Source organism: Cricetulus griseus, chromosome 4 (genome assembly GCF_003668045.3).
Source record: "Cricetulus griseus strain 17A/GY chromosome 4, alternate assembly CriGri-PICRH-1.0, whole genome shotgun sequence".
NCBI classification, from domain to species: Eukaryota; Metazoa; Chordata; class Mammalia; order Rodentia; family Cricetidae; genus Cricetulus; species Cricetulus griseus.
The window spans coordinates 74,087,828-74,232,006 of record NC_048597.1 but is presented as its reverse complement, the minus strand read 5'-3'; positions in this window follow the sequence as shown (position 1 = coordinate 74,232,006).

The following is a 144,179-nucleotide window of genomic DNA, read 5'->3' as shown; positions in this document are numbered from 1 at the left end:
AGTCTTTGAAGAAAGAAATTGAAGGAGATATTATAAGACGGAAAATTGTCCCATGCTCGTGGATTGGTAGGACTAACATAATAAAAATGGCCATCTCACTAAAAGTAATCTACAGGGTCAGTGAACTCCCATCAAAATCCCAGCATAATTCTTCACAAACCCTGAGAAAACAATACTCAACTTCATGTGGAAAAACAAAATACCCAGGATAGCTAAAGCAATTCTGTACAATAAATAAATAAAACTTCTGGAGGAATCACCATCCCGGATTTCAAGCTCTACTACAGAGCTATAGTAATAAAAACCACTTGGTACTGACTTAAAAAACAGAGAGATGGGTCAACAAAATCAAATCAAAGACCCAAACATAAATCCACACATCTATGAACACTCAATTCTCAACAAAAAAGCCAAAATTATACAGTAGAAAAAAGAAAGCATCTTCAACAAATGGTGCTGACATAACTGGATGTTGGCAAACTAGAAGAAGAAGATGGGTATAGATCTATACCCATCGCTAAGTGCAAAATTCAAGAACAAGTGGATCAAAGACCTCATCATAGACCCAGAGATTGAACCTGATAGAAGAGAAAGTGGGGAGTAGCCTTGAATGTATTGACACAGAAGACAACTTCCTGAACAGAACACCAATGTTAAGGCACTAAGATCAACAGTTAATAAATGGGAGTTCCTGAAACTGAAAAGCTTCTGTAAGGAAAACAACACAGTTAATAGGACAAAAGAGCAGTCCACAGAACAAGAAAATATTTTCTGACAGAACGCTAATGTCCAAAATATATAAAGAACTCAAGAAACTAGACATCAACAAACTAAATAATTCGACTTGAAATGGGGTACAGATCTAAACAAAGAATTCTCAATAATCTCAGGTGGCCAAGAAACACTTAAAGAAGTGTGTTCAACATCCTTACCCTTCAAGGAAATGTAAATCAAAATGACTTTGAGATTCTATCTTATATCTATCAGAATGGCTAAGATCAGAAACACAAGTGATAAATCATGCTGGGAATAATGTGGATCAAGGGAAAAACTCCTTCACTGCCACTGGGAGCTCAAACTTCTATACCCAATTGGGAAACCAATATGGTGGTTATTTCAGAAAATTGAAAATAGATCTACCTGAAGACCCAGCTTTAAAACTCCTGAGCATATAACCAAAGACTTCTCCTTTCTATTACAAGGACACTTGCTCAACTACATTCATAACAGCTTTATTTGTAATAGTCAGAACCTGAGAACAACCTAGGTGTCTTTTAACTGAACAATATATAAAGAAAATGTGGTACATTTGCACAGTAGAATATTACTCAGCTATCAAAAACAATGACATCATGAAATTTGCAGGCAAATAAATGGAACTTGAAAAAAAGCATCCATAATGAGGTAACCTAGACCCAGAAAGAAAAACATGGGTATGTTCTCACTCGTAAGTGAATATTAGCTCTATAGTAAAGGAGATACATGCTACAATCCACAGACCCAGAGAAGCTAAGTAACAAGGAAGGCTCAAGTGTAAACACTTGGATCTGCCTGCATAGAGAAACTAGAGTAAATTTTGAGGGTAGACTGGGGGCAGGTGAGGATGGGAGTTGGAGGGATGGGGGTGGAGAGGTAAAGTACTGGAAGAGATGACTGGAAAGAAGGTGCATTTGGGGATGAGGTAGAATCTTAGTGCAATGGAAACTCCCAGGAATCTACAAGGATGAACTCAGCCAAGACTCCTAGCAATAGGGGAATGTAACTGAACTGGCCATCTCCTGTGACCAGGCAAGTCTTCCAGTAGAAGGATTCAGACACCAACCCAACCATATAATCTTCAACCTATAGTTTGTCCTGCCTACAAGATATGCTGGGGTAATGGTAGGTACAGAGATTGTGGATATAGCTAACCTATGAGTGGTCCCAGCCTGAGACCCATGCCATGAGAGGGAGCCTATCTCTGACAGTGTCTGGAGCACCAGGGCTCAGAGGCTGAATAGCCCACAGACCTAAGATAGAACCAAACATGACTGGAGAAAAAAATCAATGTAATGATGCCTAGTAATATTCTGCTATAGATTGGTGTATAGTCCAATTGTTATCAAAGTGGCTTCATGCAGCAACTGATGAAAACATATGCAGAGACCCACAGCTAAACATTAAGCTGATCTCAAGGAAATCCTGCAGAACAGAGAGAGGAAAGATTGTAGAAGCCAGAGAGGTCAAGGACACCACAAGAAAACCCACATAAAGAAATAACTTGGGTGTTGGTGGTGCACGCCTTTAATCCCAGCACTCAGGAGGCAGAGGTAGGCAGATCTCTGTGAGTTTGAGACCAGCCTGGTCTATAAGAGCTAGTTCCAGGTCAGCCTCCAAAAGCCACAGATAAACCCTGTCTCGAAAAAACAAACAATAAAACCAACCAACCAACCAAACAAACAACAACAAAAAAACAAGGCTAGCACCTTCGGAGGATTGGATTCAAGGTACAAATAATAACAAATATTGAAGCTCAGGATCAAGATGACTGTTAGGACAGACACCAGGCTGACCCCACCCCCAGACGACAGGCGGGGCACTCACAGGGACATGCTACACCATCACCACTCATCACACATTACCTACCAACCTGCGTGAGGACTCTGCACATGTGTGGAACTTCAATGCGCATGTGCAGTCTTCCCTTTAAAAGTTCCAACTCCTTCTGCATCTCTCTCTCTCTTTCTGGTGATGGACCATGGTGGTCAGCCATTAACTCTCTGACTCTTCTCTCTTCCTCCCTTCACTTCACTTCTGCTCTCTCTTACTCTCTGTCTCTTCTCTCTTACTCTCTGCTCTGCCACCCTATAATAAACTATGGTTAATGTATCTCTTGTTCTCATGTCTCATCTTCCACCTTCTTCTAATTTAAGCAAAAGAATAACAATGACTATACATTGGATAGAATTGTTGATTTCAAGAGGTTTAGTGACAATTAGGGATGTCAAATGTTTTAATTGTGGTAAACAAGGTCACTTTAAAAGGCATTGTAAACAGAGTATTTCTAGAAACAATGCTTTTGTAAATTTAATCCAAACATAATGCCCTTCCCTTTTGTATTATGCAGCAGATGTGGCAAAGGCAGTATTGGACTAAAGAATATAGGTAAACAAAATACACTCAAGGTAATCCTTTGCCTCCAGGAAATGCCTTCAGAAGCCTCTCCAAAGTCCCTATGCCAAATCAGTCATTTCCTGTCACCAAGGAAATTCCTTCTTGGAGCAATCAAGGAACCCAATGCCTATTGTAAGAAACCATACTAGAAGAGCTTTAGCAGATTAAACAAAATTTTCGGGAGAATCCATAAATCAAAATTGATAAAGATTAGCTTAGGAATCTCCCCAAAGTTAGGGTTAGAGAAGAGTTTTATTTTTGTCTTTTCAGGAAAGTAAAAACAACCATCTGAAGAATTTAAATACCTTTGGACAAATAAGTATCCAAAGAAAAAGGGAGAACTACCTGGAAAATATTACCAAGAAAAGGAAGAATCTGTCCTAAAGTGATCTTTGACGCCTCCAAAAAGAAGATGGAATCCAGGCAGGTGGTGGCGGTAGTGTAATCCTTTAATCCAACTACTTGGGAAGCAGAGAAAGGCAGTGAGTTTGAAGCAAACCTGGTCTACAAAGTGAGTTTCAGGACAGTTAAAACAGAGAAAACCTGTCTCAAAAAACAAAACAAACAAAAAAGAAGATGGAATACCACAGATAACAGTTCCACCAGGACTATGATAACACCATTAAGCTGAACAACACCAGCTAAAGATCAGCTTTGGGCTACAAACTGTTCAGAAAAATTTTGCAGTAGCCAGCTGAGATGATCCAGCTTTACAAACACTGCTCAGAACAACTTCCAGGTGGTCAACTGAGATGATCCAGCCTCACAGAGTACTAGCGAGGACTTGAGACAAGCTGTACACTTTCCCATTATGCAGAGACTGGGCAAAAATGATACATCTTGGCCCATTTTTTCTTTTTAGGATTCCCTAAAGATGCCATCACTCCCAGACATCAGGAAGTAACTTTAAGAAAACAATGCCCAAATTCCCAAAAGGTGGGGTGGGTGGTTTGGGGGCATTCATTGGATTATGGATATTTGTCATTGTTTAGGGGATTAGTTACAAAATGCTGTTGGTTATGGTCAGTAGGAAAGTTAATCAAAGGGGATTAGATTTAAGGTTTTTGTTTTAAAAAGGAAATGAAACACAGATATAATAAAATAAAAGGGTAAATTATTGAATCTATTCTAAAAAGAAAACAGGGAGGATATAGATATGATGAGATTTAAAAAGGTAGATTATTGAATCTACTATTAAAAATTAACTACTATTTTAAATATTTTATATTGGATTGGACTTTTGTATATTGTATAAAAATTCTGTATATTGATACAAATTTGAGATTAATTTTGTTAAAACATACTATACATATGTTTCTAATATTGTTCAAGGTATTGTACCTATACAACTCATTTAACAACATAAAGCAAATTTCTACTCCTTGAAACTTATTATTACCAACTATATAAGATAAATAAGGAAATATAGGTTAATATTTAGTCACGTATTACAATTGAACTCGTACTCATATTATTAAGTAATGTCTTCCAGGTCAAACAAAGATATATTTTAGAAAAGCAGGTTGTCTTCAACACTTCAGAGATCTACAGAATATTGAATTTAAAATGTTTTAATAACATAGGTGATTTTTTTTATGACAAGGAGACATTTCTGCTCCTGGCAGAACCAATCTATGTTAGAGAAGATGATTGGCATTGAAGGTGATTGGCATTGACAGTATGCTGTCCAAATTGGACGAACAGGACACCAAAAAGAGTGACTTTGCCAATACAAGGTCAGAAAATCCTGCTTCCAGAAAAGTCTATCAAAGATGCTAGGCCTGTAGGCTGAAGATGGATGCCTCAACACTGCAGAGGAACCTTGGCAGCCAGGCAGCCAGGTGTTTTTGTCATTTTCTACATTTTTGGAAGTCCCTTGCTTTCACTTTCTGCTTACTTAGTTAATAGTATTTTCTTCTTGGATCTCTGAAGGAGTTGAAGACTAGATAGTAAGTTATAATTTTCCCTGTTTATCAGATTCAGAAAGGAAACTCCTAAAGAAATGTAAAGTATGTAATGTTGAGGATAAAAAGATAATTTGATAATGTAAATTAGAATGGAAAATGAATTAGGTACAAGACTTTGGATTCACCAAGATATAATAGATAATCGAGTATTGTCTCTGAATTTGTCAAATGCAAATGGACTAGATATTGTTGATACTTATTGCCTGTATATATTGTATACACTTATTGTACTTACTATATATAGTTTTTCTTATTTTAGTTGTAGCCTTCTTCTTGTACTAGACAAAAAGGGGGAATTGCAGTGATATTATTTATGATTTATTAAAGCTTGCCTGAGGGTACAGAAAGCAAAGCTAGCCACAAGCCATATAGCCAGGCAATAGTGATACACACCTTTAATCCCAGCAGCCACACTAGCTAGCCATAGAGCCAGGTGGTGGTGCCACACACCATCAACCCAGGACTCAGACTGGAAGATGGATCTCTGTTAATTCAAGGCCACACTGAACTACGTGAAATTGATTCAGTCCTAAAGAGAAATGGCTCGCACAAAGGTGATCTCAGCACTTGGGATCACACACTTTTAATTCCAAGACTTGGGAGGTATAAAAGCAAGTACCGAAGTGTCTCATGAAAAAAATTATTCTCCAGCCATGCTGAAGAGAAGACAGCCCTTTCAGCCTGAGTTAGAGGTAAGAGCTAGTGAACAGCTGCTTTATTTTTCTAATCTTCAGCTTGAAGCGTGAACCCCAATATCAATCTCTGAGTTTTTATTAATTGTGTTATACACCTTTGCTACCTATACTTGAGACAGAGTTAGCATCTAGAATACACAAAGAAACAAATAGCTAAGCAAATAACCATGTGAAAAGTTAGTAAAGATGGCTATATCACAGGGAAAATGTCCAAGTTCAGATCCAGCAGAGCAAAGTGAAAGGACATTGAGATTTCATCTTACCAGTCTGAGTTAAAACATTAAAAACAATGTCACAAATGCTTTGAGGGTGTGATCTACACAAACAAATTCCAATGTGGAAGTCAGCATGAAGGGTTTGGTAAAAAATAGAGCTTCTGTAATCAGATCTACCACAGCACCCAGCAGTACCACTCCTGAGTATTGGCTCTAAAAGACTTAAGTCTGTCTCAGAGACACTGACATGCTCTTTGCTATAGAACTGTTCACAACAGCCACATAAAAGAAACAGCCCAGAAGCCCACCAACAGAAGAAGGGATAACAAGAGTATATGAAGATACACAATGAAATTTCTTAACAATAAAAAACAAAGTTAAGTAGTGTGCAGGAAAATGGATATAACTAGAAAGAATTACATTAAGAGGATTAAACCATTCTCAGAAAAATATACATACCTTCTCTTATTTGCAGTTTCTAGGTTTTTTTTGTAGATAAACAAAGTCATGTGTGTATATATGACATGAAAATAGAAGTGAAATTGTCTTGGGAAATAAAGGAGACTAATGGGGTAGGAGTACGGGGAGAAGAGAGAATAGATGGAGGATGGAGCAATGTGTCCTATGTTCAATATTTGCTGGTAAGAAAATGTCCCCAAGTAATGCTGAACCATGTACAAATGAACATAACAAAATAAAATTATTACAAAAAATTGCAGTACCAATTGATTTTTGTTTATTAGTTTGTTTGTTTGTTTTTTGGTTTTGTTGTTGATGTTTGTTTGTTTGTTTGTTTTTGAAACAGGTTTTCTCTGTGTAGCCCTGGATGCCCTGAAACTAACTTTGCAGACCAAGCTGGCCTTTAATTCAGATCTGCCTGCCTCTGCCTCCTGAGTGCTGGGATGAAAGATGTGCATCACCATCACTCATCTCCAGTTGATTTTTGAAAAGAACTAAGGACATGTACCCATAGCTACCTGCAATAGTTTTCTCTGCCAAAATATTCCCATTAAAGTTGTTTCAAGGAACTTTGAACACCATACTTCATATTTACACATAGGAATCACACTGAATTCTGGCTGTTTCTTGTTTTCTAAATTATTAAGGGGTGGGGAGACTCATATAAATATTCTGTTCCCTGCAGCAGACTTTACTAGAATCTGCAGCATCAAATGCATGGCTCAGACTTCATTGCATTATTTAGAAATCTCAATTGTCTTAAATCTCAGTCACTAAAAAACTAAAACTTAGCCTATGTATTACTATGTTACATTGTGTATCCAAAGTCATTTTCAATAAATTTTAAACAAAGCTTAAGTTACTGGCCAAATCCAAGAAAAACCTAAACCAGTAGAAAGCAGGTTCTAAAGATATCAGGAGTGACACCCAAACTGCCACCTGGACAGTTGAGAACTATTGAATAGTTGGATAACTATTTGTGTGTTAAAGAAATGAAAAATAAGCTTTGGCATTTTTAAATATTCACCTACTTAGACACTTGTATCGTTCGGTGTTAATTGTGTGGTCAGGGCTATAATATCCTCATGTAAAGAGCTGACTATCAGTAGCATTTAGAACTATTTCTGAGAGGTTTGCATAGATAAGCTATGTGGAAGGGCCTAAGATGTCCTTGCAAGGTTGTCTCTTTATTTATCTGAACCTTGCTACCATCCAACTGCAGAGCAAGGAGGGTGAACCCTGGGTTACTTCAAGGACATGAATGAAGCTGTGGCTCATTAAGACCACTAAAACATACATGCATTTTTTTCTAAAGAGAAGCTCCCACCCTGTCTCGGAAAAAAAGAAGAAGAAGAAGAAGAAGAAGAAGAAGAAGAAGAAGAAGAAGAAGAAGAAGAAGAAGAAGAAGAAGAAGAAGAAGAAGCAGCTCCCTGCTTGGTGCTCCCGGTAAGGGACTATGTACAACCGTGTGTGGGAAGCCACAGGGATAGGCTAAGTGCTTGAAATAATGTTTCATCTCACTAAGGACCTGAAAAGTTTGGTTTTTCTTTTTTTTCCATTTGACATCCCCCCATCTTGTTTTTCCTTCTTTTCTGTCTACCTGAAGCCTTCTCCTGGCCATGAAGGTTAACTACGGCTCTCATATAAGCATCATGATGGAAATCCAAGGGCGCACCGCAAGAGGCAAACATGAAGGCAATATGCCATACGATTCCAGCTTCTTTGTATCTCTCACAGAGGGGCTTCTGATGAAATGGTTACACTGTTATCATCCCCTAGAACATGGCCCCATGCTTTCTGGTATGGCATACTGTCATAACAGTTATACCTTTCACCAAGCAAGCCATCAAGAGATCACAAGTTGACTAGGAAAATCCATGCTACTCAATTATAAACATGCAAAGGATGGACCCAGTGAGAGTTTAGAGAGGCAGGGAGAAGTAGGGGATGGGACGACCGTTATCCCATGACGACCAGTCATGGCAAAAGCCTGGAGACTCATGTCACAGAGTCTCTTCCTAAGAGCAATAGCAAATATTCTGTTCTGGAAGCCACTGCTAGTGTTCAGATATGTATGGGAGGGAAGGGAGCATCCATATTCACTTCCCACTAAGGCACATACATGCTCAGGAAAATAGAAAGACCAAGACCTCTAGTTCTCAGTGATGAGCGTGGAACAGCTTGCATGCATGTGAACTTTGCTTACATGCTCATCTTGATGGCTTCCTCTCTTCTCTTCACACAATGCCATCCATGTTCTCACTATCATCCTGTCACTGGTGGATTGGAAGCCTGAGTAAAATGGAAGCTTGTTTTCTAAGAATAATTTGAAAAGTGAAAGACTTTCCATCACTTTTGGGCAAGCACTTTCTGGGCTGGCCTCGGCAGCTGAGCCTTGGTTTCCAGGCTCCAAGGTTTCAAGACTTTGGCGTCATAATACAGTCAACAGAACCCAACCAACAGGAAGGAGGAAGCCAGCTCATGGGGAGATGAGCTGATCCACTCTGCCTGCCAGAATCCTGGCTCCTACCTCTGAGATCACTAAATATCACAATGGGAAGCAAGTGTGGCTGCTGCACTGCAGTCTGCCCTCTCAGGTAAGCAGCTCCTGCCTCCTTCATCTCTCTGCTGCTGGCATGCAGCAGCCCTTCGCACTCACTGCAGACCAGGCCTCTGGGCCTCATGACTCATCTGGTTGATTTTATTGTTGCATCTTAGCCAGGTTTCCTTCCCTCAATTACTCAGCTGCTCCCTACTGAGTGAGGTCAGATGAGGAATGCTTCTTTCCCACCCTTAGCCATCCTGAGCCCAATCCCAGCAGCCCTTTCATCATTCCCTAAAGGATTTCTTTCCACCAGAAACCTTTTAGCTGTATTACACTCCTGCTTTCTGTCGTGTCTTCTGAACCTTTCTTTTACTCCTCTAAAATTTAATACGGATTTATTCATTTTGGATGTGTATGGGTGTGTATGCTTTGCTTTCATGTGTGCATGCGTACCACGTGTGTCCTTGGTGACTGCTAAGGGCATTGGATCGCTGGAACAAGAATCACAGGTTGCAGTCAGTCACCATGTGAATGCTGGGAACTGAACCTGGATCATCTGAAGAGCAGAAAGTGCTCTTAACTGCTGTGCCGGCTCTCCAGCGCCCCCCATTTTCGTTTTTAGAATCCTTTGAGATTCTGATGAAAGATGTGTAACAGCACTCCACCCCAGCCAACCACCCCCCACCCAGCACAGCGATGGCTGAACTACGTAGTTACCCTAGATCTCCGGTGAAGCAGTTTTTCTAAATGTTTCCAGAACTCCCTGCACAATGGATGTCCACTGCGCATCACTGGAGAGACTCCCACCAGCGCCACACTGTGGGTGTTTCTAGGCTCTTGGCAGGAAAGTAGTCCTGGTACACCCGCTGGGTTCCTGGCCCTCATTCTGTTAACCTTTCTCCTACCACTCCTGAAGCAGGAGACAAATATTCAGAAAAAGTAAGACTCATGGTTTGGGGAGAAGGGAGGTATTAGAAGCTGTGTAATTCAATCTAATATTTGAGGCTTGGCAAGGGCGCCTATGGGATTTCATGAAAACCCCCGAAACTTTTTCATTTCAGAGCAATTAAGTAGACCCCAGCATCCTGGCTCCACTAAGCCGCTCAGCTCTGGGTTTTATTGGCCGTTTCCTTCCCCTTTGCCAGCACTAGCTCCCATTCTTGTGCGTGAAATAAGAACTCCACTTTGTTTTGGTGCCACAGAGGCACCCACAAGCAAGTGTGAGCTATCCGGCAGGCCAGTGGGGCACATGTGGCCCCAGGGCCCCATAGGCACCGCTGTGTGTTATAATCAGAAACATCCAGCAGTAATTTAACAGTTCCCACCAAGCAAAGTGGAGTTCGTCCCTGTATATACTTAACCCTTCGAGGAGGAAAGAAGGGCAAGGAAGGGGAAATTTCATCTTTTTAGTTGCTGCCCTCGGACTTCTGCTTGGCTTTCTGCTCCCAAGTGTGTGAGAGTAAAGTGTAGGCTTAGCAGAGAGCAGAAAAAGACTTTCCAAATCCACCCTTCTGTTCTGGCTGATAAAGAGGTGGGCGGGAAGGTTGACGCAGGTTGAGAAGGCCGGTCCTGCTAGGATGCCATCTTTCAGGTCTGTGTCTTGAATGCAGTATTGCACTGATAAATGATGAATGGGTGAGGATTAAGGCCACATCTGTCAGCCTGACCTCTGAGTTACAGAGATCACATCTCTGCCCTGGACCATACGTCTTGGGTTAGAAGAGAGAAGGCCTCTCCCTGGTCTCATCCTAACCTGAAAGTGAGTTTCAATGTTAGGCAAGCAGCAAGAAGCATGAACTCTGGGGAATTTTGTCTTCCAATTTTATTTTAAAGGAAAACACACTTTGCTAGTATTCTTGACCTGAAACTCACCACTCATCTTTCAGCATTGGTTAAAAATGGTAAACTAGGGAGATGGCTTGGTCAGTAAAGTGCCTTCCATAAAATCATGAGGACCCAAGTTTGGATATCCAGAACCTGTGTAAAAAACAAAAGACAGTGGGCACTGAGGCACATGATTATAACCAATGCTGTGGGGAATCAAGACAAGTAAATCACTGGTACTCATTGGCCAGCCAGTCTAGCCAAATCCATGCCTTCAAGGTCATTTGGAGACTGTCTCAAAAAACAAAAGTAAACAGTGATTGAGGAAAGAAACCAACCTCTGCCCTCCATTTGTATGTGCACATACTCACAACAACAAATACATACACTGCACAAACACACAAAATAAATGAATTAAAAATTTTTTAAAAGAATGGTGACAACTTATGATAAAACTGGTTTGTCATTTCCTCTTATAGACAAATAAATGCTGGACAATATGGATGTGCGTGCATGTATACACACACACATGCGTGCACACATGGTATTTCCCTTGGTAAATATTCATCATATGCTACAGTATGACAAAGCTCAAAGCTCACGAGGCTTGAAACAAGTTCCCCAAAGTTGGCTTCACCTGTTCAGCACCAGGGACGTTGGGAAAAGGATGAACGGTTGAGTCACATGTGGAGACTGTCATTACTCTGATTTGTAGTCATATCACTGGTGGTCCCTTTCATGTCTGTTGTCTTAGAGACACACTCGCAGTGCAGTGCCCATTTGTTTTAGCATTTTTAGCTTTTGATTAGTGTTTTGAAAATTTTGCACAATATATTTTGGTCATTCCTCCTGCTTCCTTCCTTGTACACTGTTTGGTCCTCTTTAAAAAATAGCAAAAAATTACATCAAGTACAGTTTGTACTACCTATACACCCCTGATTCTATGGCTTTCCACAAGGCACACAAGTAAAGAAAATGACTTTCTCTCTCAGAAGCTACTAATTGCCAATAGCTCCTTGGCTAAATGGTGGAAATATTTGCTTATCTTCTCTCACTGCTAGGATTTTTGTCGAACTTGAGCAGGTCTTGAGCTGGTACAGGTCTTGTTCACACTGTCTCAACTAATGTGAATTCATACAGGCAACTGCCCAGTCATACTAAAAAAATATACTCTTTTCTGTACTTATTCACTGTCTCTCACTCTTCTACTTTTTCTGCTCCCTCTTCTTCCATGGTCCCTGAGCATTGGGAGGAGGGATGTCCCATTTAGGGCTGAGCACTCCACTGTGTGTGTGTGTGTGTGTGTGTGTGTGTGTGTGTGTGTGTGTGTGTGTGTGTGTGTGTACTGTGTGAATGCCTGGTGCTCAAGGAGTCCAGTTCCCTGGAATTAGAATTAAAGACAGCTATAAGGTGCCATGTGGATTCTAGAAACCAAACCTATGTCACATGCAAAAGTCACAAGTCTTAATTGCTGAGCATTCTCTCCAGCCCCATGGCCTTCACTTTGACTAACTGTGAGCCTCTCTGTTAGTCACTATCTACTGAAAATATAAGATTTGAGAGATATACTAATCTATGTGTACAATGGCAAGCCATCAGGAGTTGGTTAATTCTATAACATTTAGCAGAGTCATAGTGGGCTCTCCCTACAGCCTATGGCATGTCTAGTCACAAGGTTCTTACCTTGATATCAGTACTAGATATGGGTTTCAACTTTTACAATGGGCTTTAGATTCAATCAGAAAGTGGTTATTCTCATGTTGTTTGTGACACTTTTGGATCAGTAGGCATGTCTTGCTAGTAGTGTGCATAGCACCTTCCAGCACCATGAACATTAACCAGTAGGGATGAAACTTCTAAGGAAGCACAAGCTTAATTTCTAAATATAGTCTTACTGTTAAGTTCTGAATGGTGATCAAGAGCATTGCCAAAATACTGCTTGGGGAAGATCTATGGAACCTCACTGACAAACAACATCAAAATAAGTGATTCATCCTGACACTAGACTTTTTTTTGTCAGCCCATGGCATCTAGAACTGTTACCCCATTATAGAGAACTTTAATTTAAACTCTCTTTAGATGTGTATATGCATATATTTTAGGATGTTTCTACAGCAGTGGGTTTCCATGTGTTCTTTTTCAAATCTCTTTAGTTTTGGTATCCTTTCTCATATTCCATCTTATACCCTGCCCTCCCATCTCCCATTCCATTTAACTCTTCTTCTTTCATTATTCCCCTTCTACCTTTTAATTAACTGAATTCTATCTCCCTCCCTTGATACCAGCCCCCAGACACATTACTAATTTTCTGACCTGTTTGGATATTCCAAAACATATCTGAAGCCTCAAATCTACTATCCATAAATGAGAGAAAACAGATGACATTTGTCTTTCTGGGTCTGGGTTATCACACTCAAAATGAGTATCCCGAATTCCATCCATTTACCTGTAAATTACATTGTTTTATTTTTCTTAGCAGCTGAGTAACAATCCATTGTGTAAATGAACCATAGTTTCATTATTCATTCATTAGTTGATGGACATCTAGGCTATTTCTACTCACTAGCTATTATGAATAGAACAACAATGAACATGGCTGAACAAGTATGTTTATAGTATGATATAGAGTCTTTGAAGTATATTCCTAAAAGGGATATAGGTAAATTACATGATATATGTATATCTAGGTTTTTTAGGACCCCCCCACACTGATTTTCATTAACCTTTTCAAGCCAAGGGACTCACAGATCAGGTAGAACACCAGTGATGCACTTCTCTTATCTTTAAGAAGACTGTATTTGCCTTATAGACACTTCATTCATGTGGAAGAAACTAATATTCAGTAGTGTGAATGTCAGTGCTAAATTATTTTTTAGGACTTTACTCGGGATACAAGTTAGATTGTGTCGACTGAAGCAATGGCTGGGGAAATTCACAGACTGGGTGGGAGAATGGGTCATGAATGAGTCAATGGGGAAAGAAGTTTGGGATAGACATAGAGGATCAGGGAGGACCATGGTTTCCTTCTACATGAGAAGAAACCCCTTAGAAACACTTTGCAGGTGAGGGGGCTGGTAGTCAGTCTTCATTATCAACTAGCTTGGGTTTGGAATCACTCAGACAACACATATCTGAGTGTGTCTGTGAGGTTGGAAAGGGGCGCAGTGAATGAGGTAGCCCCATTCTGTGGACTGCAATTTCAGACCGAATCAAAGGGGAAACTGAGATGAGTCCCAACATTCATCTGTCTCTGGTTCCTACTGGTACAATGTGGTTAGCATCCTCATGCTCCCAGTGACAGGCCTTTCCTGCAGTGATGCATGGATGAGAGAAACCATGTGGTGTTTGTCTTTCTGGGTCTGTGTTACCTAAAATCGTGATTATCTCCAGCTCCACTCATTTGCTGTGAATTCATATTTTTTCTTAACACCTGAATATTTCACAGTATATATGTACAGTTTATTACCGTCAGGGAAAGCCAAAGTAAATCCTCCCTGCCTTCTTTCTTTCTTTCCTCCCTCCCTCTTTCCCTCCCTCCTTCCTTCCCTCTCTCTCTCTCTCTCTCTCTCTCTCTCTCTCTCTCTCTCTCTCTCTCTCTTTCCTTTTTTCATTCTTCCCTGCATTCCTTAAGTTGTACTTTTTAGGTGTTTTTTTTTTTCACAGCAACAATAAAAGTAACTAATACGGAGCCTCACAAAATAATAGAAAGTTTGAAGTTGTGTGTTTATATGTGCATTATCCAGAGACCCAACCACAATTCTTGTTGATAGCTACATTATAATTCATTTCTCACACTGTCAATCACCTAACAGGCCAAACCAAACAGGTCAGCAAGAGACTGGGTTTTCTCAAGGGAGAATGGGGCCTTCTCCACACAACCCGGCTTCCCTTGGCCTCCAGGGTGGGAGATCCTAAATCTACAGACATCCCAACTATGCAAGGGCTGTGTGGTAGGTACACAACACACAAGTCCCGTGGGCTGCTGTGCAAGGACTGCATGACCCTTCCACTTCCTCCAGCTACTGGAGAAAAAACTGCCAATGGAGTATAGAACACTATGACTTGGCTTTAGGCCAAGAACACAATTTTCTATGCTGAATTGACAGTATCCCATATAGACTCCCTGGACTGTTTCTGACAAAAAAGGTTCTGTGTCAGAAAAAAAAATTGATATGTATTCACATAATGTGGACATGGGTATGAAGTTGTTCATTATTTGATATACATGCACAGCATCATGAGGAGATGATCCTATACATCAGATGCAGCGAGATTCAGTGGTTCTAAGAACCAATGTTTTGGAGACTGGTGTTTTCCCTTGGGATCAAGAACAGTAGTTTGCTGTGGGATGTGATTTCAATAACCAATAATGGTATTGAGAATCCTGTCTCCTAAAAGAACAATAGTTCAAGTGAAGCCTGGGATAATGAACTATTTGCAATACTGAAGCAAACATGACAAGAGAATGTGCCTCACTGGACCAATGAGGACCTTGTTTTGTTTCTATTTTCTCTGACATCAGAGGGTATAAAAACCAAGACTTGAAATGGTTTTTGGTTTTCTCTTGACTGTGTTGCCACCCACAGCCATCAGCTTGGTTCTGATGTCAGTGACTGCTCTACTAATAGGGTATTGATGTGAGGGAGATAAATTGAGAACCTCTGTGCATTCACCTCTGGCTTCCTAGGATACTGCCAATTTGGTCATTTTCTCCGACACGCTTAGTAAATCCAGGTATAGATGTCTGTGGTGACCCTAGGTAGAGGTATGGCTTTCTTTGTATCTAGAGCGATGTGGATCTGGTTTGTGTGGTCCATAACCCTCCCTACCCAAGAACACTGACACCAGGTGGTTTCTGTAAACTGCCATCAGAGAAGCCACCTTGTTTGCCCCTGGCCCCTTATCCACTTCCATACAAAGCATTCATCAATCACCCTAAAGAACAATGCAGGGCATGTCAAGTAGCCTCACTTTACAATACTTCATCTTTTCTATTGAGAATTGCTTTTTATGACTCCTGATAGACAGAAGTGAAAAGTTTCTACACCCTATAAGCCTCTCCACCGATGCAGCAATCCAAATCAGACCAAATGAAACCAAATTAGAAAAAGCCCACGTTTGCCTTTCAGCCCCTCAGAGAGGAGATGGGAAAGGGAGACCAGAAAAACCAATAAATTTGTTTTCTGGGGAACAGTTTAAATACTCTGTGGGAGTGGATTTGCATATCTCTGAAGGAGGGGGCCATCATTTGGCCGGCTTTCTGAGATGCAGCAGACTCTTTGGATGCCAGGGGCTGGGATGAAACTTCCACCTTAACAAGAAGCATCCCGCTGGGGGTTGCTACCATTTCCATCATGCCTGGGGTCCCATGGCTACACACATCGTGGCTGGCAGCATTCAGGCAAAATGCTTAGTTACACCAGGTTTTAGCATGCCCAGGGTCAGCTGTGCATGCACATAGACCATCAGCACTCAGACTAAATGCCTCCTCATCCCAGGACCTTATATAATCTACACACATGTGCAGCCTGGTCATGTACTCTGTGCACATTTGTGGTATGGCTACATAAGCCCCATACACAAGCACTTCATGACCTTTACAAATGGACACACCTGCCCCACACCCTTCCTCAGGCATGTTTCTTCCAGACAGACCTACACACTCCCTTTCTTTCCTTTCCTCACTCTTTGCTAATAAAACTCTTAAAGTGGGTTTTGTTGTATATCTTGTGGTCTGTTCTTGAACACCATAAATAACAGAGGCGACCTGATATTCTAAGACTAAGACAGCATAGTCCCCAGCAATTTTAACCTGACAGAGCTAGAGAAGCACAGCCTACAGCAGAAACTGAAGAGCTGCCTCAAGGATCCCGCCAGGCTCCTCCTAAAAAGGCTTCTCCATGGCCTTCTCTCTTGGGTGCTTTCTGCCTCTGACCTCCCTTCTAAATCACATTTATCCTGAAACTGAGCTCGACGGCTTTCTAGTCAGTGTGGTAATTCTCTAGGCATTTGTCTTTTGAGATTTTTATCTCCAATCATTAAATGGGAGCTTTGTGCCTTCTTAGAGGAATGTCTGGTTTGAGGGGAGGATTTTTGAATAAATCGTCTTACACCTAAAATCACATGAAGACTTCTGCATGCTTGGATCTGAAGGAGACACGGGTGCTGGGCTGGTGCCTGCCTGCCTGGTCTGAGCCAACCCCATGCAGGCTCCTGTTCTCCTACTTTCTTCCAGGGACTCTACAGGGGATGAAAAATACCACTGGGCCAATGCCCACAGCCCCTGACTTTCATCCTGTATCAGCAGGCCAGGACAGGCCTTGCAGACAATCCAGGCAGAAAGAAGAGGCATGTAGCATATGGGCAAATGGGAGCTATAGAGGGACTCCTGAAGGGTTGGCTGGTCCCAGCAAAGCCTATTCAAGTAGTATATGACAAAGGTCCCAGTTTTTGTGTCTAATTGTGAACCAGGTACAATGACAAGTGGCAGCCATATTATCATTCCAAGAAAGTAACACAACACCAACATTGAGAGTTACAGCCATAATATAAAACATTCAGAAGATAACTCGTCTATGTGAAAGCCATCAAGACTATAGCTATTTTGGTTGCCAGCTGAGTGTTTATGCCTAACTATCATGGAGCATAAAGATGTCTCAGTACATCATGAAATGTGTATCAGACTAACTCTTTTTATTACAGCAGGAATCCTGGGAATAGATGACCATTTGTTCTTCATAATTACTTTCTTCTGTGATATTACTTATTCAGACTACATTGGTTTATGTTTCTATCTTAAAATAAACAACAAAAAATGGAAAAATAAAATAAAATAGAGAAACAATCACAGTGAGCCTGACAGAAGGCTTATGTGGCCAAGGGACACTGTCCTCATGGAAATTAGAGCTGAGAATAAGGCCCTGCTCTGTTCACTTCCTTTCCCAGTGCCCACAACAGTCACACACTCCAGGTACTTGCCAGATACTTGATGATGCAGCAGTCAATCAATAAGCAACAGAAAACAAAGGCAGAACTCTCTGAAAGGCTTTGCTGTGACACTCCTGACTGCACGATGATTGATAAAGAAAATCTTAGCAAGGGCTGAATGATTTCCTGTGGTCCCCTGAACTGGCACCATGACTGTAGCATATTTTGTACAATTTGCCCACAAATATTTACCTATTTCAGCTTCTGCTTTTTCCTCAAGAATGTGAAATTTTAAAGCAATTTTGAAAATTCATAGTAGGTTTAAAGAAGTTACAGTTGTTGGTTTTTATTTTTTTTGTCATTTGTTTTTACTTTTAGGACAGGCTTTTGCTATGTCTAACCTTGCCAGACTAAGCTGAACTCACTATGTAGTATGGCTGGCTTCAAACTCTCCATCGACTTGTCTCAATCTTTCTGCACCGTTATGCCTGGCAAGATAAAAAAAAAAACTTCATAAAATAATGGCCTAAAGGTCAATGCTACAGAATTCATATGCTTTCTAAAGCCAGACAAGGTGGCTAATATGAGTTTCAGGCTTGTCTGGGTTGCTTAGTATGCACTTATCCCAAGCAAAACAAACAAACAAAAAACCAGAAACAAAAACAAAAATTAAACAAACTAAAAGCCAAAACAAAAAACAAAACAAAACAAAAAAAACAAAGAATTACATGTCTTCTTCAGCCATTGAAGTACATTTCATTGTACTTTTTTTTTTTTCCTTTTCATTTGTGAGATGCTGGGGATGGGACTCGGGACCTATGAATTTAACTGTATCCCCCAATGGGAGTTCCTTTTTGCCCAGTACTAGGTTTTGAATGAGTGTCAGGAAGGAAATCCAAGGGTGTGGTGAAGGACCCCTTGAAACGTTAATGTGGGTAGAAGAAAACCAGGTGCTCTGTGTGACAACACAATGGGAGAACTAATGACTCTAAGTCATTGCAGGCATCTTCAAGGAGGCCCCATTATTAGAGTTCAGAGTCCCACAGTTTTGAAAGCAGAAAGATTTTAAAGGAAGGAGGTCCTTAAGGGGTTAGAGATGTTTAGCTTGCCATGGGCCATAGAATGTGTAGGCATAGTTGTCTTCAGCTGCCCTGGTTATACCTCTGTCTATAATTGGGGAAGGTACCATGTGTCTTGGCTACATGTATATGGTGTCAGTTCTGAAGTGCAAAGAGTACATGAGCTCTGCAGTTATGTCAGAGGGCTATGGCAGGGGCAGGACTGCTGCGGACCAGACATCCTTTGAGACAGCAACATATAGTTTGGGTCCCCAGAAATGGAGTCACTAGAGAACATTCCCAGCCTGGCAGAGCTACATGCTGGTGTGAGATCTGCTCCAAGATCCAAAAGACAGGCTGAGAATAAGGAATAATTCTCAAGATATCTCAAGGTAAGATGTCATTTGCTTTGCTGGGTTGTGGACTTGATTGGAACCCATTACTTCATTGTTCTTGTTTATCACTCCCTTTCAGAATAGAAACACACTATCACTGTTATATGAACACATACCACTGATTTCACAGGCTCATAGATGCAGGAGAGCTGGCATCAGGGTGCCCTTAAACATCAAAGATGCCACTACTAAGACTTTATGAGTCCAATGGCTCAGAACAAGAATCTTTTGTATATGAGAAGGACATGCATTTTAGGGAACCCAGATGGAATGATATAACATAAATGTATCTTTCAAAAGACAATGCTGAAAAATCCTCAAAGTGGTAGTGTTGAGGAGTGGGGCCCATTTGGGGGAAGGGTGAGTCATAAGGACCTCAATCCTTTTAAAGGAGACTTCAAAGAGAGAGTTTGCTTTGTTCTGTTGTTTACTTCTCTGCCGTCTGAGGATTTGTTCTATTCTGCCCCTCTACTCATTCTATCATGTGAGGATGCAGCAACAGGTGCCAGATTAAAAACAGAGTAGCCATCACTAAACCCCAGGGCTATCCCCTTAACCTTGTACTTCCCAGTCTCCTGCACTGGGAACAACGAAACTGCTTCACAGATTGCCTAGTCCCAGGTATTTTGTAATAGCAGCGCAATACATACTAAGACTTAGGATGTGCAATGCAGTGACTATCTCAGTAATTATCTATTTTAATGGGGCTATAAGCAAAGGGAAGAACCTTGTTTTCTAAACCTCTTTACAACATAGTAAATAACATTCTGAAAGCAACTCTCAAATGCTTGGCCTCCAGCATCGAGCACCATTCATGACAGAACAGAACTAGGACACAGTGTCCTGACCTCTGCAGCTGGCTGACTCCTGTTTTGTGAATGCATGCTGAGCACACAACTGCACCTCTCTGGGCCTTAGTATAAGTACTTTTGGAAATAATGCTTTGGAAGCAATTAAGGATGCATGAAGTTATCATCCATGTTCCACACAACAAAGCTAGTAGTGCCTTGTGGAGACATACCCTCAGTGAGAAAGGAGCCATGGAGTAGCCCCTCAACATACCCCCAAATCCATAAGCATTCTGACCTTTGAAAGTTTTCTGAATGTCTACAACTCTAAGAAATGAATTTCTGTTGTGACAAATGCCCGTAACAAGGCAATGAAGATCAAATGTGAACTGGAAACCCAACCGCCACTCACATATGTCAGTTCCTGCCCCAAACACATCACCTTGATCGTTATTTGACTTTCATTTTGTAAATCACAGTATGCATGCATATATAGGATTGCAGCTTTGTTGTAAATACCGACCATTGGGAATCTCTTGACTGCAAATTCTTACTTTCTTCAGGCAAATCACATTCTCCTTTTCTGATTTCCTTTGAGGTTTTGATGTAGTAAATGATGGGAAGGGAGGCTCTAACTGTCAAGTCACCAATCTTTCCTTAGACTGGAAGCTGCATTCTGGGAAAGCAGAAGCTGTTAGACCCCCAGAAAACTCAGGTATCTGGGGTCCCAGGCCACGACCTCGGTCACCCCAATCACCAGGCAGATTCGAGAGTTTGATGCAAACTGCATGAGGCTTTATTGTTGTTTAACGAGCTAACCCCATGTTAGCTCGGGTCTTTCACCCACCCGCCATGGCAGATGGCTAGAAAAGACAGCTTGAACCGGCTACCTAGAGATCTTGTAGGGCAGCATAAGGGGAGTGTCTAGGGGTACGCACAGGCTCAGGATTGGTGTGCCTCCAGGCTTGGAGGGCTTGCCCTGTGTTGATTAGCCAATTGGTTGTTATGGCCCATAGGCCATCCCAGGGTGGTTGCTATGCTCTGTGCATCATTGCTGTGCACTTGTCCAGAAAGCACACCCAGAGCCATAAAGCATAGTGCCACCAGCTAACTTCTGATTGGTTCCTTGCCACGAGGCAGACACCTAACCTCTTAGTGACCAAGGCAAGGTCATAGTGAGCACGTGTTACTGTCATGGCTGCCGAAATGGGGGACTGGTCCCTTCAAAACATGCTCAAATATCCAGGACTGTGAGGAACCTGCCTGACTCCATTTTGAAGACAGGAACCATTATGCTGTATTTTTGTTTCTATTTACTGTGAGAGTTGTGTTCCTGTTTCCTGGATTGTGACCTTCCCCAAACCATGACCTTGACTTGTTTTTAAGAATACCCTTACCCTTCACGACCCTTTCTGACCACTCCCCTAATCAAGGGTAACCACATGATGTTCTTCCAACATTTTTGTATTTCCTTATTGCCCCATTGTCTTCCTTCTATAAAACTACTCTTAAAAAGGGGCCCAAGAGATGGATTTGGGGATTTTCTTTTTAACCTGACTTAGGAGGCAGTCTCTGGCTAGCTCTTGGGTACACCCCAATAAAAATCAAGTTTCAAATTTTGCTCAAATTATGGTAGTGGTCTTATTCTCACTATTGGGATTAATATTTTTTGGAGGCCCCAGCAAGATTCATTCAGACCACCCACCCAAATTCTAAACCTAGAGATTTGCTCCAAAACTCTGGAGGGTGAGGGGATTGCCTCAGGAGGCATGTGCCATGAAATGTTACAAATCTCTAGGGCTGCCTTCAGTTCGTGGACTATTGGAGTGAACTTTCATGCTGAGAAAAGCAGCAAGCATCTATGAAGAATTCCTGGTGAGTTATAGTCTGGTTCTGTTTTGTGGGATCCCTATCTGGGATATGGAAGGGGGTCAATGAGACCCAAATATTCTCCTGTCCAGGGCAAAAGGCAAGATATTGCACCTCCCACTTGAGGTTCTTGGTCTGGTTTTATGTCCTACTTGTCTTGTCTTTGGCTTCATGTTTACTGTCCTCTTTTGGCCTATTGTACTTTCTGTGTTAATTGGTTTATTTTGGACTTGGGTGACTGAACTGATGGATAGTAGGGGTAATAAGACTATCAAGCTAACAGCCCTTTAAACTGTGTTCTAAAGAATTTTGAATAACTGTACCCCCTATAGTTAAGAAGGATTATGATTATCCTATCACCAAGAATACCTGATGGGGGATGTCCTTCTGTCTATATGTTTCTCTTATTGGCTTACAAATAAAACACTGATTGGCTGATTGACCAGGCAGGAAGTATAGGCAGGGCTAGGAGATGAGGAGAATTCTGGGAAATATAGGCAGACAGAATCACCATGTGAGCCCGGGAAGAGAGAACACATGCCAGGGGTTCTCCGGTAAGCCAAGACCACAGGAAACTACCTAGATTAGTAGTAATGGGTTAATAATTAAGACAGAGCTAGCCAATAAGAGGCCCTAGCCACTGGCCAACAGTTTTATTACTAGTATAACATCTGTGTGTTCATTTGGGGCTGAAGGGCAGCGGGACCAGCCGGGACAAAGAATCTCTTGTTACAAGTCGCCTCCAAATATACTGTGAAACTGAATGGCACACATTCAGGGCTGACTGCCCCTCCCTGGGTACCTTTGACTCTCAGATAGCCTGGGAAATGGTTAATGTCACCCTTGGTAAACCTGGCCACCCAGATCAGATTGGATACATCTTGCCTTGGACTAAAACAACTTCTCCAATCAATGCCCTCCAGTTATACGGCCCACAATGGGTATGGTGGCCAAGCCCTGATTGTTGGCAGATAAGCCAACAATCTACAAAACCTATAGTAGACACCAACAAGGCCCCTCTGTAGACAATTCTTCAGGGCTCATGGGAGCAAGAACCCCTTCTCTATATATATAACCATCTTTACCCTCTTCCCTCTCCTTACCTCAACCTCCACCTTTACCACCACAGTCCCCACCACCAAAGCCTCACTCTGCCCCCCATCTACAGCTATCCTTATGTCTTTACCCCACCATCAAGTTCTTCTCTATCTCCACTTATCATTCTCCCCAACTCTTCCATATCTGAAGGAAAAGCTTGTAGATTCAAGATACCTTTATTCAGATAAATACCAGCCAAATGCAAGCCAGAGCAGCGAGGCCAGGGAGAATGGGCAGCAGAAGGAGAAGAGAGCATTCCATGTGCTCGAGGTTGCTTAAGAGCCCATCCCGAATCACTGTTACATCACCTTGACCACACCTTAACAGGTGTGGTCAGGCACACCTTAGCCAGCCCTTAGGAAGTGTGGTTACGGTGTCTCCCTACACCTGTCTGCCTTGTCTTTTCTCCGCCCCATACCTGCTAGGAAGTCCCATATGACCCTCCAAACTTCTCCAATTCTGGTTCTGGGGTGGAATCTCCAATGGCCATTTCCTGACAATCACCACCTGTATGATTTCTCCAACACAGATCTCTACAATTGGAAGAACCAGAAGCTACCTTTTAGCAGTAGCACCCATTCCTTATTATTTTCTAATTGATTCTATCTTTTTCAATCATTTTCCCACATGGGACAACTGTCAGTAGATTCTCTGTACCCTCTTTATTGCCAAAGAAAGAGAATGGATTCTTATGAAACCAATGAAACACTCCCCAGAATAGCTTCAGTGGCTGATGACCAGAGGGAAGAGGCAATTAACTGTGCTCTGCTAAGAAGACCCCAGTGATACCACAATAAACAGAGAGGTAGGAGGTCACTCAGTGAATACCGCCAGGTTCTGATAGATGGGCTGAAACAGAAGCCCATTAGCAAATCTAAGGTAACAGATGTGAAACAAGGCCCAGAAGAATCCCCTTCAGCTTTCCTGGATGCCTATTGGTTATATGCTTCTATAGACCCAGGGGACCTGATAAACCTTAAGGTGATTAACCTGGCCTTTGTTACTTAGTTGGCCTCTGACATATATAGAAAGATACAAAAGATAAATGGGTGTAGCATGAATAATAAAAACCAAGAGCCATATTTTGGGGTTAAAGCTGAAGATCAGAAAAGTAGCCAGCCACTAAAGAGTTCTTACCTCTACCAATGCTCAGGCCAAAAGGGAGATCCATGAATCCTCAGATTGCACTGCTCTCCACTCAGAATGCCTCAGACTGTATCTCTCTCTTGTCTCCTCCATCTTATATTCCTCTCTCCACCCAGCCATATCACTCCTGTCTCTACCTCCTTAGTGCTTGGATTAAAGACATGCACCCCACAGCCTGACCTGTATGATGGACTAGTGTGGCTTGCTTGGTTCTCTGATGTTCAGGCAAGTTTTGTTTGTTAGATAATAAACAAAACTATCACTGCAGATGGGTTTTCAGGAAAGAACAGATCAGGACTATTAGAGGTAGCCCAGAAAGTATTTGAAAGCAGAAACAGCAAAGTAGATCTTCTGATAAAGAAGATGTGGCATGCTACCATGGCTGCCCCAGTCACTCTCTACTGTGCCCGTGCACACCATAATAAAAAGAGGGGGCCTTTACAAAAGGACCAATGTACCTACTGCAGAGAAATGGGTCATACTAAAAAATGAATGTCCATGCCAGAAACAGGTAGCACCTCTGAAAACCTAAGCCAGTCCTAGCTATGGAGGACTAGAGAGGACAAGTCTTCTTAGAACTAGGTGAGCTAGGCCCCCAGGAGCCAATGGTAACTTTCACCATAGGGGGGCAACCTGTAAAATTTCTGGTGGACACCGAGGCTACTCATTCAGTATTACTGGAGCCCCTGGGACACCTTACCAACCAAACAATGGAAGTACAGGGGGCAACAGGGACTATCAAAGAATACAAATGAACCACTGCTCAGACTGCTAACCTAGGACAAGGAACTGTGACTCCTTCTTTTATTGTTGTTCTCGATTGTCCCTACCCTTTACTGGGGTGGGACCTCTTGAACAAGCTCCAGACAGCAATATTGTTCTCAGAAGACTCTCCTGGGCTGCAATTGGGAGGCCCTGCTAAGGATTTGACTATAACCTGCCCAATAAGTGAGGAATATCTGCTCTTCCAAAATCAAACCCATTTCCTGAAAAGGGAAATGGGAAAAGTTGCTGACACAGGAAATTCCTACAGTTGGGGCAGAGGATGAAACTGGCTTGGCAAAACATGTGCCACCTATCATAGTTCACCTAGCATCTGGGCAATGCCCATTCGAGTCAAGTAGTACCCATCAAGTCAGAAGCCAGGGAAGGGATTAAGATTCATATCTGGCACCTCCTTGAAGCAGGCATACTTATTCCTTGCCAGTCAGCCTGGGACACCCCCTTTTTGTCTGTCCACCCAAAACCCTGGAACTTGAGACTTTAGACCAGTACAAGGCCTGAGGGAAGTGAACAAGAAGGGTAGAATTCATTTACCAAACTGTTCCAAATCCCTATACTTTACTCAGCTTATTACCACAAGAGCATAAATTTTACATTGTGTTGGACTTAAAAGATGCATTCTTCTCAATCCCTCTGCCAAAACTGAGTCAATTCAAATTCAAAGATGGACTGACCCTGAACTGGGGTTATCAGACAACTAACCTGGACCAGACTGCCTCAAGGGCTCAAAAACTCTCCCACCAAAGCACTTCAACCAGAACTTAAGTCTCTTTTGTGGTAAGTACCCTGAGGTAAACTTGCTTCAATATGTAGATAATTTATCATTGGTGGCTAAATATGAGGAGGACTGTTTGAGAGCCACCAGAGGCCTTTTGGAAACTAGCCCAGTTAGGCTATAGTTTCTAAAAAGAAAGCTCAAATTTGGTCACCCCAGGCTACTTACTATGAGCTGAGAGGAGAAAAAAGACTGTGGTCTCGGGCCGGAATAGCAACCATACTGCAAATCCCAACTTCAACCACCAAGAAACAAGTTAAGGAATTTCTGGGATATGTTGGGTGTTGCTGTCTGTGGATACCTGGGTTTGCTGAAATTGCCAAACCCTTGTACTCTGACAACCAAGGGCAATACTCCTTTGAAATGAACTGAGGAACATGAACAGTCCTTTAAGAACTTAAAAGAGGCCCTGATAGAGTCTCCCTCATTAACTCTCTGTGATACCTCCAAGCCCTTTTATCTTTACATCAATGAAAGAAAGGGTGTTGCCAAGGGAGTACTGACTCAGACCGAGTCCCTGGAAAAGGCCAGGGAAAAAGCTTACATCTCAAAGATACTGGAACCTGTAGCCTCAGGATGGCCCCCACTGTTTAAGAGCCACCACAGTCACTGAAATTCTTGTAAAAGAAAGTGATAAGTTCATGTTGGAACAGATTCTAACTTACTGTGGAAGCCCTAAGAAAGATGCCACCAACCAGTAGATGTCTAATGCCTGTCTAACCCAGTACCAAGTCCTTCTTTTAGAAAGGACAGACTGGCTTTTTACAAATCTTTGGCCATTAATCATGTCACCTTTCTGTCAGATGATGACCTTGAGGAGCCCATCCATGACTGCCTGGAGATTCTGGATGTCACCCAAGAGAGGCATGCTACAGACATACCTCTCACATACCTCTCTCTATAAGGATCTCTATAAGGAAAGAACCAGGTACTCAGGGATGGTAGTGGTTACAGGCCAGAAGGAGGTCATTTGGGTACAAGCCTTGTCCAAGGGCACATCTGTCCAGAGAGCAGGAATAACTGCTCTGACACAGGCTTTAAAATGTGCCAAAGGAAGAAAGATGAACATCTACACAGACAGCAGATATGCTTTTGACACGGCTCATGTTCATGGACAGATATATAAACAGAGGGGATTGCTCAACTCAGAAAGAAAGGCTATTAAAAGTAAATATGAAATTGTCTAGTTGCTAGAGCCCATCTGGCTACCAACTGAACTACCATTATTTACCAGTTAGGAAACCAAAAAGAAAATAGCCCCCAAATTGAAGGTAACAACCATGTAGATCAAATTGCTGAAGAGGCTGCTCTTGGAGAAGCCAAACCCCAGATTGTCCTGGAACTATCTGCTGTCCTCAAGATCCCCCTCTGCTTCAGTGAAGATGTTCCTGAGTATGATCTAGCAGAGATCAAGTCACATTCTAACTTGGGATCTCAGGAGAGCCACTACTCATGGTGGATCTTGCCCAATGGAAGAATCTGCATGTCAAAGTCCCTGGGTCACAACTGGCTATCTGCATGGCACCATGCCATGCACTTGTCACCTAAGAAGGTCTCAGAACCCGTCTCCCCTCATGTCTGGCTACCTGGACAAGGAGAACACTTAAAAGCATTTCAGACAGCTGCCTAACCTGTGCCAAGGTAAATGCAAAGAAGGACATTTTCCCCCCAGGCCAATGGAGTCAAGGTACATTAACCAGTGAATTTGAAGAAATGGACTTCACTGAAATCAAGCCAGGACTGTGTGGCTACAAATATCTGCTGGTCTTTGTCGATACTGTCACAGGCTGGGTAGAGGTCTGTTCATCACAAACGGAAATGGCCCAAATGGTAGCTAAGAAATTATTACTAGATTTGGCCTTCCCACATCTCTGGGGTCTTACAATGACCTGGCCTTCACAGCCAAGTTATCTCAATTGCTCTATTAGGATCTTAACATGAATTGGAAACTTCATTGTATGTACCATCCTCAGAGCTCAGGAAAAATAGAGAGAATAGAACCTTAAAGGAGATTTTAACTAAATACACTCTTGAAACTGGTAGTAACTGGGTTTACTTATGCCATTCTCAGAGTCCAATGTTCCCGCTACCAAGAAAAGTTCGCCCCTTACAAAACAGTCTATGGACAACAACCTCCCATGATCCCAAGTGTACATGCTGGACTATTATCAGATTGCCCACTCCAGTTTCTGAGTCCTTAAAAGGATTGCAATTAACTTTGGGTAAGATTCTCCCTCAGCTCCAGACTGTTCAACCTGTTGGGTACTGCCTACCTGATCACCAGTTCTAGGCCAGAGATGCTGTATTAGTCCGCTGCTTCAAAATTCACTGGCATGAACCAAGATAGAATGGACCTTACATTGTGATTCTGAGGACTCCTAGTGCTGTTAAAGACATTGGTATTTCTGCCTGGATTCATCACTCACATCTCAAGAATGAACCCAAGGAACCCACAGAAGAGGAACCCAACCTCCAAAGGTGGAAAGTAACTGAAAAGGGACCATTAAAAAAATCAAATTTTCCAAGGTTTGACTGTCTAACGTGACTTTATGATCTTGCTTTTGAAATTTTCATCATCATTGTCCTTTGGCTAACAGTTTTGTTGTTTTATTTTCAACCAATGGGAACAGAACCTAACTGTGTTTTGACAGGGGAAATAAGTGGCATACCATCATAGGAATCACCCTAATACTGCCTTGTCATGCAAAGGATTGCTTTTATCTACCCATAGTTTGGACAAAAGAAGGAGAACAGATGGATGGAGGATACTTGGGATGGACTCATCTAACTGACCAATCTCAATGTAATTTCACAGACTTCAGCATAGTCAAATATTCTTTAAAGGGTTCTGATCATGGAAATTACAGGTGTGCTAAAATAAGAAGGGGGGGGAGACACATTAATCACTTCAATTGAATTTAACATGCCCAGATAGGGTGTGTTACATCTATTTTACTCAGCAAATCTTTACAATCTGTTAAATGAATTACAAGAGAGCTTACTGAAAGTTGTGATGATTCCTTAAATCTATTAGATCCCACTACAGTTGCTGTTACAGCAGCCTTTCTGTTACCTGTCTGTAACTAATAATGTAGAATATAATCTCTGGGTCCTTTTGACACAAAAGTCAACAAGAAAACTTCTGTGTCAGAGGATCCCTCTATCCCCATGCTCTTAAAAAGAATCTTATGTGAAATAGGGGTTTCTTATGAAAATTATACAAGGATAATGGGGAACAAAATGGAAAATTCCCCTTCAAATGTTTTCAAGGCTGTAGCTGATGTTCCGTTGATAATGAACCCCCCCACCCCCCACTGCCTATGTTTTGACTGCACAAATGCCCCTTTTTATTGTCATTCCACTTCTTATCACACCCTCCCCATTGGTAAACAATTGCCCATAGGATGGACTTTTTCTGTGAAAATAATATTCATTATATATTCCCAGCAGGATATAGGGTTTATGTGGGATAGCATGTGTTATACCTATTTTACTCAGCAAATCTTTACAATCTATTAGCAGAAGCACAAGAGCACTTCCTGAAAATTGCAATGATTCCTTACATCTATCTATTAGATCCCACTATAGTTGCTGCTATATAGCAGTCTTTCTGTTACCTGTCCCAGGACTTTTTGCTGGACTAAAAAGAGAGGTTTCTAAAATAGCCTGTCTAATTTCAAAAGCTAGTAATATTACAGCAAAATTATTAGCAGAAATCAATCAAGAAATGGGGGAAGTAAGAACAACTGTTCTTCAAAATAGAGCTACTGTAGATTACTGTTCAGGTGGAGGCTCCACCTAAGTTCTTTCCACCCATGCCCCAAACCCTGCCCCATTTCAAAAAGTTCACCAAGAGATGGCTCCTTCCCCAAGCTGCTCAAGACCACACCTACAGGGTATTTAAACTGCCTCCTACACACAGGCCATGTGGTTTTTCAGTCTAGGACTGAAAAATCATCCAGTAGCATTTTACCAATAAACCTGGACTTTTAACTTTTAATTCGGTTTGATTTGTATTATTGTGTTGGTGGAGAGGCTTAATATTGGGGGTACAGTGCCTTTCATCTGGTGTGTTGGCTAGGTAGGAGTTAATTTTTCCATTAACCCTCAGCTGCACCATGGGAAAAACACTCCTCTCCCTACACACGCTCTCCTCAGACTAAATAGGTCTGGTAAGTTGCCCATTTCAAGTCATCACCTTAGAGGCCCAGGGCATCTTCTGATTTTCAGGGTATCTTGCCAAAGACATGGCCGCACCAGGACCACTGGCCCATTACTGGAGCAAAGACCACCTTTGTTCCTTGGGACCCCTTCTTCAGAAGACATTCTGCCCAGGAACACATTCCATACACACTTTTATTCTTATTTTTATTTTAACTCTGAGCCTATCAGAGTGGACACATTGCTTTAGACTTCAGGTTCTGAGACAGACTTGTTAAATGGGCAGCTGAGGGTCTAGGCCAGGTCCCCAAACACCCTTGGGGTGCCTTTTACAAAATCTATTCAAATTTGGGGCTATACCATATGTACTGAACACCTGATATCTCTGTGCGCTAAGGCCTGGCCACAATATGTTCTTAACGATCAGTCAAGATGGCCGCCAGAGGGAACTTTTCAATTTACCATCCTCAGTGATCTTGAAATTTTTGCCGATGTAGAAACAAGTGGTCAGAGCTGCCTTTTGACTGTTAGACCCCCAGAAAACTCAGGTATCCGGGGTCCCAGGCCACGACTGCGGTCACCCCAATCACCAGTCGGATTCGAGAGCTTGCTGCAAACTGCATGAGGCTTTATTGTAATTTAACGAGCTAACCCTATGTTAGCTCGGGTCTTTCACCCACCCGCCAAGGTGGATGGCTAGCAAAAGACAGCTCCTAGGGCCTCCCGAGAGATCTTATAGGACAGCGTAAGGGGAGTGTCTAGGGGTACTCACAGGCTCAGGATTGGTGTGCCTCCAGGCTTGGAGGGCTTGCCCTGTGTTGATTGGTCAACTGGTTGTTATGGCCCATAGGCCCTCCCAGGGTGGTTGCTATGCTTTGTGCATCATTGCTGTGCGCTTGTCCGTAAAGCACACCCAGGGTCGTAAAGCATAGCACCATCAGCTAACTTCTGATTGGTTCCTTGTCACGAGGCAGGCATCTGACTTTCTAGTGACTAAGTTCTGATTGGTTACTTGTCACGAGACAGGCATCTGACTTTCTAGTGACTAACTAACTTCTGATTGGTTCTTTGTCACGAGGCAGGCATCTGACTTTCTAGTTACTAAGACAAGGTCATAGAGCATGTGTTCGGCCGTTATGGCTGCCAAAAGGGAGCTGGTCCCTTCATGACCACAGTTTCTGAGTACTGTGCTCCTGCCCTTCCTTCTATAGCCAGTGTCCCACAGCCCTGGCCTTGTTGGCTAGGGTCATGGCACCTCCAGATTCCCACCCATCTCAGAACTGGAATCCTGAGCATTCTGCCTTGACCAAGCCACTGAGACACTGGCCCCTCCCCCACTCCCTCAAACCTGTCTACCTATCTCCTTCCTACTCTGCCACATGCTCCATTCAGTGGCCAACATTTCTTGCGTCCCTCCCCCTACCCAACCCTCCACCCTTCTTCCCCCCTGTAGTTGGGAGTTTTTTTCCTACCAGGCCCTATAGCCATTTAGTCCCAAATAAATACACAGACGCTTATATTAATTATATACTGCTTGGCTAATGGCCCAGGCTTCTTACTGGCTAGCTCTCCCGTAATTATTAACCCACTCTATTAATCTGTGGATCTCCACATGGTCTAGGTTTATTGATGGTGCCCGGGTCTCTTGTTTCCTAGGCAGCTACATGGCATCTCCCTGACTCCACCTACAACCTTTCTCTATCTCTGTTTGTATTTCCCACCTGGCTAAATCCTGCCTGCCCATTGGCTAAAATAGCTTTATTAATCAACCAATAAAAGAAGCATATATTCACAACATACAGAAGGACATCCCCCCATCATCCTGCTCTGGGACAAAGATCAAAGACCAACTTCTTCCTCCCCTCACTCCCACTGCTCCTCGTATCCTTCAATGGTACAATATCCACTCTGGTCCCTTTCCACACACTGGCCTAACCCCTCCCAGTCCTCTCTGCTATCTTCTCACATCCGGTCTCGGCAGACTTCTGCCCTTCTCTGCCCTCTCCAAGAGGTATTTGGAACCAATGGAATTCACATCCCCTTCTCCCTTCAGGACCTTGCACTGATAGAGAAGCAGTTGGGTTCTTTCTCTTCTAATCCTTCTGTTTATATCAAGGAGTTTGGTTATTTTTTCCCAAGCCTATGACCTGGCATGACCTCTATGTCATCCAGACCTCTACCATCACTCCTGTGGAGTGAGGTGAGGTTAGTTCAGGCAGCAACAAGACAGTATGCAAAGCAAACCCACCCGGTGGGCAGTACAGTCCCTGTGGGTGATAAGTGGCAGTGCCAGCTCAAGAACCCTACTAGGATTATCAGCCAGATCAAAACAACCACCAGAGGTGAGACCTCATTTTCTGTTGACTCCTTCAGGGTATGGAGATGGTCTTGGACCAAGTTGTTAATTTTGATAAGCTCCCAGAGCTTATGAAGCAATCTGATGAAAATCTGGCCATTTTTATAAGTTGATTACAAGAGAGCATGGTTCAAATACTTGTCTTGACCCAGCCTCCACAGCAAGACTTACAGTTCTGGCCACCCATTTCATTTCTTAATAAGTGTCAGATATTAGAAAGAAATTAAAAAGGGCTGAGGAGGGTTCCCAAACCCCCATACAGGAATTAGTGAAGATGGCCTTTAATGTTTTTAACACTTGAGAAGAGGCAGCAGAGTCAGCTGCAACAGAATGCTATGCTCTAAGCCCACGCCCTGAGGCCACTGTCACCCCCACAACATGGACAAAGGAAGTACATCAGATTCCATTCTGCCAGAGCTCAGCCCAAGTCAACTCTACCAGGAGCCTGCAACAAATGCAGCCAGGAAGGTCACTGGTCACAATACTACCCTGACCCTTGGCCACCGACGAGGCCATGCCCTGCCTGCCAACAGCCTGGGCACTTGAAATTGGAATGTCCTCAGGTGGGCTTATCCTCTATGCCATGCCATGGAGGTCCAACCTCACTGACACCAACATCTGAGACTCCTCAGCCTGGCAAATGATTGATGTGGTCTAGACTTGGTGACTCCTATCACCTTCTCCAAGCCTAGGGTGAAGCTACAGGTAGCAGATAAGTCCATCAGTTTTTGTAAGTGGACATGGGAGGTACCTATTCTGTTTTGACCTCTCACTTTGCCCACAGATTGCCAATTTCTGTTATAGGGTAGATGAGACACCTCATTTCTTTTGCCAAGCCTTGGCTCAGGCTCTTTCTACCTTTGACCCTGGTCCTACCATACTCCTCCAATATGTAATGATCTCTTTCTCTGCAGCCCTCCCTGCCTCTGTGCCAACAGTCTATGTCCTAGCACACTCCTCTAATATGTTGATGACCTCCTCTGCAGTCCCTCCCTGTCTCTGTCCCAACAGGCTATGCCTTTGCTCCTGAAATCACCCTGTTCCAGTAAATCATGGTATAGTCCACCCACCATTTTTCAGACCTTCTGAGTCACTCTTCTCTCTCCCTCCTTGGGCCCTCATGAGTCCAAGTCTTTCATTTACTGTATCTAGAAAACCCCAAATTACCTTGGCCTCCAGCCCGCCCTGAATGCCTTCCTGTCCCTTCCTCCTCTAGTAGCTCCCTCACCACCCCTTTAGCTGCCAAGCTCCTGGGGCATTAATGCTGGCACCATCTCTCCAGGCTCAAGTGAGCACCTACCAAGGATATATGGTCTGTACAGCAACTGGGATCCTCCACTTTCTTTGACAATTTCTCCAAATTGTCCAATCAAAGACCTATCTGCTGCTCTGCCTTGCTCATTCATCTTTGTCAGTACAGCCAGGACACATCTCCATTCCATTCTTGATGACAATCTCTACTCTTCCCATGGCTAGTCCTATTCATCAGACTGATGTTAATAATCTATTTTTTCTCCTAGTGACCAACCTTCTCTGCTTCCTTAAGGAAAAGATTTCTGAGGTCTCCATGGTAGCAGTAAACCAGATGCTCAATTATACCAAAAGAACACTTACTCAACTATGTTCATAGCAGCACTATTTGTAATAGCCAGAACCTGGAAGCAACCTAGATGCCCCTCAACTGAAGAATGGATAGAGAAAATGTGGTACATTTATACAATGGAGTACTACTCAGCAGAAAAAAGCAATGGAATCTTGAAATTTGCAGGCAAATGGATGGGACTAGCAAAAATCATCATGCGTGAGAAAAATAAACATGGCTATGTAATCACTCATAAGTGGATACTAGGTGTAAACAAAGGATAACCAGACCACATTCTACAGCCTCAGAGAAGCTATGTAACAAGCAGGACCCTAAGAGGGACACATGAATCTCCCTGGGAAGGGGAAATATATGAGATCTCCTTGGTAAACAGGGGGGGAGCGGTGTGACAAAGGGGGGATGGGAGTTGAGAACATGAGGAAGAGGGATTGTTGAGTTGAGTGAGGAATGGAGTGGGAGCAATGAAAGAGATATCTTGACAGAGGGAGACTTTATGGGGTCTCCCTCTGATGCTAGAGAAATTCCCAGGAATCCACAAGGATGACCCCAACTAAGACCCCTAGCAACAATGGAGAAGGTACCTGAGCTGGCCTTCCCCTGTGGTTAGATTGGTGACTACCCTAACTATCATCATAGAAGCTTCGTGCAGTAACTGGTCGAAACAGATGCAGAGATCCACAGCCAAGCACTAGGCTGAGCTATGTGAGTCCAGTTGAGGGGGGGCATTACATGAGGAAGTGGGGGTCAAGACCATGATGGGAAAACCCACAGAGACAGTTGACCCAAACTTGTGGGAGCACATGGACTCCAGACCAATGGCTGGGGAGCCTGAATGGGATTAAACTAGGCTCTCTACATGTGGGCAACAGTTTTCTAGCCTGGTCTGTTTGTGGGACCAGGATCTATCCCTGGTTTCTGAGTGGTTTTTGTTTTTGTTTTGTTTTGTTTTGTTTTGTTTTGAATCCCATCCCCTATGGTGGATGCCTTGCTCAACCTTGATACCTTGACGCAGTAGGGAGAGGCTTGCTCCTGCCCCTACTGAATGTGCCTGGCTTTGTAAGGGAAGCCTTACCCTTTCTAAGGAATGGATGGTGATGAACTGGGGGGAGTTGGGGGTGAGCAGGAAAAGGGGAGGGTGGGGAAACTGTGGTTTTTATGTAAAATTAATTAGAAAAATAAAAAAGTAAAATCATCAAGGTGAAACTCCAAAATAAGTTGAGGGTGGTATAAGAGATGGATTTTGGGCTGCTTTAACACAACTTAAGAGTTAGTCACTGGTCAGCTCTTGGGTGCACCCCCTATAGAAATCAAACTTTCTTCAAATTTGACTCAAATTGTGGTAGTGATGATACATTTTTGAAAGATAGTTATTATGACTATTGGGCTCATCTGCTAAAGGCACTTTCTGCTCTGGCAGAAAACCTTGGCTCAATTCCCACCAACCACATCAGCAATTTCACGCTTGTTTTGATATGTAATTCCCTATTGCTGGGGATGACGAACATTTTTTGAGATATTTTTTAGCCATTCTTTTAAATTTTTTGTTAATTTTTTGTGTGTTGGTATTTTGCCTGCATTATAATCTATGTGAGTTTGTCAGATCCCCTCAACCTGGAGTTACAGTCAGTTGTGAGCTGCCATGTGGGTGCTGGGAATTGAACCTGGGTCCTCTGGAAAAGCAGTCAATGCTCAGCCATCTCTCCAGTGCCATTCCTTTTTTATAATTATTATTATTCCTTTGAAAACTCACTCAGGTCCCAGGTCCATTCCTTTTATGGGTCATTTTTTGACTTTAAAAAAATTCATTGTATATTATAGTTATTAAACCTTTCTCAGTTGTATAGCTGGCAAAGATTCTTTTAATTTCTGTGGGCTCCTTCCTCACACCATTGATTGTTGCTGTTATTTTTATATTAAAACTGCTTAGTTTCATTAAGTTCAATTGGTCATCTGCGGCGTTAATTCTTGGGAAATGGAGTCCTATTCAGAAAATCCTTTCCTACAGCTATATCAAGTATGGCATGCCTGGGTTTCTTCTAGCAGTTTCAGTATTTCAAGTTTCATCTTTAGGTCTTTGATCCATTTGGAATTAGTTTTGTGCAAAGTGGTATATAACTGTCTAATTTCATTCCAGGTGTCCCGTCATCATTTGTTCAAGGTATTTTCTTTGCTCCAGCATATGCTTTTGGTGTCTTTGTCAAATATTAAGTGGTGTAAATTATGTGTCTTCATTTTTGTGTCTTTGATTTTGTTCTGCTTGTCAAATATCTGTTTTGTGATAATACTATATTGCTTCTCTCACTATGGCTTTGTAATATATCTTAAGATCTGGAACTGAATCTGTCCAGCATCTTTTCCCCCCTCAAGATGATATTGGCTATCCAGAGTATTTTGTGATTCCATCTGAATTTTAGGATATTTTTTCTATTTCTGTGAAGAGTGAGATGGAAATTTTGTTGGAAATTTATTGAATCTGTAAATAGTGTTTGGTGAACTTTTCAATTTCAAAAGGTTATTTCTACCAGTACATATCATGGAACATCATTTTATTTTCAAATGTCTTTCTCTAACTCTGTCTTCAGAGGTTTAAAGTTTTCACTGCAGAAGTCCTTCACTTCCTTGGTTAGGCTTATTCCTAGATATCTCATTTTCTTTGAAACTACAATGAATGGGAGTATATCCAAGAGCTCTGTATGTTTGTTGTTGGTATATAGAAAAGCTATTGACTTGTGCAAGTTGACTCTATTGTCTTGCCACATTGCTGAATTATTTTTATGATTTAATTTTTCTGGTAGAATTTTGGGGATCTCATATATAGGATCATATCATCAGCAAATATGGGGTAGTTTGACTTTATCTTTGTCTATGTGTATTCTTTTAATTTTCTTCTCTTGCCTTATTGCTCCAGTTAGTATTTTTTTAGTACAATGATGAAAGGAGTGTGGATAGTGGACATTCCTTTTTCATCCCTGACTTCAGTTGGACTGTCTCAAGCTTTTCTCCATTTAGGATCATGTGGGCTGTGGGATTCTCATATATACTTTTATTGTTTGAAGTCTGTTCTTTTTAACCCTACATTCATTCGGACTTTTATCATAAAGATATTTTAGATTTTGTCAAAGGTTGTTTTAATGCATCTATTGAGATGACAGTCTACTCATGTGTTTTCTTATGTTTATTGACTTAAGGATTCTGCACCATCCATGAATTTCAGGGATAAAACCAACTTGCTCGTGGTGTATAGCTTTTTATGTATATCTGTATTCCATTTGCAAGTATTTTATTGAGTACTTTTTAGTATGCTCATTTGAGATATTGACCTGTTGTTTTCTTTTCTCTCTCTCTCTCTTTTTTTTGTGGTTTGGATATTAGAGTGGCACTGCTTTCAAAGGAGGAGTTGGGAGTGCTCCTTTTGTCTCTTCCCTTCCTTCCTTGCTTCCTTTCCTCCTTCCTTCATTCCTTATAGTACAAGAAGGACTGGCTATAGATCTTCTTTGAATGCCTGGGATAATTCTGCTGAGTCATTGTGGTCCTAGACTTTTCTTAGCTGCAAGACTTTTATTATTATTTCAATCCTCATTTGTTATTAGTCTGTAGAGGTTGTTGACTTCTTGTTTTATTTTGGTGGTCTGACTGAATTAGAAAATGATCCATTTCTTTTAGATTTTTCAGCTTCATGGAGTATAGATTTTTAAAGAATCCATTATAATGTAATAGATTTCTTTGGAGTCTGCTGTAATGTTTTCCCTGTTCAATTCTAGCTATGCTAATTCGGGTTCTCTTTCTTTCTTTTGGTTAGTTGTGCCAAGGACCTGTCAATTTCATTTATCTTCTCAAATAACTAGCTTTTACATTTGTTGATTCTTTATATTGCTTTCTTTGTTTCTATTTCATTGATTTCTGCTCTAATTTTTATTCTGTCTTGCTGTTGATTTGGTTTATTCTTGTTTTCCAACTTTTCGAGTTGCCAATTACCAATTACCAATTTATTATATTTCTAATTTTAATGTAGGCACTTAGAGCTACTAATTTCCTTCTTAGCACTGCTTTCAGCGTGTCCCTGAGATTTTGTTATATTTTCATTGAATTCCAGGGAGTTTTTATTTTCCTCGATTTTCTCTTTCACCCATTCATTGTTTATTAATGAGTTGTTTAATCTCCATTAGTTTGCATATTTACTTGTAGAATTTTTTTGCTGTCAATTCTAAGTTTTATTAAAGATTTATTGCACTGTGCTCAGATAGGATTCAGAGTGTGTTTTCAATCTTTTTGAATTTGTAAAGATTTGTTTTGTGTCCCATGATGTGGCTTATTTTTTAAAAACGTCCATTTGCTGCTGAGTAGAATATATATTCTTTGGCATTTGGATAGAATATTCTGTAGATATCTGTTAAGTCCATTTGATGTATGATGTCCATTAATTCTAATGTTTCCTTGTCTATTGCTTGTCCAGATGATATATCTATCACAGAAAGTGGGATATTGAAGTTACCTACTATTAATGGATTTAAGTTAATCTATGTCTTTAATTCCAATAGTAGACCTTTTTATGAAAGTGGATACCTATGAGTTTGGTACATATATGTTTAGGACAGTGATGTCTTCTTGGTTATCTGTTACCTTGATTGTTATCAGTATTATTTTGTGTTTTAAAATTATGGCTTCGTATTTCTTTCCACAATCTCTCTGCTATGCTAATTCCTCTCTTCAGCTTGAAATAAGGCTTCCCTGTTTTCCTTGAGTTTAGTTTGTGGGATATAATTCTTTTTTGGGATATAATTCTTATAGGCTGCTTATGTTATGGAAAAACTTTATTTCCCTTCAATCATGTTAGATGGTTTTGTTGGGTATGTTGTTTTAGGTTGGTTATCATCATCTTTTAGGACTTGGAATGTGTTGCTGGCTTTCAAAGTTTCCATTGAGAAATCGGCTGTTGTTCTGATGTGTTTTCCTTATATGTAACTTGTGTTTTTTCTCCTGCAGCTTTCCGTTCACTTTCTTTGTTATGTGCACTTAGTGTTTTAATTGTGATATACCATAAGAATTTTCTTGTCTGGTCTTGGTGTTTTCTGTGCTTCCTATATCTTTATGGGTGTGTCTTTCTTTAGGTTGTGGGAGTATTCTTCTATGATCTTGAAGATCTGGCTTATGCCACCAACTTGAGATTCTTCTTCCTCATCTATGCCTATACTTCTAAGGTTTGGTTTTTCATGGTACCCCATATTTCCTATGTGTTTCTATCATGTGCTTTAATTTTTTTCATGTCCCTTGCTTGTTTTGTCTAAATCCTCTACTTAATCTTTGAGAACTGATATTCTGTCTTCCACTTGATTTCTTTCTCCTTGTAAGGCTTTCCTCTGAGATTTCAGGTTGAGTTTTTTTCTGTTTCAGTTCCATCTTCTTTTCAGCCTGAGTCCCCTTCAGTGTTTCTCTCTTCTGTTTGATTTTTGTTCTGAACTTCTGGACTATCTTCATCATTTCTATCAGCCTTGTATTTGTGTTTTCTTGGGCATCACTCAGGTGTTTATTCTTCTTACACTGTTTTTTCTTAATTTCATTAAACTGTTTCTTGTGACTTCTTTAAACTCCTTGAATGCTTTAAGGAGATTTATGATTGTCCTTTTAATTTCTGTGTCTTGGAGTTCGTCTGGGTAATTCTCATTGGCAAACATTTCTATGGGATTGTCAGGTTTCAGAGACGAATACTGGCTTGTTCTTCCATATTGATGCTATTTCTGAGATGAAATATGAGCATGTAGCTTTTTCTTTAATAGTTTTAAATTTATTATTAATAGAGCAGGGTTTGGGGAGAAGAGAGAATGTAAGGGCAGTTTGGGTTTAGAGGTTGGAATTGGCTTGGGTGTAATGGGATCAAGTGAACAGAGGAAAGTGGACTGATATACAGGATTTTCTTCCTGTTTCAATCTGGGAATAGGGGTAAATAAGTCTGAGTGGAAAGTTTGCTATAATGTAAGACAACCCTGTGGTATGCCAGATAGGTAGGGAGTATATTGGCCCAAGCCTAGAACTCTTGTGCAATGAAGGCAGGGAAGGCCAGACTGGATCTGTGCACTGCTAGTAGGACCCAGGCTAAATCAAGTATATTTGGGAAAAGGCATGGATAAAGAGGCTAGGGGTACTCACCAGGTTAGACCCTGAAAAAAGACATGAGAAGCCTGAATATGGAATTGGTTGTGGATGTGGCACAAATGGTCCTGTGGGTGGATGCTGGTAGGGCACATCCTAGAAGCCACATGGATATTGGCTTTGGCACAGGAGAAGAGGGTGGGACTAGACTGAACCATGGGATTTGGGAATCTGCACAAGCCTAGAGGTAGGCTACTGCAAGGCATGGATGGACAGACTAGGCTGGGACACTGGGTTTGGGATGTGGAAAAACAAGTATTGGATCTGGGGAGTGGCAATAGTCATCAGACTAGATCCTAGAGACGTACATGGGAAGTCTAGGTGTGACGTAGTTTGGTATAGGTGGCACAAAGTACATATCATTTTAAAAATGAATTTATTTACATGTTGAAGATGATAAAAATACACAAACGCAAACAATCGAGTGGCTCATAGACTGTTTTCAAAAAAAATACAATAGATAGTATACTTTTGCAGGAGTAAGCATTCAGCTAGGAAGGGGGTGGTAAAGCACATTCACAAAGAAATAGGTCAGAAAGTTAAAAGTGCAGCAGAGACCATTGTGTTTGGTATTTATAGATGCCCAGCTTTGTGACTACAGTCAGGGAAAGCATCCTGTTGGACAGCCTGTGTCAGAAGTGCACTAGGTCTCTATTGCGCCTGTAGTCACCCTAAAGTTAACTATTTCAAACCATTTTATCTTTCACAAGCACAGATGTGATGAGCGTAGAATTCAATGTGTTTAGTGGTGAAGCTTCAATCTGTTTATCTGCATAAAGCTTATTACCAGCAGTGCTGTGATAATATGATTTAATGAAAGCAAATAATAATACAATCAGTTCCCAGAGCTCCCCTCTCACCCCCATCATGTATCACATTGGAGGTTCGGTTCCAACATAGTAATGTTGAGGACAGAAACATTCAGACCATGCCACTAGGAAGACAGAGCCTTACTTTATGCTCACTTTTTCCTAAGAGAGAAATAGTGAGCCAAGAGGCTTTCCTCGAACTGAGGACAAGGTGGCCTGGATAAGGTGACAGCTCACCCTCTGCTATCCTTGTATGGCTTGCTTTCTAGAAGCTGTAGCTCCTCAACTGGTCTCCCAGGCTGCTGCTGTTTCTTTTTTTAAACTTTCTTTTTTATTATTCTTTGTGTCTTTCACATCATGCCTCCTGATCCCACCCATTCCCCACCTCCCACCAAAATAAAAACAAAAAAAGAAGGGGAAAGGAAGAAGGGAAAAGTATCATCCTGGAAGCTGCAGTGAGTCGTGCAGTAAAACACCTTTAGCCATGCATTTTTAAATGCAGGCATTCATGGCAAAGAATCATTGATCTGGTTCAAGGTCCCTGGTTTCTGCTATCATCAACACTAGGTCTTCACTGAGAATATTTCTGGACATCCTGTGGCTGCCCTGTGTCATGGAGATCCTGCAGCCCTGGCTCCACAGGACCCCACCCTCAACCCCTACCCTTGTGCTCCAGCAGATGGGGTGAACGTTGGGGTGGGCCAACACATAACCCTGCTTCTGGACCTGGGTAGTTGCAGGGTTGGTCAGCCCACCAGCTCGCCCCTGTCTTCACCACCAGGGTGAGCGTTCCAGCATTGTCCTGGCTAGTTCACCTCTTACAGTGATGAGCAAGGGGCAGGGTGCATTCTTCTGCTCTCACACCCTCAGGGTGGGCTCTCCTACGCTTACACCTCTTGCCCAGGTGAGCTGTAGGGGCCTTTCTCCTGAGTGCTGAAGCTGATGAGGGGCAGGAACAGCTCTCCTGCTATTATGACCTCAGGGCCCGCTCTTCCACATGCCTCAGGTATTGGAGGGCAAGGAGTGGCATCTCTTTCCTGCCCACACCACCACATGACAGATTAGTGATGGAGACAGCTCTTCTATGCTCACAACATCGGCCTGGCTCACCCACACATCTACCAACAGGGTTGGCCCTATTGTGCTGCCCAGGCAAAGTACAGGGCCTGCTCTCCTGTGTTACAGCTACTGGGGAAGGTGGCGCTAGCTCTCCCACTCTTATCAAAACATTGTCCTGGATCTTTCAACTGAATTCCTATGAAGTAGATAATTTTTAATGTTTGCTATTGTGATAGGAAAAACAGGAAGCACCACAGTGAAGTACTAAAGTCTATAGTCTCACATATCACAGGTCTTTTGAGAAAGTGAGCTTCTTGGTCCTTGGACACAGAGCACTTTGGCTCATCCCATCTCTAGGAGGTACCAATTCTGGAAAACATGACGAAGCAGCACGCTGGCAGACAGACACCCTCCCTCAACTCCTTTCCCAGACACACTCTGCTAACGAGGGCAGTTCGGGTTGGCTCTATTCCCCCTACAGTGGCAGAGCACATCCGGAGCTGGCACTTTGAGAATCTTGGCTGCCTGCACACTTGCTGGGTGGGTCCAGAAACAGAGGTACAGTTGGATGATTACATTTCTGGGGACTGTTTGGAGAGAAGAGGAAGGGGAAAAAAGCAAGTTCATATTGTTGCTGTTATGGCACAGGTTATGTTCAGAGTGAAACAGGACCTGTGGCCAACGGAATGCGCTTTCTAAGTACTGAGGCAGATGGGCCACATGGACCCTTTAAAGGACAGAGGCCAGTGAGATTCAGATGCTTGGAAAGACACGTGTAAGCACCCCGGAGAAGACAGCCCACAGTTCTTCCATTTTTCTTATTTCTCTTCTGTGTCTAACATAGCATTTAGAACATATAATGGAAATATATCTAAAATTAAATTTGTATCACCTAAAGAAGTAAAGGTAGCAGATAATGGAAGAGAGCATCCTGATAAACTCCAAACCCTGGGTATGCATCATCATACTCCCTAAACGACTGACTTTGCCCTATGTCTACAGAATACTTACAGACATGAAAACTTGGCCCTAGCAAGGCTGGGGGTTTAGGTAGGCAAACAGAAAAGGATTTAAGAAATAACAAGTAAGATTTGGAAATGGTGTTAGAAGGGTTTTGAGCTTAGTTATTTGGGACTCCAAGTGTCACTGTAGTTAACAATGAGTACTGTGACTCTGAAGTCTATGTGGGTATGTTCTCAGGATGAGGTGGTACCAAGCTGGAGTAAAAAACATGAAACGAAGAGCTTGTCTCCTGAGGTGTTACACCACAGGCAGTGTTAGGATAGCCAGGTAGCATTTCCTTTCCATATTGGAGGTAGTCTATGATGTATGCTTTTCTTTAATTCAATGTTTACTTAATTTTAATATAATGTGTAGTACTTACATCTTTTAGAAGCCAAATACATTTTTCAAAATCATAGACTTAGAAAATCATAGATTTAGAAGATATAATTGAAGTATTTTAGGATAAGAAAACTGAAAGCTTTATCCAATTTTAACAATTAGTGTCATTGGTCTATTTAATAATCTAACTATAGGATGGAAGATCATAAAAACAGTGAAAGTTTTATATAATGGATCACATTTAACAAACAGATTTAAGCATTTGTAATTTAGAATGAATTTCCCAAAAAGGAACAATTCTTTATAATAAGATTCCTTCTGTCATTACGGCAGTATTTTCTGATAAGTGAAGACTTCACCACAGTGTAAAAGCATAAACACCATTTGGGCAAAATCTGATCACTACGTTTTAGATAATTCATACAGTAATATGATAAAACATAAAATCTTTGTCCTTTGAGCCAGTCTATATAAATCTTATAAAGAACAGCTTAATATTTAAGAAAATCTTATTGTTGCAGACATAAAATCAGGCATTAGCTTTATCTCAGAGTGTTGGACTTTTACCTTAGGAATTTTAGTGATCTCTATTACAATTAACTCACTCAGTTATAGCCATGCCATATTTCTTTTAGTTTAGATTCTTATAACCTTTTACCACATAGTTTAGCCTTATTTACCAAGAACATCTTTATTTAACAATAACCTTTCTATCTTTTTCCTTAGTTTATTGTTTCTTTCTGTATTTTTCCCCTTAGGGTTGAAAGAACAGAGGTAAGTTATTGTACCAAATATAATGCAAAACAGAAATATAATTATTATGTAATAAAACACATTAGGTGTTTATATGCTTTTAAGCAGGTTTTTAAAACTTTTATTGATGATGGGATGGTGATCTTTCTTGTGGCTGTGTTGTATTATTGACCTTTGCTCTCTTTCTGTGGCCCAGTCATATTGAAGTGGGTCTATACAGTGGAAGAAGACAGTAGTGGAAGGTAGCACACAGAATCAGGACACTGTGTGGTGGCCTCACGGGTGAGTAGAAGGCTCCACACAGCTCTTACAGAAGATGACTGGGATATTAAAGTCAGGAGAAAATATGAGAAATAGCCTGGAGAAGAACATAGGCCCCAAAATTCTACAGATTCCCATTTATGATCAAAATCTCTTACATAAAACACATTCCAGTTTCCTCATGGAATAAGGATATAGTCTCTGCAGTCCAGGTTCAAACTAGTTTACTTTTAAATTTATGCCATAAATTGAAGTGACATAACTCATTTTAATTAATATATATATATGAATATATATTGCATTCTGATTGCCCTCATCTTCATCCTCTCTTACCTCACTCATTTCCCTGTCCACCTTCCATCTTCTCTACTAACCTCTTTCTCACATCTATGTTTTTTTGTTTTGTGTACTTCTGGTTTTAAAAAGAGATATCTATGTGGCATTGGGTTGGATTGACTGTAGCCAATGGTAAACCACTGGAAACAGTGACTTTCCCTCTCTAAGAATTTACCAGTAGCCCATAGGTCATCAGCAAGAAAAAGGATTTCATGAGCTCCTCTCCCATCCATAGATGACTATTGACAGGGGCTGTGTTGTGCATGCCTACTACAAAAAAAAAATCATAACTGCCATTGGTTCATGATTATATTGGTTGTGTCATATCTAGAGATAGGGAGTTCATTAACCTTATTCCTACCTTCTGGATCTTACATTCTGCCCATTCTCTCTTTCATAGTGTTTCCTGATGCTTAGAAAGAGTAGTCTAAATGACTTGGTTATGAGTAACCCTTATCTATCATTTATTCTCAGAATCTTGGGAGCCATAAATCTCTACATTCCACCTACTCACTGCAAATAAAAGTCTCTCTGATCCATATTAAGAATAGCCTTTGTCCAAGGGTATAAGCATAGATCTTTGGAAGGAAGTTTGTGATTATATCTGCTTAGTTAAACATCAGTAGTAATTTCCTTCATAGGGCCTTTGACCTCCCAAGACATGAAACCAGGCTTAGAGTACCCAACATGGGATCACTTCTGTGGAGTAAGCCTCTAATCCAATCAGAGAGAACCTGGTTAACAACATAAATGTGGTGGTTAGAATGGCTTTGCAACCCCCCCCCCATAGGCTCATATGTTTAAATATTCACTCCCAAGTTAGTATAACAATTTGGGAAGGATTAGGAGGTCTGACCATGTTGGAGGGGGTGTGCCACTGAGGGTGGGCTTTGAGGTTTCAAAAGCCCAGGCCATGCCCAGTTAGTTTCCCCTCTCTCTTTCTGCCTCCAACTTGTGGACAGATGTAAGCTCTCAGCTACTGCTCCAGTGCCATGCCTGCCTGACTGCTGTCATTCTCTCCACCATATAGTCATGGACTACCCTTTAGAACTGTGAGCCCCCCAGCTAAATGCTTTCTTTATAAGTTGCCTTGATTGTAGTGTCCCTTCACAGCAATAGAAAACTAACTAGGAAGTCATGTTACTAAAAGTTGCTAAGACATTGTGCTGCTATTGCACATGTGGTCACAACTTGCCGAACAGATTGGTGTTGTAGCTTGTGCAATTCACAGATGGATATGACCATTGCTGTTTTTCCTCTCCAGGGGCCTGCGTAGCAACTCCCAGAACTTTGAAAGATAGTCAACAAGCAAGAAGTGTCCGGGTCCTTTCCAGCTTGCCTCCTTTATATCAGGCAACTCTATTACATGGCATCTTCAGCAATTAGATCCTATCAAATTCTCATGGGGGACCAAGTAGAATGTCAAGATCCTGTACTGACTTGGGGGCCTTTGGAGCCTCCCTGATCAACAATGTTAGGGAGGTATCCAACACTAGGATTTTTGTTTCTATCTTACCACTTCTAGGAGAAGCATTATATAGACATATTGGCTATTTACCTTCAAAGTTCTTTTTAAAGTCCTTATATAATCTTGTCCTTAATGTTCTGTCAGAAGTATATCTGCCAAAGGTTGTCTCTCATTCAAAGGATCCCTCTTCACACAATTTTCCTTTGCTTTTTTGGGGGGGAGAGGTCCTATATTAATTGCTTTCTGTTGTTGTGATAAAATGCCATGACCATAAGCAACTTAGAAATTGTTTATTTGAGCTTATACTTCCAGAAGACTAGAGTCCATCAAACAGAAATCTGGCTTGTCATATTTCATGCACATACAGAAAGCAGAGAAAACAGGAAGTGGGGCCAGGCTATAAAAGTTCAACTCCCTCCTTCAGAGACATAATTCTTCTGGCAAGGTGCCACCTCTTAAAGATTCCATAAACGTCAAAAACAAGCAACACTGTTATGGTTTCAATGAAAAGGGCCCCCATAGGCTCATAGGGACTGGCACTATTAGGAGGTGTGTCCTTATTGAAGGAAGTGGGAGTGGGCTTTGAGGTTTCAAATGCTCAATCTAACCCCAATATCTCTCTCTTCCTCTGCCTGCCAATCCCTATTTCTCCTGCACCATGTCTGCCTGCCACCATGTTTCCCACCATGGTAACAGCATCCTGAACTTCTGTAAGCCTGCTCCTATTAAAAGCTTTTCTTTAAAAGAGTTCCCATGGTCATGGTGTCTCTTTACACAGTAAACCTTAACTAAGACAAACATCAATTGGGAATTGAGCATTCGAATGCATGATTCTATGGGAGGTGTTTCTCATTCAAGCTACCACATTCCCCCTTCATAGGCTCATGGTCATTTCATAACACAAAGCATTTCAAAATTTCAAAATTTCAAAATTCCCCCAAGTCTTTAAGTTCAAAAGTACAGACACTTCTGAGACTCAAGACAATCCCTTAAAGTTCAACCCCCGGTAAAGTCAAAAATCTAATATTTACTTGCAAAATACAGTTGCACAGAATAGGCATTAACATTCCAAAAGAGGACAAATGGTGAGAAAAGACTGGAACAAAGCCAGACAAAAACCCAGAAGGGAAACACCAAATTCTTAACTCCATGTCCAGTATCTAGGCCTTCAGTTTCAAAGGGTTAAACTGGCTCTGCCATTCCACCTTTTTCACCTATAACACACATATCTCTCTTGGGATGGCTCTATTCTTTGCATATAACTCTCCATGGCAGATATCTCATAGCTCTAGCATCTCCAACATCTTCACGTCTCCATGACAACCCAACCTTTAAATCACAACTTCATGCAATGACCTCTCAGAACCTCCTTGTGGTGATGCCAACTCTACTACACATTCCTCAGCCTGAGTGGCTCTTAGAAACCACAAAGGAACAACCTACAACCTTCTCAATATGGCATCTTTCTTTTCTACAAAATCAGTATCAAGCGGGTAACACTGCCAAGTTCTGTTTCACAAGCTGCAGGCAGATCAATAGGTTGGAGAGTGTTCTTTCCACCTAGTTCAGTTGGTCGGAGCCTCTTTTAGATAACCCAGCTGGTCTCTGCATCTTCCAGACAACTTGTCTCTTCTGCCTCTTCCAGATAGATTAGCTAGTCTGAATGTCTTCTAGGTAGTTCATCTTGTTACTGTTTCTTCCAGGCAACTCAGCTAATTTCTGCTTCTTCCAGGTATCTTGCTGATTTGAACCTCTTCTAAGTAGCTTAACTATTCTCTATCTCTTTGAGGTGGCTTGGCTTCTCTTAGCAGTCTTTACTAATTACCTGTGCTTGGAGAGGAAGAGGCCTGGTGAATCTGGTCTGTTTCAAGGACTTAATGAAGCTTTTGAGTTGTTTACTTCCTAAATAGCTTATGTGTTTCCCTGCAAGATAGGATGTTTCACCTCCAGTTACAACATCCTGTGTCTTACTGAGCTCCCTTCTAAGGTAGACCTTTTTACAACTCTTTAGAACATCTCATGTTTTCATAATGAGCTTGCCTCCAAACTGGAAGGTTTTCTCTAAGAGGAAATTGCTGCACTGTAAGCCTTTGTTCCCCTTCAGAAACCCCATGTTGCAGGTCACTGTCCCCATCACTGTCATTATTGTCTGCCAAGCTCCTAATAGAATGACCCATTAAGCTCTGATGATAGCTTTCAACTGCTTTTCTAGTCCTAAATTCCAAAATGTGACTTGAATTCCAAAAGATGGTAATGACTTACCCAGATGCACAGCCAAATAAGCCTCTAAAATACTTTACCTGTAAACATCATAAATTTCCTTTAAAAAATTTCTAATTTTAAGATTGTCAAGAAAAATCTTTCCAACAACATTAAAATACCCAGCCAGGTCCAAACACAAATTTCTCAAAAATTTTCCAAAGTAGGACTCAAAACACAAGTGTCTGAAAGAATTTTTCCTGTGAAAGCCATTTCAAGCCCAGGTGACAGAAGAGCCTAAGGTCAGCTGTCATTGATCTTAGGTGGGGCTAAGAGCTGAGGTCTGGGACTTCCTGCCTGTAGTTAGTCCAGCTCCAGATCACAGAGTTACAGTTCCTAGGATGCTGTCTCTACAGCTCTCTCAGAAATATACAATCAAGCCAATGACCTCCTACCTCAGTAAGCAGAGACTCCAGGCTTCCATGGTCACATGGTACAGAGGGCTTGAACATCAGAGTCATCAGGCCCTGCAAGCTTATTACTGCCTTCTTCTTGGATGGCCTTCTCACACCACACGACAGACATGATCTGCCCCTTGGGCCTTAAGTGGCTGTCTTCCACTGAGGGAGAACACTTGTACTGATCTTATAACCAATAGCAATTAAGAAGGTGCATTAGTGACCTTTCTGTTGCTGTTCTAGAACACCACGAAGAAGACTTCATTAGAGTTTACACACTCAGGTGGTTAGAATCCATGGGGATGGAGCAAGGGAATGGTGGCAGGAGCATGAAGCTGAGTGTTCACATCCTGAACTGGAAGAACAAAGCAGGGAGAATGTGAACTATAAATGGTAGGAGGCTGTGAAACCACAAAGCCTGCCCCTTAGTGACACACCTCCTCCAGAAGAGCCAGGACTCCTAAATCTTCCAAACAGTGTCACCAATACTGAGCCAAGTATTAAAATGTTCAGGACTGTGGGAGACAACTCATTAAAACCATGACGACAGAAGATGTGCACAAAATGACCTTGGTGGCATTATTTTGAAGCTAGGGAGAGGATGCCACACCATCTGAACTTTGAGAAACCATAATGGTCTCTGTCCTGAGTTCTGGACAGAGCAGAGCTCATCAACACACCCTACCACTTACCCAGACACACCCAAGTCCACATGGAATCCCCTGTGAAACTCAATTTGCAAATATGAAATTACACATTTCATTAAATTACTATCAACTACCTCCATTCACTTATATCCTTGGACACACATCAAATTGAAAAAACTGCAAGAGGAAAGAAACAGGATTTTGAAACAAAGTCAGGAATCAGAGATTGAAAGGCTGAACATTCTTCTATGTTTGTTTGCGGGAGGACTCCAAACCATCCTTCTAGCCACTCCATCAACTCTTTCAAAATCCTCAGCACAAGCAGAGACCATGCCTGCCAACCTGCTGCATCCTGAACTTCCTTCAAAAGTATGGTGGGCACAGGGAGCTTAGTGGCTTCAGGTCAGCTCCCAGTCAACTTCTCACACTCTACCACCACTAAATGTGTCTTTGCAGCCTACATTCCGAATCTAAGCACTTCATCACGCTGGACTGCCTTTCTGGCGTTATCAGTGTTTTCAGAGTCCTAAGGCTAGAGTCAGTGATACAGACCTCACCCACAGGGCCACATTCAGTACACCAAGGAACGAGGCCCAGAATCTCAGTCTGAGGTTTCATCCTTCACATTTCAAATGTGAAGCTCCAAGTTCTCATCAAGGAGCTGGATAAACATGGACCAAACAGAGACTGCTGGTGACCCAACTGCAAGTTAAAGAATTTCAGCATGAGCAGATCAAGATACTCTAGTGGATGGTAGGTCCAGACAAGTGACTGGTGATTTATGTAGAATTTGGGCAGGGTAGGGTTGAGTTGGTAGAATGCTAATCTAACATACACAAGGTGCAATCCTTAGCACTTCAGGATGATGGGTGGCAGTATACATCTACAACCTCAGCACACTAGAGATAGAGGTAGAAGGCAGAAGGTCATTTGGGGCTATATATCCAGTTCAAATTGTCCTGGAATACAAAAATTAAGCCCAACCATTGACAAGTAAGACCTCACAAAACTAAAAAGCTTCTGTACAGCTATGGAAACAATTGAGTGAAGAAGAAACCCCACAGAATGGGAGAGAATCTTAGATTCCTATACATCTAGAGAGGATTTGTATCCAGAATAAAAAAAAAAAACTAAAAAAAAATGAGGAGCTAAATGATCCAATTAAAAAGTTGGATAGGGTTCTAAATATAGATTTTTTTTTCTCATCCCAACCACAATTTCCTCTCTCCCTAGCCTCTCCTCCATGAAAGGTTTCCATAACCCAATACTAAGTCTCTCCACTGACACAATAATCCAAATCAAGTTAAAAATAAAAGACCAGGTTTATTGGCAAAACACTTCTGGCTGATTTTCCCAGCCCCCAGAGATGAGGCAGGGAAAGGAGCCTGGAAAAGCCACATGGCCTCACTCTAGGAGGCAGTTTAAATACCCTGTAGACATGGTCTCCAGTAGCTCCAGGGGAGGAGCCTCTGCTTTGTAGGCTTTCTGAGAGGGGCTGGGTTTGGAAGGGGGAAGAGCGAAGCTGAAGCAGAGCTGCCAACTTAAACATTACCCACCCACTCCCCCAGATCCAGAGTCCCCTCTGTCTCTCCTCAGAGAAGAGCAGGCTTCCCAGGGACATCAACCAAACACAGCATAACATGTTACAATAAGACCAGGCACATACCATCACTTCAAGGCTGGATGAGGCAACCCAGTAGGAGGAAAAGTGTCCAACAAGTAGGCAAAAGAGTCACCCTGCTCCCACTGTTAGGAATTTCACCAAAACACCAAGGTACTCAGCCATAACATTTATTCAGAGGGCCTAGGTCAGACCCAGGATCCCTGATCTCTGGGAACCCCCAGGAGCCCCCATGAGCCCCAGTCAGTTAATTCTGTGGGCCATGTTCTTATGGTGTACCCACCCTTTTGGTTCCTACAATACTTCCTCCCCTTATTCCACAGGACTCCCTGAGATCCACTAATGCTTGGCCATGGGACTCTTCATCAGCTCCTAGTTAGTTGCTGTATGAAGAAGTCCCTGTGGTCTCTCACATGAGAACTCTGCTAGGCTCTGGTCCCAGTATACTCTGCAGGCAGGACAAACTGTAGAGTGAAGGTTGTGTAGCTTCAACACAACCCACTCCATTTGAGACCTTGCCTAGTTACAGATATGGCCAGTCAGGCTTTATATCTCCCATTACTAGGAGTCGTTGCTAGGGTTATTTTCCAAGATTCCATGCAGTTTTCATTGCAATAGGCTTCCACCTCCACCCTGAAATGACCCCCCCATTCCAGTCATTTCTCTCAGAATTTTCAACCCACCCCTCAACTTAATCCTCCTGTTCCCAACCCCTGTGCCCCCAGCCCACCCATGAAATCTATTCTATTTTCCCTTCCCAGGGAGATTCTTATGTCCTCCCCTTAAGGGCTCCTTGTTACTTAGCCTTTATGGCTCTGTGGGCCTTCGCATGATAATCTTTTCTTCACAGATAATGTCCATGTATAAGGGAGAACATACCATGTTTGTCTTTCTGGGCCTAGGTTACCTCATTAGGGATGATGTTTTTTCCAAGTTCCATCCATTTGCCTGCAAATTTAATGATGTCATTGTTTTTAACAGCTAAGTAATACTCCACTGTGTAAATGTACCATATTTTCTTTATCCATTCTTCAGTTAAAAGACACCCAGGTTTTGGTGACTGTGTCCTTTGCCTTACAGAAGCTTTTCAGTTTCAGGAGGTCCCATTTATCAATTGTTGATCTCAGTGTCTGTGCTACTGGTGTTATGTTCAGGAAGCAGTCTCCTGTACCAATTAATTCAAGGGTATTTCACAATTTATCTTCAAATAAGTTCAGTGTGGCTGGGTTTATGTTGAGGTCTTTGACCCATTTTGACTTAAGTTTTGTACAGGGCGAAAGGCTTGGGTCTATCTGTAGTCTTCTACATGTCCGCATCCAGTTATGCCAGCACCATTTGTTGAAGATGTTCTCTTTGTTCCATCGTATAAATTTGGATTGTTTGTCAAAAATCAGGTGTTTGTAGGTGTGTGGGTTAACATCAGGGTTTCCAACTCTATTCCAATGGTCTACCTGTCTATTTTTGTGCCAATACCAAGCTGTTTTCAGGACTATAGCTCCATAATAGACCTTGAAGTCAGGCATGGTGATGCCTCCAGAAGTTCCTCTATTGTACAGGGTTGTTTTGGCTATCCTGGGTCTTTTGTTTCTCCAAATAAAGTTGAGAATTGTTCTTTCAAGATCAGTGAAGAATTGTGTTGGGATTTTGATGGGGATTACATTGAATCTGTAGATTGCTTTTGGCAAGATTACTATTTTTACTATGTTGATCCTACCTATTCAAGAGCATGGGAGATATTTCCATTTTCTGGTATCTTCTTTAATTTCTTTCTTTAGAGACTCAAATTTCTTACAGTACAGGTCTTTCACCTTTTCGGTTAGTGTTACCCCAAGGTATTTTATGTTGTTTGTGGCAATTGTAAAGGGTGATGTTTCTCTGATTTGTTTCTCCACCAATGTGTCATTAGTAGACAAAACGGCAGCCCACAGACTGGGAAAAGATATTCACCAACCCCACATCTAACAGAGGGCTGATTTCCAAAATATACAAAGAACTCAAGAAGCTAGTCACCAAAACACTGAATAATCCAATTAGAAAGTGGGGTACAGAACTAAGTAGAGAATTCTCAATATAAGAATGTAAAATTGCTGAAAGACACATAAGAAAGTGTTCAAAATCCTTAGCCATCAGGGAAATGCAAATCAAAACATCTCTGAGATATCATCTTACTCCTGTTAGAATAGCTAAAATCAAAAACACCAATGACAGTTTATACTGGAGAGGATGTGGAGAAAGGGGAACACTTCTCCACTGCTGGTGGGAGTGCCAACTTGTACAGCCACTTTGGAAATCAGTATGGCAACTCCTCAAGAAAATGGGAATGAGTCTACCACAAGATCCAGCAATTCCACTCTTAGGCATATACCCAAAAGAAGCACATTCATACAACAAGGACATCTGTTCAATGATGTTCATAGCAGCACTATTTGTAATAGCCAGAAACTGGAAGCAGCCTAGATGCCCCTCAACTGAAGAATGGATAGAGAAAATGTGGTACATTTACACAATGGAGTACTACTCAGTGGAAAAAACAATGGAATCTTGAAATTTGCAGGAAAATGGATGGAACTAGAAGAAACCATTCTGAGCGAGGTAACCCAATCACAAAAAGACAAACATGATATGTACTCACTCATATGTGGATTTTAGACATAGAGTAAAGGATTACCAGCCTACAATCCACACTGCCAGAGAAACTAGTAAACAAGGAGGACCCTAAAAGAGACAAACATTGTCCCCTGGAGAAGGGGAAAGGGTCAAGATCCCCTGAGCAAATGAAGAACACGGGAATAGGGGGAGGGAGCTAGGAGAACGAGAAGGGAAGAAGAGGAAGGATGCAGAGGACATGAGGGAGCAGAAAGGTTGACTCGGGAAGAATAGAAGATAACAAGAATGGAGATATCCTAATAGCAGGAGACATTTTAGGTTTACAGAGAAATCAGGCACTAGGAAAATGTCTGGAGATCTACACAGAGGACACAAGCTAACAATGTAGGCAACAGAGGAGAGGCTACCTTAAATGCCCTCCCCTGATAATGAGATTGATGACTGACTTATATGCCACCCGATAGCCCTCATCCAGAAGCTGGTGGAAGTAGAAGCCGACACCCACAACTAATCACTAAACTGAACTAGAATCCAGTTGCACAGAAGAATGAGTGATGGGCAAAGGGATCCAGACCAAGTTGGTGAAACCCACAGAAACAGCTGACCTGAACATCGGGGAGCTCTTGGTCCCCAGATTGATAGTTGAGATACCAGCATGGGACTGATTCGGACCCCAGGAACATGGGTTTCAGTGAGGAAACCTTGGAAATCTACAGGACCTCCTGTAGTAGTTCAGTACTTATCCCTAGCATAGGTGAGGACCTTGGGAGCCCAATCCACATAGAGGGATACTCTCTGAGCCAATACACACGGGGGTGGGCCTAGGCCCTATCCCAAAGTATATGATAGACTCTTATTACCCCCTATGGAAGGCCTCACCCTCCCTGGGGAGCAGAAAGGATATGTGATAGGTAGGGTTTCAGTTGGGGGAGGGTAGTAGGGGAGGAGGGGAGAGAGTGGTAACTGGGATTGACATGTAAAACAATATTGTTTCTAATTCAAATTTTAAAAAAGGAAAAAATATCCAGGTTTAAAGAATTGTTCTGGATAAGTAGTACAAAACATTGGCACGATAATACTATTTTTTCAATCTTTGCATTGAGTGTATTCCTGTTAGTATGCAGTATCAATAAACCCTAGAATAAAATGAGAAAAAAAAGACACCCAGGTTGTTTCCAGGTTCTGTCTATTACAAATAAAGCTGCTATGAACATGGTTGAGCAAGTGTCCTCGTAATAGGAAGGAGCAGCCTTTGGTTATATGCTCAGGAGTTTTATAGCTGGGTCTTCGGTAGCTCTATTCTCAGTCTTCTAAAATACCACCATATTTGGTTTCCAAAGCCGGTGTAGAAGTTTGCATTCCCACCAGCAGTGTTCCCCTTGATCTGCTTTCTTGCCAGCATGATCTATCATTTGTGTTTCTGATCTTAGCCATTCTGACAGGTATAAGATAGAATCTCAAAGTCAATTTGATTTACAATTACCTGAGGGGTAAGGATGTTGAAAATTTCTTTAAGTGTTTCTTGGCCACTTGAGATTACTCTATTGAGAATTCTATGTTTAGATCTGTACCCATTGTTTAGTTGGATTATTTCATGTGTTGGTGTCTAGTTTCTTGAGTTCTATATATCTTTTGGAAATAAGCTCTCTGTCAGATGTGGAGTTGGCAAACATCTTTTCCCATTCTGTAAGCTGCCCTTTTGTACTATTAATGATGACCTTTGCCTTACAGAAACTTTTTCAGTTTCATGAGGTCCCATTTATTAATTGTTGATCTTAGTGCCTGCACTATTGGTGTTCTGTTCAGAAGTTGTCTTCTGTGCCAATGCATTCAAAGCTGTTTCCCATTTTCTCTTCTATCAGGTTCAGTGTATCTGGACTTAGGTTGAGCTCTTTGATCCACTTGGACATTTTTGTACTGGTTGAAAATTTTGGATCTATTTGCATTCATTGAATGCTGACAGTCAGTTAGACCAGCACCATTTATTGAAGATGTTTCCTTTTTTCCATTGTATATTTGGCTACTTTGTTGAAAATCAGGTATCCATAGGTGTGTGAAATTACATCTGGGTCTTCCATTCAATTCCATTGATCTAAGCGTCTGTTTTTAAGCAAATTACCATTTGGTTTTTATTGCTATAGCTCTATAGTAATTCTGTAAATCAGGGATGGTGATTCCTCCAGAAGGCTTTATTATTATTATTATTATTATTAATTTTTGTACAGGATTGTTATAGCTACTGTGAGGTTTTATTTTCCATATGAAGTTGAGTACTGTTCTTTCAGGGTCAGTAAAAAAAATTGTGTTAGAATTTTGATTGGGATTGCACTGAATCTGTAGAATGCTTTTGGTATGATGGCCACTTTTACTAAGTTACTCCTACCAGTCCATGAGAATGGGACAACTTCTGATGTCTCCTGAAATTTCTTTCTTCAAAGACCGGAAGTTCTTGTAATACATGTCTTTACTATCTTGGTTAGAGTTACCCCAAGATATGTTATATTATTTATTGTTATTCTGATGAGTGTTGTTTCCCTTATTTCTTTCTGTACCCTTTTATGGTTTGTATATAGAAGAACTACTACATTTTTATTTGTTTGTTTTTGAGTTAATCTTGTATCAAGCCAATTTGCTGATGGTGTTTATCAGCTATAGGAGTTCCCTGGTAGAAAATTGAGGTTGTTTAGATATACTATCATCTCTTCTGCAAATAAAGATACTCTAACTGCTTCCTTTCTGATTTATACTTCTTGACCTCCTTTAGTTGTCTCGTTGCTCTAGTTAGAACTTCAAGTACTATATTAAATAGATATGTAAACAGTGGACAGGCTTGTCTTGTTCCTGATTTTAGTAAAATTACTTTGAGGGTCTTTCCATTTAATTTGATGTTGGCTATGGGCTTGCTGTATATTGCCTTTAGTATGTTTACGTATGTTCCTTGTATCCCTGATCTCTCCAGACTTTTATCATGAAGGGGTGTTCGATTTTGTTGAAGGCTTTTTCAGTATCCAATGAGATGCAGTTTTTTTTTTCAATTTGTTTATATGATAGATTACATTGACAGATTTTCAAAAATCAAAGAAGCCCTGAATTTCTGGGATGAAGACTACTTGATCATGGTGGATGATCTTTTTGATGTATTCTTGAATAGGTTTGTGAGTATGTTATTGAGTATTTTTGCATCAACATTCAAAAGGGAAATTGTTCTGTAATTTTCTTTCTTTGTGTGGTTTGGGTATGAGGGTGAATGTGGCCTCATAAAAAAATTAGCAATGTTCCTTCTGTTTCTATTTTATGGAATAATTTGAGGGAGATTAGTATTTGCTTTTCTTTGAAAGTCTGGTAAGATTCTACGCTAAAACCATCTGGCCCTGGGCTTTTTTTAGTTGGGAGATGTTTAATGACTGCTTCTATTTCCTTAGGGGTTATAGGTTTATTTAAACTGTTTATCTGATCTTGGTTTCACTTTGGTATCAAGAAATTTTCCCCTTTCTTTTAGATTTTTCCAATTTTGTGGAGGACATGGTTTTGAAGTATGGCCTGATAATTCTCTGGTTTTCTTCAGTGTTTGTTGTCATGTCCCCTTTCTTGTTTCTGATTTTGTTGATTTGGATATTCTCTCTCTGCCTTTTAGTTAGTTTGGATAAGGGTTTCTCTGTCTTGTTAATTTTCTCAAAGAACCAACTTTTTGTTTCATTTATTGTTTTTATTGTCCTCTTTTTTCTATTTTGTTGATTTCAGCCCTCACTTTGAGTACTTCCCAGTGTCTACTCCCCTTCGGTGCTTTTGCTTCTTTTTGTTATAGAGCTTCCAGGTGTGCTGTTAACTTACTAATGTCAGATCTCTCCATTTTTTTTAAATGTAAGCCCTTGGTGCTATAAACTTTCTTCTTAGCACCACTTCCATTGTGTCCCCATAAGTTTGGGTATGCTGTGCATTCATTTCCATTTAATTCTAAGGAGTTTTTAATTTCCTTCTTTATTTCTGCATTGACCCAGTAATCATTCAGTAGAGAATCATTCAGTTTCCAAGGGTTTATTGGCTTCCTGTTGTTTCTGAAGTCCAGCTTTACTCCATAGTGGTCTGAAAAGATACAGGAGGATATTTCAATTTTCTAGTATCTGTTGAAACTTGCTTTGTGGCCAAATACGTAGTCAATTTTAGAGAAAGCTCCCTGAGGTGCTGAGAAGGTACAGTCTTTTGTGTTTGGGTAAAAAGTTCTGTAGATCTCTGTTAGGTTCATTTGCTTTATAGTTCTATTAACTCCATTATTTCTCTATTTAGTTTCTGTCTGCACCACATGTCCATTGGTAAGAGTGGGATATTGAAATTTCCTAACATCAATGTGTGAGGGTCAATGTGAGATTTAAGATTTAGTAATGTTTCTTTTACCCTTGCATTTGGAGCATAAATGTTGAGAATTGAGATATTATCTTGGTGCATTTCTTATGAGTATGAAGTGTCCTTCCCATCTCTTTTGCTTAATTTTGATTTGAAGTGTAGTTTGTTAGATATTAGAATAGCTACACCAGCTTGCTTCTAGGGCCCATTTGCTTAGAAAACCTTTTTCCAGCCCTTAACTCCGAGGTAATGTCTATCTTTGATGGCGAGGCATGTTTCTTGTATCCAGCAGAAGGTTGAATCCTTTTTTTTGTGTTTGCATCCATTCTGTTAGCCTGTCTTCTTATTGGGGAATGAGTTCATTGATATTGATAGACATCAATAGCCAATGATTTCTATTTCCTGTCATTTCAATAGCAATAGTGGCCATAGTAGGGGTCTCTCTCTCTGTTTCTCTCTCTCTCTCTGTTTCTCTCTCTCTCTCTCTCTCTCTCTCTCTCTCTCTGTGTGTGTGTGTGTGTGTGTGTGTGTGTGTGTGTGTGTGTGTGTGTGTCCCTTCTTTGTGTTTTGCTAGTGTGAGATTATTTATTGCTTGTGTTTTCATGGGTGTAGTTAACCTCTTACATGGGTTGCAGTTTTCCTGCTAGTAACTTCTGTAGGAGTGGATTTGTGGATAGATAGAGTTTAAATTTGATATTTTTCATGAAATATCTTGTTTTTTCCATCTATGGTGATTGAAAATTTTACTGGGGATAGTAGTCTGGGCTGGCATCTGCGGTATATTAGAGTCTGCAAGGCATCTGTCCAGGCTCTTCTGTCCTTTAGAGTGTAATTCTAAGAGGTCTGTCTTTATGTCACTTGGTCTTTTTCCATTGCAGTTTTTAGTATTCTTTCTTTGTTCTGTATGTTTGGTGTTTTGTTATGTGCTTCAGGGACTTTCTTTTCTACTCTAATTTATTTGGTGTTCTGTAAGCTTCTTGTACCTTTATAGGCATGACCTTCTTTAAGGAAAATTTTCTTCTATGAGTTTGTTCAATATATTTTCTTCTGTTGTATCTTCAATGCTTGAATTATCTCTTACATCTCTTGCATTCTGTTGGTGATACTTGATTCTGTAATTCTTGTTCCCTTACCTAGATTTTCCATTTCCAGAATTCCCCGAGTTTGTGTTTTCTTTATTGCTTTTATTTCTATTTGTAGGTCTTGAAAAGTGTCCTTCACCCGTTTGTTTGTTTTGTTTTTTGGCTTTTTGTTTGTTTTTCTTGGCTTTCTTGGAATTCTTTAAGGTATTTGTTGATTTCTTCCAATTTTTATTTGGTTTTCCTCAATTTCTTTAAGGGATGTTTTTCCTTTTCCTCTTTAAGGACTTCTATCATCTTCATAAAATTGGTTTAAAGGTTTTTTATTGTTTTTGTTGTTGTTTTTTGTTGTTGTTTTTGTTTTTGTTTTTGATGTGTGTGTGCTTCAGCTGTGCTGGAATATTTAGGCCTTACTGTCGATAGCTGAGATCTGGTGATGCCAAATCGCCCTAGATGTTGTTGATTTTGCTCTTAACTGGTTTTTAGACATCACAGTTTGAGATATTTATGAGTTTCTACATTTCTCTTTGTTGGAGGGGTATTTTGTTCCCTAGTTTCTGTTTCCTCTTTTGTCTTTTGGTCTTAATGTTCTGGATTTCTGGTGGGTAGTGTGACCGATGATCCAGTAGGGGATCTCTGTCTAAGTTGGGGGCTAGACTTCTGGCAAGTAACTTGGCCTGTGGTGTAGCAGGGGTCTCTTTCTGAGTGGTGGGATGGGCTGTGCTGATGAGGAAGAGAGAGTGTAGGCACTGAGTGAGTGAAAGAGGTACACTTTTGAATTTCCTATCTGTGGTTCTGGTGGCAGATAGGGTCTCTGGCCAGCAAGGCCTCTTCCTGAGTTAACTGTTTGTTTTTGGTTTTGTTTTGTTTTGTTTTGTTTTGTTGTTTTTTGTTTTTTTGCTTGCCTGGCCTGAAATTGTTCTGACTGGTGTGGCCTGCTCCTGGGCAGCAGAAGTCCACTCATGAGGGACCAGGTGCACAGCAGCAGGAGTGCATGGGGGTGAGGTGGGATGTTTGGATGTGGGGGAAGAGGGAGGAGTGAAATGGTCCTTTTCGAAGAGAATCTAGGGAGGGTGGCAGTGCAGCTGACAGGTTCCTAACTCATCTGTTCTTCTGACTGGTGTGCCCTGAACCTGAGCAGTGGAAATCCAAGGCAGTTGGAGGCAGAGGGCTAGCATCAGGGCTGGTGGTAAAGCAGGAGGAGAGAAGTGTGGAATGGGTCTTTGGAACTCTGTTGTGAATATTTAATTAGGCAAATAAATGTTACATTTGTTTATGCTGAATTTGTTGAACTCTGTAAAGATGTGTTGTATTTGCATTAATTAAATAAAATTAATGTGGACTCAAAAGGCAGGGTTAGCAACTAGTAAACAGGAAGCAGCAGGGTGGAGCAAAGTATGGGTTTTTTAGTTGTGATGGTGTGGAAGGAAAGAGGCTTCCCAGATGCCAGCTAAGAAAGAAAGTTAGTTGCTATTCTAACTCACAGGTTTTCATGCTAGCCTTTGAATCTCAAGTTTTATTAGAACAAAAGAGAGGTAGTTAAAGCTGGCCTTTAGTAGCAGCAACAGAGCCTTTGTCTGGGGGAACATAACTCTCCCTAGGCTATGGCCTCAGTAACCTGGCTAGTCATTTAAAGTTCTGCCCCTGTGATGAAGGTAAAACAGCAGCACTGGGATCTAGGGAGTGGGCAAGTTCAGCAGGCAGGTAGGTCACTGCCTGTTCTTCTGACCTAAACAGAATCTTCAATAGGAGAAACAAAAATAGCTAAGAAGTACCTCAAACAAGTATTTATTATCCTTAGCAATTAGGAAAGTATAAGTAAACACAACTTTGAGATTTCATCTTACCTCAGGAAGAATGACCAAGACTAACAAAACTACTGACAACAAATGCTAGAGAGAACGTGGGGAGAGGAGGTACTCCCATTTGTTGTTAGTAGGAATACAAATCGGTATAGCCACTCTGGAACTTAGTATGAAAAATCCCCCCCCAAAAAAAAAACCCTAAAATTAAATCTACCACATGACCCAGCCACAACACTTCTTGGCATATGTTCAAGGAACTCAATATCCTACTCTACTTGTTCACCATGGTTCACTGTATAGTGTCCATTGCTTCCGGAGTCACAATAGCTAGTAAATGGGGACAGTTCAATTGTCTTTCAATTGATGCATGGAAATACTATTCAGCTGTAAAGAAAAATGAAATCATCACTTTTTTCCAGAAAAATTGATGGAACTAAACAATATTATATTCAGTGAGGTACCCAGACCCAGAAAGAAAGGGCTTTATGTTCTCATTCATTTGCAGTTTGTAGCCGAGAATCTTCTAATGTGAGTACATAACACAAAGTAATTGCAGAAACTAGGAAAGAGCAAAGGGACCATGGTGTGATGAATATGGCATGAGGTGGGACCTTTGGCAGATCCCATGGCAGGTGAGGGACAAATGGTGGGTGAGAGACAGACATCGACCTGCAGACATAACTTATATGGAAAGTTTATTGGGGAAGGTAAGAGACTAAGGAAAGGGAAGAGAGAAGAGAGAAGAGAGAAAGCGACAGAGAGAAGGCTGCCTCCTCAGAAACAGCACAAAGAGAGAGAAAGTAGGCAGAGTTTGTCTCTTAAAGGGACCTTTGCACCTGTGTAGAGAGCCAGGGTACTACCTGCCATGCATGCCAGGTATCCAAGGGGCCAAATTTTTGTGGACTATAACACATGGGAATTAGGCTTGAGAGGTATACAGCAGGATATACATAATATGAAATGGAAAATGGAAAAATGGGGAGATTGCTCCAACTAGAGAGGAGTGAGGGAGGTCAATACAGAAGGAAAAGAGGTCAATACAGAAGGAAAAGTAGGGGAGGAGGGACAAATACCACTACGGTTGTTTGATAAAGCACTAAGGAATACTATTATTTTATATTTACATAAATTATACAATACATAGAAGTATATTTGTATACATATGTATATGTAGAAATAGATACATATATATGTGTGTGTATGTATAGTGTGTGTGTGTGTGTGTGTGTGTGTGTGTGTGTGTGTGTTATGCCACTTGGAGTGACGATGCTTCCTACAAGAACTACAGCTTAACAAAATCTCTGGTACAGGGTAATAGAATCCTCTTTCAAATGGCTGGTCAAGGCAGCCTAAATGATTCCTAAAACAATGTATTTTACTGCTGTTTCTCTTCATTGCTTCTCAGAAGTTTAGGATATGCCCCTATTGCTGAAGACACCACACATCAAGGACACAGGAGTTGGATTATTCAAGCTGGATTTAACCTGAAAGCCTCCTTCTTGTGGTCTAGCTAGAAATGGCACCAGAAAACACTATGTAAACTGCCAAGGGAAGGAAGCCATTAATATTCTCACTGAGCTGTGACACCAGTGAACTACAGCAATGAGCAATATGGTAAGATCTGTAAATGTGCAGTAAGTGGCACTTACAGGGTAGTGATAACCAGCAGCTGTCTAATTGAACACCCCCCACACACATATACTCTCCACACTCTCCATCTCCACTCATCAGGAGGCAAGTCATGCTTGCTACTAGAAAACTAGCCAACTTCCTGGGGCTACAAAGGTAAATGGAATTTTTGTTTGTTTTGTTTTTTGAGACAAGGTTTCTCTATGTAACAATACTGGATGTCCTGGAACTCACTCTGTAGACCAGGCTGGCCTCGAACTCACAGAGACACACCTGCCTCCGCCTCCTGAGTTCTGAGAGTACCAACACCTAGCTGAGGGCATGGATCTTAAAAGAGAACCTACTACCACCACTGTGCTAAGCCAGCATAATTTCTAACAACATTCCAAATCTTATCCTTATACCCACAGATAAATGTAGCTATCACACCTCATCAAAGAAGCTTCTCTTTACAGAAAACGGAGACCATCACAGAAAAATCATAACCGGACACAATGCATGCCAGACCCAATGGATATGCCTACAGCACAGCTCCTGCATCTATCGGTAATGGAAAATCAAGAAGGGTAGACAGATTGTAATAGTCAGAATACCAGGAAGTCTTCTGTGAAACAGCCAGTCAAAAATGGCTGCACAAACAAGACCAGAACGATGACAAATCGTGTTCTTACAGAGGGCAAAAACCTCAGGGGGATCCCACCCCTAAACAAAGAATCATTAATCTAGCATGTACTTTGCATTAGATATTACCAGTAATCCAAAGATTTTTAAAGCTTAGGAGAAGTTGCATGAAGATGATATTTTGTACTAGGGACTTGGACATCCTTGAACTTTAGTATCCATAAGGAGATCCCAGAATCAATCCCCTGTTGATACCAAGGGATGACTATTTTATATATTTTAAAATATATTAGTATATATTCACGATATCAAATGTGTGCTGTTTACCTAAATATCAGTTTTGAATGTGTGTATGTTAAACATTTATGTAGCATACATTACATTATATTTATATGTCCACATACAGTTATATCCTTCCTGCCACGGTACAAGTCTATTTTGGCCATAATTAACTGAAGCATAGGAGGGAAGCATGGGGCCAGGACTGCTGAGCCTTGTGACTAAGGATCCTCATGAGAGAGAAGAGTTACAATCTCAAGCCCTTGAAGAAATACTCCCTCTTTGTAGACCCTGTAGGAATGGTTTAGAGATACCATGTAGTGCCCACTATCTATGTCCTTTCCATCATATCTGAGTTATACTGATTTTTGGTCAGGGAAACCCTTAAGTGCTCAAGTTTGCTGCTGATTGCTCGAAGAATCTACCTCATGACCCGATGACTAAAACTTTCATCCTCATGCCTGACCTCTGGTAGGCTGGGGAGGGTGACAAATTGAGTTCAGTCTCACCAATGATTCAGTCAGCAGTGCCTACACAATGGAACCCTATAAAGTCTCTAATCAAGATGGACATTAAGGGCATCTGGGTACTAGGAAGGTGAGCCCCAGAGAGGATATGAAAGCCTTGCCAAACCCTCTCTCATACCTGGCAAGGTATATTTGAAGTGAGCACGCACAAAAGCCTATTTAATGATTTATTAAGGGGTGCAACAGAAAGACAAACTCACAGACACAGAATAAGTAGAAGCAGCCACTGATGTAGCTGCCTTCATGCAGCCGTTCTGCCCAAGAGTGAAAAGGACCAACAGCAAGCCACTTCTCTACTGCTTGCTCTAGCCCCTAACCACACCAAGAGAGAGGGCAGGCCACCCCTCCTCAGTTTTATACCATGACAGTCACATACTCAGAGAAAACTAGGCCTATAGGGCTAGTCACCCCAAAAGTCATTGGCTAAGCAGATCAAGTTCCCACAACATATATCTTTTGATTTAGCTGTTTCTAATTTATATTCTTCATATCAGCTGATAAGTAAAGTGTTTCCCTTAGTTTTTCCAGCCACTCTAGCCAATTATGTTACTTGAGGAAGGGTCATGATCATGACCAACTTGGAGCCAAACAGGACAAAAGTGAGGGCTATGTGTGGATTTTACTGTGTTTGAAATAAGGGAGTTTTATTCAGTTGAGCCTTGAATTTGGAAAGCCTGCAGGATGGTTCGTATCACAACTTAAATGAAGGCCAGATGTAGTCATTCATGCCTGCAGCCCCAAAACTCAGAAGGCTGAGGCAGGAGAAGCATGAGTTCAACTACATACTGGACTACATAGTAAGTTGGAAGGAGACAAGGGAAAATGGTACAGAGGATAGGAAGTAGGAGGGAAAGGAGGCAAAGGGATAAGGGAAGAGGGAGACAAGCAAGGAGAATACCAGACTATGTAGTGAGTTGCAAGAAAGGAAAGTAAAAACATTTTTGGTGGTGTGGTGGTTTGAAAGAGAATGGCCTCCCAAAAGAGTGGCACTATTAGGAGGTGTGGCCTTGTTGGAGTATGTGTGGCCTTAGAGTAGGTGTGGCCTTGTTGGAGTAGGTGTGGCCTTGGAGTAGGTGTGGCCTTGTTGGAAGAAGTGTGTCACTGTGGGGGTGGGCTTTGAGGTCTCCTATGCACCAGCTACACCCACTATCACAGTTCACTTCCTGGTTGCCTGCAGGTGAAGATGCAGAACTCTCAATTGCTTCTCCAGCACCATGTCTGTCTACATGCCACCATGCTTCCCACCATGATGATATGGACTAAACCTCTGAAACTCTAAGCAACCCCCAACTAAATGTTTTCTTTTATAAGTGTTGTGCTCATGGTGTTTCTTCACAGCAATTGAAACCCTAACTTAAGACAAGGGGGAAAGAGGGAAGAAGGAAGAAAAATAGAACAGGGCTGTTTTCAAGTATCAGAATTCATCAATAGGAAAAAAAAAACTCTTGTAGTTTGAAATGGAGAACACAACCTGAAATTTCTCTTCCAGACAACTGACTGTAGGGTGATTGTTGAGCCACAGCATATCTGAGAGAAAGAAGGCTGCCTAGAATGGAGATATTTCTGTTTATCCATGTCTGCAGCGCTCTTCACTACCCTATAGCATGGAAGGTCTCACGAGGTGTGAAACATTGCCGCAGTTCTGAACAAGCCTTTCCATTTTCCTGGGTAAGCTTCCGAATCCACTGCTCTTAGATTAGTAGATGGCCGGCTTGTTTATATGTCTAACCTAAGAGTTATGAAAGATGGTTTTTATTTGAGCCAGAGGGAATTTTTAAACATTATTTTTGGCCAAAATTACGTAGGTCATAAAGCCCTGGTCCTGATTTTTTTAATATATATATATATATATATATATATATATATATATATATATATATATATAGATTAAACCAAGAAGCAATCGTGGCAATAATATCAAGTACTATCAAATACTTCCCTAGAGTTGGGATTCACAGCCCCGTGTAAACCTCTCATGAAGCCTGTCTGGACATATTAGTTCTCAACAAGATGAGAGAAAATGTGTGACTGCATGAAGCATGTGCATGTGCAGGGTGTGTGGGGGAGAGGAAAAGAAGTAGAGAGACTGGGGCAGAGAGATTTATCATGAAGAGCTGGCTTATGATTATAAAGGCAGACAAGCCAAAATGCGCAAAGCTGACATTTCAGTTTGATTCTGAAAGCTGGAACCTACTACAGAACAAGAAAGAGAAGAAAGCTTGATGTAAAGATTTCCAGGCAGGAAAACTCAGTGTAAACAGAGTCATCTCTTTTTTCCTATTTAGGCCTTAAATTGACTAGAAGAGGCTACTTCCACTAGAGAAGACAATCCTCTTTACCCGACCTTCTAGTTTCAATGTTAATCTCACCCCAAATTCCCTCACAGTCATATCCAGAGTGGTGTTTAGCCACATGCAGAGGTGCCTCACAGCCTGACATATGCATCAACCAGCACACAGAGGCACACATGGCACAGACTGTTGCTCAGAGAGAAGCAACTTTCTTCTTTATGGTTGGTATCCACCTTCCAAGCCCATGCTGAAACTCTCAATCCAAGCCAATGATTCCTAGGAGGACATTTCCTCACAGCCCCAAATTCCCTCCTAAATGAGCCCTGGCCACCTGAGGGACGGTCTCTTGTGGACCTGACTACAGGCACAGCCAGCACCTCCTCCATGATCCTGTGGCTTGGGAGACAGAGTCGTCTCTGCAGCCACCCCCAAACAGAACACTCCCCAGTTACTGCTGGCTCCTCAGCAAATACATTACCACACATCCTCTAGCAAGGGTCTCCACTCCTGGCTTTATTTAGAGTCCCCACCAGGTGGAAGGCCTATGTGTTATCTGTGTCAACCTCTGGGTGTGAAGAAGTCACTGTTAACCCTATGTGTGTTCTGGTCTCCTCGGCTTTCCTATCTACATGGGAAGAGACATATTTACTAAGCCAACTAGTTTCTTTTACTCCACCACACTGCTGCCCTGACTGCAGCTGACAATAGTAGCTGGTGCCAGCTCTTGCCCTTAATTACAGTAGTACTTCCTCAGCATGGGCACATCAATGATGCTCCACACACACTCCCAAATACTCTCCTAGTTTTGAGCCCCAAATCACCAACCATTTCCGAGCTTCAGTTCACAGGACTGGCCATCAAAGTCCTGTAAGCCTGCTCTGGGGAGAATAAATCAAACCATGAGCCAACCACACAGCTGGTACCTGTGGGGGAGATACACAAACCTAGCTTGGTTCATGTCCACAACTGTGCCTCCCTGCTGAGCAGGTCTCAGCCCAAGTCAAGGACCACCAGGTACTCGCTTTCTTGGAAGGAGAACCAGAACAGCAGCCCCACTGCATAGGTAGTATATGGGCCCAGGGTAGCTATTCCTTGAAGAATTCTCAGTGAGACTGACTTCAAACCATGGCTCTTTTCAGCCAAAGAAGTACATTAAGCACCTATGAACACCTGATTTTTGACAAACAATCCAAATTTATACAATGGAACAAAGAGAACATCTTCAACAAATGGTGCTGGCATAACTGGTTGCAGACATGTAGAAGACTGCAGTTAGACCCAAGCCTATCACCTTGCACAAAACTTAAGTCAAAATGGATCAAAGATCTCAACATAAATCCAGCTACACTGAACCTATTAGAAGACAAAGTGGGAAATACCCTTGAATTAATCGGTACAGGAGACTGCTTCCTGAACATTACACCAGTAGCACACACACTGAGGTCAACAATTGATAAATGGGACCTCCTGAAACTGAGAAGCTTCTGTAAGGCAAAGGAGACCGTCAGCAAGACAAAACGGCAGTCCACAGACTAGGAAAAGATATTCACCAACCCCACATCTGACAGAGGGCTTATCTCCAAAATATACAAAGAACTCAAGAAGCTAGTCTCCCAAACACCAAACAATCCAATTAAAAAGTGGGGTACAGAACTAAATAGACAATTCTCAATAGAGGAATCTAAAATGTCTGAAAGACACATGAGAAAGTGTTCAACATCCTTAGTCATCAGGGAAATGCGAATCAAAACAACTCTGAGATACCATCTTACTCCTGTCAGAATGGCTAAAATCAAAAACACCAATGACAGTTTATGCTGGAGAGGATGCAGACAAAGAGGAATACTCCTCCACTGCTGGTGGGAGTTCCAACTTGTACAGCCACTGTGGAAATCAGTATGGCGACTCCTCAAGAAAATGGGAATGAGTCTACCACAAGATCCAGCAATTCCACTGCTAGGCATATACCCAAATGAAGCACATTCATACAACAAGGACATATGCTCAACCATGTTCATAGCAGCATTATTTGTAATAGCCAGAAACTGGAAGCAGCCTAGATGCCCCTCAACCGAAGAATGGATAGAGAAATTGTGGTACATTTACACAATAGAGTACTACTCAGCAGAAAAAAAATGGAATCTTGAAATTTGCAGGAAAATGGATGGAACTCAAAGAAACCATTCTGAGAGAGGTAACCCAATCACAAAAAGACAAACATGATATGTACTCACTCATATGTGGTCCTGCTTTATGATACATAGTAGTGACCATGCTTTATCAGAGCTGTTTGTAATGATGTTGCTCAGAATGGTTTCCTCCCAGATGATGACTGAGAAGCTAATTAAAAAAAAATGGTGCCAAGTACCACAAAAGTAACAGAACTTCGCTGTTTTCTGGGATCTTGTTTTTTACTTTTTGTTGTTGTTTGTTTGTTTGTTTGTTTGTTTTTGTTTTTTTGTTTTTTGTTTTTTGCTTTTTAAATGGAGTGTGCTGGATGTCTCTACAATTTTGTTCAAATGACTGCAGAACCTGGAAAAGCTGTTGCTGCTATTGATGCATAACATATTGCCATTATTGATATATATATATATATATATGTTAATTGAAACTCAAATATGTGATGAATCCAAGGTGTTTCAGTGAGTGCTCACCTGTGCATGCAAATTTGATTTCATCTTTAGTAAGTAGTAAAGTTATATGCTTGCCAAAAAAAAAAGTGACACACTGGAAGACAAATGTCACACAATTTCAATTTTATGTGTAACCTAGAAATGATGAACTTATGGGAACAGAGAGCAGAATTGTGGCTATTAAGCTTCTATGTGGGTTTTTAACAATGGGGAAACGATTGGTTTAAGGATATAAAACAGCAGTTGGACAAGAGGCATGGACTCTGTGAAGTCTTGAGGTCTACCGAGAGCATGATAATTATGATTGATAACAATATACTATATTTTAAAAGTTGTGAGATAGTATAGTTTAAGTGTTCTCAAAACAAAAATGATGAATATGTGTGATATAACATGTTAATTGGTTTAATTTAGTCATGCCATTGTGAACATACTGTATTGTGTATCATAATTGTGCATGACTTTATTTATGAGCTAAATAAATGAATGAAAAAAAAGAAGTACATTAAGGCCAGATGGAGCTGGACCTAGACTTCCTGGCTCCTGGATCTAGGGGCCTGGATGCTCAACTTTAACTGAAGGATCTGACCTCCCTTTCCCCAGCTAGAACACCACAGCAATGAATACAGACTATGTCAAGTCATATGGTAAGTGAAAGTTCTGAGATCTTCACACACACACACACACACACACACACACACACACACACACACACACACAATCATCTTGTAAAAAGTTTTGTTATCCCCAATAGGAAAATCTGCAGACTCTAGTTACTCTAGCTCTGCCCATTTGAAAGGACGGTGGAAATTTTCCTGGACACTGGAGTGTTGGCCATATACAAACTGGCCAGAGCCAAGTCCTCATTAAAATTTACACTCAAATGTTCATGCTAACAAGGAAGGTGAATTGTAAACCAAATGTATCCAAGTAAAAACCTATGCGAAATGCCAAATCATCACTTTTGAACTTCATGGTGCATTGTAAAATGATTTTCAAAATGTTTGAGATCATAGCATTTTATTTGTTGACATTCTTTTTTTCTTTCCTTTCCTTTTTATGTTTTTTTTTTGGGGGGACAGGGTTTCTCTGTTTAGCCCTGCTGTCCTGGAACTCTCTCTGTAGACCAGGCTGGCCTTGAACTCACAGAGATCTGCCTGGGATTTAAGGCTCTTACCTCCACTGCCAGCCTATGTTGACATTTTTTTTTTTTTTTTGGTTTTTTCCAGACAGGGTTTCTTTGTGTAGCTTTGGAGCCTATCCTGGCACTCGATCTGGAGATCAGGCTGGCCTCGAACTCACAGAGATCCGCCTGCCTCTGCCTCCCGAGTGCTGGGATTAAAGGCATGTGCCACCAATGCCCGGCTATGTTGACATTTTTAATAGGACAGAAAGAGCAGAAAGTGGAGAATGTGTTGGGGAAAGGTTCGAAAATGTGTGTTTTGCCCAGAACTGCTCACAAATGGGCCCGAGTAGTCAGCATTCATGAACCATGACTACAGGACTAGAAGACGACTCTGAAGAGCATGGTCATTTGAATCACATGGTACATTTCATGTCTGTTTTACTCTGCAGAAGCATGACACCTAAGTAGAAAGGCTGACTGCTTAAGGAAGGACCATTCTCACACAGTGAACATGGCAAATATTGCAATAGGCAGCAACTGCAGAGAAGCCCCTAAATCTATGAGCTAGTGCATTCTTAGACTATCAGTAAGGATAGCCTTTCCTGAAGCTAACCCTTCTCTTCCTCTCTCATCTAGGTTGCCCTAGGAAGATATTTCTGCAAAGGAAATTCTGCTCATTTCCATGGGATAAATGTTCCCATCATAGTTGATTTTGAGCCAGCAGTGGTGTGATGACTAGGTGGCAAAGCTCCCGTTTGCTTAACAATTGAATTCCCTCTTGAGACAAATCCAGTGGACACAACACTGGGCTATGTCTTGTACATTCAACCCAAATATACTCAACAACTGACCGCTACTTCTCATCTCTCCTGACGCCTCCCATGCTTAGTCCCCACAATCTCTCACCCATATCCTTGCAACTGCCTCCTTATCAGCCTCCTACAGAAACCATTCTAGCTACCCATGGCTCGGTAACCTCTGCTAGACTGACAGCTACAGTACTTTCACTGAGGGCCTGCTCACTGAGGGATGGGTTCACCATCTGACCCACCTCTGCATTCGCTCTGGTCACTCTGTCACCACACCACCTCCTCAATGTTCCTACCTCTCGCTCTACAGCATGGCTACTGTCACCTACCATCTCTGACACTGCTTCTTTATAGTCCCCATGTATTGGCTCCCAGCTTAGCCTCCTGTTAGAGCTCCATGAGTGTGCCATCCAATATAACCATCCCCCTCCTTTCTTCACTCCCCCCTATGGAATGCACACATTGCACCATCAATGATATTATTTTGTGTCTCTTCCCACTAACTGTTTCTTCCTTTACCTTATGATTTTTATCTACTATGTTCACTGGTGTATCCCTACCCTAAAACAGTATTAGGTGTTATATTTAGTGAGTGAATAAAACCCAGAGCTAGTTTGAGTAAGTAATACCCAGTAGTACCTGCCTTTTCTCTTAAGTGCTCCCTACTTTGTCTTGTTTTGTGAGAATGGGTCTGGCAGGCCTAGAATTTGCTACTTAGACAAGGCTGGCCTCAAATTCACAGAGATCAATCTGCCTTTGCCACAGGAGTGCTTTAGACAGTACAATATTCTCTCTGGCCCACTGAGTACCATCTTAGACAAGGCACATGTACTAGCTATAGAACATCACTTGGATCCTGTCATCCGGGTAATTCCTTCAAGTAGAAGCAGAAAGATTGAAATATGTCCAAATGTGTCCATAGAATTCCCGTTCATTCACCGATCATGTTAATTCCAACTCGGCCAGTAGGAGAAAATGGCTACCCAACTTTACCAAAAAGACTAACTCCAAGGGAAACAGCCAGGAGCCCTCAATAAGAGGCTTACAGGCTTCCTTCCCCAGAATTCATAATAGCACATCAATCAACAGGCCTCTTGGAGACTCAAGGAGTCTCCTCATTCACTAGTGCTCTGGAACTCAGCACTCTTATGGCCGTTCTCTGTTCTCAGTCTTGATTGTAGCAGGACTTTACACACGAATTCATGCAGGTCATTATCCCCTCTACCCAAACCACCGTTTTCAATAGGAGTGGCAGATGAACTTCATTACACAAAATAGAAATGATATTAAAATTGTGGGATACTGTAGAAAGTAATTTAACGAAAAAATACAAAACCATTGTCAGAAAAATAAAAGCAAGCTCCGGTGATGTCAACTGCGGGCCCCTTAGGAAAAACCCTCTTCCAGAGGACAGCGTTTCCAAATACTGGGTCCTCCTGGGTGTGACTCCTCTGAGAAGCTTTTGTGGGCCACAAGCCTCCGGCAGTTGGGCTGCATTAGCTACGGATTATGAGACCTCTCTGCAGGCCCCACCCCTGCACTGGTCCCTGGGAACCTGGCTGGTTTCCGGATCCACAGCCTGCGTGGAGCCCCACCCAGGAAATGGGATCAATTTGGTTTGTCTTCGAGGGCCGCTGCACTCGGCCGCTCTGTTCTCACTGTGGGCACGGAATCCATGTGCATGGTAATGCTCTGGCATTCCTCTTCCTTGACTGCGAAGTGCAAACCGGCAGCTCGGCATCGCAAGAGTCACGTTTGACCAAGTGGGCCTTGAGAGCACTCTGTGTCCTTTGTTGGCCTAACCGGCGAACGTGAGACCCGCCACGCCTTGTTACCCACTCTGGCACAGCGTCTCTTTTGTGCTGTATGCTCCTGCACAGTGCTACTTGTGGGCTGTCCTAGCTCATGGAAACGCTTTCGGTCTCTGAGCTGTCAGCTGGACAGATGTGGGCCGACTGGCAGCAGTGACATCTAGTGGCTCCAGAAGGTATCTTAAACTAAGAAATGTATTCCCCTCCCCTTCCTCCAACTCTGCAGGGATTAGAAATTTAGAGCACCCTAGTGTGACCCCAGACAAGGAGATGTTTCCAAGACTTTTTTTAAAAAAAGAGACCGATTGGTCTCATCAGCACTTTCGCAGGCACGTGAGTCGGACAGAATAGAGGAAGGAACTGGTTGTTACTGAGTAGCCCGCAGTCATCCACACTGAGGTCTTCATTCTCAGGTGCAGGTGCTGTAGTCTGTAATTTAGATAGTTCCCTCCTACACTGGCTGATGCTCCCAAACGCAATTACAGTGCTCAGGAATCCAGCCGAGATAAGGAGAGTGTACTTTACACAGTTGCAGTACTGAATTAACATGTAGGAGTCAACTTGGAGCCCTATGTGCACAGCTTCTCAGAATCTGTGCCCAAAGAGATTGAAAATTTGGGTTTAGTTATATTTGTCCAGTTATTGGGTGAAGAATTGTTCATCTGTCTCCATACGGAGAATAGTCACTAGAAAACTTAAAGCTCAAACAAATAAGCATCAAGAAACACAGAAACATCATTTCTGAAGTGCCAGCTCACCAATTGGACGTGTGTGTATTTGGCATAGTAAAACCAGCACAATTTACCCAGCATAATTCGAAACCCTCTTGCCAAAGGGTACTGCCACAGGGAAGGCTTACATACAAGCTGACCCCTGTGCTTGAACATAGTGTTTTGATGCAAAGTTCTTTGGGTCTTGGTTTTGAGGGATGTTGGTGTTACAAGTATGAAAGCAGGTGAGTGGGACTTTCATTCTCTCCCTCATTCTGAAACTATAAATCTTAGTCATGAGAATAATAGCAATGGGGCACTTCACATGATTTAATAATGAGTATAATGAGAATCTACTTTTATTTAAGGGAGAAAAAAAAAGACAAAACCTAGATACCCTGTCTGAATGAAGAAAAGACCAAAAAGGGTTCTGTTTTTGGTGCTTCCAACATGGAACACACTTTCAGATTGTTAGTTTCTCCCTCTGATGACCTCGGCTCAGTTCCCTGCACTCTCATCCAGCTGGTTGTTTATGGGAACCACCTAGTAGGTTAGCTATCAGCCCTGTGGGTCAAGTGTGCCCCACACTGAGTCCCAGCAAGAACAGGGTGTGCCTGTAATCAATGGGACCTCAGAATCCTCGAATAAGTAAGCAAAGACCTAAGCCCAGAGGAGAGAATGTTGCAGTCAAGACTTCCTAACCATTAGCATTTCAGCCAAAGTAATTTTAAAAAGCTTTTACTAAAGCAGACAGAAAGTGTCTCATTTGTACGTCCTGCTCAGGTGTGGGGTTAGCCGAACAGGACACAAAAGATGCTGTAAGATGGGAGTCACATAGAAATCCCTTCAGTGGCAATTCCATTGCCTCCCCTATCTACAGGAGCCTGAATTGGTGGTCCTGAACACTCTCCTCCCATGGCCAGCAGCCAGAATGGATTATCATCATCTTGGGGAGCTAGGGCATTATCATGTTGCTAAGAAGAGTTGTATTTGCATAGCAGTGTGCAGAAACCACAGCACTTGGCCTTACCCTGATGAAGCCCCTAGGGCTGAGAAATTCCTGCTTGTGTGTTGTTTTTTTTTTTTTCTCCTAACTGTAAAAACAGAACATAGACCGCAGGTCATTTCAGGGAAATAGAGAACTGAATAGAAGTAAATTCCATAACTCATACCTCAAAGATCAGCACCCACAGAAGCCCCAGGGCTGTGAGGGATCAAGTCTCCCCCTACAGAAAAGTTAGAACTATCCCCCTTCACATACCCAATCCACACTCATAATACACACACACACACACACACACACACACACACACACACACACACACACACAGAGACACGCAAACGGTGTTCTGGAACATCATTATGGGAATGACTCAGAAGAAAGATGTGCTACTCAGTGAATCCCAGCAGAGCTCAGCTTTTCCTGGGAGGTCTTCTTAGGAAGGACAGTCCAAGCCTTCCCCCTGAAGCTAATGAGGTCATCTCCCTGGGCAAGGTATGGATAGGCTCCTTAGGCTCTGTCTGAAACAGGAATGGCTCCTCTCTTCCTGCCTCCAGGCTGTATTGGCTGCACTGGCTGTTTCCTTTCCTCTACCCAGAAACCCCTTCTCTCTCTACCAGCGAAACCCCATTCTGCCAAGACCCAGGTGTCTACTACCTAAGTCGTAAGGTTCTTTGTTATGGTGTAAGTTTCACTCCCAAAGAGTCTGGAATGCTATGGTGGAAGTTCTACCCAAGCCTCCCTCCCCCAGAGATACTCAAGACCACTCCCACAGGTTGTTTAAACTGCACCCCCGCCCCAAAAATAGATGTGTGATTTTCCAGTCTTTTCTAGTCTCTGTTTCCCATCTCCTCTCTGGGGAGTTGGCAAGCCATAAGGGAGAGTTGTATCCATTAACATGGGCTTTTCCTAATTCAGTTTGATTTGGTCTGACTTGGATTGCTGCACTAGTGGAGAGGCTTTTTGGGATGCAGAAACTTTTCATTCTTGAAGGCTGGTTTTACTTCCACTTGAAGAAACTGCCTTTATCTTGTTGACTCTTCAAGTGAAAAAACAAAGAAACAAACAAAGAAACAGTTTTAGTGCTGTTTGAAAAGCCCTAGCTCACATCAAACTCTGTCTGAACAGGAAAAGGGAAAGAAAAGGTTCAGTTTTCCTAAACTCAGAGGTCAAAATGCCCCAACCTAGGCAAATGTATCTCTTAAGGGCAAGTTCTCTTCCTGTTACAGAGAATTTTCTGGGCCTCAGGCCAGGCTCTAGGGCCAGCTCAGAGTTCATAGGTCTGGGGTTGACCTAGAACAGGACACAAAAGATGCTCTATGGTGGTCACCCTGACCCTTGGCAGGGCACTTCATGTTGTCTTCTCTGGAGGAGTCTTCTGGTTGAAGGATCCTTGGAAGCAGGAGACCAAGGCTGTCAGAGGGAATGAAGCAACCTGACTTGAGAGCTCATGTACTAGTTGGAGAGTGACTCAATAACAAGCAAACAGAAAGAGCAAAACACAATTTCAGATTGGGATAGGCCATCATGAAAACAAGCACATTTTTTTCACATTAGCATTTGGTCAACGATCTGAAAGAGCAAGTTTTTTTTTTTTGTTTTGTTTTTTAACAAAAACAACTCCAGGCAGATGTTACAGCAACAATACACCTAACGGTGGAAGGAATTCGCTGAGTTAGAGAAGCAGATCAATATGCCTGAGCAAGAGATGGGAAAAGGTGGAGTCCTTCAAGATCTCCTCCTGCTTATGGCCATATAACAGTCCTAAAGGGCATGCCCGCTGTGCCCAGCTAGTCACCTATCAACCAAGCATGGTACGCTCTACAGGGTGTGCATCAATATGTACTTCCAATCCTTGTCTGTGAAGCAGAAGGAAATCAATCTCTTCTGAGTTCCTGGGCTAGAATATTATAAAATTTCTACCAAACACACACACACACACACACACACACACACACACACACACACAGCCAGTGGAGCTTTTTGTCCCTGACCACACAATCCAAAGACACACTGTGAATACTACTGTTAGCTACTGATAGTAAGCAGATGTCAAGTCACCTTACTGTTCCACCTGTCCAGGTCTCTGCAGTTTCAAAAAACACTGCTGTAGCACTTTTAGAAGGTTTACATTGCACTCCGGGATCCTTCTAGATTGCAAGTGTTTGTAAGTATAAGTGAATCATCATTAATCTCAACATGGATTTATCTTTCTTTTTAGCACCACACCAGGTTTGCAGTAATGCAGCTGCTTCAAGACAGAATGGAAACTATAAAGGTAAAAAAAAAACACAGCCCATAGAAAAGAAAGACTCTCCCTGGTAGGCTTAAGCCAAGTCTCACACTCAGGAAGTTGTTTTTCTGGTCTTCTCTAGCCAAGAATGCCCCCACCTCACATAAAAAAAGAAGAAGACTTTGTAAATGCCCAAATCCTGGGGAAACTTTCCATACCTAAAACATTGCTTGAAGCTGAGTGTGGTAGTTAGTACACACTTGGGATCCCAGTATTTGAAAGGATAAAGGAGGAGAATCAAGAGCCTCATAGGTGAATACTGTCTCATATAAAAGTCAGAGAAAAGGGGGCACCTTGGGTGATGTGGCTATCATTAAGAATGTTCTAACTACTATTCCCCTACTTTCTGGAATTTATTTAGGGTGCACTTAGTGAGTGAGTGAGTGAGTGACTTAGTGACTTAGTGACTGAGTGACTGAGTGAGTGTTAGACAGTTTGTATATACAAATAAAAAATTTAATTACTCAAGCCCTAACATGCATCTAAACATTTTGAAAGGTACTCTTATACACCCCACTCTGACCCACCCCACTTCAATTGTTTTGCATCTATGCACATACGTATGTATAAACATGTATAGGTACATAATGCTCACATATACGTGGATACATGCACATATATGCAGTCACATGATGGACACTTGTACACACATGTGCATGGGCACTCACCCCATCCATTAGCATTCTAAGCACTTCCTTAGCAAGTCCCCATCCCGTGCTCCTTTCTACACCCTCCCCAAACTGAACTGATCAGCCCCACCCATCAAATTTTTACAAGAAAAACTTATGTCCTTCATTGAGCTATGATAAAATGTTCTACATTCCTAATAAACTGGTATGTGTTGATGTGGCCCTTGACTTGTGTGTAAAAGTCATCATAAATGGGGATTTCTTGCTCAAAAGGAAGCCTTAGAGTAGTATGTCCTGTGATATTTTTCAGGTCTTGATCAGCCTGGCCATAGAAAGGAAAACCTGTGTGCAAACTTGGCCCTGTCTGTACCTTATAAAAATTAATGCACTCAACTTCTGAAGTGACAAATGTATAAAATAAAATGAAACTGGAGTTGTGTGGGTCTTTATTCTACCCACACTGTCACTCTGAGGAATGTGCATTCTTCACACCTCCCAGTCATCCATCTTTGGAAAGAAAGACTTCCCCATGTGGAAAAATCTACCTGTTGCCTCCATGATTTAGGGGGTGTCAGCCTAACCTGAAATAATAAAGACCATTATGATGTCACTGTCTCCATACTCACTTTCAGAGCCTGTGGACCTTCCTTCCAAAAACATGGGTTTATGAATAGGACTCTGTGGTGGCTGATATGCTGTTGCTGAGTCAGTATATTTGTGAGGCCTGAGCCTGGAAAAGGGGCTTTACAAGAACCTTTTTGTGTGGCTTGTTATAGCCAGCCAATTGGCCCTCTTGCCATTTCACTACTTTGCATCAGATTTCACAGTGCATAATCAAAACTTGGACACACTGTAGTTAACTCATTAACCAACACCAGAATACCCTAAGAGAGGAACCCCAAATCTACTAGAATGGATGAAATGTAACATGGGCACAGTGTGTGGAATGACCTAAAATCTTGCTATTGCTCTGGCCTCCACCTTTCTGATCATGGTGGTATCATGTGAATGTGTTCCCTGGACATTTTGGGAGCTTCACAAAAATAAGAGAATAAGAAATGTCAGAAACTGTTAAGAAATGGGGTAAAGAGGGAAAAACACAAATACCATGAACTGGGTCAACACTACTACCCAAGAGGAAGTAATCATCTCAAGGAGAATGGATCACTTGGGTTTAAATGCATGCTGTAATAAAAATTCAAGAATGCAGCCAGAAGCTTCCTATCTCCTCAAAGGGAGGAACACCCAATAGAGGGCTGGAAATGGGCCAGGTCCTTGGCATGTGTTTAAAGAATGCTTTTTGGTCCTCGCCAACCACCCAACTAAGAGTCTTTTAGAGGGGCTGTAGCTGGGCCTGGTGACTCATGTCTGTGATCTCAGAACTTGGATGGTAGAAGCAGAAGGATCATGATTCTGAGCTCCAAGCCACAGAGTGTATTCAAGGCCAGCCTAAGCTAATAAAAGACCCCATTTCAAAAACCCAAGAACTCAGTGATAGAGTGCTGGCATAGCATGCACAAGGGCTGTGCACCATCGCCACCCAGCAATGAGGAACAGGGGGAAGAAAGAGTATACAAGACAGAAGTAGGAACCATTTTAAGATTATGTAGACCCAAATGGACAAGTGACTTACTATCTTATTTGGCATCTCAAGTTTCCCATGTCTTTCAGTGAGGCATTCATTCCATTTTTTCCAGGTTTACTGGGGTACAATTGACAAATTTTTATAAATTAAAGGTAGAGAACTCATTTATTATAAACACAGGCACACTTTTAGATTATTACCACAATCATGCTGATGGATATATTTGTTACCTAGCCTCGCTTCCTTTTCTGTGTGCGGAAAGAATATCTGAGATTTGATATCTGCACAAATCTCAAGTATATGACTTAGTTCTGATGACTAAAACTATCCTGTCAAATATTAGATCCCTGATATATTCATATCAGAATGTTCAGACACTTGAGTCAGCACCTCTCCATTTCTCACACTGACTTCTACTAACTTCTCTTCTACTCTTTACAGTCTATGTAGAAGTGAACTCATTCAGTATTTCTCTTTGTATTTCTGCCTTACTTTAAGTTCATACATGTTGTTTCAAATATAGAATTTCCTGTTTTTTCCAACACTGAGTAATGTATCATTGTGCGTATATACCAGTTCTGTGAAATCTAGTCATTCGGCTGACATGCATTAGGGCCACTGTGACTAATGCTGTATTGAAGAAGGGCATGGTGATGTCTATTAGTCATATTGATCCTGTTTCCCTTGTATAGGTAATCAGCAGAGGGGTTACTGGTTACTGGCACTTTCTTTGTTTTTGAGGAAATTAATACCATTTACACAATGGTTATACAAATATGCATACACACCAACAAGGTGCAGACTTCTTTGTTTCCACACTGGCCCCCACTAGTCATTTGTGCTTTCATTCCAACAGAGGTGGGGTGGTATTTCACTGTGACTTTGATTTGTGTTTCTCTGATAATCATTGATATAGAGCATTCATTGGCATCTGTATGCCTTCTTTGTAGCAACATCCATCATATCCTCTTTAAAACAGGCTTTATTGTATGAGTGTCATGTACTTCACACATTAACCTCTCCTTTGAGTAATACTCTACAGGCCATCTTCTCTTTTCACTGGTTCCTCGATATAAAGTTTTGAAGTTTGAGTTGATTCTATGTGTTTACTTTTATCTTTATTGCTTTTGGTCCCATATCACAAAAAGAAAGAAAAAACTCATTACATGATCAAATTCAATGAGGTTTTTTTGTATTATTTCTTCTTGTTCTCCAATTTTAGGTCACAAACTTAAGTTTTTAATTAATTTAAAGCTGTTTTGTTGACAGTATAAGAGTTTAGTTCCATTCTTTCTCTGGTTGATAACCACTATTCTCACTGAAATTTACAAAGGATGCTGTCTTTAGTCTACATTGTATACTTGGTACCCTTATTAAAGATTGGTGACTAATCTGAATTTATTTCTGGGCTGGGCTGTCTCTGTCTCTCTCTTACTCTCTCTCTCTCTCTTCTCTCTCTCTCTCTCTCTCTCTCTCTCTCTCTCTCTCTCCATGTATATATATATATATATATATATGTGTGTGTGTGTGTGTGTGTGTGTGTGTGTGTGTGTGTGTGTGTGTAATGAAATAAACAATTTAAGCAATCTCTCAGTGAAACAGAAATAGTAATTAAAAGTCTCCAACTAAAAAGGTGATATAGATTTAGCCCATAATTCTCCCAGCACTCCAAAGAAAAACTAACATGAATAATCCTAAAATCACCCCTCAGATAGAAACAGGGACATTCCCTGACACTTTTTATGAAACTACTACTACCCTGATATTAATATCATACAGAAAGCCAACAAAAAGAAAATTAAAGATCAATATTTTATGAGCATTGGTGCAAAAATTCTCAGTACTTGCAAAAAAAGAATCATTGCAAATCAAATTTAAGAACACACCAAAGATATTGTCCAACATGATCAAGATGGCTTCATCCGATTGAAGCATGGATGTTTCAATATAAACAAATATATCAATGAACATAACTGTCATAGTTAGGGTTTTTATTGCTGTGAAGAAACAACATAACCACAGCAACTCTTGTAAGGAAAAAATATTTCATTGGGGTAGCTTGCTTACAGTTTTAGTGGTTCAGTGCATTATCATCATGGCTGGAAGCATTGTAACATGGAGGCAGACATAAAGAACTACCCCTTTCAGGCAAAAAGAAGTCAACTGAGACACTAGGTGGTATTCTGAGCATAGGAAAGCTCGAAGCCCATCCCCACAGTGATGTACTTCTTCCAACAAAGCCATACCCTCTCTACCACAGCACACCTCCTAATGTGGTCATTGCCTATGAAACTATGGAAGCCAATTACATTAAAACTATCACAATAACCTAACATGTAAACAGTCTAAAAGGAAAAAATGATCATCTATATTAGATGTAGAAAAAGCTTTGGATAAAAATCCAGTATCCCTTCATGATAAAAATCCTGAAGAGACTACGAATACTAGGGACATATTTTAACGTAATAAAGGTAATTTCCAGCAAGCCCACAACCAACATCATCCTAAATGGTGAGAAACTCAAAGCATTCCCACTGAAATAGGGCCAAAACAAGAATGTCTACTTTATCCATACCTATTCAATATGGTACTTGAAATCTGAGCTAGAGCATTATGACAACTGAAGGAGATCAAGAGGATACAAATAGGAAAAAAAAACATCAAATTATCCTTATTTGGAGATGAAATAATTTTATACATTAAAGACTCCACCAGGAAATTCCTACATCTGATAAATACTTTAACATAAAAAAGGATTTGTGTAACTAAAAATTTTAAGACATTGAGGAAGAAATTGAAGAAAATAGAAGAAAAATGGAAAGATCTCCCATGCTCATGAATTAGTGGGATTAATATGGTGAAAATGGCCATCCTACAAAAAGCACCTAAAGACTCAATGCAGTCTGTATAACAATTTCAACACATTTCTTCACAGAAATAGAAAATAATAATTTTGAATTTCATGTGAACATACAAAAACCACAGAATGACTAAAATAATATTGAATAACAAAGAAACTTCTGGAATTATTACCATCCCATATTTCAAGTTACATTACACAGATATGTTTTTTTAAAAAAAAGCAGGGTATTAACATACTAACAGACGTGTTAATCAAAGGAACACAATTGAAGACCTAGACATGGAGTCACATAGCTACAGACATGGGGTCTGCATTAGTGTCTATTGTTGATTTGCCTAGTGTCACCCCATTGGAGAAAACTCTCTTAGCCTTTCCTAGAAGGTATCAGTTGCAAATAGCTTCTTGTTAGGGGTGGGACTCAGTCCACTTTGCCTTCCTTTGTCTGAATTTAATCTGTGCAGATCTTGTGCATGCTTTCACAGTCTCTGTGAGTTCATATGTGCATCAGCCTTTTTATGTCTAGAAGACACTGTTTCCTTGGAATCATCCACCAACTTGTACAGTCAATTTGAAAATCAGTATGGCTGTTTCTCAGGAAAATCGGAATCAGTCTACCTCAAGATCCAGCAATTCCACTCTTAGGCATATACCCAAAGGATGCACATTCATACAACAAGAATATCTGTTCAATTATGTCCATATCAGCATTGTTTGTGATAGCCAGAACCTGGAAGCAACCTAGATGCCCCTCATCTAAAGAATGGATAAAGAAAATGCAGTACATTTACACATACTACTCATCAGAAAAAAACAATGGAATTTTGAAATTCACAGGCAAATGGATAGAACTAGAAGAAACCATCCTGAGTGAGGGAAACACACAGAAACATCTGACCTGAGCAAGTGGGAGCAAACAATTCCCAGACTGACAGCTGGGGAACTCACATAAGTTCAAACCAGGCCCCTTGAACGTAGGTGTCATTTGGGGGCTTGGGCAGTTTATGGGGCTTCTGGTAGTGGAACCGGTATTTATCCCTAGTGCATGAATCGGCTTTGGGGGCCCATTTTCTATGGAGCGATACTTTCTCAGCCTAGATACACGGGGGGTGGGGGGGGAGGGCCTAGGTCCTGGCCCAAATGATGTGACAGACTTTGAGGCCTCACCCTCCTTGAGGAGTGGATGGGGAGTGGGTTGGGGTGGGATGGGGGGATGGTAAGGGGAATGGAAGAATGGAGGGAGAGGGAACTGGGATTGGTATGTAAAATAAGATTGTTTTTAATTTAAGTAAAAATTAATTTAGAAAATAATCATTGTCTATAACATTGTAGAGGAAAATTCCACCAGACTTAATATATCTTCATTTTCCAAGACTTTTTGTAAGAGCATGGCTGTCCTCAAGAACTGAGTATATTTAAAAAACAAACATGGTCATTCTTCTATCACTTACCTTCTCCAAAGTAGCTAAGAAAGATAGCTATTATGTGAACCAAATTAATGAAAACTTGAAACTAATGATGAAGTGAAAAGCACTCAGGTAGTTGCTGATACATGTCAATGTAAGGGGGAAATAAAAAGCCAGGGTTTAAGGTGGAACGAATTTCAAACAATTGTTAATTTTTTACTGTATTTTTAATAAGTATGCTTATGTCGTCCTTCCACTCAGAGGCAAAATGATTGAAAGGATCTTTATTTTATAAACAAATAAGAAGCTCTGAGCCTATTTAAGTTCTGCTGCTTAAACTTGTTCACAGAAATCAGCCTTGCCTTAGGCAGGTAATCAGCATCAGACTTGCCCACACACACAGCCTTACACATTGATGAGTAAAGTCCAACCATAGAGACACTAAGAAGAACACATGGGTCCTGTGTAATGTGGGGAATTACCAACATGGAGCCAGGTAAAACTACAAGGTATTTAATAGGGAAAAGCCTTACTTACAGAGCGACCTAGCCAGCCAGCGGGCAGCAGTCCATACAGTAAGCCAAAGATGAAACCAAAAGCAGAAACCTACCAACTGAACGCCCCTCACTCTCTGTCACCCTGACCACGCCCTTGCAGGTACACCTGTAGCCAGCCCCTAAGCAGGCGTGGCTACAGCATCCCCTACACCTGTATGTCCACTCATTCACGTGGTTTACTACAAATAGCGTTTAAACATAAAAATGCTGATAATATCTAAGTTAGGATCCCATCTCTTGATAGCATGCAGGAAACAAAGGAAACACATGATTCTTAAGAGTTCCTAAAGTAAATATTTTATTCTGGATCTCACCCTTCACAAGATCTAATATCTTAACTTTAGATAATCCATATGTATGGGTGTGGGTGAGTGGATGGGGTGGGTAAACACACTTTACATGTGGGTAAGTTTGCATGTACTTTAATGTGAGTGAATGGTGGTGCATATATTTGCATGTGTATGAAGAAGCTAGATGTTGACACTAGGCATTTTCTTTGATTCCTCTCAAAGACAGGATCTCACTGAACCCCAAGAGCTATGATTCATCTAATTTATCTATCTGGCTTGCATTAGAGAGCTCCTGATACCATCTATCTAGCAATGGGCTTGCAGGTGGGCTTGCCACCCACCCAGCTTTTACATGAGTGCTGGGGTTCAAATTCCAGTTCTTATACTTGTAAAGAAAGCAATTTATCCTCTAAGTCATGTTCCCAGCCCCTTTATATTTTTTACCTAAAAATATTTTTCCAGGTAGTGGTGGTGTATACCTTTAATCCCAGCATTTGGGAAGCAGAGGCAGGTGGATCTCTATGAGTCTGAATGTGAGACCAAGCTGATCTACAGAGTGAATTCTAGGATAGCCAGGGCTACATGGTAAAGCCCTGTCATGAAAAACAAACAAAAAACAAAACAAAAAATTTATTTCATGGAGTGTTAAGGGTTGATAATGCATGTCCCCTAACTTTATCCTACCTTTATGTTCTCCTTGGAAAATGTCATGTTTTCACCTTTCTTGTCCTGAAACCAAAGCAAATGATGTTACTCTGTCATTCTCCATGTTTCCTTTTATACTATCAGCAGCTCAATAAGACTAGGGAAGTTATCAAGCTTACAATGGGCTCCCTCTGCTAGTGAGTCAATATGCCAAGAACAAAGGGAAAGCAACGAAGGAGGGAATTTTTCACGACAATGCATCAAATGCAAACATGAAGGCCTTTATAGAATGAAATCTTCTGCTTCATAAGCTAGTAAGTTACTTACACTAGCTTGGGTCATACATTTCACCCTAAAGTCCAAAGGATAAAAGTTTGATCTCCAAAGGACTGTTTTGGGGAAAGTGCTGAAGCCCTTTAGCTGCAGAATCTTACAAAGATATTCTTGGATCATTGAAGATTAGCACAAAAGGGCTTGTTGGACTCTAGTCCTATTCTCCCACTTTTTGCTTCATGGTTATGAAAAGTTTTATTTCACCTGCTCCCTAGGGGATAGCTTTCATAGTATCAGAAGGTGCCACAAAAGCTTCCAAAGGAGGAAGCAACCAAGAGTCCTATGCATGTATGACACCCGTGAACCACAGCAAGATCCAGCATGGCAAGATATTACTAAGGATGAAGTACAGGTACACATACCTTGGTGGTAACCAACTGCTCACTAATTAGACTTAAGATCCTGTCAACAAGAGGGAGACCATACCTGATACTTGAAACTCAGTGCTAGTGCAGTCATGGTTATTAAAGGAGAATATACAGTCACTAATTTACTAAACCTGCATAATCCTTAATATCAATCCATAAACATTTTTCCTTATACCAACAAATAAGGGTAGTATTTACCCCTCATCAAGGAAAGTTCTCTTTGCAATGGACAGAGAACACTATAAAAAAAACACAACCAAAGTACAGAAATTTAAAGCCCAAGGAATTGTCTAATTGATAAATCTACAAAACACTCCCACAACCAAGGCATAGGAAACATTGTGGAAGAAAGAGAACTGAAAGATTGTAAGAGCTAGAGGATTGTGGAATTTGCTGTGAGATTGTATTTCCTAGTAGTAACATCAGAAGCTACATCTGTAAAGTCTCGTCAACACAACTGCTCAAAACATGAGCTGAACAAAGAGGACACGAATGAACATGACAAACATCTTGTGGCAGGCAAAGCTCACAAGTACTCAACCCAACCCAAAGAACTATACACAACTGAAAAAAAGTTGGGTAAGGGAGCAGTGTCCTTCTCCAGGGACAAGCTCACAAATTGGTTGTCAAATGCCAGTCATACATGAAAATATACATATAGGTAACATTATACAGATTAAACAGGTTATATTTAGTAATATTTATTTGTGTACATACACACATACAATAACAATTGGTGAAAAAAGAGGCAGTGAATTTGAAGGAGAGTGGAGAGAGATATATGGGAATATTTGAAGGAAGAAAGATAAAGGAGAAATGTTGTAATTATATTAACATCAAATTTTTTGTTTCATTTAAAAAATATTTTGTTTCACCATAGGATCCGAACATGATGTGCTGTGTCACTACAGGTCCAAAAGAAAGGGGTGAATTGATCATGGATTTGAGCCTCTAAAACTTTGAGCCAAAATACTCCCATTTTCTCTATAAGTTAATATCTGTGATATCCAGTAGAAGACATGAGCCTCCTAAACCAGAGTTACTATCCAACTTTATCAAAACATGCAGGGAATGACATAGAATATGGACATCTGCATATGCATTTTAGTTCTCATGCTCCAACCTTCTATTGGGTGCACGTGGAGAAGCTAAAATAAATATACACACATGCTAGTCCTGCCTCCACCCACAGGAGGAGATAAGCCTAGGCCTGTTTCTGGCCTGCCTTCTGGTGCCCTGCTGGGAGCCTACTGAGGCCTGGGAACTGTAAATGGGGAACCTGTCTCACTGGACCAGCCCATCCAGAGTGTGTCATTGTCCCAATGCTAGTACTGCCTCCATTCACTGGAAGAGGAGAGCATTTGGAGTATTGGACCTGCTTGCACCCACCAGAAGAGAACCTTGGACCTATACCCACAAAGAGAGGGAGAGAGACCACCAGCACCTACTGGAAGAAATGATGGGAAGACAACAGCATAAGAACACAGTCAACAACAGAAAGATCAATATGATGCCAGCAGAGTCTAGGGACTCTACACCAGCAAGACCAAAACACCCCAACACAGATGAAGCGGAAGAGAACTACCCTAAAAACAACTTTTTGAAGATGATAGAACCCCTCAAAGAGGTAATGAGATAATCCCTCAAAGAAATGGAAGAAAAAGACAAACAAAAAATTCAGGAAATGGAGGAAAAGATAAACCAAAAAATGCAAGAATTAAATAAAGCAAGGAAAGCCAAGAAAAAAAAAAAAACAACCAAACAAGGAAATAATTCAAACAGTTCAAGGCTTGAAAGCTGAAATAGAAACAATTTCCAAAAAAAACATGGTCTGAGGGAATGCTGGAATTAGAAAAGATGTGTAAACAATCAGGAACTACAGATGCAAGCATAACCAAAAGAATACAAGAGATGGAAGAGAGAATCTCAGGTGTTGAAGATACACTAGGAGAAATAGATTTATAGACCAAAGAGAATCTTAACTCTGACAAATCCCTAACACAAAATATCCAAGAAATATGGGACACCATGAAAAGGGCAAACCTAAGAATACTAGGTATGGAAAAAGGTGAAGAAACCCACCTCAAAGGTGCAGAAAACATATTCAACGAAATCATAGAAGAAAACTTTCCCAACCTAAAGAAAAACATGCCAATGAAAGTACAAGAAGCCTACAGAACACTAAATAGAGTGGACCACAAAAAGTCCCCTCACCACATAATAATCAAAACCCCAAACATACAGAATAAATAAAGAATATTAAGAGCAGCAAAGGAAAACAGCCAAGTAACATATAAAGACAAACCTATCAGAATTATGCCTGACTTCTCTATGGAAACACTGAAAACCAGAAGGTCCTGGATAGATATCCTACCAACACTAAGAGACCATGGATGCCAGCCCAGATTACTATACCCAGTAAAGCTTTCTATCACTATAGATGGAGAAAACAAGATATTCCATGACAAAATCAGATTTAAACAATACATATCTACTCATCCACCACTACAGAAAGTACTGGAAGAAAAACTCCAACCAAAGGAAGTTAACTACACCCACAAAAACATAGGTAATAGATAATCCCACTTTACCAATAAACAAAAGGAAAAGGGGGGTAGAAATCCACACACAATACCAACAACAACAAATCCAAGACAAACAAGAATTAACAATCAATAGTCATTAATATCTCTCAATATCAATGGTCTTAACTCACCTATAAAAAGACACAGGCTAACAGATACGAAGACAGAATCCATCATTCTGCTGCATACAAGATATACACCTCAATTTCAAAGACAAACAGTACCTCAGAGTTAAGGGTTGGAGAAAGATTTTCCAATCAAATGGACCCAAGAAACAAGTGGGTATAGCAATCCTAATATCTACCAAATTAGACTTTAAACTAAAATCAATCAAAAGAGATGAAGGAGGTCATTTCATATTCATCACAGGAGAAATCCATCATGATGAAGTCTCAGTTCTGAACATCTATGCAACAAATACAAAGGCATCCACATTCGTAAAAGAAACATTACTAAAAATCAAACCACACATAAAACCTCACACACTTATAGAGGGAGATTTCAACATGCTACTCTCACCACTAGACAAGACCATGAGACAGGAACTTAACAAAGAAACAAAGGAACTAACAGAAGTTATGACCTAATTGGGTTTAACAGACATCTATAGAACATTCCATCCAAACACAAAAAAAATACCTTCTTCTCAGTAACACATGGAACCGTATCTAAAATCAAGCACATACTCAGCAACATAGCAAACCTCAACAGATACAAAAAATAGGAATAACCTCCTCTATCTTATCAGACCACCATACTTTAAAGTAAGAATTCAACAAGAGCACAAATTGCAGAAAACCTACTAACTTATGGAAATTGAACAATGCACAGTTTCAAGGAAGAAATAAAAAAGACATTAAAGACTACCTAGAATTCAATGAGAATGAAGACACAACATACCCAAACTTATGGGACACTTTGAAAGCAGTGATAAGAGAAAAGTTCATAGCACTAAGTGTCCACATGAAGAAACTGGAGAATAGTCACACTAGAGAATTAACAGCAAAACTGAAAGCTCTAGAACAAAAAGAAGCAAACTTACCGGGAGGAGAAGACACCAGGAAATAATCAAATTGAGGGCTGAAATCAATAAAGTAGAAACTAGGGAACCAATACAAAGAATCAATGAAATAAAGAGTTGGTTCTTCAAGAAAATCAACAAAATAGACAAACCTTTACCCAAACTAACGAAAAGGCAGATAGAGAGCATGCTAATTAACAAAATGAGCAATGAAAAGGGGGACATAACAATGGACACTTAGTAAATCCAGAGAATCATCAGGTCATACTTTGACAACCTGTACTCCACAAAATTCAAAAAGTTAAAAGAAGCAGATGCAGACACCCACAGCTAAACACTGAGCTGAACTCTGGAATCCATTTGCATAGAGAGAGGAATGATGAGCAAAAGGGTCAAGACCAGGCTGGAGAAACCCACAGAAACAACTGACCTGAACAAAGGGTTGCTCATAGACCCCAGACTGATAGCTGGGAAACCAGCATAGGACCAACCCAGACCCCCTGAAAGAGGAAGTCAGTTTGGAGGTCTGAACAATCTATGGGGCCACTGGTAGTGGATCAGTATTTACCTCTAGTACACAAATGAACTTTGGGAGCCCTCTCCACATAGAGGGATACTCTCTCAGCCTAGACACACAGGGGAGGGTCTAGGCCTTGCTCCAAAAGATATGACAGACTTTGAAGATCCCCCGTGGAAGGCATCACCCTCCCTGGCCCCGGGGGTTGGGGGGGACTGAGATTGACATGTAAAATAAATCTTGTTTATAATTTTAAATTAAAAAGAAAAGAAAAAAGAAACAGTGAAGAGAACTCAAGCTGAAATGAGCATGTAATTGAACAACCAATAACCCAACTAGCAAACTCAAATGAAAGCCTTATAAGTAGAATGAATTAAGTAGAAGGTAGGATATCAGGACTCAAAGAAAAAGCAGAGGATTTAGATGAAATAAGCAAAAATTATAAATAAACTAGAAAAGTATCATGTAAGAATTATGGAACATCATAATAAGAGCAAGCTTTCAAATTGCAGGAAGATATAAGGGAGAAGAATCCCAGGTCCAAGGCATAGACAAGAATTTCAGTAATATCACTGAAGAAAATTTTACCAAAATAAAGAAAAGCATCAATATATACATCAATACAACAAGCACACAAAACACAAGACAAAAAATGAAAATACGCATTTCATAACATAGTCAAATTACTAAGTGTACAGAACAAAGTGTATTGAAAGCTGCAAGGGAGAAAGACACATATAAAGGAAAATCCATTAGAAAAACAACTGATTTACAAGGAAAATTTTGAAATAGAAAAGAGCCTGGAGTAATTTATTCCAAAGCACAGAATACAACAGAATCCAACATATACCCAGCAAAACTATCTGTCATAGTTGAAGAAGGAAAAAACACCTTTCCATAGAATACACAGCCTAAAATTTCATATCCAAGAAAATAAATCTTAAAAAAATACAAGAGGCAATATTTCAAGAGTTGAGTGGGCATAGCAACATACACAAATGAATACAAAGCTATAATTACTGAAACTCAAAGTACCAATGAGAATACAAACAACACCCCAAATCAGCAACACAATGCCTGCAACAGACACACACATTTTAAATCATTAACAACCTCAATTCTCTATTCAAAAGACTTAGGCTTGTTTAAAGGATCAAGAAACAAAATCCAGCCAGGTGTAGTGGCACACACCTTTAATCCTAGCACTTGGGAGGCAGAGCCTGGCAGATCTCTGTGAGTTAGAAGTTAATCTGATCTATATAGTGAGACCCTGTCTCAAGAAAAAAAAAATTAAAGAAAGAGAAAACAAAATAAATCTACCTGCTGTTTACTAGATACTCAGCTTTAAAGATAGTCACCGTCTTAGAGAGAAAGGATGGACAAAAGTACACCAATCAAACTAGACCAAGAACTAAGCAGCCATTCTATCTTAATATCTGACAAAATAGACTTCAAACCAAAATTAATCCAAAGAGATAAAGAGGGACACTTCATTATAGACAAGAGAACAGTTAACCAAAAAGTTAACCTAATTATTTTTGTGCCAAACTCCAGGGGGTACCTAATTTCATAAAAAAAAAAAAAATACTACTAGAGTTGCAAACACATATTACCATCAATCTACTTATAGTAGGTGATTCAATACTACATTTTCTCTAATAATCAGGTCCTTTGGATGGTAAATAAACAGAGAAATGTCAGAATTAATTGACAACATACAGCAAATGTACTTAAAAGATATCCATAGACTATTGTGTCCAAACACCAAAGAAAATACATTCTACTCATCATCACATGAAAGATTGTCTAAAATAGACCACATCCTGGTATACACAATAAATCCTGACAAATTTAGAACATTTGAATTAACTCCATGTATCCTATCTTGTCAACCATTCAATAAAACTTAAAATCAACAGCAAAATAAACTCTAATAAATATATTAAGTATGGAGATTAAATCACTCATTTCTGAATGATGAAGGGACCAAAGAAGAAATTGAGAAATTAATCACAAGTTTCTGGGAACTAAATGAAAACACATCATACCAAAATTTCTGAACACATTACAAGCAGCACTGCAAATCAAGTAAACAATATGTTAAGCTTTAGTCTTGTAAATTACATTGTTGGGAATTTCCAGTTTGCAATGAAGATCAGTCTATGAAATGTTATTAACAATACTTATTTTTCAAAATATACAGAAGTTTAAGAATAAAAAGAGGGATGGTTTCCAGAGTGTAGAGGGGTACCCTGGGCTACAGACAAAAGGGATGGTTAACAGGCAAAAGAAATGATTTCTAATGTACAGTTTTTTTTAACTAGGTCATTTAACTAGGTTATTTATTTTTGGTTTTTTTTGAGACAGGGTTTCTCTGTGTAGCTTTGGAGCTTATCCTGACACTCACTCTGGAGACCAGGCTGGCCTTGAACTCATACAGATCCTCCTGCCTCTGCCTCCCGAGTGCTGGGATTAAAGGTTTGCACCACCAACGCCTGTCTCTAGGTCAATTTATTATAAATGTGTGTGAATATTGCAACATTAATATATTTCTTCTGTTGTAACAACAATAATGTATTTCAAAATGCTGGTAGAGAGGATATTTAATGTCTATAACCCAAAGAGATAATAAACATTTGAGGCAATGGTTAAAAAAGCAGTCTACAAGACAATTACATGTGTGTGTATGATTTAAAAATAGAAAAATCATAAGTAAGTGACTTAATGATGCAACTCAACAATTTTTAAAACCCAAAATAAACCAAATCCAAACTCCGCAATGGAAAGAAATAATAAAACCCAAAACATAAGTTAATGAAACAAGAATAAAGAAAACAATACAAAGAATGAACAAATTTAAGAGCTGGTTCTTTTAGAGTAACAGTTCTTTGGCCCAACTAATCCCAAGAGAGAGAGGACCCAAATTAATAAAATCAGAAATAAATAGAAAAACATTGCAAGAGATAGCAAAGAAATTCAGAATATTTAAGGGAGTACTTTAAAAACATGTACTACATTAAGTTAGAATTTTTTTAAATGGAGAATTTCTAGATTTAGTCAAACCGCCAAAATTAAACAAAGAGGTGTTGACAACCTTTAAAAAATTCATAAAACTTGAGGAGATTGAAATAGTAATACAAGCCTTCCAACTAAAGAAATGTTCAGGGCCAAGATGAATTCAGAGTATGATTCTACCAGACATTCAAAGAAGACCTACATTCAAATCTTCTTTGAATATTAAAAAAATAGAATCAGGAGAGGCACTCCCAACTCCTTCTATGAAGGTAGTGTCACTCCAATACCAGAACTAGGTAATGATACAACACTGATTTAAGGAAAGACAAGGTCAATATTCTTGATGAACATAGAATCAAAGTATTAACTACCCCATTCCTCATAGTGGGTTGCCTTTGCTCAGCCTTAATAAAAGAGGAGGAACTTAGTCTTACTACAACTTGATATTCTATGTTTTGTTGATACCCATAGGAGGTCTGACCCTTTCTAAACAGAGAAACAGAGAGGAGTGGATTATAGGGTATGTGGTGGGGCAAAGGAAGGTGAGGGGAAGGAATGAGAAGAGAGGAGAGAGAGGAAACTTGGCCAGGATGTAAAATAAATAAATAAATAAATAAATAAATAAATAAATAAATTCAGTTTTAAAAAAGTAATAATCAGCCAGGTGAAGACGAAGCCCACAAAATGAGAGCTTTAGCCAGCAATACATCTGAAAGAGGTTTACTATTCAGAATGTATAAATAACTGAAAAGACAAATAGTCAAAAGAACAAAAGACCCATTCATAAAATGGTTTGAGATCTGAACAGAGAGTTCTCAAGAAAAGAAATAAAAAAAAAATGTTCAAGAGGTATCTCAAAAAAAATGTTCATCATTCATAGAAATTAGGGAAATAAAAGTCAAAACAACCTTGAGATTCTGCCTTACTCTCGTCAGAATGCTAAGACTCAACAAAATAAATGACAAGTACAAGAGGTTTGGGGAAAGGGAACCCTCATTCACTATTGGTAGGATTGCAAAGTGATGTAGCCACTCTGAAAATCAGAATGTAGAATCCCCAAAACCTTAAAAATGTATCTTCCATATGACCCACCAATACCACTCATTGGCATATGCCCAAAGAACTGGACAGCCTACTCCACAAATACTCGCACAGCAACATCCTTTGCTGCTCTATCCACAATGGCTAAGAAATGCAAGTTATCTAAATGTCCTTCCCCGGATGAATGCATAATGAAAATGTGGCACATGCACACTATAGAATACTGTTCAGCTGCAAAGGAAAATGGAATTTTCATGTAAATGGATAGAACTAGAAAAGATAACAGGGAAAGGGGTAACCCAGATGCCGAATGCAAATGTCACATGTTCTCTCTCATCTGAGGGTCCTTGCTCCTAATCTTCAAATGTGAGTATATAACTGGACTAACTGCAGAAAACAGTAAAACAAAGGGACAATTGTGGGTTTGGAGGTGGAGAGCAATAAAAAGGAGACCAACGAGATACAAATGATCTGATGGTGAAAATGGAAAAACTGAGGGGAGATAATATGAACAAAAGGGGTGAGGAGGGTAAAAATAACAGTAAAGATGTCTGAAAAGTCATAAGGAATTACAGTACTATCTACCTATAATGCACATAGAGTTTAAGTGAAAATTTCCCATCTGGGTTGTCAACGATTCCCCCCAAGAGCCATAGACTACCTAACAAAAACTTAAACACTATTCACCAGAATCCCTCTTTTGAGATGTTGGTTATGGTTGTCCTAAGAACTCCTAAAGCATCTTGGGCTATTGCTATTGTCCTTGGCTGTGAAAGTTAAGTCCCTACTGCTGAAAATGTTATATACTTCAGAGACAGGGCCCAGAGGCCCTGTAAGTGGATCTTACTAGAATGTCTCCTTTCAAAGGAGTAGTTTTCATTGTACCAGAAGGTCCCATGCATTTATCCAGTTTGTCATTTTGAGTTGGCGTGGTTTGGAACAGTAACTTGAACCCTCCAATTCTCCATTCCCTCATAGAATACCGAGATAAGAGGCTTGGTACTTCATAGGATGACTGCATTCAGAGTCAATGTATGTGAGGTAGACTGCAAAAGCACCAAGTTCTCTATTCTTCCTTCTATCAACATTTCCTATCATCGGGAATTAAAGCTTTCCTATTGAATATTGGCCAGCTCTGTGATTTTTCTGCCAAGAGAATGTGGAAGAAGTGCCATGATGCTGATCCCTAGAGGCTGAAAATTCTCTCATCATCCCTCTAAGAACCCAGCTGCTGCCTTGTGAACACAATAGAACTCGTCTATTGGTACTAGTTACTATTTGGATCTCTATCATCCAACTGCTAGCTATCTGAGTGACATTCTCTGAGGCCAGCCAACCTCAGTCACCCACAGCTGACCTCAGGTGAATGAGTCTGCTATGCCAAGTTCAGCCATACTGAGCCCTCTTACCCAGATATTCCCTAGTAAAGGATAAGTCTTGGTTTAAGCTTTTGTCTTTGTCATGTCAGGCTACTGCAACAAAACAACACAGACTGAATGAATCAATGGATGTTTCTCCATCATGACTTGTGAGAAGTAACTGACCTGGTTCTTGGTGAAAACTCATTTCTCAGGTAGTCTTCTTCCTGTCCTCACATGACAGGAGGAGATACTCTGGCTATTGCTGCTGCTTATTAATCCTGTCTGTGGCCTCTACTCTGATAACCTCCTCTAAACTCAATCACCTCCCCCAAATCCTACCTCCTACTTCTGTCACATTTGGGCATTGGGGCTTCAACATATGTATTTGGGGCAAAGAGAGACCCAGACATGCAGTTTATACCAGCCATTATGCTTTGAAATAGTTTGTTAGCTGAAGAACAAATCCTAATCATTATCACATGGGACACTTCAACTGGCAAAAGTAAGTGCTTAATAAATGCATCAAAGTATTTTTGTTCTTCATAGCAATTTACAAATTTCTCATGTAACATACAAATTTTAAATCTATGAAATAATATCGTGGTTATCTTCTGTACTTTATAGCCCTGAAGAGAAACATGTATCATCTTTAAACAAAAGCAATCTCAGCAAATGTTTCTAATTTATTCATTGTTCATGATTTTAGCTGAGACCGATCTCTTGCGCCATTTTCTTTCATTTGGAAAATGGTTGATGAGGAATAAAGAGTTAGTGAACAATGGAAAACTTTCATTCTCTTTTATTATGAAGCCACAGGGTTGGAGGTCAGTGGTAGCAATAGAACTTTAAGAGAGATTTCTGAGATGATAGCATTTCTGGGAATCTTGGTCCTTGCATCTATAGTAGGAAGAAGTCTGAAATATGAAAAGGCTAAAAGGCTAATGGAAATAAGGGAGAGGGATGATACCAGAAATATCCAAGTGCTAAAAATAAAATCTTTAGTGCATGGGAAGTTAATTGTCTCACCACGTGTAATGACTTGGGTAGCTTATTTTCAATGTTGTCTTGCAGTGAGGGTCCATAAGGATCTTTCACACTCCTGGGTTCTGTGGTTGTCAATAACTTCAGGGACAGGACAGAGAAGGATATTCTGAGTGCACTGTCTTCTCCTCCATCAATTTCTTTCCACTTAATATAACAATTGCTGTTCCTCCAAGAATATGTACCACTGTAATTTTTCAATTTGATCTGAGCATACAGTTGTTAAACAAATAACTAATTAATGGTCCCACATTGGCTGAACTATAATGCCATAAAAGCAAGTCTACAGGCATTTCAATCCATCCTACAGCATGCAAACCAACAAAGAACAGCAAAGCATGCAAGAGTTTCACTGTGTTGTAATTCTAATAAGGTGAATGAGCACACATCAGGAGTGGGGGCAGAACATATTGATTGTCAACCCAGGGTCCTTTCTCTTCTCCTTTATTTTCTAGCAACAGACTCTTAGCTTTTGTCTGGGCTGCAATGTGCAAAGTTAAAATCATACATTCTCCTACATATTTTCTAGGCAGAGAGAGACTTGTGCCACTTCACAGCAAACACCTTTCATATCACATGGTACTCAGTCCCAACAGACACAGGCCTGATAGGTGTTTGCATGGCACCATATTTCACCACCACCAGAAAAGAACTATACAAGGAAATGCCAAGGTTTACATGGGGCACACTCTAATGGGACACCAAAAAATGGTGATATACAGAAGCTAAGAAGAAAACTGGCACACACAAATTATTTTTTCTTTTAGTATTTTTTTTTTACTTATTTTACTAACAACCAGTTTCCCCTCCCTCCTCTCCTCCCCTTCCCTCCCTTCACCTCCCTTCTACCCCCTCCTATACACTCTCTTTATCTCCATTCAGAAGGGGTAAGGCCTGCCATGGGTGTCAATAAAGCACAACATATCAAGATGAGGCAGGACAAAGCTCTTCCCCCTTGCATCAAGGCTAGGTAAGGCATCCCACCATAGAAAATAGGTCCCAAAAACCAACTCATGTGTCAGGAACAGGTCCTAATCCCATTGCTAGGTGCTTCACAAACAGACCAAGCTACACAATAGTCACACAGATGGGCCTAGATCAGTCCCATGCAGTCTCCCTAGCTTTTGATCCATAGTCCATGAGCTCCCACAAGCTCAGGTCAGCTTCTCTGTGGGTTTCCCCATCATGATCTTGACAACCCCTTGCTCATACCTCCTTCTCATGAACTGGACTCCTGGAGCTCAGACCAGTGTTTGGCTGTGTATTGCTACATCTGCTTCCATCAGTTACTAGATGAAGGTTCTGGGATAACAGGGTAGTCACCAACCTGATTACAGGGAAAGTCCAGTTCAGCCATCCTCTCCACTATTGATAGGAATCTTAGTTGGGGTCATCATTGTGGGTTCCTTGGAGTTTCCCTAGCACCACTTTTCTGCCAAAACCCAAATTGGGCTCCCTCTATTAAGATATCTCTTTCATTACTCTCTTCCTCTGTCCTGCACCATCCTGATCCCTCATGTTCTCATCTCCCTATCCCCTACCCTCTACCTTCCCACCACCAGTTTACCCAGGAGATCTCATCTATTCCTCCTCCCAGAGAGATCCATGTGTCCCTCTTAGGGTCCTATTTGTTACCTAGCTTCTCTAGGGTTATGGATGTAGCCCAGTTATCCTTTGCTTTACATTTAATATCCACTTATAACTGAGAAATACCAGGTTTGTCTTTCTGGGTCTGGGTTAACTCACTCAGGATGTTTTTTTTTTTCTAGTTCCACATATTAGCCTGCAAATTTCATGATGTCATTGTTCTTTTACTACTAAGTAATACTCTATTATGTATATGTAGCACATTTTCTTTATTCATTCTTCAGTTGAGGGGCATCTAGGTTGTTTCCAGGTTCTGGCTATTACAAATAATACTGCTATGAACATAGATGAGCAAGTGTCCTTGTGGTATATAATTGAACATCTTTTGGTATAATGCTGGGTCCTACGGTATAATGAGTCCCCATATTCTTAGAAACTGCTATACTGATTTCCAATTTGGCTACACAAGTTTGCACTCCCACTGGCAGTGGAAGACTATTCCCCTTACTCCACATCCTCTCCAAAATAGACTACCATTAATGCTTTTTATTTTAGCCATTCTCACAGGTGTAAGACGGTATCTCAGAGTCATCTTGATTTGCATTTCCTTGAAAGCTAAGGATGGTGAACAATTCTTTACCTGTACCTCAGCAATTTGAGATTCTTCTGTTGAGAATTCTCTGTTTAAATCTTTACCCCATTTTTAAATTGGATCATGTGATATTTTGATGTCTAGGTTCTTGAGCTCTTTATATATTTTGGATATCAGTCTTCTGTCAGATGTGGGGTTGGTGAGGATCTCTTCCCACTCTGTAGAGTGCCATTTTGTCTTATTGACAGTGTTCTTTGCCTTATAGAAGCTTCTCAGTTTCAGGAACTTGCATTTATTAATTATTGATAGTGTCTGTGCTGCTAGTGCTATATTCAGGAAGTAGTCTCCTGTGCATTCAAGACTACTTCCCACTTTCTCTTAGATCAGCTTCAGTGTAACTGGATTTATGTTGAAGTCTTTGATCCACTTGAGCTTTGTGCAGGTGATAGATATTGACCTATTTTCATTCTTCTACATGTCACCATCCAGTTATGCCAGCCCTATTTGTTGAAGATGCTTTCATTTTTCCATTGTGTATTTTTGGATTCTTTGTCAAAAATCAGGTGTTCTTAGGTATGTGGATTTATGTCAGGATCCTCAGTTTGATTCCATTGATCTATGTTACTGTTTTTTTTTTTTTTACAATACCAAACTTTTTATTACTATAGCTTTACACTAGAGTTTGAAGTCAGAGATTGTGATACCTCCAGAAGTTCCTTTATTGTTTGGGCTATCCTGGGTTTTTTATTTTTCCATGTGACATTGAGTATTTTTCTTTTGAAGTCTGTGATGAATTGTGTTGGGATTTTGATGGGCAATCTGTAGATTGCCTTTGATAAGAATGTCATTTTTTATTATGTTGATGCTACCTATCCAAGAGCATGGAAGATCTTTCCATTTTCTGATGTCTTCTTCAATTTCTTTCTTCAAAGACTTGAAGTTCTTGTTATACAAGTCTTTCACTTGTTTGGCTAGAGTTATCCCAATATATTTTATATTATTTGTGGCTATTGTAAAGAGTGTTGCTTCTCTGATATCTTTATCAGCCTGATTATCATTTGTATATAGGAGGGATACTGACTTTTTTGTATTTATCTTGTATCCAGCCACATTACCGAAGGTGTTTATCAGCAATAGGAGTTCCCTGTAGAATTTTTGGAGTCACCTATGTTTACTATCATGTCATCTGCAAATGGGAAAAATTTGATTTCTTCCTTTACAATTTGTATTCCTTCGATCTCCTTTTGTTGTCTTTTTGCTCTTGCTAGAGAAATTGAATAAATATGGAGAGCTTGTCCCTGATTTTGATGGAATTCCTTTGGGTTTCTCTCTATTTAATTTGGGTTGACTGTTGGCTTGCTATATATTGCCTTTATTATGTTTAGGTATGCCCCTTGTATCCCTGATCTCTCCAAGACCTTTATCATGACAGGGTATTGGATTTTGTCAAAGGCTTTTTCATCTAATGAGATGATCATGTGGCTTTTTTTTTCTTTCAGTTTGTTTATATGGTGACTACATTGACAAATTTTCATATGTTGAACCATCCCTGCATCTCTGGGATGAAGCCTACTTGGTCATAGTGGATCATTTTTTTTATGTGTTCTTGGAAATCCAAGAACCAAAATGGTTTGCCAGGTATTTTATTGAGTATTTTGCATCAGTGTTCATAAAGGAAGATTGGTCTATAATTCTCTTTCTTTGTTGCATTTTTGTATTGTTCTCTTTGTTTCAAATTTATTGAGTTCAGTCTTGAGTTTGATTATTTCCTGTCATCTATTCTTCCTGGATGAGTTTGCTTCTTTTTGTTCTATGGCCTTAAGGTATGCTGTTAAGTCACTCATGTGAGGTTTCCCAAATTCTTTATTTAGGCACTTAGTACTATGAACTTTCCTCTTAGCACTGCTTTCAAAGTATCCCATAAGTTTGGGTATGTTGTATATTCATTTTCATTGAAGCCACCTTCCTCTGCCCTGCTCGGAGACACCTGAGGCCTGGGGGACTGCTCACTGCAGATCCCATCCCGGTGGGATCCAGCCTACCCAGAGACTGCTAAGACCCCAGAACCAGTCCTGCCTCCATCCATGGGAAGAGGAGAGACTTCAGAGTATTGGACCTGTTTGCACCCACCAGAAGGGAACCTTGGTCCCGTACCCACCAGAAGAGGAAGAGACTCCTTCCACAGCCACCAGAAGAAGGGATAGGAAGAAGACAATATAAAAACACATTCAACAACAGAAAAACCAATATGACACCACCAAAGTCTAGGGACTCTATACCAACAAGACCTGAACAGCATAATGCAGATAAAGCAGAAGAGAATGACCTTAAAAACACCTTCAAGAAAATGATAGAGCCCCTCAAAAAGGATATGAGAAAATCCCTGAAAGAAATGGAAGAAAAAAGCCAAACCAAAAAATATAAGAAATCAACAAATCTCTTAAGGAAACAGTTCAAGATCTAAAAACTTAAATAGAGAAAATAAAGAAAGCACAATATGAGGGAATGCTGGAAATAGAAAAGCTGGGTAAACAATCAGGAACTACAGACGCAAACATAATCAACAGAATACAAGAGATGGAAGAGAGAATCTCAGGAGTTGAAGATACACTAGGAGAAATAGACTCATCCACCAAAGAAAATCTCAAGTCCAACAAATCCTTAACACAAAATATCCAGGAAATATGGGACACTATGAAAAGACCACACCTAAGAATAAGAGGTGTGGAAGAAGGTGAAGAAACCTAACTCAAAGGTGCAGGAAACATATTCATCATTTTCATTGAAATATAGGAAGTCTTTAATTTATTCTTGACTCAGTGGTGGTTCAGTTGAGAGATACTCAGTTACCATGAGTTTTTAAGACTTTCTGCAATTTGTGTTGTTGTTGAACTCTAACATCAACACATGGTAATCCAATAATATACAAAGGGTTATTCCAATTTTTGTTGTATCTGTTGAGATTTGTTTTATGACCACTTTTAGAGAAGGTTCCAAGAGGTGTTGAGAACAAGGTATATTCTTTTGTTTTGAAGTGAAATGTCCTATATATGTCTATTACATCCATTTGAGTCATAACATCTGTTAGTTACTTTGTTACTCTGTTAAGTTTCTGTCTGGAAGACCTGTCCATTGGTGACAGTGAAGTGTTGAAGTCTTCCACTATCAATTTGTGGGGGCCAGTGTCTGATTTAAGCTTTAGTAATGTTTCTTTTACAAATGTGGGTTCCCTTGCATTTGGGACATAGATATTCAGAATTGAGACTTCATCTTGATGGATATTTCCTTTGATAAATATGCAATGCCCTCCATCTCTTTTTATTAATTTTTGTTTGAATTCTATTTCATTAGATATTAGTAGGACTACACCAGCTTGCTTCTTAGGTACATTTCATTGGAAAATCTTTTCCCAACCCTTCACTCTGAGGTAATACCTGTCTTTGAAGTTAAGGTTTGTTTCTTGTTTGCAGCAGCAAGATGGATCCTGTTTTCATATCCATCCTGTTAGCCTGTGCCTTTTTATTGGTGAATTGATTCCATTGATATTAAGAGATATTATTGACCAGTGATCATTAATTCCTGTTATTTTTTAGTTTGTGTGGTAGTAGTAATGTTTGTGTGTGTGTGTGTGTGTGTGTGTGTGTGTGTGTGTGTGTGTGTGTGTGTGTGAGAGAGAGAGAGAGAGAGAGAGAGAGAGAGAGAGAGAGAGAGAGAGTTTCCCTTCTCTGGGTCTTGCTATTGTGAGATTGTCTATTTCCGGTTTTTTGTGAATATAGCAATATAGCTGATTTCCTTGGGTTGGAGTTTTCCTTCTAGTACTTTTGGTAGTACTGGATTTGTAGATAGGTATTATTTAATTCTGGTTTTTCCATGAAATATCTTTTTTTTCTCCATCTATGGTGATTGGGGGTTTTGCTGGATACAGTATTCTTGGCTGCCATCTGTGGTCTCTTTGTGTATGCATAAATCTGTCCAAGACCCTCTGGTTTTTAGAGCCTACACTGAGAAGTTTTGGTGTAATTCTGATAGGTCTGCCTTTATATGTTACTTGGCCTTTTTCCTTTGCAGCTCTCAAAACTCCTTATTCTGTATGTTTAGTGTTTTGAATATTATGTAGTGAGGGAATATTTGGGGGGGTCCAGCCTATTTCATGCTCTGTAAGCTTCATGTATTTTCATAGGCATGTCCTTCTTCAGGTTGGGAAAGTTTTCTTCTATGGTTTTGTTGAATATGTTTTCTGTGCCTTTCAGCCAGAATTATTCTCCTTCTAACCCTATTATTTTTAGGTTTGGTCTTTTCATAGTGTACCAGATTTCCTGGATGTTCTGTGTTAAGAATGTATTGGATTTAACATTTTCTTTGACTGATGAATCTATTTCCTCTATTGTATCTTCAACACCTCTGATTCTGTCTTCCATTTCTTGTATCCTGTTGGTGATGCTTGCATCTGTAGTTCCTGTTCACTTCCCCAGATTTTCCATTTCCATAATTCCTAGGGTTCTTATTTTCTTTATTGTTTCTACTTCAATTTTCAAGTCTTAAACTCTTTTCTTCACCTGTTTGCTTTTTCTTGACTTTCTTTGCTTTCTTTAAGGGATTTATTGATTTCTTCCAATTTTTTGTTTGTCTTTTCCTCAATTTCTCTAAGAAAAATTTTCATTTCCTCTTTAAGAGCCTCTATCATCTTCTTAGAGTAATTTTAAGTTCATTTTCTTATGTTTCAGCAGCATTGGAATGTTCAGGTCTTGCTGTTGTGAGATAACTGGGTTCTTGTGGTGCCATAGTGCTCTTTTAGTTGCTGAATGTATTCTCACACTGGCATTTATTCATCTGTTTTCTCCAAACTGGTGTAGCTTGTGCCAGTGCCTGTTCTTCCAGCTGGTGTGATTTGCACCGGTGCCTATGTAGTCTGCTGGAGTTGTAGGAGAGGGGTGGCCACAGAGAAGGTGTTCAGTCGTTTGCTAATGGGGACTTCCCAGAACAGTTGAGTTACACCAGAGATAGGGACGGGGTCCGTCTGCCTTGCTGATGCTGGGATGGGAGGGAGAGGCACAGGAGACGTGTCCTGGGCTTAGTTTGGGTCTGAACTTTGAGGAAGTCCAGAGGGGAGGCTGGTCACTCACCTGTTTTTCCAGCTGCTATTGTTTGCACCTGTGCTTTTGTAGTCTTCTGGGGTTTTGAGGAAGGGCTACCCACCGAGAGGGTGTTCAGGTGCATGGGGTTCTTGTAAGGACAGAGTCCAGTGAGTGGCAAGGATGGGGCCACAGTCCAGAGGCAGGTGTCTCACCTGCTTGCCAGCTGGTGGGGAACTGGTACATGCATATTCTATGTGTGTGAATAGGAGCTAGAGAAATGGCTCAGGGCTTAAGAGCAATTGCTGTTTGTAGTAGGGTTGTATTGCTGGGATAAAACACCAGGAAGAAGGCAGAGTTTATTTGGGTTTGTGATTCCAGAGGTTAAAGGGGAAGTGTGGTACCAGAAGCAAGAACCTGAGAGTTCACATTTTGAATTGCAAGCAGGAAGTATTGAATGAACTAAAAATGGTGCTAGTCTTTAAATTCTCATAATCTTCTTCTGATGGCATTAATACTCCAGCAAGGTCACACCTACCCAAATTGCACTACCAATAGGAGAACAAGCATTCAAATGCTCATGATTTGGTTGCAGGGGGGGAGGGGGGCGGGGATAAGACATCTGATTCAAGTCACCATTCTATTCTTTCAGAAGATCAGAGTTCTGTTTCTGGCAAATGACAGCTGATCTTAGCTTCAGCTCCAAAGGATCCCAAATCCTTCCTCTGCCTCCATAGGATCCTGCAGAAATGCACACACACACACACACACACACACACACACACACGAACTAAATGAAATACATGTTCAATAGAGGTTATAAGTACACATGAGATATTTTTCAGTCTCAATATAATAATCTCTAGATTATTCCCAATATCTGATCTAGTGTAAACACAAATACCCAATTCCACAGATACTCATGTGGAATTTTATACTATATAAACTGGCATATTATTTATGTATAATCTATGTATGTCTTCCCATGTATTTTATTTCTGGATATTTCATTTGCTTTGAGCCCAAATTGGCTTTGAAATCATGATTCCCCATGACTCAGTCTCCCCTATGTTAAGATTCCAAGTATTTTTCCACCACACTTCAACAATGTAAATTTTATATAAATAATAGTTGTATTATTTTAAGAATAATAATAATAAAGCAACTACATGTTTAGTATAAGCACAATTTTGTTCCAGTATTTTCTGTCAATGATTGTTTATGACCAAGGAGGTGTAATCCTTAATTACAGAGGTATGTGTATGTCTCTCTCCCCATCTTCTCTCTCTCTCTCTCTCTCTCTCTCTCTCTCTCTCTCTCTCTCTCTCTCTGTGTGTGTGTGTGTGTGTGTGTGTGTGTGTGTGTGATTGTTGATAATCAATGGCTATCTTCAAAGTTCAGGTGTTACTGGGAAAGTAACCCTAAACTTAAATAAATCATTACTCATCTGAAATCCAACCTTATTTTTAAGGGCCTTATTTTAACATTGAAATAATTCCAACCTTTCTTTTTCTTTGACAATATGAAGCATACAGATCTCTCCCAGCCATTCACTCAGAAACTATTTGTCAAGCACTTCACAGACCAGACACTAGGCCAGGCCCGGGATGCCAGCAAACTCAATTCCACATCACAGACAAATATGACTTGGGCAGAGTGCTGAGCTCTTTATTTGGCAAGAAGCCAGTCTTCATTGTTCAGCACAGTGGTGGGAATCATCTACTGCGTCCGAGTTGTCTTGTGGTTTGAAGATTTAGTTCTGGGCCAGAAGACTCAATGCCTTCTGCAACGATCTACTTTTCTAAGGTTACATTAACGAGGTATTGTTCTTCCTTTTATACATTTTGAACCACTAAATGTTTGTGCTATGATTTGTATCCAAAAATAAAGTTTCCACTCCTACCTGGATAGCATCAAAATGGAAAACTTGGGAACAAAAGCACATTAATCAGAAATTGTGTGAGACATCAATGGATGGCCTAATCATCACAGCACTCCTGTCCACAGGAAAGCTGGCAGCATGTTGTCACCAGCAGCACATGGCAATACCTTCCTGTGTACACTTGACAACAGCTTGCCACTATAGTGACTCCGTGAAACTGTTAAGCCAGAAGGTATTTCTTTTTCCTTTTTCCAACTACTCAATGTAACAATGTAGGACATCTGCCAACGGTCTTGTCCAAGAAACGTCCCTTAAACCTATCACCACATTATGTGAGCCATGAAGTCTCAGGGGTCACCTGTCTGGTCCCACCTCCCTGCAAGAGTCTCAATAATTCCCCATTGACATCTGCTAGGAACACCACTTTTTAGTAACTCTGCTAGGTACCTTCAGACATGTCCATCTTAGCTCACCATAGTAAACTCAGTGCAATGGTCCCACCCACTGTAACACAAGTTTACAAAAGATTGTGAGCTTACTTCCAGAAAACATTGACACTCATGACAATGAAGGCTAGTGGGAATATAGACATTCACCCTCCCAGGGCTGTAAAAAGGAACCAACACAAGAGTGGCAATGAAGGCCAGTGGGAATATAGACATTCACCCTCCCAGGGCTGTAAAAAGAAACCAACACAAGAGTGGCAATGAAGGCTGTAATGGGATGATCAGGAGCTTGGCACTAATGAAGTATCTCTTCATCCACCAGCTTACTTATTGACAGGAGTGGTCTAGTGGATGGTCACATAATAAAGTTCTGTCATTCTGTCAGCCAAGGCCAGCTAGAGAGCAGAGGAAGGGAACTGCACTGGACAGTATTATCTCAACTTGACACAAGTTAGAGTCATGAGAGTAGGGAGCCTCAATTGAGAAAATGTCTTCGTAATATTAGGCTACAGGAAAATCTGTAGGGTATTTTCTTCATTAGTGATCGATGTGGGAGGGCCTAGCCCACTGTGGGTGGTGTCAACCCTGGGCTGGTGGTTCTGGGTTCTATAAGAAAGCAGGCTGAGAAAGCCATGAAGAGCAAGCCAGTAAACAGAGCCCCTCCATGGCCTCTGCATCAGCTCCTGTCTCCAGGTTCCTGCCCTGCTTGAGTTCCCGTCCTGACTTCAATGATGAACTACAATGTGAAAGTATAAGCCCAGGGTTTATACCCTTTCCATCCTAAGTTGCTTTATTCATGATGTTTCATCACAATAGTAACCCTAACTAAGACAGAAATATAGGAAACAAGCAGACTCAAAAATAAAATAAAAGATTTAGCCTCTAACATATCAACAAATAAAGACAAATATTTTCAACTCAACTCAGTGTTAAAATTCAACTTTATGCTATCTATAAGAAACTTGAAATACAGAAAAGTTAAAGGGTGAAAAATACATAACATGAAAGCAGCCAGTGTAAAGTTGGATATATTAATGTATATTTAAATAGCTTAAGAACAAAGAAAACTGACAGACATAGAGGGACATGGGACAAAGAATCAATCCAATAAAAAGAGGTGCAGCAATTTACACATGTACATGGAGACACAGAGCCAGGTGATCATGCTCATAAAGAATGCGAAGCCCAGGAAGGAGACAATTGTGTTGTCACTGCTGGAGATCTCAATATCTCTTTTTCAATTCTTAATGCATTTTGTCCTTGTGAGGAAGTCAAAGCAGCAGGAATTGGAAGTCACTAGTCACATTGTGCCCACAGTTAAGAGTAGAGAGCAGCAGATTAACTCACACACCCAACCCTTGGTTCACTCTCCTTTTCCTTTAGCATTGGGCCTAACTCATGAAAAGATGCCACCCACACTCAAGGTAAGTTTTTCCACTTCGAGCAAGCCAATTTTATTTTTATTTTTTTTATTTAGAGAATACTTTATTAGTTTTTGTAATCAAACCCACGAAGATAAGACCTCACATATTTAATACGGTGCGTTACCCCTGTACAAATGGAAGAAAATTAAATTCAACATTTCTAGACCAATATGGCTGTTAATTTCTGTACAATGCCAACTCAACACAGTAAACTGGGATACTTTTTTCTAAAGTTGACAGCATAGCTAAAGTTTCCAAAAATTCAAATTACACACACACACACACACACACACACACACACACACACACACACACACATATATATATATATATATATATATATATATATATATATATATCAATAATAGCAGTATGTTGTGCATCAATAGCAGCAACAGCTTTTCCAGGTTCTGCAATCATTTGAACAAAATTGTACAGACATCCAGCACACTCCATTTTAAAAAAACAACAACAAAAAGAAAGAAAAAAACAAAATCCCAGAAAACAGCACAGTTCTGTTACTCTTGTGATACCTGGCACCATTTTTTTAATTAGCTTCTCAATCATCATCTGGAAGGAAACCATTCTGAGCAACATCATTAAAAACAGCTCTGAAAAAGCACAGTCACTACTATATATCATAAAGCAGGTCTACATATGAGTGAGTACGTATCATGTTTGTCTTTGTGTGATTGGGTTACCTCACTCAGAATGGTTTCTTCGAGTTCCATCCATTTTCCTGCAAATTTTAAGATTCCATTGTTTTTTTTTCTACTGAGTAGTACTCCATTGTGTAAATGTACCATATTTTCTCTATCCATTCTTCAGTTGAGGGGCATCTAGGCTGCTTCCAGTTTCTGGCTATTACAAATAATGCTGCTATGAACATGGTTGAATAGATGTCCTTATTGTATGAATGTGCTTCTTTTGGGTATATGCCTAGGAGTGGAATGAGCAAGCCAATTTTAAAAAGCCCTCACAGGCATGCCCACAGGACAACCTACTCTAGATAATTCCTCATTCAGACTCCTCTCCCAGGCAAGTCTATATTGTGTCAAGCTACATCACAAAAAATATTATTATAAAAAGGGATGGGCACGGTGGCACACATTTCCAAAGACCTGAAAAAAAAGCTACTTACAAGACAATAGCTTCATCGCCAATAAATCTAAGACTATGGATTTGAACAGAAGTTTCTCAGTAGAAGAAATAAAATAGTTAATAAGTATCTCAAAAAATGTTAGCATTCTTAGCAATTGGGGAAATGTGAATTAAAACAGTTTTCAGATTTTTGTCTCATCCCAGTTAAAATGTCTAAGATCAACAAAACAACTGACAACAATTACTGAAGAGGATGTGGGGAAAGGAGAACCCTCATTCATTTTTAGTGGGAATGTAGATTGGTGCAACCACTCTGGTAATTGCTATGGCGAATCCTCAAATAGTTTAAATAAATCCACATATGACAGCAATACCACTCCCTGATCTGCCAAAGCACTCAATATCCCACTCCACAGACACCTGCTCAAGCAATGTTCATTACTGCCCTATTTACAATAGCCAGGAAATGGAGACAATCTAATGGTCCTTCAACAGATGACTGCATAATGAAATTGGTTCATAGACACAGAAGAATACTACTAACTATAAGAAAAATGAAATCATCACATGAATAGGTAAATGGATGGAAATAGAAAAAATTATATTCCAGACTTAGAAAGACAAATGCTTCATGTTCTTTCTCATCTGCAGTTCCCAGCTCCAAACCTTTAGATATCTGGGCCAGAGTACCAGGAACAGTGTGGAGAGATTGAGTCTCCTAGAAATGACAGGGCAGATTCATCCATGATACTCAGCAATATAGCTGCCTATATGAGACCTGAATAATGACAATACTGTTGGACATGCTCCTGTCACAGGTTTAATATGTGACAGTAGGATCCTGTAGTAGAGCCCCTAGCACAAGTCTTCTCAGCAGTTGTCTGTGCCAAGGGTCAATCTGAAGATGAATCAGTCATCTGGTTTTAGAAATAGCTTTTAGATAAGCTCAGTCCTCCAGGCCCAGGAATATTCTCCAGATAAGGACAGGTAAAGGACAGGAAGCTTTGCTGGAGGGAGGCAGCTCTATTTTGCTGAGTTTATTAAGATGCTAGGCCAGGAGGAGGCTGTGACCTCTGACTAGCCAGCAATGTCTTCCCAAAGAGTCTCCAGAGGCATCCAATCAGCACAGGCTATTGCCATTGCTTTTGTTGCTGGACATAATTCAAATGTTAACACCCTATCACTAAAGATATTACTCACATTGGATTCACACAGATAAATCAATCTCAGACTAACCAGAAAGCTCTCTCCTTGCTGGTTAGCTTTTATCATGCCAGAAGGTTCTATGTAAGCTGCAAGGGGGAGAAAATGTATCAATATTTTTATCTAGCATAGGCCCTGCATGCTACAACACTGGTCTGTTTGGCAAAGTGTGACAACTAATTCAATAATGTCATGATGGTTATGGGAATAATCAGTAGCTTTCTGACCAAATATAGGCCTGTTCCATAGAAGACATCATCATCATCATCATCATCATCATCATCATCATCATTTGTTTTCCAAGACAGGATTTCCTGTAGCTTTGGAGTCCATCCTGAAACTCACTTTGTAGACCAGCCTGGCCTCAAACTCACAGAGATCCAGCTCTCTCTGCCTCTGGAGCGCTGATATTAAAGGTATGATCCACCATTACGCGTCATAGGAGACATTTTACATAAACCTAACCAAAAGCCCATGAGCTCAGGGTCCCTACGGGGGAATCTGCTGTTGTCATTTTGCTAAATGGTCATGCTATCAAACTATAATAGAAATATTTATGTTACTTGCCATTAATTTGTGCTGTTTTCAACACTGGTCAGACAAACTTCTTTTTGCAGTGGATAGTGGTTAATGCAGACTCATAACTGGTCAAAGTGTTGAGTATAAATAACACAAGAGGGTTCATCTGTGGATAGGTCATCTATATCAACCCCCCACTATCCAAGACTCAGAGAACTTTATAGAAGAGGCAGACAGAAATATTGTTTAAGTGCTGGTAGATGGGTAAGAGGGCTCTAAAATACTGAGTTCTGGACATCATGCTGCTCTTTCATGTATCAGCTCACAGCAGCTGTGGTTTTCCTCACAAGACCAAGCTACTCAAAATTCTAGCATGAATAGGAGAAGGCTTTCTGAGGTCCTACCCCTATTGGAAGGGCTAGTCAGTGGATGCTGAAGGAGAGTTGCTTTCTTTAGGAGATGTGGCCGTTAAGTTTCTCATGTTCCAGTAAATTGCCACATACCCTTAGGAATGTAGGTAGCATTACCTGGACACTGAACACTTTAATAATAAAAAGGAGGACATAAAATTTTGAGGGAGATAGGATGAAGGAGGTAGAGGGAATTGAAGGAGTTTGTTGTGGATAGATGTGATCAATGCATATATATATATATATATATATATATATATATATATATATAATATATGATCAATTACTATATAAATGTATGAAACATTCAAAGAATAAAAATGCTACTAAAAACATAGTGATAACATTAAAGGAGGCAGAGAAATTGAATCTCATCTGTTACCAGTAGGAATGCAAAATAATACAGTTAATCTGGAAAACATATCCAGATTTAAGAAAGAACACAGTGATTACTCTCTTACACAGTAATTATGGAAATGTATTTATGCTTTTACAAAGACCTACACTTGGATGTTCAACTTTATAATTGTTCCATTGTGAATTCACATGTTCGCCACTGGATGAAGGGGTAAATGAACTGTGTTGCATCCATATCATGAAGTTGTATATCCATTTCCTCCAAAGTATGACTTGCACAATTTACTGTATATAAGGAGTAGCAATTGCTGGGGAGAGGAAACTCTTTGGCCAATCCTGCTGCCTGCAAGTTGAGATGTCATCCAGGCTTTGCATGGCTTCACATGATACACCTGTTGGGTCACCAGTGTGCATGTAGGCAACTAGAATGAACTCTTTGGTTTACTAAGCTTGATTCATGTGGGATATTTTCTTGGTCCTGTGGCAAATAGACATTTGTTCATATCTCTTCAGGAAAAGTCACATAGCAACATGGGATATACTAGTGTTGTGTGACAAAACTTTTCCTGAGAAACCTCAAGACTGTTAAAGGGATATGGTACCAAGAAAGTGGTTTGGTTGGCAGGGTGGGCTGGGTGGGTCTTTATTAGCTGATGCTTAAACAATTGAACTTAAAACCTGTTTTACTCGAGCTAACAGCATGTGATGAAGCACTATGGTTGTTATCTTCTTGGTTTAATGTGATGGCCTCAACCATCAGGGAAACAGTAAAATTCATAAAATAAAATAAAAAACCTTTTCCTGGGGAGAGGCAACATACATATCTACTTACCCTAGATAGGGAACCCACAATGGATCAAAGTATGAATATCACCAAAGTCTACCTTGGTGAACCAATGAGTTTTATTAAAGTTACTTATAGGAGTATGGCTGAAGTGTTATAGGGAGAAAATTGACCCAAAGACAGATAATTATCACCAAAGTCCACTCCAGCATGGGTGACAGCACACAAAGCTGGTAACCAGAAGCACATCGCATACCCTGCAGGCAATTCAACAGATAGAAGGGTGTTCTTTCCAAGTGACTCTGATCTAAACTCTTCTACACAGCATGGCTGGTTTCTGTTTCTTCCAGTCAGCTGGTCTAGTCTCATAGTCATTTTCTTTGCAACTTGGTGTGTCTGAGTCTTCTTTGTAGCTTTTATTGCTTACTCTGGCAAAGAAGGACCTGTGAATCTGGTCAATTGCAGGGACTTCTTGAAGCTATTTTGAGTTGTTTGCCTTCTTGTTAAGGAGCTTCCATTCAGGATGGATTATTTCAGTTTCTGAATTCAATATCCACCTCTTCCTCCAGCTTTTACATTCTTTCTACCACCTGTTCTGTAATGATCCTTGAGCCTTGGAAGGTGTGACTACAGATGTCCACCTATGGCTAAGAAAGAGATTGCTATACCACAGTAAGTCACTTGATCTCAAGAGTTTCACCAGTGGCTATGAGTTAAGGCTAATAACAACAGTGACATATGGATATGAACCCACATGTTTAGAAGGCATGTTGACAGGCACATCATATCCATCTTGAAAAAGCATAGAAGTTGCTTCTCCATTGGGACCCATGACTTCCCTAGATGTTTTTTTTCTAGTTACAGTACCAAGTTTGAACTCCCACTTGTAGAGTGGGCCTTAAATACAACTGGAAGGCTGCTGGTCTTACCCACAATAGCCAATCCATGTTATACAATCAGAGATGTCCTATCTGAATGTTGATAGCAACAGCCAAGCAGGAATGTTGGTGACAGTTCTCCACTAGTAGCTTTCATGGCCCCTTATGGCACTATGAAAGTCAGCCAACAAGGTGAAAGTTTCCAGTTCAGTCCCAGCTTAATTTATTTATGTCCTACAGTGAAAGCATGCACATGTGGTGTCTTCAGCAATAAGATCTTACCATCTAGTTCTGGTATAAAATCAGAAATAGTATCAATAGCCTTCATGATTTGAGAGCCATTGGGAGCTTCCCAAGCTAATAAATCACAGGAAGGCAGCACCTCCCTAGCACTGGGATTTTACAGGATTTATAGTGATTATGAGGATTTATTGCCTTATGACCTCCAGGAGTGTTCTTGTCCACTCATGTCAGATGCTTTTAGATTTAATTTCCTTAGCTGTTAATTCAATTACTAGGAGATGCTCATTAGCTTTAAAAGACACTGGTCCTAGGACAACCTGCATAGCATTAGTGATGGGGCTTGCATATGCCATGCCTCACTGCTTTAAGTATGCATGTCACCTTTGTAGAGTTTGATTCTGTGCCACACTAGAAAGCAGTTTGGCCATGAGGCCTTCAATCTAGCCCTTTATTGGTTAAGCTGTTTTACAGTCACTGGAGTAGAACTAATTATCGATTTTACCTGTTGCAATGCTTTATATACCTCTTATAGTTGCTGTACTGGAGCTGTGCACCAAGCCTCTGGTCCTTTTATTGACTGAGACCAAACCCTATTGGAACCATTTGCTCACATTGCTTTTGCCATAGCCACCAGTTACAGTCTTCTGAACTCCTGGTGATTTCTAACAGGAAGGGACACTGGAGTAGTGAGGTACAACTATCTGGCCTGTCCTTCAGGATCTTAGACTGATCAAAAGCCTTGTGAGCCATTCTGCTCCAACTATATAACAGTTTATCAAGTTATACAGAGGAAGGACAGTGTAGGCAAGATGGGGTATGAAAATCTGCCAATATCCTAAGAGTCCCCCAAATGCCTGTAGCTCCTTTGCATTTACAAGCACAGGCTGTTAAAGAATTTTGTCAATAACATTGTCATGCATCATATACATCTTACCAGACTATAATACCACAAGAATTTTGCAGCTGTGTCTAGGCCCTTGCACCTTGTGCAGACTGACCTCACATCCTAGTTCCTTTAGGTGCTTCTATATGTCTCTTTAATGGCTTTCCAAATCTGCAAAGCACTCATTCAGAGGTTAGGACTACATCGTATATATGATAAAACCTTTCCCAGAGGATGGGCAGGACAAGGCAACATTCAGAACACTACACAAAAGAGAATTGGCTCCTTGACTAAGTAAACAAACTCATAACCAAACTAGTCAAGAGAAAAAGAAACAAATTTAAAAATTGATGACAGCAGGCACTTCCCGGGAACTCACATGCTACTCTGGCCAGGAAAACAGGTGGCTAACTCCAGATTTTTACCTCTCCCTCAGCTCCTCCAAATTCCCCAGTCTCATTCCAAACTCTGCAGCAGACCACCTACTGAGGCCCCTCCATCCCCAACCCCATCCCTGAAGACCACACAGATCTCTTAGCCTCCCTCCCTCTAATCCTTACTCTATCCCAGCCCCCAACTCCAGCAGACATTCACTGGAAACCCACAGGCTACTCAGACTAGAGAAACAAGTGGGTAAACTTCAGTTCTTCAGTTCTCCCTTTATTCCTCCAAGTCCAGTTCCTCAGGTCTCATCCCCAGCTCTGTAGAAGACACTCTGCTGTGGCCTCTCCTTACTTTCTGTCCCCATTCTCAGGGGATTAAGCAGATCTTGGTGGAACTCCCTGTTTTCCTCCCTCTGGTGGACCCCATCAACACCCTGCCCAACCCATCCCCATTCCTAAATTTCAGGTTCCAACATCCAGAACCCCGAGTACTGGAACCCCCAGTAGCCACATCTATCAGGATCCTACGAGCAACACAGACATCACACTCCCCCAAGAACCAGAGAGGAAATGAACCCATCACAGACAAAACCAGATATCAGCACCTGTATTTACATCTTCAAATCTCAGATGCCTAGATGCCATTATAAAACACAATTAATAACAGTGTTAATAATAATATATCTCCACTAGAACTCAGCAACCCTACCACAACTGACCCTGAGTATTCCAACATAGCTGAAGCCTAAAACAATGACCTTAAAACTGCCTGTGTGACTATGATAGAGGTCCTAAAAAAGAAAATGAGCAAACTCCTTTAAGTAATCTATGAAAACACACACAAACAGTACAAAGAAATGAATAAAACTGTTCAAGACCTAAAAGTGGAAATTGAATCAGTGAAGAAAACCCAAAGTGGGGGAAATCTAGAAACAAAAAATTTAGGGAACCACAAAGGAAAGCTTCACCAACAAAATATAAAAGATAGTTGAGAGAATCCCAGGCACTGAAGACAGGGTAGAAGAAATGGATACAATGGTCAAAGAAAATGTTAAATCCAAAAAATAAAAAAAAATCTAGGAAATCTGAGGCATTATGAAAAGATCAAATAAAAAAATAATAAGAATAGAAGAAGGGGAAGAAACCCAGGTCAAAAGCACAAAAAAATTTTCAAAAAATTATCAAAGAAAAATTCCCTAACCTAAAGAAAAAGAAGCCTAGCAAGGCAAAGAAGCATACAAAACATAAAATAGACTGAACCAGAAAAGAAATTCCCAACTGCACATGATAACCAACACAAAAATATACAACTCAGCAACAACAAAAAGAATATGAAAAGCTGCAAATGGAAAAGACCAAGTAACAGATAAGAGAAGACCTATAAAAATTACACCTGACTTCTCAATAGAGATTTAAAAGCCAGAAAGTCCTAGAGATATGTCCTGAAGACTCTAAGAGACCACAGATGCCAGCCCAGACTACTATGCCCAGAAAAACTTTCATTCATCTAGATGGAGAAAACAAGGCATTCCATGATAAAAAAAAAAAAAAACAAATTTAAGCAATATCTATCTACAAATCCAGCCGTACAAAAGGTGGTAGGAGGAAAACTCCAACCTAACAAGGTTAACTACACCCAAGAAATCACAGAGAATAAATAATTCCAGCCAAGCAAAATTAAGAGGGAAAACACACACATACACACACCAACAACAACTACTACCATCACCACCACTACTGCTGCTGCTGCTACTACTACTACTACTACTACTACTACTACTACTACTACTACTGAAAACTAGAATTAGTAATTAGTAGTCATTGACATTTTTCAACATCAATGGTCTCAATTCCCCAATAAAAAGACACAGACTAACAGGATGGATGCAAAAACAGGGTCCATTTTTCTGCTGCACCCAATAAACACATCTTACCATCACAGATAGACATTCCATCAGGTAAAGGTTTGAGAAAAAGTATTTCAAGCAAATAGACCTAAGAAACAAACTGGTGTAGCCATTTTAATATCTGACAAAATAGATTTCAAACCAAAACTATTCAGAAGAGATATAAAGGACACTACATACTCATCAAAGAAAAAAATACACCAAGAGGACATTGCATTTCTTAACCTCTGTGCACCAAAAAAAAGCATACTAAAGTTTTTAAAAGAAACACTACTACTGCTTAAATCACATATTGAACCTCACACACTGATAGTAGGAATCTTCAATACCCCACTCTCACCAATGGACAGGTCATCCAGACAAAAACAGAAACAGAAAAATCCTGGAGCTAACGAATAAACTAAATGGACCTAACAGGTATTTGTAGAACATTTCATCCAAACACAAAAGAATATACCTTCTTCTCATCCCTTCACAGAACTTTGTCTAAAATTGTCCACATGCTCAGTCACAAAGCAAGTCTCAACAGATACAAGAAAATTGAAATAACCCTCTGCATCCTATCAAACCACCACTAATTAAAGCTGAATTTCAACAATAGAAACAACAGAAAGCCTATAACACATGGAAAATGAACAGCTCCACACTAAATAGAAATTGGTCAAGACATAAATTAAGCAAGAAATGAAAGACATTCTAGAACTGAATGAAAGTTAATACACAACATATCCAAATGTATGAGGTACAATGAAGGCAGTTCTAAGAGGCAAGTTCATAGCACTAATGGCCTACATAGAAAATTAAAGAGATTTCTTACCATCACAGCTGAAAACACAAAAGCAAAAAGAAGAAATAATACCCAACATGGAGTAGACAGCAAGAAATAATCGAACTTAGGGCTGAAATAAAATAAACACACAAAATAAATTCAAAGAATCACTGAAACAAAGAGTTGGTTCTATGAGGAAAATTAATAAGATTGACAAACCCTTATTGAAATTACCTAAAATCATAAACAGAATTATCTAAATTAACAAAATAAGAAATAAAAGGGGATATAATAACAGATAACAAGGAAATCCAGAGATCATAAGGATATAGTTTAAAAGCCTATACCAAGTTGGAAAATATAAAATCAATGAGTAATTTTCCTCCATACACCATTTAGGAAAGTTAAATTAAGATCATATAATCAATTGAAACAGACCTATAGCCCCTAGTGAAATAGAAGCATCTCATTAAAAGCCCCACCACCACCAAAATAGCCTAGGGACAAATGGTTTTAGCACAGATTTCTACCATACTTTCAAAGAAAGGTTAATGTCAGTCCTCCTCAAATTATTCCACACAATAGAAACAGAAGGAATATTGCCTAGTTATGAGGCTCCAGCTACCCTGAGAACCAAACTACACAAAGACCCAACAAAGAAAGAGAATTATAGACCAATTGTCTTTATGAACACAGCTACAAAAATTCTCAGTAAAAGCAGAAGCAGACACCCACAACTAAACACTGAGCTGAACTACTGGAATCCAGCTGCAGAAAGGGAGGAAGGAGTGATGAGCAAAGGGGTCAAGACCAAGCTGGAGAAACCCACAGAAGCAGCTGACATGAATAAGGGGGAGCTCATGGACACCAGACTGATAGCTGGGAAACCAGCATAGGACCAACCCAGAGCCCCCCCCCCCGAACGTGGGTGCCATCAGGAGGCCTGGGCAAATTTATGGGGTCTCTGGTAGTAGATCAGTGTTTGTCCCTGATGTACAGATGGACTTGGGGAGCCCATTCCACATAGAGAGATACTCTCAGACTAGACACATGGGAGAGGGCCTAGGCCCTGCTCCAAATGATATGACAGAGTTTGAAGATCCCCCATGGAAGGCCTCACCCTCCCTGGAGAGCAGAAAGGGGATGGGATGGGGGGGGGGCGTCAGTGGGGGATCAGGAGAGGAGGGGAGGGAAAGGGAGCTGAGATTGACATGTGGAACAAACTTGTTTCTGATTTAAATAAAAAATAAAATAAATTCTCAGTTAAAATATGTGCAAACTGAATCCCAGAACAAGTAAGCTTTCATGCAAGAAAATGAAGGAATGGTTCAACATATGTAAATTGATAAATGTAATCTACCATATAAACAAACTGAAAGACTAGATAATACAGATAGATCTAATTAGGAAAGGAAAATAGAATAGATAATTATGGATGGGGGTGGTTCTAGAATGGAAGGATCCAGCTGTGAGAAAGAGGAGAAACAGAGTTAAGGAAGGGAATAGGGGAGAGACAGATGAAATTAAGAAACATTTGAGTAGTATGGAAACCAAATATAATAGAAGCTCCCTAAAATATATACATATATGAAGGGATATAAATTTAAAAAATCACCAAATAATGAGGGAAACAAAGTCCCAAGGACCATCTCAAGTTACTAAATAAAGCTTCCAGTACCAGATTTAGTTGCATCTAATTGAGTTGTTGGCCAAAGGGGTCCAGTAGGAATCCCCAACCAATCAAGGCTATTGCCAAGACATTAAGTTGCTCTCCACAAACTGACAGAAAGGTCCAATACAGGACTCACTGAATATGGAGATGCCAAGCTGGTGCATACACAGAGCCTGAATGACTACTTCCTAGAGTCTTTGGTACAAGAAGTTACTATCCATGCCCACACTCTCAAAAAAGAAATGTAAACACCAAGCCAGCCACAAACCTTTTGATCTACAATGATTTCCTGCATGAAAGACATGGCAGGGCAGTGGTGGCACAAAACTTGTAGGAGTAACCAACCAATATGTGATTTGACTTCAGGCTCACTTCATGAGACTGAACCCACACCCAACACTAACCAGATGATCAAGAATCTGAGCTTAGATAGGCCACAGACTAGGGTAAAACCAAATATTACTTGTGATAAAATGACTTCTAATGATATTATGCTATACTCACCACCCAGTGCCTTGTTCAGCCATCATCAGAGAATCTTCCTCCTGCAGAAAATGGGAAGAAACACAGAAACCCACCATCATGCAGAGAATGAGAGACCTGGGAACACTCAGCACAAATGGCTTGTCTCCATCAAATCTCTCCCCTCAGAGTGAATAGAGGCAGAAAGAGTGTAGGAACTAGAAGAGACGGAGGACACCAAGAAAACAAATGATTAAAGTTCATACAAACTTACAGAAACTGCATCAGCATACATAGGGCTTTCACAGGTCTACACCTGTTCCTAAGCATATATATTATGGGTTCCAATTTATTCATTTTATGGGATTCCTGGGTGAGCAAACAAGTGGGTCTCTGATTCTTGTGAATTTTCCTAGGTTCTTTTCCTTCTGTTTGTTCATCCTGTCCAACTTTAATGTGACAGTTTTGCTTTCTTATCTTGTTATATTTTATTACTGTCTCTTAGAAGCCAGTTATTTTCTGAGATAGAGAAAGGGAGGGGATCTGGATGGGATGGGAGGTGAGGAGGAATTGGGAGGAGCAGAGGGAGGGGAACCATAATCAGAATATATATATGTGAGAAAACAATCCATTTTCAATAAAAGGAAAATGTATGTAAAAAAAGAATACAAAATTGAAAGTAATAAAGCTATATGTAAGTTTCACCCAAAATTTGATTAAACTTGGGAAAAGTTCAGTTTGAAAGACTGACAACAAATATATCTGCTCTAAGCTATTAAGGCCTTGAGCTAACTAAGATTTTTTAGCTCTAAGGTACATCTCAGAACTATGCTGAATGTTTTCTCGTTCTCAGTTTTCTTTGTTTGTTTGTTCATTTGAGATAAGATATCATGCTCCCAGGCTTGCTCTGACTCACTATGTCAAGGCTGGCCTTGATTCTCCTTACTCTACCTGCCAACTGCTAGTTTTATACACAGTTACCAACAGGACACCTTGTGTGCTCTAAATTTTCATGAATGAAGTATTCCAGTTGTTTTAAAGATTAGTCTTTTAATACAATAATAGTCACAGAACTCTAGGTTGAGAAAGTGAATTAGGTAATCTATATGGGTATTCAATCTATAACACTATTGAAGAAGAACCAGCTTGAGTTGCTACTAAAATTATAGCAAAGGTTTAATTTATCCTGTTATGGAATTATTTGTGATTTATGCTTGATACTTGACCTACAGAAAATGAATTACTTCTAAGATGGATTTAAAATAAAACCAGTTAAAATATCCTACATTATTCATAAATTCACAGGAACATTCAGTGAAATAAAATGCCATCTTCTCACCATGCAAAAATAAATAAATAAATAAAATATCAAACTGTTGGCTCTGATATTCTTATTTGCAATGTGACCCAGTTCCCAGAGCTATGTTGATAGCTTCCCAAAGTATGTGAACAATTTATAGGAGTGATGAAAGGCCTAGTCGTATCTGTTTTCTTCAAAAGAGCATTTGTATTTTTTTTGTACAGGATTGGAAAGAAATTGCACCAAATTATCCACTTGGGCCAGTAAGACAAGTATTGTCCCATGTTAGGCTCAAGAGAACACTATCCACAGGAAACATGCTCCATGGGAAGAGCAGAAGACATACACTGAGGGGATTGTGCATTATGACACACCCAAGCCTGAAGCTGTGGCCTATGTGCAAATGCGAATCACCAAAGAAGAGATGAGGCAGCAAAGATAAAAACTGACTCAATTACAAACATAATCATCCTCTACAGTTATGGTCTGGAAACTGCCAAAGTAGGACTCAAGCTTGCTTTATGGTTCTATAGGAGCCAAATATAACATTTAAACAACCCATTCCATTAATGTTGTATCATTGTGTCAATCTGGAATGCATTTTAATCACAGGCCACCCACCCCTGAAATGTCTGCCTTTGTTGTACTTTGATATTGGCTCACTCTATAAACATCTGCTTTGTTTAGAAAATATGAATTAAAACTGAGGAATGCTGTTTGTACTCAGCTACTTTTGTTGAGAGTGTAACATCCCCAAACTGGCAGTGTTTATGTAAATCAGTGTGGCTGACACAGTCATCATAAACAAATGAGGGAAATATAACAAACACAATGTTCATGCAGGAAATGTTTGTTTGGAAAGTTGGCTTTGGTCTCAGCAGATTGATGAAGAGTTGCTGATCCCACAGATCTGGACTGCTTTGTGTACCACGCTACATCTACTAGAAGGCCAGACAAGGCTTCTGCCCCACACTCTGTAGTCCAAAGAGCAAACCTCAGCTGCAAGGCATCTGCAGAAGTCTTCCATCGGAAGCCTGAGTGGCAGGATGGATTCTGACAACTGTATTCCATCACAGTGCACTTCCAACAGGCCTTCTGACCCAAGGACCTGATTCTCATTCACAGAAGGAATGGTAAGGAAATAACCACACAAAGACTCAATGGTACAGATGTGCAATGATGTACACTACACAGCAGTGTTGTTTATATGTAAAGTTCAAAGACTACCTATACATTCAAACGTAAGGAATCTGTAAGCCAGTGATACATCCAAACTGCAGCAAACCACGTAACTGTGAAATAGTCTGTAACATGAGTTATGTGCTGATAGTTTCCACCTGTCTTATATGAAACAAACAGGAGATAACATGGCAAAATATCCTCCATCTGTGTTCTTTAAGAACATTTGTATTTGCTTATATGGGTTTAAGATATTTCCAGAAGTTTCTCAAGCAATTGGCAAGTTACCTTGAGGGAGAAATACCAGGGACGACAAAGTTACAATCTGGAGGCTTGGGAGTTAGGAAGATCGCTCAGTTGGTAGATACTTGCTGTATGAGGACCTGAGTTTCAATCCTCAGCACACACATAAAAGCCAGCATGGTGCTACTGGAGGGAGAGAAGAGACAGGTACATTTTCAGAGATTCTAGGCCAGCCAAGTCAGTGTGCTCCCAGTTCAGTGAGAGACCCTGTCTCAAAATACAAGAAGAAAGGCAAGGCATTGAGTGGTACACCTTTTATCCCAGCACTTAGGAGACAAAGACTGGTGAAAATGTGAGTCTGACACCAGCCTTGCCTGAACAGTGAGCTCCAGACCATCCAGGACTACATAGTGAGACCCTATCTCAAAAATAAATTAACAAAAGTAGAAAGTGAATCAGGCAAACATCCAAATACTATGTCTGGCCTCCACATGCCCATGAACATATGTGCACATGCATCTACACGCAGATTCAAGCAAATATATGCTCATGCCTCACACACTAACAAAAGAATCTGGAGACGTAGTCATTATTTGCACACTGGTTTTTACTGTTAGATTTCATATTGTGTGTATAATTATGGAAAATCCTTCCTACTGAAACAGGAAAGTCCCACTAGCTTGACTGTGGGTCATAATTCTAGTAAGCAAGAATGTTGAGAAACTGGAATTCCTAGAAACTTCTGGTAAGGATTAAAATTGGTGAATCCACTTTGGAAAACAGCCTGGCAGTTCTCTCGGCATTGTCATCACATCCAGAAATGCTTCTCCAGGCATGTACCCCCCAAAAATGAAAACACATGTCTACAGAAAACTTGCAGGTAACAGACACAGCAACAGTGTTCCTAATAGCAAAAGAGAGAGAGAGAGAGAGAGAGAGAGAGAGAGAGAGAGAATACAAATGGTCATCAACTGAAGCTTAATAAGTAAGCAAAATGCACTGCTGCAATTAAGGAATAAAAACAATGGCGTCCTGATTGCCAGCAGATAGGTCTGAACTGTATAGAGGTATAAGAGGCCAGTCACAAAGGTCATATATTACATGTTCCAGCTACGGGAACTGTCAAAGATAGATGAATCCAAAGAGGTAACAAAGAGACCCATGTTTACCAAGGTCAGATAGGAAAATGGAAAGGGTTACGACTGCTTTAGGGGTACAGAGTTTCCCACTGGGGCACTGAAGAGATTCTAAAATTCACTATGGTGTTAGTTGCACTGTCCTATTATGTGATCAGTTAATTATTTACTAATAGATCTTTAAAATTTTTTATTGACTTCTTAAAAAAACTATCTATATGCACCTACTTGTCTATATGTGCAGCAGAAGAGTGCAGTGTGAGCAGAGACAGAGGAGGCATCTGGAACCGAAATTCCAGATGGTTTTGAACCACCTGATCTGTGTGCCGGGAACAAAACCTAGATCCTCTGCAAAGGGAGCAAGTGCTGTTAGCCATTGAGTCATCTCCTTACTTCAAAGAGCTCACTTATAAATGGAAAGTATTAAAAGATAAAGTTAAAGATAAAGATAAAGTTTTGAAACAACAAAAAGGGGGCTGGAGAGACGGCTCAGTGGTTAAGAGAACTGTCTGCTCTTCCAGGGGAACTAGTTTTGATTCTTATCACCCACATGGTAGCTTATAACCATCTATAACTCCAGCTTCAGAGAATCTGCTATCCTTTCCTAGCTTTCCTGGACAGCATTGACATGATGTACAGATACATATGCAGGCAAAATATCCCTAAAGCAGTCATAACCCTTTCCATTTTCCTATCTGCCCTTTGTAAACACATAAAATAAAATAAGTAAATCTAAAATAAAAAGGGCCAAATCTACTTGCCACCCTTTGCACAAAATGACAACAGTCATATATTGAATTATGCTTTTTGTACTACACTACATTGTACTGAGTGGAATTCGTGCCAGAATATTGTACTGTGTGCTGCATTAAAATCAATGCACCATACTATGGTAACTGTACTTACTAACCACATCTAACAGTCTGTATAAGAATACACTGCTATAATTGTACTATGCTTATTGAGGTGTACTGCAGAACTGCACAGTACATGGTTCACTGCCCACACTGCACTTGTGGTCCTGTGCTGAAGGACATGGTGGCGTGATACAGTGTACACTCTGCACTGTGCTGCAGTGTGCGTCACCAGCAGAGCAAAGCAAAGCACTGTAAATGGAAGACTTAGTCCTTTGTAGTCCTGTCTTAGGGGAAAGAAAGATTTCAAAGTACACCCCAAAAACAAAGTTAGATGGATTCTGTGTCTTTTATTTTCTTAAGGTGAAATAATATAACTTATTGATAACTTAAAATGAATGAAGATATGAATCACCTTCTCAGAAAGCAGATTATGATTAAGAATATTATATTTAACACATAGATGTTGATGGCTGGAGAGAAGTGTCCAGAAAAGGATGAAGATAGGCCCAGGAAGAGGCTCGGTAGCACTTTCATCTCCTTCTCAGTTTGCATGTGCCAGCGGAGATACAAAACAAAGGCTAAGTAGCACTGTCACCGCAGACATGGCTTGGCTTGTTCTCACCACATAGCCTGTCCCTCACTGTGGCTGTTCTGATCAACTGCAGCTACTAGGAATTCCTTTTCTTGCCGGGCGTTGGTGGCGCACACTTTTAATCCCAGCACTCGGGAGGCAGAGGCAGGCGGACCGTTGTGAGTTCGAGGCCAGCCTGGTCTCCAGAAAGCGTGCCAGGATAGGCTCCAAAGCTACACAGAAAAACCCTGTCTCAAAAAAACAAAAAACAAACAAACAAACAAAAAATTCCAACACAGTTCTTCAGAGAGATTTTCTTTTGTTTTTTGAGGCAGGGTTTCTCTGTGTAGCTTTGGAGCCTATCCTGGCACTTGCTCTGGAGACCAGCCTGGCCTTGAACTCACAAAAGCCTCTGCCTCCCAAGTGCTGGGATTAAAGGTGTGCGCCACCAACGCCTGGCCAGAGAGATTTTAAGAAAAGAAATCTTCACTCTTTTGGCTTTTCGAGACAGAGTTTCTCTGTGGCTTTGGAGGCTGTCCTGGAACTAGCTCTTATAGACCAGGTTGGTCTTGAACTCACAGAGATCCGCCTACCCCTGCCTCCCGAGTGCTGGGATTAAAGGCATGTGCCACCAACGCCCGGCAAGAAAAGAAATCTTAACCATATAGAAATTTGAAATGCTCAGAAGAGCTAAAACAATCCCAAATAATAAAAGAACTGCTTAAGGTACCACCATCCCAGGTGTAAAATGGTAGTACAGAGCTCTAGTAAGAAAAACAGCTTAGTATGAGAATAAAAACAGACATGTTGATCAATGCAATCAAATCGAAGACCCAAGCACAATGCCACATACATACAGACATCTGATTTTTGGCAAAAAAGCTAACAATACACACTGAAGAAAAGGTCCGTCTTCAACAAATGGTGATGGTCAAACTGGATATATTCACATAGAACAATGTAAGCAAATCCATTATTTTCATAAAACTTAACTCCAAATATATCAAGGACCTCACCATAAAACTGAATAGTCCTAATTCAACAGAAGGAAAAGCAGGGGACACAGCTCGACAAATTTGGCACAGCAGAGGGCTTTCCAATCAGGACTCTGATAGCACAAACATTGAGACCAACAACTAATAAATGAGACCTCATTTTTCCAAAAACTTCTGCACAAGAAATGACACAATCATAAAATCAAAGAGGTAGCCTACAGAATGGAAGATAACCTTTGCCACTCACACACTTGACAGAGGCTCTTTATGAAGAACTCAAAAAACTGAAAATCAAAAGAATCCCACAAATATCCCAACTAAAAATAGAGAGTTCTCAAAAGGTAAAATACAAATGATTGAGAAATACTTTATTTTTGCTTTTTTATTAAATTTTTAATTTATTTTACATACCAACCACAGTTTCTTCTCCCTTCTCTCTTCCCATTTCCCCCCACCTCCCATATATACCCCCAAAACACTTTGAAATGTTCACCATACTTAGTTATTAGAGAAATAATTCTAATTAAAACTACTTTTAAATTCCATTTTACTCCTATAAGAAGAGCCAAGATAGCCAGGCCTTTGTGGCACACACCTTTAATCCCAGCACTCAGGAGGCAGAGGCAGGTGGATCTCTGTGAGTTCAAGGCCAGCCTGGTCTCCAGAGCAAGTGCCAGGATAGGCTCCAAAGCTACACAAAGAAACCCTGTCTCAAAAAAAGAAAAAAAAAAAAGAATAGCCAAGATCAATTAAACAAATGATTGTACATTCTTGTAAGGATACAGGGAAAGAGATACACTTATTCAATGTTAGTAGGAGTTCCAATTTGTACAAGCACAGTGAAAACCAGTATAGCAGTTTCTTCAGATACTGAGACTAGATCTACCACAAAATCCAGCTATACCACCCCTGGGCATATGCCCAAACATCTCCACATCCAACTACAGAGATACAGGCTCATCTATGTTCATTGCTACTCTACTTGTAATAGCCAGAAATTGGAAACAACCTAAATGTTTATCAACTGATTAATAGGTAAAGAAAATGTAGTGTATTTACACAATGGAATACTATCCAACTATTAAGAAAAATAAAACTATGAAATTTGTAGGTAAAAGGTTAGAGCTAGAAACAATTATTCTGAATGAAATAACTCTGACACAAAAAGACAAACATCACACATTTTCTCAGATTTGACCTTTTAAGCTTTAAATGTGTGTTTCATTAAGAATATCCACACAGTTGTTCCTAATTTGAACTAATAAAAGAATAAAAAATAAAATAAAATAAAATAAAATAAAATAAAGAATATCCACAGAGGTTAGTTAGCCAGTCAAAGATCAAAGATGAGGAGGATATCTGTCAAGGAAGAAGACACAGAATTATAGTGCTGTAAATGGATAAAGTAGAAATTAGAATAGGAGGAATAAGTGAGAAGGGGAATGGAAAGCAGGGATGTGGAAAGGGAACATTAACATCTCATACCTTCTGAAAAGACATATGAAGACCTACTACTATAGAATACTCCCAAAATATAGACATACATAAAAATATTTCAATGGAATTACTATTAATAGGGCAGAGAATGCCCCAACTAGACATCACTTGCCACTAAATAAAACTCCCAGTACATTATATCATTTTGACTCGTTGGCTAAAGAGGTCCCAGAGAATCCCTCAAACACTACAATCATTATAATTCCAATGTTATTTATCCCCCTTCACAACCTGACAGAAAGACCCTATTATAGAAGGTATCACAAACATGTCATAGAACATGAAGAAATTAAACTGATAATCAACTACAAGCTTCACTCACACTGGCAAGCATTTATAATGTTATAAGATTCTATACATGCTACCAGAGGAAAAATTAGTCATCAGTCTTACCCAGACATGAGACTTGTGATCTATAGTAATAACCTACCTATAAGTTATGCCATTGGTGAAATAGTGGTATGAATGTTAGAGGAATGACCAGCTCTTTGGTTGTATCTTAAGGCCTACTCTATGAGTTGGGACCCACACCTGACACTGATAATGAAAGAAAGAACCTGAGACTAGATTGGGACTGGAATATATAGAAGAATCTACTACTACTATTCTGCTAAATGAGCGTAGCAATAAAATAACTCCTAGCAATATACTGTTATACCCACATGTCAGTGCATCACTAAAACCTCATCAGAGAAGCTTCTTCTTGCAGTAGATGGTAATTAACACAGACCCAAAACAAGAGTATTGCAGAGAGTGGAAGTCTTTGGAACACTCGGCCCTAAACAGGATGTCTAAATCACATCAGTTCCCTATGACTAAAGGATCTATGCAGAAGAGGAAGCAGAAAGGCTGTATGAACAAGAGGTGATGGTTGGCTTCAAGAAAACAGTGTTTTATGGAAACTAGAAGACTGATACATATAGAACTCATAGAGAATTGTGCAGACTCATGTCATGCATAACTTGCCAGGTTCAAGACCAAAAAAACCCATCATGAGAACGGGGAAATGAACACAAATTTCCACTCATAACAAGCTGTTTATAATGGATACCTATGGGGAAAGGGAAATTAGTTTTCTTCAATGAAGTGACACTAGGTATATCAACCACATTTTGGGGCAGGCACTAAAGTAAAGATAATTGGTTCACACAAAGTAGACCATCATGACAGTTGGCCCACTGCAATGACAAAGTTCTCAATGTTTCAGACATCTTCAGACTGATTATGAAGCCAGAGTCCTCAACTAAGTTCAGTTCAACACTCAGACTCAATTCAGACCTATGGTTTCAGTATAATTATATCTCCTTCATTCCAGAAAAAAAAAAGGCCCTGGCCTGAAGGCAGGATTTAAATAAGTTCACCAGACCCAAGATAAAAAAATAAATCTGTGTAGTTGGGGAACAAATTACACAGATAAGAGTAAATAACCACTGTGGCCTTTCTGCTCCAGAAGATGCAGTCTCTGCCCTCCACTCCTCCTCCACACCACCACTCCTCCCCCTTAAAGGCATCAGTCTGCACCTGAAACCATGCCCAAAGGGTGTGGTCACTACTACAAGTTCACTGGCAAGGTGAGATGCCACCACTACACTGGCCTGATGACAATATTGAAAAAACATTTAAAATCTCTGCTTGACATTGCCCCTCTCTCAATCTTCAAGGCTTCTTCATATTATTCATTTGAAATCCCCATCCAGAGATCAAACGGCTGTAACAGTCCAGAGGCAAGCATACATGCAGCTGCCAGAATCTTCAAGCTGGAATACAGAGCCCCTCTCACTAGAGGCCACTATGGCCATGCTGAGAAATGACTCCCATTGATTAGGCACAAGTCAGAAGCTTGCTGGTATCCTCATGTTTACTGAGCTATATCCCATCAAGTATGGTGCAAAAGGGCCACACGCAGTTACTCTGGTATAGGAAAAACTCTAGGCACCTTTATTTCTGAATAAAGGCTCAGTCTTCATAGTTTCACATCTATATGTCTATGATAGAAAATCATTCAAATGTGGGGCACAAAAGAAAGAGTTTAAGGATATTCATAGCTGTAATATCTGTATTGTAGTAAACAAAAAGCTCTCATATACAACAGTAGATGGAATAGCTGAATGAATTACAATATAACACAGGCACAAAATAAACCTAGAAAGATCTTAAGATGAAAGCATCAGGCAGAAAAGCTATTTTACAGAACAAGATGTACAGCATACTAGCATGCACGTTTTTTTCTGTATATACATTTCTATCTGTACTCACAAACAAACCAATTTTTAAAACGCATGCTTCTGTGAAGAGGACAGGATTATAATTATGAAGAATGGGAGGGTAGTACAAAATATTTTTTTTTACTTTTTTATGTATGAGTGCTTTACCTTCATGTATGTCTGTGAACTATGTGTGCATGGTGCCCACAGAAGCCAGAAGAGGGTATTGGATTCCCAGGAACTGAAGTTACAGAGATTGTGAGTCAACATGTGGGTGCTGGTAATCAATCCTGGGTCCTCTGGAGGAGCAACCAATACTCTTACCTACTGAGTCTTACCTCTCTCCAGTCCTGCTTTTTAGCATTTCTTGATATTTTACTTACTAACCACTCTATGTCAGGAATATTTACAAAGCTAGCAAACCAAAGAAATCAATTAATTTATAGAAATTAATAGAGAATTCAATTGCAATGATTTTCTATTTTGAGCTGTATAAATGACAAGAGTCTTTGTATAAATGGCAGAAGAGCCAAATTGCTATTTAAAGCATGTGGGCATTTTTTTTTGCATTTTGTTTCCTATCTTTCAAGTTTTTTTAATTTAACATAAAATTTCTATACATTTAGAGTACCATGCAATGTTTTGATACATGCATATGTTGGCAAATGTACACATCCACTCCTCAAATATCTAATTTTTTCCAGATCTATTCTTCTGACAGATTTGAAATGACATTGTTGTTATCTAAAATCATTCTACTATGCTTCTATCTCTCTATAGATAGGTACATATTGGTCAACTTTCCCCTCATCCCTCCTGTTTTCTATAACCCCCAACTTCTGGGAAGTACCACTGTACTCTCAACTGTTCAATTCCAAGTGAGATTATGTGATTCTTTTTGTGTATATCTAGATTGTTTCAATAAATGTAACACACACACACACACACACACACACACACACACACACACACACACACACACATATAAACAGGACAGCATGAATTTATTCCAGATTCAATCAACAAATTAAGCTTCTACTACAATAAGCTACAATACTAGGAATATGAAAATATTTCCAAGGAATATTTCCCTATCAGTTACATTTGACTATCATCTTATCATCTTCTACTGAAATACCTGACAAATTAGAGTATGGATGTAAGTCATTAAAATACACTGGCTTGTTTCTTGATCTTTTCAGTATCCATCTTTTATTATATACTATGAAAATGCACTGAATACTTTCTCAGGTACTGAAGAACTGGTTTTCCCACACACTCTTGAGCATTTCTAAGCTGTACAAGATATGTGTGTGTTGTCACATAGGTTATCTCTTTAAAGTTCTCATACTCTTGGGATTTGTAGAGTTTGACTCCAAAATGAATGTGGTTTTTTGGGTTTTTTTTTCAAGACATGGTTTCTCTGGAGCTTTGGAGGCTGTCCTGGAACTAGCTCTTGTAGACCAGGCTGGTCTCGAACTCACAGAGATCCACCTTCTTCTGCTTCCTGAGTGCTGGGGCTAAAGGCGTGCACCACCACTGCCTGGCCAAAATGAATATTTTTAAATCTAATAAAAGATGAGTTTTCAAAAATGATGAATATGTGTGATATAACATGTTAATTGGTTAAATTTAGCCATGCCATTGTGAACATACTATATTCTGTATCATAATTGTGCATGACTTTATTTATGAACTAAATAAATGAATGAAAAAAATAAAAAATAAATAAAAATTAAGAAAGAAATTAAGGCTTAATAAATATCAATTGGAAAAGAAAAATATGAGTTTTCATTAAATCATTTTCTTGACTTTTCCTTCAGGATAAATTTTCTGAGATGTCTACAATAGCAACACTAGGTAATGTATTTAACAAAAAGTGTGACAAGTTCTATGCATGCCTTGGGATTCCCTAGAGTGGAATCTCTAATGTACAATAAGGCATAAGGACAGTACAATGGTAAACACTTACATGGTTTCTCTCTAGTATAAATCTGATGTGTGACAAGATTGGAGGAATGATTAAAGGCTTGGTCATTTCTTTGGGTTTCTACATTTTGTTTTCATTATGAATTTTAAATGTTGAACTAGAAAATGTTTTACTAATTTTTTCCATGCTGTTTGCTCTTGCAGGATTTTTCTTCAGTATGAACTATTTTTATGTATTTGGGTGTTTTGCATGCATGTCTGTCTATGTATGAGGCTGGAGCCTAAAGAAGCCAGGATGCCAGGGGAGGGCATTGGAGCCCTGGAACTTGATTAACAGACAGTGGTGAGGCACCTTGTGAGTTCTGATAACTGAACCCAGGTCTTCTGGAAAAGCAACCAGTGCTCTTAGTCACCAAGTTATTTCTCCTCTGAGCTTTCACCCTTAGTAAATCTTTGTATAAGCAAAATGTTCATTAAAGGCCTTCACAAGTACTGCATGTTCATAATGTTTCTCTGTTGTTGTCTGTAATAAAAGAGCACTGGAGAAAGGACATGTCAACAAATTTATAATGGTAAGGCTGTTCTCCAGCATGAATTTTCTGCAACTTGAGCAAAAGGCAATAATTTGTCACATTCATTACATTTGTAAGTTTTCTCTCCAGTATGGATTCTGTAATGTATTTTATGTTTTGAAATCTGATAATAGGATTTACCATGTCCTTTATATTCCTAAAGCTTCTCTCCTAAAGTGTGAATTCTTTGTTGTGCAGTGAGGCTTGAGTAGCTCCTAAAGCATCTCCCACATTTCCTATATTTGTGTGGTTTCTCTCCACTACAGATTTGTTGCTACACAAATTTATGGGAAGAGACAAAAGATTTACCATATTTTTCTCTTTCTAGCCAGTATGGATATTGTGATTTTTGACTAATTTTGGAACACAAATTTAAGCATTTGTCATAGTCTTGGTATTTTCAAGGTTCTTCTCCAGTGTGCATGCTTTTATGTTACGTTTTGATAGAAGAACCACTGTGGCTGCCATACCTTCATTTATTGCAATATTCTGTGGTAGTGTCATTTGTTTTACAAAGTGTTTATTTGGAAGATTCATAAAACATTTGCCAAGCTCATTAGATGTATAAGACTTATCTTGAATAGTCACATTCTGACAGATGCCAGTCTCACTAGATGCCGAAAAAGCCTTTGACAAAATCCAACACCCCTTCATGATAAAGGTCTTGGAGAAATCAGGGATAACAGGAACATACCTCAACATAATAAAAGCAATATACAGCAAGCCAACAGCCAACATCAAATAATGGAGAGAAACTCAATGCAATTCCTCTATAATCAGGGACAAGACAAGGCTGTCCACTCTCTCCATACCTCTTCAATATTGTCCTTGAAGTCCTAGCTAGAGCAATAAGACAACAAAAGGAGATGAAGGGAATACAAATCTGAAAGGAAGAAGTCAAACTCTCATTATGTGCAGATGATATGATAGTCTACATGAGTGACCAGAGAAACTATACCAGGGAACTCCTACAGCTGATAAACACCTTCAGCAAAGTGGCAGGATACAAGATTAACTCAAAAATATCAGTAGCCCTACTATATATGGATGATAAATTTGCTGAGAAAGAAATCAGAGAAACATCACCCTTTACAATTGCCACAAACAACATAAAATACCTTGAGGTAACACTAACCAAAAAAGTGAAAGAACTGTATCATAAGAATTTCGAGTCTTTAAAGAAAGAAATTAAAGAAGATACGAGAAAATGGAAAGATCTCCCATGTTCTTAGATAGGTAGGCTCAACATAGTAAAAATGGCAATCTTGCCAAAAGCAATCTACAGATCCAATGCAATCCCCCATCAAAATCCCAGCACAATTCTTCACAGAACTTGAAAAAACAATTCTCAACTTTATGTGGAAAAACAAAAGACCCAGAATAGCCAAAACAACCCAGTACAATATAAGAACTTCTGGAGGCATCACCATCCCTGATTTCAAGCTCTTTTATAGAGCTATAGTCCTGAAAACAGCTTGGTATTGACACAAAAATAGACAGGTAGACCAATGGAATCAAGTTGAAAACCTGATATTAACCTGCACACCAATGAACGCCTGATTTTTGACAAAGAAGCCAAAGCTATACAATGGAATAAAGAAAGCATTTTCAGCAAATGGTGTTGGCATCATTGGATGCGGACATGTAGAGACTACAGATAGACCCAAGCCTATCGCCCTGCACAAAACTTAAGTCAAAATGGATCAAAGACCTCAACATAAACCCAGCCACACTAACCCTATTAGAACACAAAGTTGTAAATACCCTTGAATTAATTGGTACTGGAGACTGCTTCCTAAACATAACACCAGTAGCATAGACACTGAGATCAACAATTGATAAATGGGACCTCCTGAAACTGAGAAGCTTCTGTAAGGCAAAGAACACAGTCAGCAAGACAAAACAGCAGCCCACAGACTGGGAAAATATATTCACCAACCCCACATCTGACAGAGGGCTGATCTCCAAAATATACAAAGAACTCAAGAAGCTAGTCTCCAAAACTCCAAACAATCCAATTAAAAAGTGGGTTACAGAACTAAATAGACAATTCTCAATAGAGGAATCTAAAATGGCTAAAAGACACATAGAGTGTTCAACATCCTTAGTCATCAGGGAAATGCAAATCAAAACAACTCTGAGATACCATCTTACTCCTGTCAGAATGGCTAAAATAAAAAACACCAATGACAGTTTATGCTGGAGAGGATGTGGAGAAAGGGGAACACTTCTCCACTGCTGGTGGGAGTGCCAACTTGTACAGCCACTTTGGAAATCAGTATGGCGACTCCTCAAGAAAATGAGAATCAGTCTACCACAAGATCCAGCAATTCCACTCTTAGGCATATACCCAAATGAAGCACATTCATACAACAAGGACATCTCTTCAACAATGTTCATAGCAGCACTATTTGTAATAGCCAGAACCTGGAAGCAGCCTAGATACCCTTCAACTGAAGAATGGATAGAGAAAATGTGGTACATTTATACAATGGAGCACTACTTAGCAGAAAAAAAAAACAATGGAATCTTGAAATTTGCAGGAAAATGGATGGAACTAGAAGAAACCATTCTGAGCAAGGTAACCCTATCACAAAAAGACAAACATGATATGTACTCACTCATATGTGGATTTTAGACATAGGGTAAAGGATTACCAGCCTACAATCCACACTGCCAGAGAAACTATTGAACAAGAAGGATCCCCTGGAGAAGGGGAAAGAGGTCAAGATCCCCAGAGCAAATTGAGAGCACAGGAAGAGATGGGAGGGAGCTAGGAGAATGAGAAGGGGAGAGGAGGAAGGATGCAGAGGTCATGAGGGAGCAGAAAGGTTGAATCAGGGGAAGAACAGAAAATAACAAGAATGGAGATACCACAATAGAGGGAGACATTTTAGGTTTACAGAGAAATCAGGCACTAGGGAAAGGTCTGGAGACCTACAAAGATGACACCAGCTAACAATCTAAGCAACAGAGTAGAGGCTACCTTAAATGCCCTCCCCTGATAATGAGATTGATGACTGACTTTTATGCCACCTGATAGCCCTCATCCAGCAGCTAGTGGAAGTAGAAGCTGACACCCACAACTTATCACTGAACTGAACTGGAATCCAGATGCAGAGAAGGACAAGTGAAAAGCAAAGGGGTCCAGACCAGGCTAGTGAAACTTACAGAAACAACTGACCTGAACATCGGGGAATCTCTTGCTTCCCCAGACTGATAGCTGGGATACCAGCATGGGACTGATCCAGACCCCAGGAACATGGATTTCATTGAGGAAACCTCAGAAATCTACAGGACCTCCTATAGTAGTTCAGTACTTATCCCTAGCATAGGTGTGGACTTTGGGAGCCCATTCCACATAGAGGAATACTCCCTGAGCCAAAACACATGGGGTGGACCTAGGCCCTATCCCAAAGGATATGATAGACTCTGATGACTCCCTATGGAAGGCCTGACCATCCAGGGGGAGCAGAAAAGATATGTGATAGGTAGGGTTTTAGTTGGGTGGAGTGGTAGGGAAGAAGTGAACTGGAATTTTCATGTAAAACAATCTTGTTTCTAATTCAAATAAAAAAAAATCTGAAAGAAAAAAAGTGAAGGAAGTAGACAACATTTCTTATACCTGATTTTTGTGGAATGTTTCTCTCCATTTAGATTCATATTGACTAGAGGTTTTCTGTAAACTGCCCTTAATATGTTTAGCATATCTCTTTTCTTCCTAATCTCTCCAGGACTTTATCATGATGGGGTGCTGGATGTTGTCAAAGAAAGGTATTTTCTGAATCTAGTGATATGATCATGTGGTATTTATATTTTGTTTTGTTTATATGGTGGATTAGATTTATCAATTTACATATGTTGACCCATCCCTTCATTTTCTTGGATGAAGCCTACTTGGTCACATGATCATGGTGGATGATCTTTTTATTTATTTTTTAATAATTTAATTAATATTTTGCAACTATTTTACTGAAAATGTTTGCAACTATGTCCATAAGGATTTGTACTTCTGTACCTTGTTGAGTCTTTGCATGATTTAAGTATAGGGGCAACATTATCCTCATAAAATGAATTAGACAGTGCTAGTTCTGTTTCTATTTTATGGGATAATTTTAGGAGTACCGGCATTAACTCTTCATTGGAAGTCTAATACAATTCAGTGCTAAAACCATCTGACTCTGAGCTTTTGTGGGAAGAGACTTTTAGTTACTGATATATTTCACTAGGAGTAAAAGTTGTTTAAATTGCTTGTCTGATCATGATTTAACTTAGGTAAGTGGTATATTGAGGAAATCATCCATTTCTTTTATATCTTCCAATTTGGTGGAGTGCAGGGTTAAAAGTCTGCTCTTTTGATTCTCTATTTCCTTGCTATATGTTGTAGTGTTTCCTATTGCATCTCCATTTTCTCAATTTGGATCTTCCTCCTCAGCCTTTTAGTTAATTTGGATAAGGATTGGTCAGTCTTATTGATTTTCTGAAAGAACCAATTCTTTGTTTTTATTTTGTATCATTTTGTGTGTGTGCATGCATGCCTGTGTGTGTGTTTCATTGATTATTTTAGAGCTGTTTGATATTTTTATGTTTTTATTGATTTTTTCAGTAGCCACTGATCATTCAAAAAGTGTGCTATTTAATCCCTATGTTGAGTTCTTGCCTTTTCCCATCATTCTTAGAAAGAATGCAGTTTTATTTCAGTTTTCCCCTACTTGTTAAGTCTTGCTTTATGGTCTGAAAGTGGTGTATTTGGGATTAAGTTCTATGTGCTGCTGAGAAGAGTTTATACTCTTCAGTGTTTGTGTGAAGATTTCTGTAGATGTCTGTTAGGTCTTTTGATTTTTAGTGTCATTTACCTTTACCATTTATATGTTTATGTCCATATGATTTGTCTGCTGATTAGAGTGGATGGTTAAATACCTCACTATCACTATGAGGTTAATCTGTGTCTTTGCATCTATTAGTATTTATTTTATGAAAACATATGTACCTGTGCTTGGTGAGTTATTTGTTTGAAATTGTAATATCTTTCTTTTAAATATTTATTTTACTATATTCATACATTATGTGTCTGAGAGTATGTCTGTAAACTACATGCATTCAGGAGTCCATGGAGGTTAGAAGAGCTGTCACATCCCCAGAACTGGAGTTATAGATGGTTGCGAGCTACCATGTGGATGCTGGGAAACAAACTTGGGTGTTCTATAACAGTAGCAAATGTTCTTCACTACTAAGCCCCTGTGAGACCTTATTGGTGGAATGTTTTCCTTAGTGAGTATGATGTAAACTTCTCTCTTTTTTCATGACAGGGTTTCTCTGTGTAGCTTTGGAGCTTATCCTGGCACTGGCTCTGGAGACCAGGCTGGCCTTGAACTCAAAGAGATCCACCTGTCCCTGCCTCCAGAGTGCTGGAATTAAAGGCGCACGCCACCAACGCCCGGCTGATGTAAACTTCTTTATTGTTTCTGACTAGTTTTGGTTTGAAGTCACTTTTGGCAAATATACAAATAGCTACACCTGCTTGTTTCCTGATCCCATTTGCTTGGAATACTTTTCCATCCTGTTACTCTAATGTGATGTCTACTGATGTTGAACTCTGTGTTTCTTTTTTCCCATTATATTGCTGACATTTTCTAATTCCTAATTTCATTTCAGTTTGGATTTTCTTCAGTATGTCCATCTCTTATTGAAATCTATTTGCATATCCTTTATTGTCTTTGGTTTTCTTTTCATTTGAGTTTTCAGTTCATGATGCCTGAGCCTGAAAGTGGGGGCAGTGAGGTTGGCAGCTTCAGGAATACTAAATTGGGCAGAATGATCTGGAAGAGGGCTGCTTTTCCCTGTCCCTGTTGGGAGCTACCACATTTCGTTGGTTGACTGGAAAGAGCTCCTGGTGTAGGGAAGTGGTCAGAAGCAGTCCAACATAAAGGGGCTTCATTGATGAGTCCACACAAGGCTAATCCATGTGTGCAAGGTCAACTGGAGTATGCTTCTGTGGTTTTCGAGTAATTGCAGATGATGGTTCTTTAACCCCAGAAATGTGAAGGGCGCTATAGTGCCACTTCCATTTCTTCTGAGTCTAGCTCTGGTTCTAAACCTGGGGATACCCAGGAGGGAACATGAGTCTTTCTGAACTTCGAATTGTTAGCCCTTTGTTTTTTCCCTAGGATTGGGGTCTCTATCACTGGGAGACATGGCCACAGCAGGAGAGATGGGAACCCACATCAGTGGAGGTTATCACCTACAATAAAGAATGCAAGGCCAGTTTCCTTAAGAAGAAAGAAGTCAGTATGGCTCCCATTCTGGAAAGTCCTGCCAGACAGATGCTGGCAGTCAGAAGTTGATCATTATTAATATATGGGCCTCACTATGGGTTGAGCCATTTAGGCTGGAAAATTCTGACAAGCTAAAATGTGGACAAGACAAAGGGAAGGAAGCTGTTAGCCCATAGCTGGTAAACAGCCAGACTTGTGAAAGCTCTTGTCAGAGTAAGATAGCTCTTCTTCCATCTGCCCGCCTGTCTTCTAAGTGTCCTCACCAGAAGGACCAACCAGAATCCTTGGTGGTTTTGTGTGCTCTCTCCATGTCACCAGCCAGTCAAAGGGCTCTCAGGATGAAGGAAGTACTTCAGTAATCTTATTTCTATCTGAAGAGACCAAGCACTCATTCTGGAAATCTTCTTTCCATGACTACCTGGCAAGACAGTGTTGATGCTGGTCCTTTCAAACCAGTTCAAGATACTGGATCCAAATTTCAGGAACGAGGATCCAACAGTCTCTCTCTCTCTCTCTCTCTCTCTCTCTCTCTCTCTCTCTCTCTCTCTCTCTCTCTCTTGTGTGTGTGTGTGTGTGTGTGTGTGTGTGTGTGTGTGTGAGAGAGAGAGAGAGAGAGAGAGAGAGAGAGAGAGAGAGAGAGTACAATAGTGCTTCTTCTGCCCAAGTGACAACACCACCCCTTCCTTCAATCGTTCTGGGCCTGCTCCTGGCATAAAGTGGACCCACCCAGACAGGGAGGATCTCCCTGAGTCCAGAAACAACTCACTGTCAGTTCCCGCTCCACCCTGACCTCTGCAGAGGTGAGTGTCTCCTCTTGTCCCACCCGATTCCTGCCACCACCACTTCCTTCCACCTCTCTGGGCTGGACATGGCATACACGGGACAGGCCCAGACAAGGAGGATCTCCCTGAGTTCAGAAACACCTCACTCTTGGTTGCCCCTCTGCTGAGTGTGGAGAATACCAGGAGACACAAGACCATCCCAAGCAGCAGACAATGAAGTCTTTGCCCACATACACCACTGGGTGAGAAGACGAGATAAAGAGACCCCACCTGCACTGACTGGAAGAAGAGATGGGAAGAAGGCAGAATAAGAACACACTCAACAACAGAAAGACCAATATGACACCACCAGAATCTAGGAACTCCACACCAGCAGGATCTGAAAAACCCAACACAGAGGAAGAAGAAGAGCCGGATCTTAAAATCTACTTTATGAAGATGATAGAGTACCTTAAAGAAGAAACAAGAAAATCTCTTAAAGAAATAGAAAAAAAACAAACGAAAAAATTCAAGAAATAAATAATTCTCTTAAAGAATCTAAAGAAATCCAAGAAAAACAACCAAACAAGTGAAGGAAACAATCAAAACAGTCCAAGGCATGAAAGCTGAAATGGAGAAAATACAGAATGAGGGGATGCTTGAAATAGAAAGGTTGGAATAGCAATCAGTAACTAAGGATGTAAGTATAGCCAATATAATACAAGAGATGGAAGAGAGAATCTCAGTGGTTGAAGACTCACTAGAGGATATACAGTCATTGACCAAAGAAACTCTAAAGTTCAAAAATTCCCTAACCCAAAATATCCATGAAATATGGGACACTGTGAAAAGGCCAAACCTAAGAATAATAGTTATAGAAGAAGGCGAAGAAATACAGCTCATAGGTACAGAAAATATTTTCAACAAAATCATAAAAGAAAACTTCTCCAACCTACAGAAGGCTATGCCTATGAAAGTACAAGAAGCTTACAAATCATCAAAGAAACTGGACCACAAAAAGAAGTCCCATCGCCACATGATAATCAAAACATTAAACTTAGAATAAAAAGAAAATATTAAGAGCAGCAAAAACATGCAAACTCATGGAAATTGAATAACACCCAACTGCACCATTCCTGGGTTGAGGAAGAAATTTAAAAAAGAAATTGAAATCTTCCTAGAATTTAATGAGAATGTAGACAAAACAAACCCAAACTTATGGAACAATTTGAAAACAGTGCTAAGAGGAAAGTTCATAGCTCTAAGTGCTCACATGAAGAAACTGGAGAATAGTCACATGAGAGAATTGACATAACAATTGAAAGCTTTAGAGCAAAAAGAAGCAAACTCACCACAGAAGAGTAGATGCCAGGAAATAATCAAACTGAGGGCTGAAATCAATAAAGTAGAAACTAGGAAAACATTACAAAGAATCAATGAAACAAAGAGTTGGTTCTTTGAGAAGATCAACAAGATAGACAAACCTCTAGCCAAACTAACCAAAAGGCAGAGAGAGAGAGCATGCTAATTAACAAAATCAGAAACGAAAAGGGAGATATAACAATGGACACTGAGGAAATTCAGAGAATCATCATGTCATACTTTGAAAACCTGTACTCCATAAAATTTGAAAATCTAAAGGAAATGGACAGTTTCCTGGATAGATATCACTTACCAAAATTAAATCAAGAACAGATAAGAAGTTTAAATCATCCTATAACCCCGGATGAAATAGAAGCAGTCACCAAAAGCCTTCCAACCAAAAAAAAGCCCAGGTCCAGATGGCTTCACTGCAGAATTCTACCAGAAATTCAAACAAGAGCTAATACCAGTACTGCACAAGTTGTTCCACACAATAGAAGCAGAAGGGATATTGCCAAACTCTTTTTATGAAGCTACAATCACTTTGATACTCAATCCACACAAAGATACAACTAAAAAAGAGAACTACAGACCAATATCCCTCATGAACATCGATGCTAAAATACTCAATAAAATATTGGCAAATCGAATCCAAGAACATATCAGAAAAATCATCCACCATGATAAAGTAGGCTTCATCCCAGGGATGCAAGGATGGTTCAACATATGAAAATCCATCAATGTAATCCACCATATTAAAAAACTGAAAAAGAAAAACAACATGATCATCTCACTAGATGCTGAAAAAGCCTTTGACAAAATCCAACATCCCTTCATGATAAAGATCTTGGATAGAACAGGAATAACAGGAATGTATCTAAACATGATAAAAGCAATATACACCAAACCAACAGCCAACATCAAAATAAATAGAGAGAAACTCAAAGCAATTCCTCTAAAATCAGGAACAAGACAAGGCTGTCCACTCTCTATATATCTCTTCAATATTGTACTTGAAGTTCTAGCGCAATAAGACAAGAAAAGGAGATCAAGGGGATACAAATTGGAAAGGGAGAAGTCAAACTTTCACTATTTGCAGACGACATGATAGTCTACATAAGTGACCTGAAAAACTCTACCAGGGAACTCCTACAGCTGATAAACACCTTCAGCAAAGTAGCAGGATACAAAATTAACTCAAAAAAATCAGTAGCCCTACTTTATACAGATGATGAATGCAATGAGAAAGAAATCAGAGAAACATCACCCTTCAACATAAAATATCTTAGGATAACACTAATCCAAAAAGTGAAAGACCTGTACAGTAAGAACGTTGAGTCTTTAAAGAAAGAAACTAAAGAAGATACCAGAAAATGGAAAGATCTCCCATGCTCTTGGATAGGTAGAATCAACATAGTAAAAATGGCAGTCTTGCCAAAAGTAATCTACAGAGTCAATGCAATCCCATCAAAATACCAACACAGTTCTTCACAGACCTTGAAAGAACAATGCTCAACTTTATATGAAAAAAAAAAACCCAGGATAGCCAAAACAACTCTGTACAATAAAGGATCTTCTGGTGGCATCACCATTCCTGACTTCAAGTTCTATTATAGAGCCATGGTCCTGAAAACAGCTTGGTATTGGCACAAAAATAGACAGATAGACCAATGGAATCGAATTGAAAACCCTGATATTAACCCACACACCTATAAACACCTTATTTTTGACAAAGATGCTAAAAGCATACAATGGAAGAAAGATAGCATCTTCAACAAATGTTGCTGGCACAACTGGATTTGGACATGCAGAAGATTGCACATAGATCCATATCTGTCACCATACACAAAACTTAAGTGCAAATGGATCAAAGATCTCACCATAAATCCAGCCACACTGAATCTTCTAGAAGAGAAAGTGGTAGATACCCTAGAACGAATAGGCACAGGAGACCTCTTCCTGAACATTACACCAGTAGCACAGACATTGAGTTCTTCAATTAATAAATGGGACCTCATGAAACTGAGAAGCTTCTGTAAGGCAAAGGACATAGTCGGTAAGACAAAACGACAGTCCACAGAATGGGAAAGTATCTTCACCAACCCCACATCTGACAGAGGAATATACAAATATATTTCAAAATATACAATGAACTCAAGAAGCTAGCCACCAAAACACCAAACAATGAAATTAAAAAGTGGGGTGCAGAACTAAATAAAGAATTCTCAACAGAGGAATCTGAAATGGCTGAAAGACACTTAAGAAAGTGCTCAAAATCATTGGCCATCAGAGAAATGCAACTCAAAACAACTCTGAGATACCACCTCATGCCTGTCAGAATGGCTAAAATCAAAAATACCAATGACAATCTATGTTGGAGAGGATGTGGAGAAAAAGGGACACTCCTCCATTGCTGGTGGGAGTGAAAACTTGTAAGACCACTCTGGAAATCAGTATGGCGGTTGCTCAGAAAAATGGGAATCAGTCTACCTCAAGATCCAGTCATTCCTCTCTTGGGTATATACCCAAATAATGCATGTTCATACAATAAGGACATATGTTCAGCAATGTTCATAGCAGCATTGTTTGTAATAGCCAGAACCTGGAAGCAACCTAGATGCCCTTCAACTGAAGAATGGATAGAGAAAATGTGGTACATCTATACAATGGAGTACTACTCAGCTTTAAAAAGCAGTGGAATCTTGAAACTCACAGGCAAATGGATGGAACTAGAAGAAACCATCCTGAGTGAGGTAATCCAGTCACAAAAAGACAAAATGGTATGTATTCACTCATATATGAATTTTAGACATAGAGCAAAGGATTACCAGCCTACAATCCTCTTCACCGAAGAAATTAGGAAACATGAAGTACTCTAGGGGATAAATGCATGGTCCCCAGGAATGGGAAGGGGCAGGAACTCCTGAGCTAATTAGGAGCATGAAGATAGGGGATGGGGAGCTGCCAGGATGAGAACAGGAGAAGAGGAGAGGAGAGGAGGAAATGGAGGAGCAGAAATATTGAGTGGGGGAAGAATAGAGGAGAGAGAGAGCAGGATGAGAGATACCATATTAGAGGGAGCCATCATAGGTCCGAGGAGAGATCTGGCACTACGGAGATTTCCAGAGACCTACAAGGTTGACACGAACTGACAATCCAGGCAATGGTGGAGAGGATAACCTAAACACCCTTCCCCTAAAAAGAGATCGATGACTACTGTTTATGCCATCCTAGAGCCCTCATCCAGTGGCTGATGGAAGCAGAAGCAGATATCCACAGATATACACTAAACTGAACTCTGGCACTTAGTTGCAGACAGGGAGGAATGAAGATCGAAGGAGTCCGTACCTAGTTGGAGAAACCCACAGAAACAGCTGGCCTGAACAAGGGGGAACACATCGACCCCAGATGCTGTCTGGGAGGCCAGTACAGGACTGATCCAGACCCCTGAACATGGATGTCAATGAGGAGGCCTCTGCACTCTAGGAGGCCACTGGTAGTGGATTAGTATTTTTCCCTGGTGTAAGAAGGGACTTTGAGAGCCCACCCCATGTAAAGGGATGCACCCTTGCCCTGGACACATGGGGAAGGGCCTAGGCTCAGCCCAGGATGATGTGGTGGACTTTGTGGAGCCCCAGTTGAGGGCCCTACCCTGCATGGGGAGTGGAGGGTGGATGGGATAGGGAGTAGGTTGGGGTGGGGTAGGAGGGGTAAGAGTGAGGGGAGGGAGAGGGAGAAGGGATTGACATGTGAAAGAAGCTTCCTAATTTGAAATAATAAAAAAGGAGCAGCAAAAGAAAAAGGCCAAGTAACATATAAAGGAAGACCTATCAGAATTACACCCAACTTCTCAGTGGAAACATTGAAAGCCAGAAGGTCCTAGATAGATGTCCTACAAACACTAAGAGAACATGGATGCCAAACCAGACTACTGTACCCAGCAAAGCTTTCAATTATTATAAATGGAGAAAACAAGATATTCCATGACAAAATGAGATTTAAACAATACATATCCACAAATCCAGCCCTACAGAAAGTTCTGGAAGGAAAACTCCAACCCAATGAAGATAACTACACTCACAAAAACATAGGCAATAGATAATCCCACTTTACCAAACACAAAAAGAAAAAAAGGGCAAAAATCTACACACAATGACACCACCAACAATAAATCCAAAACAAAAAAGAATGAACAATCAATGGACATTAATAACCCTGAATGACAATGGTCTTAACCTGCCTATAAAAAGATACAGGCTAACAGAATGGATACGAAGACAGAATCCATCCTTCTGCTGTATACAAGAAACACACCTCAACTTCAAAGACAGGCGTTACCTCAGAGTAAAAGGATGGGAAAAGATTTTCCAATCAAATGGGCCCAAGAAACAAGCTGGTGTAGCAATCCTAATATCTAACAAATTAGACTTCAAACTAAAATCAATCAAAAGAGATGAAGAAGGACATTTCATACTCATCACAGGAAAAGTCCATCAAGATGAAGTCTCAATCCTGAACATCTATGCCCCAAATTCAAGGCACCCACATTTGTAAAAGAAACATTACTAAAGCTCAAACCATACATAAAACCTCACATACTTATAGTAGGAGACTTCAACACCCCACTCTCAGCAGTAGACAGGACCATCAGACAGAAACATAACAAAGAAACAAAGGATCTAACAGAAGTTATAACCCAATTAGGTTTAACAGACATATATAGAACATTCCATCCCAACACAAAAGAATATACCTCCTTGTCAGCACCACATGGAACCTTCTCTAATATTGACCACATACTTGGCAGCATAGCAAACATCCACAGATATGAAAAAAATGGAATAACCCACTGGATCTTACCAGACCACCATGCCTTAAACACAACACACAATTGCAGAAAACCTAAAAACTCATCAAAATTGAATAGTGCAAAATTGCACCATTCCTGGGTCCAGGAAGAAATAAAAAACAAATTAAAGACTTCCTAGAA